At 44.0% G+C, this 121,463-nt stretch overlaps 4 protein-coding genes across 13 annotated transcripts; 3 read left to right on the forward strand and 1 right to left on the reverse strand.

Moving 5' to 3' along the window:
• The first annotated feature begins 1,929 nt into the window (after positions 1–1,929).
• On the forward strand, positions 1,930–17,220 carry LOC109730320 (placenta-specific gene 8 protein-like). Of its 3 annotated transcripts, none has more exons than XM_075998645.1 (5): positions 1,930–2,026; positions 6,048–6,176; positions 9,896–10,020; positions 15,300–15,414; positions 16,960–17,220. In XM_075998645.1, the coding sequence occupies exons 2-4, from the start codon at positions 6,077–6,079 to the stop codon at positions 15,402–15,404; spliced, it is 330 nt and encodes a 109-aa protein (XP_075854760.1). In that variant the 5' UTR covers positions 1,930–2,026; positions 6,048–6,076; the 3' UTR covers positions 15,405–15,414; positions 16,960–17,220. The 3 variants fall into 3 exon arrangements, with proteins under 3 accessions (XP_075854760.1, XP_075854761.1, XP_075854759.1); XM_075998646.1 differs by lacking the exon at positions 1,930–2,026 and adding an exon at positions 2,096–2,972; XM_075998644.1 differs by lacking the exon at positions 1,930–2,026 and adding an exon at positions 4,305–4,438.
• A 4,064-nt stretch (positions 17,221–21,284) lies between these two features.
• On the forward strand, positions 21,285–36,554 carry LOC105872596 (placenta associated 8). Its single transcript, XM_075998578.1, has 5 exons — positions 21,285–21,393; positions 27,389–27,530; positions 32,324–32,448; positions 34,461–34,578; positions 36,269–36,554. The coding sequence occupies exons 2-4, from the start codon at positions 27,419–27,421 to the stop codon at positions 34,563–34,565; spliced, it is 342 nt and encodes a 113-aa protein (XP_075854693.1). The 5' UTR covers positions 21,285–21,393; positions 27,389–27,418; the 3' UTR covers positions 34,566–34,578; positions 36,269–36,554.
• Positions 36,555–40,200: 3,646 nt separating this feature from the next.
• Positions 40,201–62,023, reverse strand: COPS4 (COP9 signalosome subunit 4). 2 transcript variants are annotated; one of them, XM_075998770.1, is made up of 10 exons: positions 61,844–62,020; positions 56,002–56,081; positions 54,335–54,486; positions 53,335–53,438; positions 50,854–51,007; positions 50,537–50,687; positions 46,227–46,397; positions 44,320–44,435; positions 43,256–43,340; positions 40,201–40,708 (listed from the first exon to the last, which is right to left on the reverse strand). In XM_075998770.1, the coding sequence occupies exons 1-10, from the start codon at positions 61,915–61,917 to the stop codon at positions 40,575–40,577; spliced, it is 1,221 nt and encodes a 406-aa protein (XP_075854885.1). In that variant the 5' UTR covers positions 61,918–62,020; the 3' UTR covers positions 40,201–40,574. The 2 variants fall into 2 exon arrangements, with proteins under 2 accessions (XP_075854885.1, XP_075854886.1); XM_075998771.1 differs by lacking the exon at positions 43,256–43,340 and having other exon boundaries at positions 61,844–62,023.
• A 3,809-nt stretch (positions 62,024–65,832) lies between these two features.
• On the forward strand, positions 65,833–117,362 carry LIN54 (lin-54 DREAM MuvB core complex component). Of its 7 annotated transcripts, XM_075998662.1 has the most exons (14): positions 65,833–65,976; positions 85,972–86,024; positions 86,131–86,663; positions 90,865–90,988; positions 98,965–99,107; positions 104,531–104,747; positions 107,776–107,849; positions 108,356–108,553; positions 109,751–109,842; positions 110,700–110,771; positions 111,926–112,028; positions 112,189–112,326; positions 113,111–113,313; positions 116,498–117,362. In XM_075998662.1, exons 1-14 carry the CDS (start codon positions 65,840–65,842, stop codon positions 116,697–116,699), a joined length of 2,289 nt encoding a protein of 762 aa, XP_075854777.1. In that variant the 5' UTR covers positions 65,833–65,839; the 3' UTR covers positions 116,700–117,362. The 7 variants fall into 7 exon arrangements, with proteins under 7 accessions (XP_075854777.1, XP_075854779.1, XP_075854782.1 ...); XM_075998664.1 differs by having other exon boundaries at positions 65,854–65,976; positions 85,972–86,663; XM_075998667.1 differs by lacking the exon at positions 86,131–86,663 and having other exon boundaries at positions 65,854–65,976.
• Positions 117,363–121,463: the final 4,101 nt, after the last annotated feature.

Consider the following 121,463-nt stretch of genomic DNA (forward strand, 5'->3'; position numbering starts at 1 on the left):
CCCTGCCCAGGCATGGGGTAGGGGTGGGGGTGGAGGGTGTGACAAAGGATACTTTTTCTTTTGAAAACTGGAAGCTGCAGGCCCCTGACTTGATGGTATTGGCTGCAGCCGGCCACACTGAGGTTTGTTTTGTTCTCCGGGAGGATGGGGCCTGCACAGGCGGGGTCCACTGAATTGTGGGTTGGCCGTGTGATCCCCACCCAGACCAGCTGAAACCGGTTTTGGTATTTGCACAGTGCGAAACACACGCTCTATGAAGTTCAAATACAATCAGTTTGGGCGGGGCGCGGTGGCTCATGCCTGTACTCTTAGTACTCAGGGAGGCTGAGGCAGGAGGATCGCTTGAGGCCAGGAGTTGGAGGTTGCTGTGAGCGAGGCTGACGCCACAGCACTCACTCTAGCCAGGGCGACAGAGTGACACTCTGTCTCAAAAAAAAAAATAAAATAAAAAGTTTGCATTTTGCTAGGAAATCATACATTTCCTATAGATTTTCATACTCACTGCCATGGAATTGCTATAAATCTCTTGAACCTTTTACTCTCTGCTGTACTTATGGTTATAACTCTCTTATCTTTCCAATCTCCTCTATTTTTTTTTTATTTTTTCCTTCTTCAAACTTACAAGTTGTCTATTTTATTAGTCTATTCGGTAAGTTTTGAGGTTATTTTTTTAGTAGATTTGACTTATTTTATCGCTCCCACGATTTCCTTTCTTTTTTTTCTATACCAGGAATTCCAACTTTTACCCCTATTACTTCTAATTTCCTGATGTCTCCCACTAAATTTTTGAAATGAATATTTAGTTCCTTTATTTTAGGGAACAACGAAGGCTTTTGAGAACTCAATATTCCCCCCCCCCCCCAAAGCACCACTTTTGAGTTCTGTTGGTCTCAACAGGAAGTGGTTTCCTTTTCTTTGGTTTCTAGATAGTTCGTAAGTTTCCTTTAATTCACTTTTAATTCACTTTTTGATCCAAGACTTATCAAGAAGTTTGTTCCTTAGTTCCTAACTACTTTAGGTTTTTTAGTCACTTTGTTTTTGAGACAGAGTGTCACTCTGTCACCCAGACTAGAGTGCCATGGCGTCAGCCTCGCTCCCAGCAACCTCCAACTCCTGGGCTCAAGCCATCCTCCTGCCTCAGCCTCCTCCCGAGTAGCTGGGACTACAGGCATGCGCCACCACGCCCGGCTCATTTTTTATTTTTCTTTTCAGCAAACAGTGAAAAATAATTTTTTCTATTTTTCCTAGAGACAGGGTCTCGCTCTTGCTCAAGCCGGTCTCAAACTCCTGACCTCAAACGATCCTCCCACCTCGGCCTCCCAGAGTGCTAGTTTTACAGGCGTGAGCCACCGCGCCCGGCCTTTAGTCACTTTTTAAAATATGTCTATGAACTTTCAGCTTTTGATCAGAGAATGTGACCAGTAAATTCTGTTGTTAAGAGCTTTCTTTGTGACCACACATACATAACGAATTTTTTTTCACGCCAATTTTAAATACAGTTTTATTTAAGACATTGCATCTTCCACTTACAATACAGTGCTTATAAAGTGTGGTGCTATTTCCTTCCCCGATAACAAATTTTTATTTATCTTTATTATTTGTTAACTTATTTGTTATCTCATTATTTGTTAACTTATTTGTAAACTTATTATTTGTTAATTTATTATTTGTTAACTTATTATTTGTTAACTTATCTGTTAACTTATTTGTTAACTTATCTGTTAACTTTTTCATTTCTATGAAAAAAAAATATTTTTCCTATTTATGGGCTATTAAGAAGTCATTATATATAGGCTACATCGCATTATTTTATTATATTATTCAGTTCACCTGAGTAATTTTTTGGCTAGTGTGGCATTGTATTATTCCATAAACAGGGTGACGTTGAAATGTCTTGAGACACTTTTTGCTTAACATCCTGTCACTTGCATCAGAAGGAATCGTAACTGCTGCAACCGTCGGCGGTGGACCAGGCTGGAAATTCTAGAATCATCTTTGGTGATTTTCCATTGAGGAGATCCATGGGGCAAGTCTACACATTCTACTTCTTCAATTTCTTTTCACTCTGGTTCCCCTTTTTTTTTTTGAGACAGAGTCTCACTCTGTTGCCCAGGCTAGAGTGAGTGCCGTGGCGTCAGCCTCGCTCACAGCAACCTCCAACTCCTGGCCTCAAGCTGGCCTCCTGCCTCAGCCTCCTCCCGAGTAGCTGGGACTACAGGCATTCGCCACCACGCCCGGCTGATATTTTTCTATATAGTTTTAGTTGTCCAGCTAATTTCTTTCTATTTATAGTAGAGACGGGGGTCTCGCTCTTGCTCAGGCTGGTTTCGGACTCCTGGCCTCCAGCGATCCTCCCGCCTCGGCCTCCCAGAGTGCTGGGGTGACAGGCGTGAGCCACCGCGCCCGGCCAGCAATGGCAGTATTAAGAGATGAACCCATAGCTTGAAGCCTGGAGCAAGGGGGTAACTCCTGACTTATTTTAGTGCCTCTCTGGGCCTCATCATTGGAAAGGGCTCACATTCCTCGGACGAAAGTTCTTTTCTTCCCTCCTCAATATATATACAATGGTTATGACTTGCACGGTGGTCTTTTTTGAAATCAGGTGGCATTTTGTTACGGTGACATTGAGTTTTCTATTCAATGGTGCGTGTGAATGCTCACAAACTGGGCAAATGTCTTTGAGAATCGAGTGGGCACTAAAGTGTCCCTTTTGCATGAATGTCCCAGTGACAATTCCCTCTGTAGGTGACAGACCAGGAAGAACATAAAACAGGCTTTTAGTGACCTGAGTCATTTGAATTTTATGTTCGAACATCGTGCTCTTTCATGACTTGTTAGGGTCACACTGATAGGAGTGAGGGACATTTTGATCTCTGTTGGACTCACAGGTATTTAGCCGGGAATCGGGACACATCTGAGATGTTTATATTGATCTATAACGTGGCGTCTGTGGCTGTCAGTTTCGTGATTCAGTAAGTGACTCATTTCTTCTCTCGTTCCTCCACCCGGTCCCTAACAAAATCCATTCTCTCAGCCGGGCGCGGTGGCTCACGCCTGTCATCCCAGCTCTCTGGGAGGCCGAGGCAGGAGGATCGCTCGAGGTCAGCAGTTCAAGGCCAGCCTGAGCAAGAGCGAGACCCCTGTCTCTATTAAAAAAATAGCAAGAAATGAATTGGCCAACTAAAAATGCATAGAAAAAGTAATTAGTCCGGCATGGTGGCGCATGCCTGTAGTCCCAGCTACTCGGGAGGAGGCTGAGGCAGGAGGATCGCTTGAGGCCAGGAGTTGGAGGTTGCTGTGAGCGAGGCTGACACCACGGCACTCACTCTAGCCTGGGCGACAGAGTGAGACTCTGTCTCGAAAAAAAAAAAAAAAAAAAAAAAAACAGTGGACAAATTTGGTTGATCGTATTGTGAGAAGCCGTAGAGGCCAAGCCGGGAGGGGTGAGAGGGGAGAGCAGTCTTCCCCTGGAGCCACCCGTGCCTGATGCCAGTTTCCTAAATCTCAGGACTGAGGTGGAGAAGGAGGTTAATACAATAATTTCGGGCACCAGAGAGGCTAGCGATGGCAGAAAGACAACGGACACGTCCAAGAACCCGATTTATCTAATCTGTCCTTTATCGCTCCCCCCAACCCCAAATTAAATGTTTCTATGAGCACATGGCGCCTTTAATGTCTTTTTTTATTTATTTTTCTCTATATTTTTAGTTGTGCAATTAATTTCTTTCTATTTTTAGTAGAGATGGAGGTCTCGCTCTTGCTCAGGCTGGTTTTGAACTCCTGACCTCGAGCGATCCTCCCGCCTCGGCCTCCCAGGGTGCTAGGATGACAGGCGTGAGCCACCGCACCTGATTGGAACCACGCTTTATTTTTTAATTTTTTTTTTTTTTTGAGACACAGTCTCGCTTTGTCGCCCAGGCTAGAGTGAGTGTCGTGGCGTCAGCCTCGCTCACAGCAACCTCCAACTCCTGGCCTCAAGCGATCCTCCTGCCTCAGCCTCCTCCCGAGTAGCTGGGACTACAGGCATGCGCCATCATGCCCGGCTAATTATTTTTTCTATGCATTTTTAGTTGGCCAATTAATTTTTTTCTATTTATAGTAGAGACGGGGTCTCGCTCTTGCTCAGGCTGGTCTCGAACTCCTGACCTCGGGCGATCCTCCCGCCTCGGCCTCCCAGAGAGCTAGGATGACAGGCGTGAGCCTCTGCGCCCGGCCAGGATCCCTCTTCAACGCCTCACAATGGAGGCCGTGGGTGCAGGAAGGACGGCAGGGGAGGCTGAGGCGGCCGCCTATTGTGACACAGGGACACCCGCGTCCTAGGAGACCCGGGTTCCAGGGCCCAGTCGGGCTCTGGGGGAGAATGAGGACGGAGGCTGCGGAGAGGAGCAGGGTCTGAAGGGGTCTGGGCGGAGGAGGCTGCAGCAGGTGCCAACCACGGGTAGGCGACTCGCCCCTGTCACCCCCAGTCCACGAAGGACAGACGAGGCGCTCTGTCCCCAGCCTCGGCCTCACGCTGCTCAGGAAAAGCACGGCCTCCTGTGTTGGCCTTATTTAATTTCTTTTCTTTTCCTTTTTTTCTTTTTTTATTCTTTTTTAAATTTTTATTCTTTTATTTTATTCTTTATTTTATTCTTTTATTTTATTCTTTATTTATTCTTTTATTTTATTTTATTCTTTTCTTATTCTTTTTTTTAATTTTATTTTCACATTTTTTTCTTTTTGCCAAAAGTTAGCCAGCACCATTGTTGCCTAGTTTTCTTTTTTTGTTGTTGTTTTTTGAGACAGAGTCTCGCTCTGTTGCCCGGGCTAGAGTGAGTGCCGTGGCGTCAGCCTCGCTCACAGCAACCTCAGACTCCTGGCCTCAAGCGATCCTCCTGCCTCAGCCTCCTCCCGGGTAGCTGGGACGACAGGCATGCGCCACCACGCCCGGCTCATTTTTCTATTTTTAGTAGAGATGGGGGTCTCACTATGTTGTCCAGGCTGGTCTCGAACTCCTGGCCTCAAGCAATCCTCCTGCCTCAGCCTCCCAGAGTGCCAGGATTACAGGCATGAGCCACCTCGCCTGGCCTCCTTTTGTTATTTATATTTTTGAGATGAGTCTCGCTCTGTCACCCCAGCTAGCGTGCAGTGGCATTATCATAGCTCACAGCAACCTCCAACTCCTGGGCTCAAGCAATCCTCCTGCCTCAGCCTCCTCCCGAGTAGCTGGGACTACAGGTGCTAACCATGATGCCTGGCTACTTTTCCTATTTTTTTGTAGAGACGGGGTCTGGCTCTTGCTCAGGCTGGTCTGGAACTCCTGAGCTCAAGCGATCCTCCCGCCTCGGCCTCCCAAAGTGCTGGGATTATAGGCGTGAGCCACTGTGCCCGGCTTCACATATGACAATACCTGTTAAATGTAAAGGCATTTTAAACGGAAGATAGACATTGTTCAGGATGATTATCTTGGAAATAGCAAAAAATCATTTTACTGATGAAAAGTAAGAGTTGGTGAAAGAGGCAAAAAAATAAATAAATAAAAAACAATCCCAGAAACCTGAGAAACCCTTCCTTCATGTTTTTTTGTTTTTTGAGACAGAGTCTCACTCTTTGCCCGGGCTAGAGTGCTGTGGCGTCAGCCTCGCTCACAGCAACCTCCAACTCCTGGCCTCAAGCCATCCTCCTGCCTCAGCCTCCTCCCGAGTGGCTGGGACTACAGGCATGCGCCACCATGCCTGGCTGATTTTTTCTACATATTTTTAGTTGGCCGATTAATTTCTTTCTATTTTTAGTAGAGACGGGGTCTCACTCTTGCTTTGGCTGGTCTCGAACTCCTGACCTCGAGCGATCCTCCCTCCTCAGCCTCCCAGAGTGCTGGTATGACAGGCGTGAGCCTCCACTCCCGGCCTCCTTCATGATTTTAGCTCCCAAACAGGTGCATTAGTCTGAAAAGTTATGCTAAGTGGGTTGAGGCCGACCGCGCCAGCTCGGGAGAGTCGCGATCAAGTGTCTTTGCAGCTAGTTCAGTCGCAACCCGTGTAATCCTGTTCCGATTCTGTCTTTCACAGGCGTCGTCCTTCTGAACTCGGCCTGAGAAATGAGCGCGGTTTACTGCCAGCCGGGCTACGTGTCCCGGAGCGTGGCCCTGAGCGACTGGCAGTCCGCCCCTTGGGACTGCTGCGATGACATGAAGACTTGTAAGTCCGTGGCTTCATGCTTCGTTATCTCCTTGCCTGCAATAAAAAGCAGGCTACTGTCACAAAGAGAATCGTTATTTCTGGGCCGGGCGAGGTGGCTCACGCCTGTCATCCCAGCACGCTGGGAGGCCGAGGCGGGAGGATCGCTCGAGGTCAGGAGTTCGAGACCAGCCTGAGCAAGAGCGAGACCCCCCCCCCCCGTCTCTACTAAAAAAAATAGAAAAGAAATGAATTGGCCAACTAATACATATATATTAGAAAAATTAGCCGGGCGTGGTGGCGCACGCCTGTAGTCCCAGCTACTCGGGAGGCTGAGGCAGGAGGATCGCTTGAGCCCAGGAGTTGGAGGTTGCTGTGAGCGAGGCTGACGCCACGGCACTCACTCTAGCCTGGGCAACAGAGTGAGACTCTGTCTCAAAAAAATAATAATAATAATAAAAATTAAAAAGAAAATAAAATGGTTATTTCTGCTCTCGCTGAGTTCTGGGCTATTATCGCTAACCTGGAAGTCAAAAGCCGGAAACCCACGCGTGGATTTAGCCCTCAGATTTGTTTTGTTTGTCTTGAACGATAATGGAATCTCTGGATGCATTGCTTGTTTCCATTTTATAATGATAGGATACGTGCAAAAAATCAGATTTCATGCCAAAAAAATCTTGTTTTCCGATCTAGATTTAAAGCTTCTCTTGGAAACTTTTGGAAGATCTGCAAAGATGGGTCCCTCCTTCTCATGTGGCAGCAGTCAGCTGGCGTTGGATATATATTTTTTTTTCTTTGAGACAGAGTCTCCTTTTGTTGCCCGGGCTAGAGTGAGTGCCGTGGCGTCAGCCTCGCTCACAGCAGCCTCCAACTCCTGGGCTCAAGCGATCCTCCTGCCTCAGCCTCCTCCCGAGTAGCTGGGACTACAGGCATGCGCCACCACGCCTGGCTCATTTTGTCTATATATTTTTAGTTGGTCAATTAATTTATTTCTATTTTTAGTAGAGACGGGGTCTTGCTCTTGCTCAGGCTGGTCTCGAACTCCTGACCTCGAGCGATCCTCCCGCCTCGGCCTCCCAGAGTAGCGTTGTATATTATTAGCTAGATCCCACCGAAAGGAATATAGGCCCTGCAGTTTGACATACTGATACCTACCACTCACGGCTGTCTATTTCGGGTTGATTTCTAGTCTATTTCGGGTTGATTTCCAGTCTGTTTCGGGTTGATTTCCAGTCTGTTTCACTGGCTTATTTTCCCTGCCTGGCATTGGGTTCCTGGTTCTTGTCTGGCTCATCGCCTCCTTTTAGAACTTTCCCCTCTTCACTCACCCCATGCTCTTGGCGTGTTTTTCCGGTTTCTTTCCTATTCACTCCCTTCCCAGAGCTGAGTCTACCGCCTTCCTGTTTTCGATGAGATTCTTGTGACTCTCCTGTGATTGCTCTATTTCAAGAAGCCCTGCATTTTTTTTTCTTTTTTTCTTTTTTTCTTTTTTTTTTTTTTTGCGACAGAGTCTCACTCTGTCCCCCGGGCTAGAGTGAGTGCCGTGGCGTCAGCCTCGCTCACAGCAACCTCAGACTCCTGGCCTCAAGCTATCCTCCTGCCTCAGCCTCCTCCCGAGTAGCTGGGACTACAGGCATGCGCCACCACGCCCGGCTGATTTTTTCTATATTTATATTAATCGGCCAATTAATTTCTTTCTATTTTTTAGTAGAGACGGGGTCTCGCTCTTGCTCAGGCTGGCCTCGAACTCCTGACCTCGAGCGATCCTCCCGCCTCGGCCTCCCAGAGTGCTGGGATGACAGGCGTGAGCCACCGCGCCCGGCCGCGCTGCATTTTTTAAAAATTTTAATGACTTATAATCTTTTCATATTGTCAAACACACTTTTGCGGAGAAACATTTTCCTTATTTCAGGGTTCATTACCGAACCGGTCGGAAACACTCTCTGTGCGGATCTGACTCTGAATAACAGCCTCCTCCCTTCCCTTTTGTCCCAGGGAACTTTCTAGTTCCTTGGAAACTGCCTTCTGCTTAACACAATCAATAAAAAAAAAAAAAAAAAAAAAATATCTTTTTCTTTCTTTCTTTTTTTTTTAATGTAATACTGCTCTGGGTTTGTCAAAATAACAAGACTCTCTTTTTATATTTTTTTCTTTTTATTCCTTTTCTTTATTTTTTTTTTTCTGTTTTATTATTTTTTTTTAAGAACGTGTTCTGTAATAAAAAAGACTTTCTTATCTAGGGTACAGCTGTATCAAAGCTCCACCCAGAGCTTTTCAGAACAGGCCGGTACACAGAGGATATCTGAGAATAATTTCCTGTGGGTTGCCATCTTCTAAGGCTCTTTTTTCTTTTCTTTTTCTTTTTTTTTTTTTTGAGACAGAGTCTCACTCTGTCGCCCAGGCTAGAGTGAGTGCCGTGGCATCAGCCTCGCTCACAGCAACCTCCAACTCCTGGCCTCAAGCGATCCTCCTGCCTCAGCCTCCTCCCGAGTAGCTGGGACTACAGGCACGTGCCACCATGCCCAGCTAATTTTTTTCTATATATATCAGTTGGACAATTAATTTCTTTCTATTTTTTTAGTAGAGACGGGGTCTCGCTCTTGTTCAGCTGGTCTTGAACTCCTAATCTCAAGTGATCGTTCTGCCTCAACCTCCCCAGTAGCTGGGACTACAAGCAAACGCCACCACGCCCAGCTAATTTTTTTCTATATACTTTTAGTTGGCCAATTAATTTCTTTCTATTTTTAGTAGAGACAGGGTCTCGATCTTGCTCAGGCTGGTCTCCAACTCCTGACCTCGAGCGATCCTCCCGCCTCGGCCTCCCAGAGTGCTAGGATGACAGGCGTGAGCCACCGCGCCCGGCCAGGCCCTTTTTTCTTACACAAATCCTTTGAAGTGGAATGGCAGCAAGCGTTGCAAGCTTTGGATGCTAATGTCCCTTGACTTGTACTTGCTTTCATCTCCTAACGATGACAGGACTCTACTCTTTTCCCGAGTGCCCATCTAGAATCTGCTCCCTGCCGCCGCGCTCACTGTCGGCCCTGACGATTTCTCCAGTTCCTGGCCCTAAACACCCGCCCATTGTTCTCAGGGGTTTTCTTAGACTCGCTGGTGCCAGGAACTTCCTGTGCAAACATGACCCCAACGTCACGCCAGGGAGGGCAGGGAAGAGAGGCAGGCCGGGCGCAGTGGCTCTCATGCCTGTCATCCTAGCAGTCTGGGAGGCCGAGGCGGGAGGATCGCTTGAGGTCAGGAGTTCGAGACCAGCCTGAGCAAGAGCGAGATCCCGTCTCTACTATAAATAGAAAGAAATTAATTGGCCAACTAAAAATATATAGAAAAAATTAGCCGGGCATGGTGGCGCATGCCTGTAGTCCCAGCTGCTCGGGAGGAGGCTGAGGCAGGAGGATCGCTTGAGGCCAGGAGTTTGAGGTTGCTGTGAGCGAGGCTGACGCCACGGCACTCTAGCCTGGGCAACAGAGTGAGACCCTGTCTCAAAAAAAAAATTGGCAGGGTTGGAGCCTCCACCATGAAATCAGACCTGGTGTCATGACACGCAGAGTGTCCCCACCCTGAGGTTCTAGAAGGTTCCAGGAGGTTCTAGAAGCAAGAGTGGAGGAGCCAGGTGACAACCCGGCTTCCGCAGGATGTCCCCCAGGCCCCGTCCCAGGTGGCGCGTGTTAGGAGCGCGGGCTGGGGGTGAGGAGGGGGCGGGGCTAACTGCTGTGTCCCCATGCCAGGTCTGTGCGGGACGTTCTGCCCCTGTGTGCTGGCCGCCATGGTCGCCGAGGACCTGGACGAGTTCTGCCTGTGCGGGGGCAACCTGGCCATCCGGACCCTGTACCGCACCCGCTACGGCATCCCGGTGAGTCCCCGCCGCCACTCGCCACTCGCCCCCCGCCTCGCCCCGCTTCCTCCGTCCGTCTGTCATCTGTCTATCTGTCTGTCTATGTATCTATCGTCTACCTATCATCTATCTGTCTATCTATCATCTGTCTAGCTATCTGTCTATCTGTCTGTCTGTCATCTGTCCATCTATCTGTCTATCTGTCTGTCTGTCTATCATCTGTCTATCATCTGTCCATCTATCTATCTGTCTGTCTGTCTATCATCTGTCTATCATCTGTCCATCTATCTATCTGTCTGTCTGTCTATCATCTGTCTATCATCTGTCCATCTATCTATCTGTCTGTCTGTCTATCTATCATCTGTCTATCATCTGTCCATCTATCTATCTATCTGTCTGTCTGTCTATCTATCATCTATCTATCTATCTGTCTGTCTATCATCTGTCTATCTATCATCTGTCCATCTATCTATCTGTCTGTCTGTCTATCTATCATCTGTCTATCTATCTATCTGTCTATCTATCTATCTGTCTATCTATCATCTGTCTATCTATCTATCTATCATCTGTCTATCTATCATCTGTCTAGCTATCTGTCTATCTGTCTGTCTGTCTATCATCTGTCTATCATCTGTCCATCTATCTATCTATCTGTCTGTCTGTCTATCTGTCATCTATCTATCTATCTGTCTGTCTATCATCTGTCTATCTATCATCTGTCCATCTATCTATCTGTCTGTCTGTCTATCTATCATCTGTCTATCATCTGTCCATCTATCTATCTATCTGTCTGTCTGTCTATCTATCATCTGTCTATCTATCTATCTGTCTATCTATCATCTGTCGTCTATCTATCTATCATCTGTCTATCTATCATCTGTCTAGCTATCTGTCTATCTGTCTGTCTGTCTATCATCTGTCTATCATCTGTCCATCTATCTATCTATCTGTCTGTCTGTCTATCTATCATCTATCTGTCTATCTATCTGTCTGTCTATCATCTGTCTATCATCCTCTATCATCTATCTGTCATCTATCCATCTATCATCTATCTACCATCTGTCTATCAATCTGTCTATCTATCATCTATCTATTTATCTATCTATGTATTTATTTATCTACCTTTTTATTTATTTATCTGTCTATCCATCTATTTATCTATTCATCTATCTATTTATCTATCTATTTATTTATCCATCTATCCATCTATCTATCTATTTATCTATTTATCTATCTGTTTATCTATCTATCCATCTATTTATCTTTCTTTTTATCTATCTATTTATTTCTTTATCTATCTATTTATTTATCTATCCATCTATTTATCTATTTATTTATTTATTTATCTATCTATTTATCTATTTATTTATTTATCTATCTGTTTATCTATTTATCTATCTATCTATTTATTTATTTTGCCCACGACCACTCTAAAGTTTTTCAGCCATCGACTTTGGAATATCTTAGTGATAAACTCTCTTACTGGCCGGGCGAGGTGGCTCACGCCTGTCATCCTAGCACTCTGGGAGGCCGAGGCGGGAGGATGGCTCAAGGTCAGGAGTTTGAGACCAGCCTGAGCAAGAGCGAGACCCCGCCTCTACTGAAAATAGAAAGAAATTAATTGGCCAACTAAAAATATATAGAAAAAATTAGCTACGCACAGTGACACCTGCCCGGAGTTCCAGCTACTTGGGAGGCCAAGGCGGGAGGCTCACTCAAGGTCGGGAGTTCGAGACCAGCCTGAGCAAGAGCGAGACCCCGTCTCTACTAAAAAAAAAATAGAAAGAAATTAATTGGACAACTAGAAATAGATAGAAAAAAATTAGCCGGGCATGGTGGCGCATGTGTGAAGTCCCAGCTCCTCGGAAGGCTGAGGCAGGAGGATGGATCCAGGTCAGGAGTTCGAGACTAGCCTGAGCAAGAGCGAGACCCCGTTTCCACTAAAAATAGAAAGAAATGAATTCGCCAACTAACATATATAGAAAAAATGAGCCGGGCGCGGTGGCGCATGCCTGTAGTCCCAGCTACTCGGGAGGAGGCTGAGGCAGGAGGATCGCTGGAGCCCAGGAGTTGGAGGTTGCTGTGAGCGAGGCTGACGCCACGGCACTCTTGCTCCTGCCCTGGACTTACTGCTCCCAGGGGACGAGACCAATCTATTAGCCTTCATAGGGCTCCACTCCCTCCCTGATAAAATGGCAGTACTGATGTCCCCTACCTGGAGTGGCAGCAAGAGTCACAACACAGAGCACACCGACGGTGCTTAGCGAGCACTAAGTGCCTGATAAATAACGATTATTAATGTGACTTTTGTCCTTCTCTCAGCGAGTGACTCACCTGGTTTCCCAGCCTCATGGCCCCTGCGAGGCTGCTGGGCTGCCTGACTTCTCAGCTCTGCCCGCTGCTCGCCTGCAGCCCACACTGCACTAACCGGCACAACGCCGCGTCTTTCCTTCATTTCTTTTCTGTTTTGTTTTTTGAGACAGAGTCTCGCTCTGTCGCCCAGGCTAGAGTGAGTGCCGTGGCGTCAGCCTCGCTCACAGCAACCTCCAACTCCTGGGCTCAAGCGATCCTCCTGCCTCAGCCTCCTCCAGAGTAGCTGGGACTACAGGCATGCGCCACCACGCCCGGCTCATTTTTTCTATATATATTAGTTGGCCAATTAATTTCTTTCTATTTATAGTAGAGACGGGGTCTCACTCTTGCTCAGGCTGGTCTCGAACTTGTGACCTCAAGCGATCCTCCCTCCTTGGCCTCCCAAAGTGCTGGGATTACAAGTGTAAGCCACCGTACCCGGCCTGGTTCTTAACACCTCCTGAAACCGACGGCCAAGTGTCACGTATACGCAGTTAGGGACACGAGGTGTGAGGGTGAGATTCTCAAGGTCATCCATGACCCAGAATGGTACAGAGCAAGGGCACAGAGCCGGCCTCTGGAGGTTGAGGCTCCAGGAACAACTCAGGAAATAACTGGCTTTATGGACTTCCAAGAAGTCAGTTGACAGTGTCACTTTCATCTGTCATGAGGAAGTTGTACCAAACAATACTTAAGGTCACTTCTGGGTCTAGAGTTCCACGGCACATGCGTTCCCTTGGGACAGATCCAGCAAGTGTATTTATGGACAGCGAGCCTCTGTTTTTCCTCTTTATTATTATTATTATCATTTTTCTTTTCTGAGACAGAGTCTCGCTGTGTTGCCCAGGCTAGAGTGAGTGCCGTGGCGTCAGCCTCGCTCACAACAGCCTTCAACTCCTGGGCTCAAGCGATCCTCCTGCCTCAGCCTCCCTCCCGAGTAGCTGGGACTACAGGCATGCGCCACCACACCCGGCTCATTTTTTCTATATATTTTTATTAGTTGGCCAATTAATTTCTTTCAATTTTTAGCAGAGACGGGGTCTCGCTCTTGCTCAGGCTGGTCTCGAACTCCTGACCTGGAGCGATCCTCCCGCCTCGGCCTCCCAGAGTGCTGGGATGACAGGTGTGAGCCACCTCGCCGGCCCCAGGATATTATTCTGACATGCAGCTGCTCATTTACCGCCAATGAGCTCCGTGTGTGGCCTGCGGATAATCTCCGCTTTATAGATACGACAGCCACGATCACAAGGGCTAAGGTCAGGACACGTAAAGGCTGAAATTTGGACTCAAGTTCATTCCGACTACCTCCAAATGTCTGTTTTTTTCCACTTCCCTGTCTCGCTTTCCTGAGTAGATGTGCATTCAGCAACCTGCCACCCTTCATTCATTCATTCATTCATTCATTCATTCACTCCCTCTGTGATTCCCCAAAAAGTGCTCAAAACAAGACTTCTTTGGGAATAGCTTGCAAACCGCTCAAGCACCAGCCCCCTTTAACCATAGGGAATCTGAGGACAGCATTTTTTTTTTTTTTTTGAGACAGAGTCTCACTCTGTCGCCCGGTCTAGAGTGAGTACCGTGGCGTCAGCCTCACTCACAGCAGCCTCCAACTCTTGGCCTCAAGCGATCCTCCTGCCTCAGCCTCCTCCCGAGTAGCTGGGACTACAGGCATGCACCACCACGCCCGGCTCATTTTTTCTGTATACATTTTTTTAGTTGGCCAATTAATTTCTTTCTATTTATAGTAGAGACAGGGTCTCGCTCTTGCTCAGGCTGGTTTTGAACTCTTGACCTTGATCGATCCTCCTGCCTCGGCCTCCCAGAGTGCTGGGATGACAGGCGTGAGCCACCGCGCCCGGCCAGGACAGCATCTTGTTTCGTTCGGGCACCCAACTCCTAAGAAGCTAATTGCAGTTGAGGTCCCTTGTGGACTTCCGCCTGGTGTCACCTGTAGTTCATCTCCTTCTATTTTGGAAGAAGAATGTTTTTTCTTGTCTCCATTCTCTCTCTGTATGCATAGACAATGAAACAGACTTAGAATCGGGGTGTGTTTTGTAAACTTTTCCTAGGTCTCTCAGCAAATAGTAGTGACATTTTATTCCCCCTAAAAATTAACTGAGGTAGGCCAGGCGTGGTGGCTCACACCTGTAAATAGCCTCACCACTCTGGGAGGCCGAGGCGGGAGGATCGCTTGATGTCAGGAGTTCGAGACCAGCCTGAGCAAGAGCGAGACCCCGTCTCTACTAAAAATAGAAAGAAATTAGCTGAACAACTAAAAATATATAGAAAAAATGACCCGGGCATGGTGGCACATGCCTGTAGTCCCAGCTACTCGGAGGAGGCTGAGGCAGGAGGATCGCTGGAGCCCAGGAGTTGGAGGTTGCTGTGAGTGAGGCTGACGCCACGGCACTCACTCTAGCCTGGGTAACAGAGTGATTTTTGCTGTCTCAAAAATAACTAAATAATCAATCAATCAATCAATCAATAAATGAAGGGGACCATTCTAGAACTGAGGAGAGAGGCTGGGGCCAAGGCTGTACCCCTCAGATCTACTGAAACTGCCTCCTCGTGTTAGGAAAGGGCACTGGCTTGAAAAAGAGAGGCCAGGGTCTGCCACCGATGGTTAAGTGACCTTCGCAAGTCATTTCATGTCACTGGGTCACCAGAAAAATGGCGATCATGTCACGGAATTGTCATGACAACAAACAAATGACGTGAAATGTGTATTGCATTTATTTTTTATTTTTTTAATTAAGTTTTTCTGTTTTTTTATTTTTCTTTAAAAAATCTTGATAATTCTTTTGATAATGATCTTGAGCTTAATTTCAGATGGATGAAATGTGTATTTTAAAGAGGTCTGCAACAACTACGCAAATGCAAGGACCGTGTGACTCTATTTATAAGTGACGTGTGGATCTGTTTTGTTTTTTGTTTTTTTTTAACAGGGATCTCTGTGCGGAGACTGGCTGTGGTGGACGTTTTGTTGTCCTTGTACCTTGTGTCAACTGAAGAGGGACGTCGAGATGAGGAAAGAACTGTGTGCTTTGTAAAAGGCGCTTGGTAAGTCGGTGAGCTTTCTTTGACGATCTACGAATATCACAATGAAGTTCTGAAAGACATCTTTTATTTTGTTTATTTATTTATATTGAGACTGAGTCTCACTCTGTCACCCTGGCTAGAGGGCCTTGGCTGTCAGCCTCGCTCACAGCAACCTCCAACTCCTGGGCTCAAGCGATCCTCCTGCCTCAGCCTCCTCCCGAGTAGCTGGGACTACAGGCATGCGCCACCACGCCCGGCTAATTTTTTCTGTATATGTTTATTAATTTTTTCTATTAATTTCTATTAGTTCTTTCAATTAATTCCATTCTATTTTTAGTAGACATGGGGTCTTGCTTTTGCTCAGGCTGGTTTCAAACTCCTGACCTTGAGCAATCCTCCTGCCTCGGCCTCCTAGAGTGCTGGGATGACAGGCGTGAGCCACCCGCCCGGCCTAATGACATTTCTGTCAAGGGCTGGGTTACCCGCTTGACTGGGAGTTTGATCCCAAACTAGCCCTTAGGGCCAGAGGTGGTGGCTCACGCCTGTCATCCTAGCACTCTGGGAGGCCGAGGCGGGAGGATCACTTGAGGTCAGGAGTTCGAAACCAGCCTAAGAGCGAGACCCCATCTCTACTAAAAATAGAGAGAAATTAATTGGCCAACTAAAATAGATAGAAACAAATGAGCCGGGCGTGGTGGCGCATGCCTGTAGTCCCAGCTACTCGGGAGGAGGCTGAGGCAGGAGGATCGCTTGAGCCCAGGAGTCTGAGGTTGCTGTGAGCGAGGCTGACGCCACGGCACTCACTCTAGCCTGAGCGACAGGGTGAGACTCTGTCTCAAAAAAAAAAAAAAAAAAAAAACCTAGCCTTTAGGATCGAGAATGTCACAGTTGTCTGGTCACATGATCCAGTCAATGTGGGATTGTTTTTGGTTCTCTGCTTTTGGGGGACTCTCAGCATATTTGAGGATTGATAACAGAAGTTAATTCTAGAAACCTACAGATCATTCCACAAGATCACGTCACCACCCAGCAATAGCGCCTGACGGGTTAAGAGGGACTTAATAAATATTTATGGATGAATAAATGAATGCAATTTGCAAGGAAGAAAGCAAAATGATCCTCTCTGGACTCTTCCTAATGCTCAAGAGTATTAGTACTGAGACATGGGCCATATTTTAAATATGTATCAGCTTATAAATATGTATCAGGGAGGTTTTAAATATGTATCAGCTTATAAATATGTATCGGGAAGGTTTTAAATATGTATCAGGTTATAAATATGTATCAGGGAGGTTTTAAATATGTATCAGGTTATAAATATGTATCAGGGAGGTTTTAAATATGTATAAGGTTATAAATATGTATCAGGGAGATTTTAAATATGTATCAGGTTTTCAGTTGGGTAGGGAGGGAATGGAAGTTCTCATACTTGGAACATAGTAATGTAAAAATGATGGAATTGATAAATCGTAATTTGTTCATTCAATCATTCATTCATTCATTCATTCATTTTCTCCTCCTCCTGTTCCCCCCCACCCATCCCCCTCCTTATTTTTATTTCCACAGCTCAAATTCACATTGTCGTCAAAAAGCTGGAATGAAATACCACGTCTATTAAATGCCATCTCATCTTACGTTTCAGAAACTAATTCAAACTAATCAAACGGCTTCAAGATATTTTTAATTCCTAGTTTCTTTAAAAAACAAAAAAAAACATTTAGTGCATGTATTAACAATCTCGGAAGTGTTAACATTTAACAGTAGCAAACAACCCATGGCATTTCCGTTGTGTATGCAATCAAATAAACTTTCTGCACACTGAAAAAATTGCATTCATTCTCCAGTGACCTTACAGGCTGTCTCTATAAGTGAATAACAGATAAGAACCAAAGGACGGTTATACAAACTGATATTATTATTTAGCGACTTTCTGGAATGTTCTTTTTAATGTTTTTATCAGTGAATGCAGGCTTGGTTGTGCTGGTCAACCCCAAAATACAAGTGTCTTTTTTTTTTTTTTTTTTGAGACAGAGTCTTGCTCTGTTGCCCGGGCTAGAGTGAGTGCCGTGGCGTCAGCCTCGCTCACAGCAACCTCAGACTCCTGGCCTCAAGCAATCCTCCTGCCTCAGCCTCCCAAGTAGCTGGGACTACAGGCGTGTCCCACCATGCCCGGCTAATATTTTCTATGTATGTTTTTAGTTGGCCAATTAATTTCTTTCTATTTTTTTAGTAGAGACGGGGTCTCGCTCTTGCTCAGGCTGGTCTCAAACTCCTGACCTCGAGCAATCCTCCCGCCTCAGCCTCCCAGAGTGCTAGGATGACAGGCCTGAGCCACCTCGCCCGGCTTCACTATTTTAATTACATGTTCTTTTTTTCCCCCTTGGTAAAGAATTGGGAAGGTTTGGGGGGTCAAGAAAAATATATGTAACCTTAACAGTTGTACCCCCATAATACGCTGGGAAAAAAATAAAAAGATTTGGCAGGCTTGCACAATAATTTCTAAAGTCTCTGGAAGCTTCCGCCATAGCTACAGCTTCTCATATGCACCATGGTTTCCTTTCCTGGTTGGAGTGGAGTGGGGGAGGGGGTGGCTAAAAGGAATCTGGAATCTTCCTTGACATTGGGGACCGGGTTCAACACCTCTGGGAGGGCCAAGGCCCCAACACAGAGCTGAGTCCGGCAGTGTCAATGGCGTGGAACTGAGGCTGGGAAGAAAGAAGCTGAGATGCCAGCTTCCTCCTCAGCCAATGCACAAGGACCAAGGGACAATCTGGTGCCACTGAGCAGTCTCTACCGTCCTCCTCCCACCTGCCAGCCCAGCCCCTGCCTATCACGGTTGAAAGTCCTGTTCTACGATCTGCTACCCCACAGCCTGATTCGGAAAAGCCTACTGTCAACAATAAAAAAGAACAAACGTACTGGGAGCAGTGGCTCAGGCCTGCCATCCCAGCTCTCTGGGAGGCCGAGGTGGGAGGATCGCTCGAGCTCAGGAGTTCGAGACCAGCCTGAGCAAGAGCGAGACCCTGTCTCTACTTAAAAAAAAATAGAAAGAAATTAATTGGCCAACTAAAAATATATAGAAAAAATGAGCCGGGCATGGTGGTGCATGCCTGTAGTCCCAGCTACTCGGGAGGAGGCTGAGGCAGGAGGATCGCTTGAGGCCAGGAGTTGGAGGTTGCTGTGAGCGAGGCCGACGCCACGGCACTCACTCTAGCCCGGGTGACAAAGTGAGACTCTGTCTCAAAAAAAAAAAAAGATAGGTCAGGACTGATGATAGGAGAGGTAAAAGAAGAAAAAGAAAGAGAAAATAAATAATATTAAAAATAATAGGCCGGGCGCGGTGGCTCACGCCTGTAATCCTAGCACTCTGGGAGGCCGAGGCGGGCGGATTGCTCGAGGTCAGGAGTTCGAAACCAGCCTGAGCAAGAGCGAGACCCCATCTCTACTATAAATAGAAACAAATTAATGGGCCAACTAATATATATAGAAAAAATTAGCCGGGCATGGTGGCGCATGCCTGTAGTCCCAGCTACTCGGGAGGCTGAGGCAGGAGGATCGCTTGAGCCCAGGAGTTGGAGGCTGCTGTGAGCGAGGCTGACGCCACGGCACTCACTCTAGCCCGGGCAACAAAGTGAGACTCTGTCTCAAAATAAATAAATAAAAAATAATAATAAAATAAATATAAATTAAAAATAAATAATATTAAAAAAAAGAATGGGGTCTTCTGTCTAGATGCAAAAGGGCAGGAAGTTAATGTGCTTTTAGGGGCCACCTAATAAATACACACCTGTCATTTATCCAGGGACAGGAATGTCACAACCTCTTGCACGGCCCCTGCCCATGAAGCCACCTTCTCCACGGTGCCCTCCTGGGACTGTGTTTCCATCAGACGTAAGGCGACTTCAGTTGCCGACCTGAGCTTGAAGGGGGCAAGGGCGGGCTCACGGACGGTTCCGCGGATACTGCTTCTGCAATGTTTATCTTCTCCCTCACCAAGGGAGTGGCAGCAATAAATCAGATGGCCTTTATCCGTTTCCTTTCCTGCCCCAGGAGCGGCTGGGTGGCTTGGGGGGGGGATTACGTGGGCTGCTCTCTGCACCCTGCTGTCAGTCGAGGCTGGCCTCCCCACGTTTGGAGGACACAGACTCTTCAGTTTCCCATTCCCACGAAGTTTAAAGAGTTACAGTCAGTTTGGACTCTTTTTTTTTTTTTTTGAGACAGAGTCTCACTCTGTTGTCCGGGCTAGAGCGAGTGCCGTGGCGTCAGCCTCGCTCACAGCAACCTCCAACTCCTGGCCTCAAGCGATCCTCCTGCCTCAGCCTCCTCCCCAGTAGCTGGGACTACAGGGATGCGCCACCAGACCTAGCTAATTTTTAAAATTTTTTGTAGAGACTGGGTCTTTTTTATTTTATTTTATTTTATTTGAGACAGAGTCTCACTTTGTTGCCAAGGCTAGAGCGAGTGCCGTGGTGTCACCCTCGCTCACAGCAACCTCCAAGTCCTGGGCTCAAGCGATCCTCCTGCCTCAGCCTCCACCCAAGTAGCTGGGACTACAGGTATGCACCACCATGCCCGGCTCATTTTTTCTATATATATTAGTTGGCCAATTAATTTCTTTCTATTTAGAGTAGAGACGGGGTCTCGCTCTTGCTCAGGCTGGTCTCGAACTCCTGACCTCGAGCAACCTGCCCACCTTGGCCTCCCAGAGTGCTAGGATGACAGATGTGAGCCACCGCGCCCGGCCAATACAGGGTCTTACTATGTTGCCCAGGCTGGTCTCAAACTCCTGGCCTCAGGTGACCCTCCCTCCTTGACCTCCCAAATCCCTGGGATGACAGGCGTGAGCCACTGTGTCCGGCCACTCATGGCTCTTTACCAATTGAGATATAATTTACATACAATAAAATTCACCCCTTTACAATACAATTCAGGGCGCCCGTGGCTCACGCCTGCAATCCTAGCACTCTGGGAGGCCGAGGCGGGAGGATGGCTCAAGGTCAGGAGTTCAAAACCAGCCTGAGCAAGAGCGAGACCCCGTCTCTACTATAAATAGAAAGAAATTAATTGGCCAACTGATATATATAGAAAAAATTAGCCGGGCGTGGTGGCGCATGCCTGTAGTCCCAGCTACTCGGGAGGGGGCTGAGGCAGGAGGATCGCTTGAGCCCAGGAGTTGGAGGTTGCTGTGAGTGAGGCTGATGCCACAGCACTCACTCTAGCCTGGGCAACAGAGTGAGACTCTGTCTCAAAAAGAAAAAAAAAAAATACAATTCAGTGAGTTTTAGTATATTCACACAGTTATGTGACTGTCACCACTAATTCCAGAAGTATTTTGTTTTTTAAACCCATGCCCTGCCGGTCATAGTGGCTCACGCCTGTCTGTCTGTAATCCTGGCACTTTGGGAGGCCGAGGCAGAAGGATCACTGAGCCTAGGAGTTCAAGACCAGCCTGAGCAAGAGGGAGATCCCATCTCTACTAAAAATAGAAGGAAATTAGCCAGACAACTAAAAATAGAAAAAAATGAGCCGGGCGTGGTGGTGCATGCCTGTAGTCCCAGCTACTTGGGAGGAGGCTGAGGCAGGAGGATCGCTTGAGCCCAGGAGTTTGAGGTTGCTGTGAGCGAGGCTGACGCCACGGCACTCACTCTAGCCCGGGCAACAGAGTGAGACTCTGTCTCAAAAAAGAAAAAAAGAAAAAAAAATCAGTAAGCTCTGCCAGAAATGCAAAAACAACCAAAGCATATAATAAATGAAATCTCTTTCCTGCAAAGATGCACGCGTATTCCTAAAGCAACAGGAAAAGGGACACCTATAACTTGGCAGGAGACACTGTCATTCTCCACCTAGGTTCAGGGACAGTTCTGCCCGGATTACACTGGCCAATAAAAGCCTCTGAAATTGTTCTTTGTAGCATACACTGCCTTGTCACCAGCTTTCACTTCGGGTTAGGTCCCCTCCCAGGCCACAGGACGTTTCCTGCTCAGAACCCACTTCTTCACTGTAAGTACTTTGAAAATTAAGAACTTTTTTTAAAAAAAAAAAACAACTTATCTTAGCGCTGAAAAACAAAACACCTGTGTTCTTCAAAAGTTATTTGATTTCCTTGGGTTTCCCACCCCACCCTTAAAATGCTATATTTTGAGGTTCAACTGCAAGGTTGATGTTTTTTCTTAGCTAATTGCTTTAAATTTAGTCAATTTAGTCAAATTCAACAGTTATGTGCTAGGCATTTTGCTGGATGCCATGCTTTTCAAAGTCGTGTAAGATCTCAACTTTGAATTCTAATCCAACACTGCTTTTTGGCAGGAAATATATCTGAAGGGTGTGTTGTATTTACTAACTTATCATTAATTTCACTCATTTCAAGACACATGCCTGTTTACTTGTGCTAGTCTAATTTCGTTGTGCTTCATTTCCCAGGGAAGCTTAGAAAAAAGGATTTCAAAAAAAATTTCTTTGTCTTCTGAAAATACTTCGTTTTTATCTGTTCAACATCTTTGGAAACAAGAGATGAGATTTTTGCAGATTTAGCTAATGAATTAGAAGGATCCTTGAATTCTCCTTATAAAAGAAAACCAGACTAGAATGCTTCAGAGTTAAATTCCGGTGCTTCATGGACGTGTATAAAGAGAGATCTCACCCTTGACATAGCTTATGAGATTATGAAATTAAAAGGTTTCAATCAAAGCAAAAAAAAAAAAAAAGAAATCTAACATCAATAAATAGTAGGGTGAAAAAAAATCTCTGTAATATATTTAGTATCTGGATTAATCCATCTTAATAATATATATTAGTATTAACATAATGGATGTAATGTAATATATTGATAATATTAAGTCATTTTAATAAGGCAAGTGAGCAATCTTTCTCAAGAGTGAGGTGTTCATAGGCAGGGCAGGACAGGTACGAGGTTGGTTCTAAGTAAGACCAGTGGGTAAAATTAAGATGTTTAAAATGCGAGCCAAATACTACTGCAAGAGTTCGAGCATTGAGGCCATTCCTGGGAGGAACCTTCTAAGAAAGGCAATATTGTCTCATTCTTTGAAGTTTGTCCATTAAGTTTCCCATTTCAGTTACTCTGCCTCTATTTTTCCTTTTTCCTAAGTGGCCCTCACTACCTTTTTTTTTTTTTTTTTTTGAGACAGAGTCTTGCTTTGTTGCCCAGGCTAGAGTGAGTGCCGTGGCGTCAGCCTCGCTCACAGCAACCTCAGACTCCTGGGCTCAAGCGATCCTCCTGCCTCAGCCTCCTCCCGAGTAGCTGGGACTACAGGCATGCACCACCATGCCTGGCTCATTTTTTGTATGTATATTTTTAGTTGGTCAATTAATTTCTTTCTATTTTGGGGGTCTCCTTCTTGCTCAGGCTGGTTTTGAACTCCTGACCTTGAGCAATCCCCCCCCCCCCCCCCCCCCCGGCCTCAGCCTCCCAGAGTGCTAGATTTACAGGCGTGAGCCACCACACCTGGCCTGAATGACTAAGTTTAAAGACCATTAAAGAGGCCAGGTGCGGTGGCTCACGCCTGTCATCCTAGCACTCTGGGCGGCTGAGGCGGGAGGATCGCTCAAGGTCAGGAGTTCGAGACCAGCCTGAGCAAGAGAGAGACCACGTCTCTACTAAAAAAAACAAACAAACAAACAAAAAAAAGAAACGGAAAGAAATTAATTGGACAACTAAAAATATATATACAAAAAATTAGCCGGGCATGGTGGTGCATGCCTGTAGTCCCAGCTACTCGGGAGGCTGAGGCAGGAGGATCGCTGGAGCCCAGGAGTTGGAGGCTGCCATGAGCGAGGCTGACGCCACGGCACTCACTCTAGCCCGGGCAATAGAGTGAGACTCTGTCTCAAAAAAACAAAAATCATAATAAAGCTTTTTTATTTTATTTTTTTATTTTTTTAAAGGCTGGTCAAGTGGAGCAGTGGGACTGGAGAAGGAACAAAGGAATCTGTAACTGGTTGTGATCAATTAGTTATAAATAAAAAAAAGCTTTGATGACCACTAAACTAAGGAAACAGGCTCTAGATTTCAGTTTCTTTCTTTTTTTTTTGAGACAAGAGTCTCGCTTTGTTGCCCAGGCTAGAGTGAGTGCCGTGGTGTCAGCCTCGCTCACGGCAACCTCCAACTCCTGGGCTCAAGCGATCCTCCTGCCTCAGCCTCCCGAGTAGCTGGGACTACAGGCATGCGCCACCACGCCCGGCTCATTTTTTGTATATATATATTTTTTTTCTTCTTCTTTTTTTTTTTTATTTTCTTTTTCTTTTTTTTTTTTTACATAACCTAAACATTTGTAATTTTTCCATATATTTTTAGTTGGCCAATTAATTTCTTTCTATTTATAGTAGAGATGGGGTCTCACTCTTGCTCAGGCTGGTTTCAAACTCCTGACCTCGAGCAATCCACCTGCCTCGGCTTCCCAGAGAGCTAGGATTACAGGCGTGAGCCACCACGCCCAGCCTAGATTTCAGTTTCTTGAGCAAAAAAAAATTTTGCAAGAAAAAAATAAAAGTATAAAAATCATTAAAAATTAAAAAAAGGAGACAGACTCATATTCATACCTGAGGTCCCAGAAAAATCTTAGAAACACCACCCAGCACTAAGGAGATTCAAGGAAGTTTTTTTTTTTTTTTTTCTTTTTTTTTTTGGTTTTTTTTTTTTTTTGAATCTAGGCACAGAAGTACGGAAGTTTTTTATTTCCCCCCTCCACTTGCTGTTTGTGGATCTTTTATATTGAATGGCTAAGGTGAAAGATCATCAAATACTTAAATAGTTGAAGCAAAGAGAATTGCAGTCGCTTGGGACCGTTTGCATCGGTTTCTGTTTTACATTTTGTTGCAACTTCCAACATACCTAGAATTTTGAAAGGATCACGGAGTTGCACACAAGCCGGTCGAGCGTGGGCTTTCTCCTCCAGGTTTCATAACTATCGAGAAGGTATTTTCTCATGCGGGGAAGTCAGAAGGAAGTCCTGAATGCCAGTTCCTTCTGGAAGGTTCCTCTCCGGCTGCTTTTCTGGGCAGGGCAGCCTTATTCTGCGCTGCTATAGGCAACCTGCACTGCAGAAGAAGAAGCTCGAATAAAATTAGAAACCTTCTGGGGCCTCATCCCCTGCTTTAGTTCCTAAGACTGGCAGAAACACCTGAGAGATGGCCATTTCTGCCACTCAAAAGAGGAAGTCTAGGTCTTCCCTGGGGCCTCGGGGTGTCCAGGTGAGAAAAAAAAAAAAAAAAGAGGAAGTCCCAATGACTGTTGGGCTGAAGACTGTTTAGAGACCCTGACTGGCAGTTAGCACGTGGATCTTTGGGAGACAGCTGCTTGCTACACAACACACAGATCACCACTGAAGGGACTTCAAAGGCACTTAGATGACATTGAGGTCTCAGGTTGCTAGGAAGTCTGGCAGTCGCCAATTTGCATGCACAAGTACACATGTCAATCATGAACTCAGTGAGGTTGGTCAGGTAAAGGGAAAAAAACAAGTAGGTAATTGCAAGCCCCAGTTTTTACTCTGAAATCTTCAGATTGCTATTATATAAAAAAAAAATCAGGCCGGGCGTGGAGGCTCAGGCCTGTCATCCTGGCACTCTGGGAGGCCGAGGCGGGAGGATCGCTCGAGGTCAGGAGTTAGACACTAGCCTGAGCAAGAGTGAGACCCTATCTCTTCTAGAAATAGAAAGAAATTAATTTGCCAACTAAAAATATATATGGAAAAAATGAGCCGGGCGTGGTGGCGCATGCCTGTAGTCCCAGCTACTCGGGAGGCTGAGGCAGGAGGATCGCTTGAGCCCAAGAGTTTGAGGTTGCTGTGAGTGAGGCTGACACCACGGCACTCTTGCCTGGGCAACAGAGTGAGACTCTGTCTCAAAAAAAAAAAAAAAAAATCATAGTGCAGGCTTCTTGAAAAATGCGTAAAATAAACACGTTTTTCTCCTTTGAAAGAGATGTAGGATTATCTTTATTTGTTCAATGTCAGTTTGGTTCCAGGCACTGGCTAGGGGCCAAGAAGGAAAACAGAAAATAGAAACGGCTATAATATCACTGGCATGGTCTCTTTACAAAATAATATTTTTCTTTTTTTTTAATAATTTTTATTTTACCTAACTTTTTAAAATTTTTTCTTTACTTTTTTTTTGACTTTTTCTATCTCACTTCCCCGTTTAAAAAGTTTGACAAAATAATATTTTTCACTGGATCTGCTTTTTGCGTCTGAAAAATATTTCTTGGTTTGATTCTAAAAGAAACACATGCTAATTTATTTGTTAAATATTTTTTCAGACAATACAGAAAATGTATAAAGGCAAAAGGAAAAAAAGAACAGTCTATAGCCAATCACCCAGGGATAACCACCTGCATTTGCTTTGCATATTTTTTTTCCGGTATTTGATTATTAAAAGGAAATGCAAAAGAAATTTGAATGTAGGCCAGGCGTGGTGGCTCACGCCTGTCATCCTAGCACTCTGGGAGGCCGAGGCGGGAGGATCGCTGGAGGTCAGGAATGCAAAACCAGACTGAGAAAGAACGAGACCCCATATCTTCTACAAATAGAAAGAAATTAATTGGCCAACTAATATATATATATAAAAAAAAGCCGGGCGTGGTGGCACATGCCTGTAGTCCCAGCTACTCGGGAGGCTGAGGCAGGAGGATCGCTTGAGGCCAGGAGTTGGAGGCTGCTGTGAGTGAGGCTGATGCCACGGCACTCACTCTAGCCCGGGCGACAGAGTGAGACTCTGTCTCAAAAAAACAACAACAAAAAAAGAGAATTTGAATGCACATCTTTTAGCATTTCCTAGAAGCCCCTTCCTCCCAGTCCCCAAATACGGGAAGCCGTCACGCAACACTGTAGTCTCTGTCATTTCAGGACTGGAGTTTGAGGCGTAGGGGGACCCGGGCCCTGGTGCAGGTGGAGGTCGGAGGGGTCGTACAAGCACTAGGTTGCTGCAGTGGCTTCTAGCGCAGTGCACGCACCTGCTCCCGGACAGCCCGAGAGAGGCGGGAGGCAGAGGCTGGGGCCTGGGGCCTCCGTGGGCACCTGCCGAGCCACCAGGTGCGAGCCGAGGTTTTCACATACATCTGAGCACAGGCCGCAAAAGTCCCTGCGCTCCCCCGGCTGGAGTGAGTGCCATGGCGTCAGCCTCGCTCACAGCAACCTCCAACTCCTGGCCTCAAGCGATCCTCCTGCCTCAGCCTCCTCCCTAGTAGCTGGGGCTACAGGCATGCGCCACCACGCCCAGCTCATTTTTTCTATGTATTTTTAGTTGGCCAATTAATTTTCTTTCTATTTTTAGTAGAGATGGAGTCTCGCTCTTGCTCAGGCTGGTTTTGAACTCCTGATCTTGAGCAATCCTCTTGCCTCAGCCTCCCAGAGTGCTGGGATGACAGGTGCGAGCCACCGCGCCCGGCCTGGAATGTGTTTCTTTTGTTTTTCCTTTTTTTGAGACAGAGTCTTGCTTTGTCGTCCTGGCTAGAGTGAGTGCCGTGGCGTCAGCCTCGCTCGCTCACAGCAACCTCTAACTCCTGGGCTCAAGTGATCCTCCTGCCTCAGCCTCCCGAGTAGCTGGGACTACAGGCATGCGCCACCATGCCCGGCTCATTTTTTTAATATACATTTTTAGTCGTCCAGCTAATTTGTTTGTATTTTTAGTAGAGACGGGGTCTCGCTCTTGCTCAGGCTGGTCTCGAACCCCTGACCTTGAGCGATCCTCCCGCCTCGGCCTCCCAGAGTGGTAGGATGACAGGTGCGAGCCACCGCGCCCTGCCTAAAGACGGGCCTTGTAGAACCCCTTTCCCTCTCTTTCTCCCATGGGAATATCTGTGCATCCTATCAATCCAGTGGATTCCATCCCCCTGCCCCCCTGCAGGGCCTCTGGCTTTCGAGGGGTGGAGAGAGGAGTTGTGTTCACAGATCAACTTCCTCCAAATTGCCCCAGCAGCCAGAGCCCCCAAAGGGTCTCAAGAGCAGCGCTGAGGTGCTCACAGGGACTCTGTCCTTTTCAGAGTGAAGATTTGAGGACCCTGCGCTAGAAGATGCAGGCTCAGCCGCCGGTGGTCGTGGTCACTCAGCCTACATACGGCCCCGCACCCCAAAACTCCAACTGGCAGACGGGCATGTGTGACTGCTTCAACGACTGCGGCGTGTGTAAGTTCCTCGGGAAAGGGGGATCCCCTAACTCATGAGCTCACTCTGCAACCACGGATTACAAACTATCCCATATCTTGCAATAAGCACTAGATTGTTGCAAAAAAATAAATAAATAAAATAAATGATTGGGAATGATAGTGGATCATTGAATGAAAGAATAAGGAATATAATTTTTTTATATAATTTTTTTAAAAAAAATTTAAAAAAAAGAAAGGAAAAAGAGATATAAAGGATTATAAAATTAAAAACAAAACAAAAAACTATCCCATATTTTTCAACAAGCACTAGATTGTTGCAAAAAAAAAAAGGAAAAAGAGATATAAAGGATTATAAAATTAAAAACAAAACAAAACTATCCCATATCTTTCAATAAGCACTAGATTGTTGCAAAAAAAAAAAAAAAGATTGGGAATGATAGTGGATCATTGAATGAAAGAATAAGGAATATAATTTTTTTATATAATTTTTTAAAAAAAATTTAAAAAAAAGAAAGGAAAAAGAGATATAAAGGATTATAAAATTAAAAACAAAACAAAAAACTATCCCATATTTTTCAACAAGCACTAGATTGTTGCAAAAAAAAAAAGAAAGGAAAAGGAGATATAAAGGATTATAAAATTAAAAACAAAACAAAAAACTATCCCATATTTTTCAACAAGCACTAGATTGTTGCAAAAAAAAAAGGAAAAAGAGATATAAAGGATTATAAAATTAAAAACAAAACAAAACTATCCCATATCTTTCAATAAGCACTAGATTGTTGCAAAAAAAAAAAAAAGATTGGGAATGATAGTGGATCATTGAATGAAAGAATAAGGAATATAATTTTTTTATATAATTTTTTAAAAAAAATTTAAAAAAAAGAAAGGAAAAAGAGATATAAAGGATTATAAAATTAAAAACAAAACAAAAAACTATCCCATATTTTTCAACAAGCACTAGATTGTTGCAAAAAAAAAAAGAAAGAAAGGAAAAAGAGGTATAAAGGATTATAAAATTAAAAACAAAACAAAAAACTATCCCATATTTTTCAACAAGCACTAGATTGTTGCAAAAAAAAAAGGAAAAAGAGATATAAAGGATTATAAAATTAAAAACAAAACAAAACTATCCCATATCTTTCAATAAGCACTAGATTGTTGCAAAAAAAAAAAAAAGATTGGGAATGATAGTGGATCATTGAATGAAAGAATAAGGAATATAATTTTTTTATATAATTTTTTAAAAAAAATTTAAAAAAAAGAAAGGAAAAAGAGATATAAAGGATTATAAAATTAAAAACAAAACAAAAAACTATCCCATATTTTTCAACAAGCACTAGATTGTTGCAAAAAAAAAAAGAAAGAAAGGAAAAAGAGGTATAAAGGATTATAAAATTAAAAACAAAACAAAAAACTATCCCATATTTTTCAACAAGCACTAGATTGTTGCAAAAAAAAAAGGAAAAAGAGATATAAAGGATTATAAAATTAAAAACAAAACAAAACTATCCCATATCTTTCAATAAGCACTAGATTGTTGCAAAAAAAAAAAAAAGATTGGGAATGATAGTGGATCATTGAATGAAAGAATAAGGAATATAATTTTTTGTGTAACTTTTTTAAAACATTAAAAAAAAGAAAGATAGAAAAAAGAAATATAAAGGATTACAAAATTAAAAACAAAGCAAAACAACAACAAAAAACTATCCCATAGCCTGGGCAACAGGGTGAGACCCTGTCTCAAAAAAAAATTGTGTCTGATCATAGCTACAAATTCTTTAATATAGAAAAAAAAAAGAAAGGAATAGTTTTTTTTTTAAAAAAAATTGTGTTCTCAATACTGATCACCAAATGAATGCTTGCCCCACGCCTGCCTTGTTGTGTAGTACAAGTTTCTAACTTTGGTTTATTTAACCAAAAAAAAGCTCTATGCTGATTTTAAGTTCATTCTTCTCCAGCCCTTCAAAGAATAGTCTCATTCCTAACATAAATTTCAGAGTCAAAATAACAGTGACAGTGCTCATCGATTCTAACAATGTTCCGGTCTGGTCTGAGGATTATAACTAGAGCTTACATTAATTAAAAAAAAAATTCAAGTCTAACTTGATTGAAAAAAAAAAAAAAAGACTGTTCTTGTTACACATAAATGAAACTCATTATTTGATTGTTAAATTCTGTCCAGTACATGGGATAGTTTTTGTTGTTGTTGTTAATTTTTTTTAATTTAATTTTATAATCCTTTATATCTCTTCTTTCTTTCTTTCTTTCTTTCTTTCTTTCTTTCTTTCTTTCTTTCTTTCTTTCTTTCTTTCTTTCTTTTTCTTTCTTTCTCTTCCTTCCTTCCTTCCTTCCTTCCTTTCTTTCTTTCTTTCTTTCTTTCTTTCTTTCTTTCTTTCTTTCTTTCTTTCTTTCTTTCTTTCTTTCTTTCCTTTCTTTCTTTCCTTTCTTTCTTTCTTTCTTTCTTTCTTTCTTTCTTTCTTTCTTTCTTTCTTTCTTTCTTTCTCTCTTTCTCTCTTTCTCTCTTTCTCTCTTTCTCTCTTTCTCTCTTTCTCTCTCTCTCTCTCTCTCTCTCTCTTTCTTTCTTTCTTTCTTTTTTTGAGACAGACTCTCACTTTGTTGCCCAGGCTATGGAATAGTTTTTTTTTTTTTTTTTAATTTTATAATCCTTTATATCTCTTTTTTCTTTCTTTCTTTCTTTCTTTTTTTTTTTTTTGCAACAATCTAGTGCTTACTGAAAGATACAGGATAGTTTTTAATCCATGGTTGCAGAATGAGCTCAGGGAAGAACTATTTTAATTTATACATTTAGATTGTGTACACACATGAGGACAAAGAATTCTGACTGCCATTAGCTTGGCATGGGGTGGGGTGGGGAATATCTCTGACCTGTTTTCTTTCTATACAGTCTCTCTAAGTGGGATCTCTCTAAGAGATCTCTCATCTAGAAATCTTTCTAAGGGAACTGGGAGGAAAGGAAGTTTGGGAGGAGATGGGGCTTGCAGAGAGAGGATCCGCTTAGTTCTCAATACTGAGCAAGAATGAAATCCACCTACAACAAATTTGCCTAGAAGTCTACTTGCCTGTCTCAAGCCCACATAGAATGTTCTTGGACCAGGAAGGAAAATACATTAACTTTTTTTTTTTTTTTTTTTTGGGGGGCAATGGAAAGTACACATTAACTTTTAACGTGCCAGTTGAACTTGAACTTGAAAATGAATTCAGTTAATCATTACACTGAGAGGCACAGAAAGGGAAAATAACCTAGGAGACCGCTTAATTACCGAAGCCTTTCAGGGGAGCCCGTTCAACATCTGCAAATCACAATGACAATTATTACCCCATCGAAGGAACACACAAGGTCTAATTACAAGCTTCATTGTTTCGTAGCAAGATTTTCTGGAATGGAGATCTGGCCAAAGCATTCTCCCCTCTTAAAACACTTGAGTGGTTCCTCCTGACTTTGGTGACAAACCCTGAACACTCACAGTTCCTCACGATCTGACTCCCCACCTGCCTCAGCCCCTGGCTAAGTCCCCACCCCACCCCGGGGCTCCGGCTGCACTGAATGAACACTACTAGCCTTTGCCAGAACCCGCCAAACTATCTCAAAGACTCTCTTTTTACCTTTTGTCCACCTTCAAAGCACTTCATGATGCTTCACTATTCGGCTCAAGCAGCATTTTATACCCAGAGCCACATAGAAGTCATTTCTGTAGGTGACACGATGGCACCTTTAGCAGGTTTTTGTTGGAGAACTTTACCTGTCATCTGTCTTCCCTACTAGACTTTTTGTTTATTTATTTATTGTTTTTTGAGGCAGAGTCTCTCTTTGTCGCCCGGGCTAGAGTGAGTGCCGTGGCTTCAGCCTCGCTCACAGCAGCCTCCAACTCCTGGGCTCAAGCGATCCTCCTGCCTCAGCCTCCCGAGTAGCTGGGACTACAGGCATGCGCCACCATGCCCGGCTAATTTTTTCTATCTATATTTTAAGTTGTCCAATTAATTTCTTTTCTATTTATAGTAGAGATGGGGGTCCCACTCTTGCTCAGGCTGGTCTCGAACTCCTGACCTTGAGCGATCCTCCCTCCTTGGCCTCCCAGAGTGTCAGGATGACAGGTGTGAGTCACCGCGCCCGGCCCCTACTAGACTTCACTCGGGGACATCGTCTGTATGGAGGGTAATGTCTGGAACAGGGTAGGTTTCAGGGAATCGATGAACGAACGAATGAATGAATGAATGAATGAATGAAGAAAGTGCTATGAAAAGAATGACACACGCCTTTCCAAGGTGCAGTCATTCCTGAAATGCTTTGAGGGTGAGGGGAGAATCTGACCAAACCCAAACAGAAATACTAAAAGGCCGGGTGCGGTGGCTCACGCCTGTCATCCTAGCACTCTGGGAGGCCGAGGTGGGAGGATCCCTCGAGGTCAGGAGCTGGAAACCAGCCTGAGCAAGAGCGAGACCCGGTCTCTAATAAAAATAGAAAGAAATGAATTGGGCAACTAAAAATATACAGAAAAAATTAGCCGGGCATGGTGGCGCATGCCTGTAGTCCCAGCTACTCAGGAGGAGGCTGAGGCAGGAGGATCACTTGAGGCCAGGAGTTGGAGGTTGCTGTGAGCCAGGCTGACGCCACGGCACTCACTCTAGCCCGGGTGACAGAGCGACACTCTGTCTCAAAAAAAAAAAAAAAGAAATATATTAAAGATGTTTCCCCAAGATTTGAGCTGCGGTGCATGACAGCAAGCTACCTTCCAGCCGGGGTGGGGCAGAGCGGAGCAGTCACACACACCCTCCCCGTCCCGTGTCCAGGTCTCTGCGGCATGTTCTGTTTCGTGTGCCTGGGGTGTCAAGTCGCCAGTGACATGAACGAATGCTGCCTGTGCGGGACATCTGTCGCCATGAGGACTCTCTACCGGACCCGATACGGCATCCCCGTGAGTCTCCTACGGTCCTGCAGCGTTCCCACCTGCAATCCCCTTCAGGATGATGATCCTAAACGTGGAGACCGTTGGCTGGCATCTGTCACCTGACTCTGACCGGTGACAGTTTCCTACTACCGTGTTTCCCCGAAAACAAGCCGTCCCCATAGAACAAGCCCCAGCAGGATGTCTAAGCACCTGCCCAATAGAAGCCCTACCCCGAAAATCAGCCCCAGTGATGGGCGTGGCTATGAAAATCAGCACTGGTGATGGGCGTGGCTATGAAAATCAGTCCTAGTGGTGGGCGTGGCTATGAAAATCAGTCCTGGTGATGGGCGTGGCTATGAAAATCAGCCCTGGTGGTGGGCGTGGCTATGAAAATCAGCCCTAGTGATGGGCGTGGCTGCGCAGCGCATCTGCACAACCCATGCCTGTCCATCGCGGAGCGGGAAAGAACACGAGCAGCCCTTCTCATCCGCCCCGTGAGAGCTCTAGTGCTCGACAGGAGAGATCGGGGCCGGTGGCTCTAAAGGAAACAGAGTCGCGAGACATTCAGGATGGGATTCGGGGTCTGGAGAGTGAGGATGATGTTCCAGAAGAAGACGACTTCACTCTATTTGAATCAATGCAGATGGTTGCACCGTCGTTAAAAAAAAAAAAAAAAAAAACACATCCCTTGAAAATAAGGCCTAGGGTGTCTTCTTGAGGAAAAATAAATACAAGACCTTGTCTTATATTCCGGGGAAACACAGTATGTGCAATCTTGTATTCAGTTGTAGCAACAGATCCTTTGGTTACGTGACCTCCTTGTGGGTTTCTGTTGAAAACACCCCACAAAATAAATACGTCTCATATTTGCACAGCCTGTAATACAATGGCAGAGGATTATTTAGAACCACCATGCCCCGGATGCATGACACAGGTTACCTCCCTAATCCTCACCCCAGCCCTGCACAGTGGGAAGGTCCACAACATTTTGTAGATGAGGACGTTGAAATTTTAAGAGGTAGAGTAATTCACCTGGATAAAGGCACCAGCAGTAGAAAGGGAGTCAGTGCGGGATTCGAACTTTCCACACACGCACGTTGCATTACGCCTGCTTCACCTTATATAGTGGGAGTGTCTATTGCTGAGGGTTCTGCAGAGAAGGAAAACCAACACGCATGGGAGGTGCACGGATGCCCGCAAGTACGGGAATACCTCGGAGATATTGCGGGTTCGGTTCCAGGACAGTCCAATAAAGCAAGCCACACGGACGGGCTGATTTCCAAGTGCATATAAGAGTCATGTTTACACTGTGCTACAGTGCAGTCTATTAGGTGTACAGTAGCACGATGACTAATGCCATAATGTACACACCTTAACTGAAAGCAATGTACACACCTTAATTAAAAAATACTTTATATCAAAAAAAAAATACTTTATGGCTAAAAAATGTTTTCTTTTTTGAGACGCTTTGTTGCCCAGGCTAGAGTGAGTGCCGTGGCATCAGCCTCGCTCACAGTAACCTCCAACTCCTGGGCTTGAGTGATCCTCCTGCCTCAGCCTCCTGAGTAGCTGGGACTACACGCATGCACCACCATGCCCGGCTAATTTTTTGTATATATATTAGTCGGCCAATTAATTTCTTTCTATTTATAGTAGAGACGGGGTCTTGCTCTTGCTCAGGCTGGTCTCAAACTCCTGACCTTGAGCGATCCGCCCGCCTCGGCCTCCCAGAGTGCTAGGATTACAAGCATGAGCTTGCAGGCCTAAAATTCTTGAGCCTACCCTCATACTCGATATTTGGTTGGATATCTTCTTACACTTTCAGAATCATAAAGGATTGGGACACATTTTATGTCATAAAAAGAGACAAGAGTTGTATGGAAAAATGAGTTAACATTTTGTTAAATGTAGCCATCCACACTGAATCTGAAATGAAAGACCAGTGCCTTCTGATTCTCTTCAAGATGTTTGAAAATCCACAAGTCTTAATTTCAAATAGGTGAATTTTATATTTCTGTTTCTTTTTTATTTTCCAACAGGGATCCATTTGCGATGACTTCATGGTGACACTTTGCTGTCCTATTTGCTCTCTCTGCCAAATCAAGAGAGATATCAACATACGGAGAGCCCAGCGTACTTTCTAAGAAACCACTGATGGTGAGTCAATGCAAACATTCCTCCTAGAATCTGCGGATTTTTAGAAATATAATTAAGGCTTTTGTTAACAGTTATTCATTGTTTTGAGCAATAATTCAGTAACAACAATTTTTCCTTTGAACTCACCCCCAAAGTACTATCTTAATATAAAGATCGATTTTTTTTTTTTTTTTTGGAGACAGAGTCTCACTCTGTTGCCCCGGGCTAGAGTGCCATGGCGTCAGCCTCGCTCACAGCAACCTCAGACTCCTTGATTCAAGCGATCCTCCTGCCTCAGCCTCCCGAGTAGCTGGGACTACAGGCATGCGCCACCACGCCCGGCTAAATTTTCTATATATATTTTTTTTAGTTGGCCAATTAATTTCTATTTTTAGTAGAGGTGGGGGTCTCGCTCTTGCTCAGGCTGATTTCGAACTCCTGACCTTGAGCCATCCTCCCGCCTCGGCCTCCCACAGTGCTGGGATGACAGGCGTGAGCCACGGCGGCCGGCCTAAAGATCGATTTTGATTACTTCTTATGAAGAAGATGGTGCTATACTTTGAAATCATGTTTTAGTAAATAAAGGAATGGTGAATTTTCTAAACTCAGAATTCTGCTGGTCTACCAATGAAGCCCTCACCACTTGTAAATGACCAGAGTATGGTGACATATAAAAGCAACAGAAAACATGCTCCCTGCTAAGACAACAAGTTGATGAAATTACAGGGTGAAAAGGGGGGCAGGCAGGAGAGTAACCATGTAAGGGAGAGACTGGCAGAACCACTTCAGGCAGGCTGTCAAAGTCAACGCCACCAGTGATGAAGTCACACTGATAGTTCGCACCCTTGGTAACATCTCTGTGGACTTCCTCCCCAAACCTCAAATCCGACCTCGAGAAAAACATCAGGCAAAGCTAAGTTGAAACACATTCTTCAAAATACCTGACAGGTACTCCTCGTATTGTCAGGGCCATGAAAAGCAACGAAGGCCTGAGAAACTGTCCCAGTTTAGAGGAACCCAAGGAAATAGGACGACTAAATGTCATTAACGTGGTACTCAGGATGGGATCCTGGAATAGAAAAAGCACATTTAGGTGAACACTGAGGATTCCGAATAAAGTATGAGCTGTGATGGATAATAATGGATCAATATTGGTTCTTTTTTTGTTTTTTTTTTCTGAGACAGAGTCTCACTTTGTTGCCCAGGCTAGAGTGAGTGCCGTGGCGTCAGCCTCGCTCACAGCAACCTCAAACTCCTGGGCTCAAGCGATCCTCCTGCCTCAGCCTCCCAACTAGCTGGGACTACAGGCATGCGCCACCATGCCCGGCTCATCTTTTCTATATATTTTTAGTTGGCCAATTAATTTCTTTCTATTTATAGTAGACACGGGGTCTCGCTCTTGCTCAGGCTGGTCTCGAACTCCTGACCTTGAGTGATCCTCCCACCTGGGCCTCCCAGAGTGCTGGGATGACAGGCGTGAGCCACAGCACCCGGCCTAATGTTGGTTCTTTAGTTGGGACAAACCTACCATAGTAATGTTAGATGTTAAACCAACCGGGAAACTGGGTACAGGGTACATGAGAACTCTCTGTGCTTTCTTTGTAATCTTTCTGTACACCTAAAATGATTGCAATTACAAGTTTACTAAAAAAAAAAAAAAAAAAAAGTAGATTGAGAAAATACAAAACTGTTCTTGGTGTGTCGTTTACAGGTGAAGAGCTCTTTTTGAAGTGACTAAATCAGAAGAAACATCTTCAGCTTCAGTAACCACACCATCTTTTGCAAATGAAATATGATGGATATGTTTAATTACAATTGATCATAATGTTTTTTTTTTAATCAAAGTTCTGACTTATTTTAAAGGAATACTGTTTCTGGATTTTACTAAGTGGTCCAGCTTAGTTTCTCCTTGCTTTCATATTATCAAATTTCTTGGCTTATAAATTTTTTAAATTACATTTAAAATATAAATGAAATAAAAGATCTTACTAAAAACATTCTTTATGCTTCTTTGCTCTCTCACTAAAAGGTATTTGTCACTAGTTCATTCCAAGGGTCAAACTCATCATTTTGTTCTCATCCTTGTTTTTATTATTAATTTTTTTTCTTTTTTTTTTGAGACACAGTGTTACTCTGTTGCCCGGGCTAGAGTGCCATGGTATCAGCCTCACTCACAGCAACCTCCAACTCCTGGCCTCAAGCGATCCTCCTGCCTCAGCCTCCCGAGTAGCTGGGACTGCAGGCATGCGCCACCATGCCCGGCTCATTTTTTCTATGTATTTTTAGTTGGCCAATTAATTCATCCTTGGTTTTTTTAACAGGAGATCTTGGTTCACAGCAAGTCAGTTCTCTTTCATTTAAGAACTTTAGGTGAGGAAGGAAAAAAAGGCTACAGGTAACTATTCCAAGACAGTTACAGTACCCTTAGCCAACACTTTTGCTCCTTTTCATGCTGCCTGTAAGTATTATTAATGCAGACCAAGCAAGACTTTAAAGGCCTCGCTGATGACTTGCAAAATGTTGAACACGGCCTTTAAGCATCATTTAAATTTTAAAGGAATCTATCTTTTCAGCCTGTGGCCAAGCAAAGCACTGGTCAAGAAAACAAGATGGCAACATTTATGCTTTCAGGGTCAAGTTTTTAGCAAACTGTAAACTGTCAAGGTGATAAAATGTTTGTCTTGATGTTTACACGCACAAGCTTTGGGTTCTGACCATAGAAAGTGCGAGCAAATCAATGCCAGATTCCTGTTTTGTGCATTGTCATGGGATTCTCAAGTTCACATGCTCCATGTAGCCGTAACTTCACATCATCAGCTTGTAGTTTGTTACTGACTAAAGCGTTCCAGCGTCCTTTTTCTAGACTGCCAGTTCATGACATGGTGCCTATAAAGATTCAATTAAAGTAAGAATGAAATAAAGTTTTTATAGTTACAACAACAACAAAAGAACACACTCGGCCTTGTTTCCCAGCTGCTTACCTGAGGGGTTTGTTTATTGTGTTGCTGATTTTCCTTCCCTTTCAAATAGGAAGTATAAGAGCAAGTAATAAAAATTCAATTATCAAATTCCATATGACTCCATTTTGGCTAAATATTGATGGATCAATTGTGTGAAACAATTTTTTTTCACATTTCCTCCCCTATTCGATCCACTAGCAACATTTTGCCCTGATGAAAATCCCACTTCCTAATTTCCCCTAAGTTCTCCTCCTGCACTTCTAATTCCATTTCACTTTGAGGGGGTTGGTGCGGAAAGGAGAGACAAAACGATCCACCTTATAGATTTCTTGGGACATTTCAGCGCGACAAGATGTCAAAGCCCCAAGAGGAGGCACTCAAAACTCAAGTATTCTGCTCGTTCCTTTACTTGCCATACTGATGGGGGTGCTTTGTGGGGTTCCATCTCGGGTCCCCTCCTTTCACATCTCATGTTCTTCTTAGATAGTATCATCTACTCCCGTGGCTTCAACTGCCTTCCATATGCCAAAAAAAGGACTCCAAAATCTGCATTTCCGGTTTCTCTCTTACTGCTGATCTTTTCTTTCTTTCTTTTTTTTTTTTTCAGACAGAGTCTCACTCTGTCGCCCAGGCTAGAGTGAGTGCCGTGGCGTCAGCCTTGCTCACAGCAACCTCCAACTCCTGGGCTCAAGCGATCCTCCTGCCTCAGCCTCCCAACTAGCTGGGACTACAGGCATGCACCACCACGCCCGGCTAATTTTTTCTATATATTTTTAGTTGGCCAATTAATTTCTTTCTATTTATAGTAGAGACGGGGGTCTCGCTCTTGCTCAGGCTGGTCTCGAACTCCTGACCTCGAGCGATCCTCCCCCCTCGGCCTCCCAGAGTGCTGGGATGACAGGCGCGAGCCACCGCGCCCGGCCTATTACGCAATTTGATAAGAGACTGTACATACGGTATCTCGTCCCATTTACCTGACCTTTGACAAAATAATTCCAGCTGTAAGATAATATAATCATTTAAGGTTCCACTCAATGGCCACTTCTCCTTGTACCCCAACACGTTGGCCAGGCATTATCAAAATGATACGTCGTTCTTTTCTCAGACAAAGGTCTGTGGCTGTGAGTTGACCATGCAGCCAAAATTCTTTCCAAGGGACTTTCAGATGGAACAGAAACAGAGCCTCCTACATTAAGACAAAACTCAGACCTGTAATACTAGCACTCTGGGAGGCCAAGGTGGGAGGATCGCTCAAGGTCAGGAGTTCGAGACCAGCCTGAGCAAGAGCGAGACCCCCATCTCTACTAAAAAAATAGAAAGAAATTAGCTGGACAACTAAAAATACACAGAAAAAACTAGCCGGGCATGGTGGCACATGCCTATGGTCCCAGCTACTCGGGAGGCTGAGGCAGGAGGATGGCTTGAGCCCAGGAGTTGGAGGTTGCTGTGAGCGAGGCTGACGCCACGGCACTTACTCTAGCCTGGGCGACAGAGTGAGACTCTGTCTCAAAAAAAAAAAAAAAAAAAGACAAAACTCAGAAAACAATCACACACAAACAACATAGGGAATTCCTAACACAAACAATCGAAAATGCCAAGCTCCGTCAATCAAATGGGAATACAAAGGGACAGACGCCATCCCAAATGGCACCACCTCCGGACCAATGCCCTGCCCCAGGGCTAGAAGGTCCCAAACCGTCCCCAAATGGGTGCAATTGAGGGTCTTGGCGTGCAGCACGCTGAGGAACTCACTCAGAGAAATGGCCGAGGGTGTCTGGATGTTTTTAGATCCGCTTCCTTCTGTCCAACAAGGTTCAGCTGGCCGTGAGCTGCATCTGACTCTGGGGAGGGAGAGAAAGCAGCTCCTCTGGGGTTAAACAGGCTCCGGCACCTGCCGGGGCGGTTCCTCCCTTTCTCCCCCCCGGAAAGACCACGTTTCTCCCAGCGGAGACCCACGGCTTGACCTGGGGCTGCTTCCTGCCTCTTCCAATTGTAGCTGGTGTCACGGGGTGCCATTCTGCAGGGGACAACGGGCCCACCAAGGGCCACCAAACCCTGTTACCGAAGCTTGGCACTTGTCCCCAAGGCCGCGTGAGAAGAACGAGGATTAAGTGGTTTGAGGAGAAGGAAAGAGAAGTTTGTTAATTTGCCAGCAAATGAGGAGGAGGCTGGCAGACTCCCGTCTTAAAGAACCAACGTCCTGCCTCTAGAAATACAGAAATACAGCGCTTTTAAAGGGGATGTGTTCAGATTCAGGCTATGGCTGCTCAGCTATGCTTGATGCTTCTGATTCATCCCATCTTCTGCTAAGACAATCGCTCATGCCTCTAGTGCCAGCTACTCGGGAGGCTGAGGCAGGAGGATCGCTTGAGCCCAGGAGTCTGAGGTTGCTGTGAGCGAGGCTGACACCACAGCACTCTAGCTCGGGCGACAGAGTGAGACTCTGTCTCAAAAAAAAAAAAAAAAAAGAAAGAAAGAAAGAAAATTTCCAAAAAGGACACTCCCCTGCCCACCTGCCCACTGGCCTGAAGCAGGGATGCTGGTTTTAATTCCCAAAAGGAGTGGGGGAGGTTTTAGACAGACAGAAAATATTTTCACCCTTTTTCAGGCCATTGCCCCTGTGGCATGCTGAATTGAAGGAAAAAAGGAACAAGCCATTCTACGCTAATTGAAAACAAAGTACTACTTTTATTTGGCTCATTTCTCCATTTATTAGAATAACCACGTTTGGAGAGGCACAAAGCACTTCAGTTTTACATGACTACAAAGTTATCACAAAATCCCAAACTTTTTAGCCACAGATTATGTCACCTACTTTGTTCAAAGGAAAAGCTTTCAAAACGTCTGAGTTAGCTTAATACACAGAGACCCTGAAGATATGGGAACTAGGTATTTTTAAATGCTTGTACTTTTTTCTGCTCTAAGGATGTCTTCTTTAAATGGAATCCAGCATAAAAGGGATTGAAATACATGATGCAAATGCTTTTGAGAGAGAGAGTGAAATTAATTTGCACAACATGGAGAAAGACGCAATGTGCACATAAGTTCCGCAAGGATTCACTGAGCCATCTGGGCTTCCATGGCTTGTGCTGTCCATTCTGGTGCTGTTTGACTAATTTTCTCCAAAAGGTTATTCACTTGGAAACAGAGTGACTGGATCTGCTTGTCCCACGTTGGTAGGGCTTCCCGGGCTACAGAAAAAAGAGAATAAACGTACAAAACTGCAATCACTCCTCTGTGCTCATAGCAAATGTGAGTGAAAAGATAAATAAGGTAGTATCAATTTTTTTTTAAAGTTTACTCCAAAAATCTTGGCTAATAAAATTAAGCTAATTAAGCAATAGTTAAGAAAGAGTACCCAAATCACTAGCCACAAAGTATAAAAACAAAACAAAAAGATACATGCGGATACACATTATTACTGGGTTCCCCCCCAAAATAAGACCTACCCGTAAAATAAGCCCTACAGGATGTCTAAGCATGTGGGCAATAGAAGCCCTACCCCGAAAACCAGCCCTAGTGGTGGGCGTGGCTATGAAAATCAGCCCTGGTGGTGGGCGTGGCTATGAAAAAAAATCAGTCCTGGTGATGGGCGTGGCTATGAAAATCAGCCCTGGTGGTGGGTGTGGCTATGAAAAATCAGCCCTGGTGATGGGCGTGGCTATGAAAATCAGCCCTGGTGGTGGGCGTGGCTATGAAAATCAGCCCTGGTGACGGGCGTGGCTGCGCAGCGCATCTGCACAACCCACGCGTGTCGTCGCGGAGCGGGAAAGAACAGGAGCAGCCCTTCTCATCCGCCCCGTGAGAGCTCTAGTGCTCGACAGGAGAGATCGGGGCCGGTGGCTCTAAAGGAAACAGAGTCGCAAGACATTCAGGGTGGGATTCGGGGTCTGGAGAGTGAGGATGACGTTCCAGAAGACGACGACTTCACTATGTTTGAATCAATATAGATGGTTGTACCGTGCTTAAACAAAATAACACATCTCCTGAAAATCGGCCCTAGGGTGTCTTCTGGAGGAAAAATAAATAGAAGACCCTGTTTCATTTTTGGGGAAACATGGTAGTAGTAGTGAAAACAAAATAAAACCAACCGTTACCCACAACTGCCACAGAAAAAGACAACTTCACTGAAGCTGGTTTTTTCACCACTAACATTTACTGATTTGTAGACACTGCCACCTCCTGGGGAAAGCAAGTCTATTCACGTATTCAAGGCTGTCTCTGACTTTGAAGGATAAATATTATAACATTTAAACAAACAAGTCATCTTGAATCCACCAGGTTTTTCTACATACCAGCAATATGAAGTTAGAAATTAAAAACTGAGGGGTATGTCTCATTCAAGGCAGCACCAAAATTTACAAAAAAAAGTGCACAGATTTAATGCACTTTTTTAATGACAAAAATCTATAAAATAACTTGAGTAGACACAAATTGCATTCCCAGGTGGAAAAACGCAATAATATAAAAATATCAGTTCTTCCTCCTTAATACATAACTTTGAGAAAACTCCAAAGACAACCCTTCTTTTTTCTATTTTGCTTTCTAACCAGGACAAAATGATTAAAGTTAATAAGAAAGAATTGATATTTGAGAATGGCCAAGGTAATTCTGAAAATGAAAAATGGTGGTGGAATTGCAGTATATCGATACAATGGAATACCATTCACCCTGAAAAAGGGGTTGAAATACTTACTGCAAGTCATAACATGAACGAACCCCCAAAATACTATTGAGTATTTTAAGTGAAATTATTATCATCTTGTTACAGATCAGTAGAACCAAAGAGAGTACAGAAATAGAGTCAAACATAGGAACCTAACATATGTCAAAGATCACAATTTTAACAGAAAGGGTGTTTTATTTAATAAATGATACTTGGTAGGGTGTAGTGGCTCACGCCTATAATCCTAGCACGCTAGGAGGCCAAGCCGGGAGGATCATTCAAGTTCAGGAGTTCGAAACCAGCCTGGGCCAGAAGAGCGAGACCCTGTCTCTACTAAAAATAGGAAGAAATTAGCTGCACAACTAAAAATACATACAAAAAATGAGCCGGGCATGGTGGCGCATGCCTGTAGTCCCAGCTACTCGGGAGGCTGAGGCAGGAGGATCACTTGAGCCCAGGAGTTGGCGGTTGCTGTGAGTGAGGCTGACGCCACGACACTCACTCCAGCCTGGGCAACACAGTGAGACTCTGTCTCAAAAAAAAAAAAAAAAAAAAGTAACTGAAATAATGGACCACGGAATCTAAGCTAAACAGGGAGAGAAGTAAACATAAAAAAGGGTCGCATGAGCTGGAAGAAAGCAGAAGAGTCAATTGACCAAAGGGTGTAAACTAGGTGGGAATAAGAAGCTGAGAAGGCATTAGACAGTGAGAAATTTAAGGGATCCACTGCCCAGTCTGCCTGCATTAGCGTAATGAGCTGCTGAACAGGAAATACAGCTGCCCTTGCTACGTGCCTGATACATGATACGCGGTCCCTAAATGTTTGATGAGTAAATGAATGAACTGGTAGCACAATTCAAGTTTCAAAGTTTTCTTTAACATAGAAAATGCGGCATTAAGTAGATTCATGAATATAACTTCTTAAAAATTACTTTAAATTATTTCTTTCGGAAATGCGTTCATTCCAGTAACAAGATTCTGGGTCAAAAGACATGGTTCAAGGTGTTTTAATCACAAATATAAAACAGTTCACTGGCATTTCATGATGACAGAAATGCACAAAACCTCTTACTTTCAAAATGAACTATTCCATCGATCTGGTCAATAAATCCATTCATACGTCCTTCTGTTATCATTTGAGATGCTATTTTTTCTGCCTATAAAAAAAAAAACAAAAAACTCTCAGAAACTTTAATTATATCTAACAGTTACTCACATAAGAGAACTGAAAGCTTTTGGTTTAAGTACCTACCACTAAGCTTTACATATGTGCTGATTTGCCATTCACTAGAAGAATAAATCTTGTAAACCTGGCTATTTCCCCAATTCTTTCTGAGTATAAGAAATATTAAGTATTTATAATATAAGAAATATAAGTATTCTGAGTATAATAATAATACTCATTATTTCTTATTTCATTATTTTAAGTTAATCGGGATCTGTTTTTCTTATAGAATTTTTACTTGAATATAACTTTTTCATCCATTTTCGCCTCTGCTCAAAATAAAATCAAACTAACAAATTTTCTACTCACCGGGTCCACACCTCAAAAGAATAAACTAGTGTTACTGCATTTCAATTTCCACAGTATTTATTACCCCATGAACTCTCTAAGAAAGTACTTTCTAATACTATTGTTGTACTAGTTTAATATTTAAATAATTTATTTCCATTTATTGAGGCTTTTTTTTTTTTGAGACAGAGTCTCACTTTGTTGCCCAGGCTAGAGTGAGGGCCGTGGCGTCAGCCTGGCTCACAGCAACCTCAATCTCCGGGGCTCAGCGATCCTACTGCCTCAGCCTCCCGAGTAGCTGGGACTACAGGCATGCGCCACCATGCCCGGCTAATTTTTTGTATATATATTTTTAGTTGGTCAATTAATTTATTTCTATTTTTGGTAGAGACGGGGTCTCACTCAGGCTGGTTTCGAACTCCTGACCTTGAGCAATCCGCCCGCCTCGGCCTCCCAAAGTGCTAGGATTACAGGCGTGAGCCACCACGCCCGGCCTACTGAGGCTTTTTATGTGTAATTTTTGTGGTAGTTGCTAACATTTATCAATTATATATTTTATTTTCTCATTATTCCCTAGTTTTGTCTCTTAACTTCCTTTCTATATATTGGAATCAAGAAAATACCTTAGCTGCGGGGATTTCTAGGAGAGCTCCAAGTTCTTCAAAGGTAATATTATTATATAATTTGCTTGCAGACAACAAATTGTGTTCAATAACAGCTCTGTCCAAGATGCTGGAACCTTAAATAAACATAAATAAGATAGTTGTAAGTTTGAAACTAGTTTTACACTCTAAAAAGACACTTTCTTTATCCTGAACACTTCTAGGCATGTAGTAACTTAAAATCATCATCATTATTTCTCTGACTAAAATTTTTAAAGTACTGGGCAACACAGTGAGACCTCACTTTTATAATTAAAAAAAAAAAAGCCGGGCGAGGTGGCTCACGCCTGTCATCCTAGCACTCTGGGAGGCCGAGGCAGGAGGATTGCTCCAGGTCAGGAGTTCAGCCTGAACAAGAGCGAGACCCCGTCTCTACTATAAAGAGAAAGAAATTAATTGGCCAACTACTATATATAGAAAAAATGATCCGGGCATGGTGGCGCATGCCTATAGTCCCAGCTATTCGGGAGGCTGAGGCAGGAGGATCGCTGAGCCCAGGAGTCTGAGGTTGCTGTGAGCGAGGCTGACGCCACGGCACTCACTCTAGCCCGGGCAACAAAGTGAGACTCTGTCTAAAAAAAAAAAAAAAAAAAAAATTAGCCAGGCGTGGTAGCACATGCCTGTAGTTCTAGCTACTCATGGCGCTGAGAAGGAGGATTACCTGAGCTCAGGAGTTTGAGGCTGCAGTGAGCCAGGATTGTGCCACTGCACTCTAGCCTAAGCAGCAGACTGAGAACCTGTCTCTAAAAACAATTTTTTTTCAAGTAACCAAAATGCCTTATTTGGCTAATATGCAATTAAATAAAAATAACATAATTAGAAAATGAGCAAATGGTAAGTAATTATTAAATAGGTAAATGGATTTAACCCTTTGGGTTTGGGGTTTCGCTTTTTTTTTTTTGAGACAGAGTCTCACTTTTTTCCTGATGATCTACATAAAGAATATTGTATGGGAAAAAGAATATTTCCTTTATAGAAACATGAGAATCAACTCAATTGCTTCTTAAAGTGCAATTAAATAAAAGAAATTCAATAGTAGGTCAATACATCCCTTCACAATGGTCTGGCTTAACTCAGGGCAGTAAGCTTGCATGAAGTGCACATCTTTTAGCTAGCCCCCACGTTAATGACTCTCTCTGCAGCTAAACTCATCTGCATTTTTATCTTGATCTTTTCCATGTTTCTGATGTCCTACATCTATAGTTTTATTATCGTGTGTGTCATCATTACAAGCTTCTTTAAAACTTTCTCTAGACAAATGGACATAAAATAATTAATGTTATGAACAAGCAACTATTAAAAACTTCTTTCCTGGCAAACACAGTCTGACTCAAGCAAATACACCCCCGAACTAGGAAACACGACACCAAGTTCTATTCTTGTGGGCAACACTTTACCCTGAGTAACCTTGGGGCAAGCAACTATGCCAAATTCTGATGCACCTAAAATAAGACGGGGTTAGAATCACGCTATTCCAGTCTGAAGCTTGGGACGGAATTAGATCAGGTCAGATCAGGATTAGCTGCATCAGGATTGATTTTACTTATCGACGGTTTGAGTTGTTTAAAAACCAGGCATTATAATAAGCATAGCCTATAATTTTTCTGCTCTTACAGTTTGCAAAAAACAAAAACGCATCATTTCACAAAATGCTTTAACGATAAGGCTATTTTTACACTGGAAGCCCATGTTTGTGTAGGATGCTCGTCTTCAGTCGATATAATGTCCCTCCTCTTTTTATCAGGAAGTGGGCTATACAGAAATGTAAAAGGATGGCGAGAGGCTTCTAATTCGATATGGCGTCTGCTAGTCCGCACCAGAGGAAGGCAAACGTCTACCACCGCGCGCCCGCGAGACACGGTCGTTACCGTCAGCCGTGGTCGCCTTCTGGTGTGGCATCAGCATGGCGGCGAACTCCTGCAGCTGGTTCCCTCGGATGATCCTGTCCAGGTACATTTTCTCCAGGATCCCGTACGCGGCGAGCTGCTGGCACCTCTCGTCCTTAAAGAGAGTGGCCAGCATCCGAGAACGCTGCTGTCCTGAGAGAGACAGATGAACAGCAAACATTTCTACGGTGCTCCTTCATTAAAGATGATCCATCTACGGCCTGGAGCCGCGGCTCACGCCTGTCATCCCATCCCGGCACTCTGGGAGGCCAAGGTGGGAGGATCAGCTGGAGGTCAGGAGTTCGAGACCAGCCTGAGCAAGAAGAGCGAGACCCCGTCTCTACTATAAATAGAAAGAAATTAATCGGCCAACTAAAAATATATATTAGAAAAAATGAGCCGGGCATGGTGGTGCATGCCTGTAGCTGCTCGGGAGGCTGAGGCAGGAGGATCGCTTGAGCCCAGGAGTCTGAGGTTGCTGTGAGCGAGGCTGACGCCACGGCACTCTAGCCCGGGCAACAAAAAAAAAATACATAAAATAAAAAATAATCCATCTAAAGACCCCGCTTTTGCCTGCTAAAATATACTGTCCATACTCATGATTCACAGTGGTTACAGTCGATAAAATTGCTGCCAACACTGAATTAGCAAATACACAACTGCTCCTCCTATGGGAAATACCCCTAGGCGTTAATAAGTGCCGTGGGCTTCTGGTCACAACATTTTTGTCAGCCAATCAATCTATAGCCTTGTTTTATGTGTGCGCCCATTTAAAGAGATCTTATTTAATATATCCTTGGACTCATTAACATTGAACTCCTGACCAACGCTCTAACTCACACCTGAATGAAGGTTATCTCACACACAAATTTTCTCTGCAAGGCACTTAAGAACACTAGACAGCACTTTCAGCACGCTGGGTGGGGGCCGTTTTAAAAAGCAAAATCACCGATGAAAGCACAAAAGTGTGAAAAACATGATAGTAAATAGACCACGAAAAGGACACTTGTTTGTAGTGTAAGAGCTGAAAACAACAGCAGAGCATCAACTTATTCAGCCAGAGCTGAAAATGTATGCTCTGGGTCCAGTTTTTTGCCACTCTGCACAAGTCTACAAATGACTGTGAAAACACGGTAAGTATTGGCTTTGGGGTCACGAATAAATTTTTAGCAAGTAGGTAAGTTCACAAACATGGAATCCACAGATAAGGAGGATCAAATGTATATTCATGTGCTAAGACCTAGATAGAAACCAAAAGGTTATAAGTGGTTAAAAGTACAGGTAAATTTCTATTTTCTTTCTCTTCCTTACTTGTACTTCATAATAAATGAAATGCAAATTAAAATTAAAGTGAGATACTATTTTTCATCTACCAGATCAACAGAGATCAAGAAATTTGGTAGGGGCGAGGGGGGCATGGGCAATATAGGTAACCTTAACACTTGTACCCCAATGATATGCTAAAATAAAAAATTAAATTAAATTAAAAAAAAAATTTGGTAATACCTGTGTGACGAATCAGGCACTTATGAACATTTTTGTCTGGAGTGTAAGATTACAGGGCAATGTATAATTTCTATCAACAGTTTAAAAGTATGTACCTTCATTCTACTTCAAGTTCTCCCCAAATAAAAAAAAAAAAAAAAAAAAAAAAAAAAGTATGTACCTTTGGATCCAGAAATTTAGTCTATACATATACTCATATATGTGCACAATCACTACAGTGTTGTCTGTAATTGACTAAATAAATTATGGTAAAGCCAAACAAAAGAAAATCAAAAAGAATGAGTCATATGTACTAACATGTAAAGATCACTAAGATATCCAAGATCAAGGTGCTAGCAAAAAAGGAAAAGAAACAAGATAGAAAAAAAATTTTATAAAAATTTGAAAAAAAAAAAAAAAAAAAAGATCACTAAGATGTATATACTTAACACGAAGGCCAGGCATGGTGGCTCACGCCTGTAATCCTAGCTCTCTGGGAGGCTGAGGCAGGAGGATCACTTAAGCTCAGGAGTTCGAAACCAGCCTGAGCAAGAATGAGACCCCATCTCTATTAAAAAAAAATAGAAATTAGCTGGACAACTAAAAACATATAGAAAAAATTAGCAGGGCATGGTGGCGCATGCCTGTAGTCCCAGCTGCTTAGGAGGTTGAGGCAGGAGGATCGCTTGAGCCCAGGAGTTTGAGGTTGCTGTGAGCGAGGCTGACGCCACGGCACTCACTCTAGCCCAGGTAACAGAGCAAGACTCTGTCTCAAAAAAAAAAAAAAAAAAGAAAAAAGAAAAAAGCAAGTAGCAAAAGTGTGTATATCATGCTACCATTTAGGTATAAAGAACATGTTTATAGTGAAGGAAATATATGAAACCAGTAATAGTTGTTTAGAAAATGAAGCAGTAACACGCTTATGTACTGCCTTTTCAGTAACAAAAAGGAAATTACCACTTTATAATGAATGAAATGTGTAGTCTGAACATGTCATTAGGCTCTCAACTAAAGATTCCAGAATGATTTTTAAAAAGTCAAGGTTTAGAATTAGCATTTCCTCTTAATGCCCTTTCCACTTTATAAACTGAGTGACTTTACATGCTATAATTTAGTAGAAAGAACAAAGACTGGTTTGTTATATTTATTGAAGAAAAAGATGAATGCCAGGTCTAACACTGAGGCTTGAAGGTTAAATAAAAATAAACACACACACACAAAAATTCCAAAAACAGTACATTAACCCTTTGCACTTGGCTTGCTTTTTTCTCGATTCCTTTATTCTACTCGGGATTTAATTTTTTAAATACCCCAGATTTGGCCGGGCGCGGTGGCTCACGCCTGTCATCCCAGCTCTCTGGGAGGCCGAGGCGGGCGGATTGCTCAAGGTCAGGAGTTCAAAACCAGCCTGAGCAAGAGCAAGACCCCGTCTCTACTATAAATAGAAAGAAATTAATTGGCCAACTGATATGTATATAAAAAAAAAATTAGCCGGGCGTGGTGGCGCATGCCTGTAGTCCCAGCTACTCGGGAGGCTGAGGCAGAACGATCGCTCTAGCCCAGGAGTCTGAGGTTGCTGTGAGCTAGGCTGATGCCACGGCACTCACTCTAGCCTGGGCAACAAAGCGAGACTCTGTCTAAAAAAAAAAAAAATACCCTAGATTTTACAAAGCGTGGCAGTAGACTAAAAAGCTGGAGTTTCTTTTCATACAAACTTATTTATTTGAATTTTTTTATATTTCAAATTATTGATACATTCAAAGAGTAATTTTAATCTCTATAATTTTTCATGGTGTGATATTTTTTGAAACATTCACCCCCATGAAGACCTGGTTTACATTCACATGTTTCACGAATATAAATTGTCTCTCTTCTTCCTCCTTTGATTTTGCTGTTAGAACAAACAACACAATCTTTGTGGTTTTTGTTAGGGTGAGGTGTGAATACATGGAGCTTTCCATCCAAACGTTGCTCTAAGTTAGTGGATAATAATCTACCCCTGGAAGTTAGTGTGCCGTCTCTGAATTCTCCAACACGATCATGTACTAGTTTCCCAATAAATTTCACATGTGTTATCGGTTGTTCATTTTTTTCTCTTTTGGCATTCTTTGTACAATATATAGGAATGTACAACACTGACCTCGAGCCCCCAGAAAAACAATGTGCACCACCATTTTAGAGTCAAAAAGCTCAAAAAGGCATGATGCAACGACTCATGCCCTGCACCCTGCTACTCAAGACTGCTGCCTACGGAAAAGAGAAGCTTAGGTGGTGGCACCAGTTGAGACGGCATTTACAGTTTACTTGTCCTTTCATGCTAATGGAAACAAGAAGATACTGGAAAAAAAGACAAAAATCCCCCTCCCCCCGCGGTGAAGCTACGTGTTGAGTGTGGCTCCACACGTGAGCTGCTACCGATGCCAGCCGTGTCAAGTCACACTCGACATCCGAGTGCAAAGGGTTAATTACCATTCCATCAATCTCTAGATTTTAATTTTTGTTTCCTTCTGTGTAATTCTCACTTCATTTAACATCTATACCTTCATTGAAATTTTAGGAAAATTGAACTTTATATTATCTCTCTTAAGTATTCCTAACACACACAGGTAACAGACTGATACATGCATATTAAATTACTTTGACAATTTTATTGCCATTTTTAACTGTTTAAATGCTTAAACTAAATTCACCACAATTGTATTAAAAAGCCATTCCTCTGAAGAATAGTTCCTTGCTAAGTTTTCCATTAGTAACCAACCTGAAGTCACTAAGATAACTGTTTATTGAAGCATAAATTATGTGTTTACCTGCAGATGCTAAGATGGTACAGTGCAAAGCATGTTTTAAGGCCTCTAGTCTTTCACTTTCATGGACTATTGTCTTGTAAGAGAGCTCATTGTACCTTTGTGCAGCTTCAATGAATTTTCTTCTATAATCAAGAACGCGTGCATAGCATACCTGTAAAGGGAAAATGTTGCAGTTAGGAGAACAAATAAAAAGAAAGAGAGAGAGAGAGAGAGAACAAATTTCTAATAGTTAAGAGCATTTATCTGATGTTCTGGAACATCTTAGGATGGTACAATTCTCTAATGCAAAATTAATTCCAGATCAGCTCAGCTGTTACCTTATAATGTATCTGCAATTGTTCATTGGTTGACTCATTCTGAAGCAGTGATGCTCGATTTATGTAAGCCTCTGCCTGGACCGGGTCATCGTCCTCCAGGTAGAGCCTGGCAATCTTCAGGTAAGTCTCCAGCTTATAATCTACGTTGTACTGTCTAGGACGTAACAGGAAAACACACAATGACACAATTTTTTTTTCTTTCTATTTACAGTAGAGACAGGGTCTCGCTCTTTCTCAGTCTGGTCTTGAACTCCTGACCTTGAGCGATCCGCCCGCCTCGGCCTCCCAGAGTGCTAGGGTTACAGGCGTGAGCCACCGCGCCCGGCCTGACACAATGTTTTATCAAGAAAATTTGTAGGAATGATAGAAAATATGGCTATTTTCCCCCATGTATATATATATATATATATAGTTAAAAAGGAATCAAACTTGTCTACATTATACCATAGAAAAACTAAAAAATAAGTTTTCTTGAAGTTTTATTATTTTTAACACTATTTTGATCACATTATATCTTAGCTACTTCTAATCCTCAGATAATCTCAGGTAAGCTAAAGATCTTAAGAGAGCCACTGCGCAGTTCAGGGCCGTATCACGTACCAGTAGTGGGACTATATGCCAGCACAACCTTCCTAGAAAACGATTTGGCAATACCATCTGCAACAATCCTTTGAGTCCTTTAAAATGCATATATCCTTAACCCATTATACGTTTTTTTTTTTTTTTTTGAGACAGAGTCTCACTGTGTTGCCCAGGCTAGAGTGCCGTGGTGTCAGCCTCACTCACAGCAACCTCAACCTCCAGGGCTCAAGCAATCCTCCTGCCTCAGCCTCCCGAGTAGCTGGGACTATAGGCATGCGCCACCATGCCTGACTAATTTTTTTCTATATATATATTAGTTGGCCAATTAATTTCTTTCTTTTTACAGTAGAGACGGGGTCTCGCTCTTGCTCAGGCTAGTTTCGAACTCCTGACCTCAAGCAATCCGCCCGCCTCGGTCTCCCAGAGTGCTAGGATTAGAGGCGTGAGCCACTGTGCCCAGCCAACCCATTATACTTTATCTCATGAAAACAAATCCTGAAAAGATAGTAAGGGATGTGCCCACATATGTATGTACAAGAATATTCATTTGTCAAGTTATTTACAAATATCTATACTAAGAAAAAAAATTGGAAATCACCTATTATGATATTTATGGTAATCAAGCTACAGTGCATAAAAATGGTAGAATACTACACAGTACAGTTATAATCATTACTATGTGATAATTCATCATGTATTTTTGCTAAGTGAAAAAACTGGATAAAACAGTGTTGTAAAACACCATGAAAATGTATTTCTATATGCACATATCAAAATAGTAATAGCAATTATCTATGGGTAGTGAGATTACAGGTGGTTTTCCTTTTCTTTTTTTTTGACACAGAGTCTCTCCTTGTTGCCCAGACTAGAGTGCTGTCCCATCAGCCTAGCTCACAGCAACCTCAATCTCCTGGCTCCTGGGCTCAAGCGATCCTTCTGCCTCACCCTCCCGAGCAGCTGGGACTACAGGCATGCGCCACCATGCCCGGCTAATTAATTTTTTCTATATATTTTTAGTTGGCCAATTAACTTCTTTCTATTTTTAGTAGAGACGGGGTCTCGCTCTGGCTCAGGCTGGTCTCCAACTCCTGACCTCGAGCGATCCTCCCGCCTCGGCCTCCCAGAGAGCTGGGATGACAGGCGTGAGCCACTGTACCCGGCCCCTTTTACCCCATTTCTTTGCTCCCTTTCTTGAAAATTCCCCACACTGGTCTTGAACTCCTGAGCTCAAGCAATCCTCCCGCCTAGGCCTTCCAGAGTGCTAGGATTGCAGGTGTGAGCCATCAAACTCGGCCTCTTCCTTGCTGTTATTAAGAAAACACTTCGAACCTGTTCTCATTTAGGGCCTTCACACTAGCCATCCCCTCTAAGAGTATGTAGTGATATTCTTCCTCTCATAGCTCTTTCAAGTCTTTGAGAAAGTGACATCAGGGCCACTCCACCACTCCAGTCACCCTATTTAAGGATACATGCGGCAGGTTGCAGTGGCTCACGCCTGTAATCCTAGCACTCTGGGAGGCTGAGGTAGGCGGATTGCTTGAGGTCAGGAGTTCGAAACTCTCGTTCAGCCTGAGGCTGAGGCAGGAGGATCGCTTGAACCCAGGAGTTGGAGGTTGCTGTGAGCGAGGCTGACGCCACGGCACTCACTCTAGCCTGGGCAACAAAGCGAGACTCTGTCTCAGAAAAAGAAAAAAGAAAAGAAGGGTACATGCAACCTGTCTCCACTTTGCCCCTTTGCTTTTCTCCATAGCATTTATCATCTTCTAACATACTATAAAATGTATGTGTTTTATTTGTTAAATTGCTTGCCTGTTTCCTATACTAGAATGTAAGCAAAAATACAAGTGAACAATTTATATATCCTATACATAGTCATCCGATAGCCACTATTTACTATACTTTTGTCCTGTTTCCAAAGGAATTCCCACCAACACTTGGGCTGCATTTCTCCAGTCTTCTTCTTTCTCATATATGGATGCAAGATGCTGTCTTATGGAAGCAACCTGGAATAGGAGATACACATGTTAAATTATTTCAGCTAGACATTAGTAACTAAAATAAGTAGATAAGTTAATCTATTATGGCAATTCAGCATATTAAGCTGGCAAGTCAATGTTAAAAGTTTACCTAGACCACCACATTTTTCTATGAATTTTATGTTCATAGAATATCAAAGTAGTGAACTGAAACCACATTTCTGCAATGTGGATGATGGCAATATTGCAGTTTAAATGTTAAATTTTGCTTTTAAGTTACTGTATACATGATGCTAGAGTTTTCCTGTGTGTTCGGACTATTTTTACCAATTTTTTTTTCTTTTCTTTGAGATAGAGTCCCACTTTGTTGCCCAGGCTAGAGTGAGTGCCATGGCATCAGCCTAGCTCACAGCAACCTCCAACTCCTGGGCTCAAGCGATCCTCCTGCCTCAGCCCCTCGAGTAGCTGGGACTATAGGCAAGTGCCACCATGCCTGGCTAACTTTTTCTATATATTTTTAGTTGGCCAATTAATTTATTTCTATTTTTAGTAGAGACGGGGTCTCGCTCTTGCTCAGGCTGGTCTCGAACTCCTGACCTTGAGCAACCCGCCCACCTTGGCCTCCCAGAGTGCTAGGATTATAGACATGAGCCACCTTGCCCGGCCTATTTTTACCAATTTTTAAAAAGTTTTCTAAAGAGTAACATTTGGGTCATAAAATCAGACCTTAATCTATGAGCAAGTGTCAGCTGGAGTTGCAGAACCCTAACATTGACTTGATTTTGCAGTGCAAAATGCCGTCTGGCACATTGTTTTGTCAGACATGAAATCGAACGGTTATCTCCTTTAAGGATTGGATGACGCCTGACTCTCAAAATCAATGCTATTTCAAGTTCAAAGACCACTGCCCCTCGGATTTTTACCTGCTCCTCGAATGAAATGACTCTAGGCTGGATCTTCTCCAAGGTGAAATGGTAGGTCTCTTTGGCTGTGCTGTCGGGCAGGTTAGGGAGATGCGTGCAGAAGTCGGTGAGCAGCTGTCTGGAGATCACAAGACTGACATTCTCGTTCACCACTTGTTGGAAAAAATGAGAGATGAGAAAACAGGAGTGACGTGAATGCTTTCATTAAGCAATCAATCTTTACCTGGAATTAATACTAAAAACGATCTATACTGGTGCAGCCTTCAATGCATTATTCGTTTTTCATCATTTCATTTTTCTTTTTTTTTGAGACAGAGTCTCGCTTTGTTGCCCAGGCTAGAGAGAGTGCCGTGGCGTCAGCCTAGCTCACAGCAACCTCAAACTCCTGGGCTCAAGCGATCCTCCTGCCTCAGCCTCCTTCCGAGTAGCTGGGACTACAGGCACGTGCCACCATGCCCGGCTCATTTTTTCTATATATATTAGTTGGCCAATTAATTTCTTTCTATTTATAATAGAGACGGGGGTCTTGCTCTTGCTCAGGCTGGTTTCGAACTCCTGACCTTGAGCAATCCGCCCGCCTCGGCCTCCCAGAGTGGTAGGATGACAGGCATGAGCCACCGAGCCCAGTCTCATTTACATTTTTCTACAAAAAGAAAAAGGAAAATTAGCCGGGCATGGTGGCGCATGCCTGTAGTCCCAGCTACTGGGGAGGCTGAGGCAGGAGGATCGCTTGAGCCCAGGAGTTTGAGATGTCAGTGAACTCTGATGACACCACTGTACTCTAGCCTGGGTGACACAGTGAGACCCTGTCTGAAAAAAGGAAAGGAAGAAAGAAAGATAGGAAAGAAAGAAAAGAAAGGGAAAAAAAAGGAAGGGAAGGAAGGGAGGGAGTTAGGAAGGAAAGAAAAGTCATTTAATCCTGAGACTCATCTTAAGGGATGCCCGTATGTATGTTGTCTGGTCACAGGGCTATAAAAAGGAGTCTATGTGAGAGATAATGTGGGTAAAAACACACACTGTAAACTGCAAAGCACTATCAGGTATCATTAATATTGTTAACTCACTATAAATTCCAGCCTCAATTTTGGGTAGTTTTCAAGAGACTTTGATATGTTTTAAGTCAGGGTGTAGGGAAATGCGTCTCAAAGAATGCAAATTTCTAGTTCTCACTTCAAAAGGAATGTTCTTAACATTAATAACAGCTTACACTTAACGCAGCACTCATTATATGCCAGATACTATTCTAAGCACTAATTATTAGGTGCATTAACTCATTTAATCTCCCGATGATTCTACAGGGTAAGTATCATATTCCCATTTTATAGAGGAGGAAGAGGCGGCACAAAGATGTTAAATAACTTACCCAGGATCACAGAGCTCATAAAATACCATGCCAGGATTGGCATTCAAATTATTCTCTTTATCATTACGCTCTATTGTCTCTCATCAGCGACTGTAACAGTAACTACACCAAACCTTAATTGGGATTCCAATTCTGAAGACAATTTATCAAAAATTGAGTTGTAAATAGTTTACATTCTAAAATCAATCAATCGATCTCCATGCGTATTTAACACTGATAATCTGACATAAAACAAAGGCTTGAGAAGGCTTTAAAGTCCTATCTTAGTAATGCAAGGCAAACACAGAATTTCCATTTCACTTACTTGCTTCCACAAAAGCTTTCAAAGCTTCTAGTTGCTCTGCTCCGGATAACTGAATAGCTTTTTCCAAGATCTGACGATACCTAAAACAATATCAAATGAAAAGGATGCTCAGAGGGCACTGTATTTTCAAATGCAGGCTTGGAGGTTTATTCATTCATTTCTAACTTTGATGTGTATTTATTCATTTCTGTTCACCCTGGCTTCTTTAACAGTGTTCTAGTTTGTGGTTTTCTTTACAGTACACCACAGTTTTATCTGTTTGTTTGGGATTTTTCTTTTTCATTTTTTTTTTTTTTTTTGAGACTGGGTCTTGCTTTGTTGCTCAGGCTAGAGAGTGCAGTGGCTTCATACCTTGCTGTAACCTCAAACTTCTGGGCTCAAGCCATCCTCCTGCCTTGGCCTCCTGAGTAGCTGGGACTATAGGTGAGCTAATTTTTTTATTTTTTTGTAGAGACAGGGGTCTTGCCATTGCCCAAGCTGGGCTCCATCTCAGCCTTCCAAAGTGCTTGGATTACAGGTGTGAGCTACTGTGCCCAGCCTTTTTAAGTTTTTGGTCCATCACAAGAAATACTAAATCTACAATTCTAAGGTGCCATTTCTTCTAGTTTTCAGTACAGTATACCAGAATTTTTTTAAAAATTTCAAGCCCATCAAAAGGAAGAGTGAATCTATGACTCCAAATTACTCAATCTAAGGTGCCATTTTTTTCTCAAAAATTTTAGTTATGAATTTAAACTAAAAAGCCAATTTCCTCTCAAATGCCTTAAAAGGTAAGCTATATTTCCTTCAACTGTGTATTACACAGGCATTATTTAAGATGACCCAGGCTGGGCGCGGTGGCTCACGCCTGTAATCCTAGCACTCTGGGAGGCCGAGGAGGGCGGATTGCTCAAGGTCAGGAGTTTGAAACCAGCCTGAGCAACAGCGAGACCCCGTCTCTACTATAAATAGAAAGAAATTAATTGGCCAAGTAATATATATAGAAAAAATCAGCCGGGCATGGTGGCGCATGCCTGTAGTCCCAGCTACTCAGGAGGCTGAGGCAGGAGGATCGCTTGAGCCCAGGAGTTTGAGGTTGCTGTGAGTGAGGCAGATGCCACAGCACTCACTCTAGCCTGGGCAACAAAGTGAAAGACTCTGTCTCAAAAAAAAAAAAAAAAAAAAAAAAGAGATGACCCCGAACCTTTTCCTCTTGTGGACCTAATGAATCCTAGAGTCACCAACAATAGGATAATGTTGACTAGGCAATGAAAGCAAACATTAGAGATTGTATGTTAATCTGTACAAAATAAACTCCACCAAGCCAAACACACTGATAGAACATCCTTTATGCTGTCAGACAGTACCTATTTATTCCTTATTTGCATTCAGTTCTAACAACCGTTCTTCCTAATATCCATGACCACGTAAGATTCAAATGAGCATTTTAAAACGCATAGGAGGCCGGGCGCAGTGGCTCACACCTGTAATCCTAGCACTCTGGGAGGCCGAGGTGGGCGGATTGCTCAAGGTCAGGAGTTCGAAACCAGCCTGAGCAAGAGTGAGACCCCGTCTCTACTATAAATATAGAAAGAAATTAATTGGCCAACTGATATATATAGAAAAAAAAAACTAGCCGGGCCTGGTGGCGCATGCCTGTAGTCCCAGCTACTCGGGAGGCTGAGGCAGGAGGATGGCTTGAGCCCAGGAGTCTGAGGTTGCTGTGAGGTTGCTGTGAGGCTGATGCCATGGCACTCACTCTAGCCTGTGCAACAAAGGGAGACTCTGTCTCAAAAAAATAAAAAATAAATAAAATAAAATAAAATAAAATGCATAGGAGAAATGCTAAAAACAGGAACAATGACGCTTATTAGGCAATGGCAAATTCCTTCCTAAAACACAAGCTCCACGAGGACAGAGATTTTTGTCTGTTTTGTTCACTGCTATACACCCAGTGCCTCAAACAGTACTTGCCACATCATAAGAATGCAAATATACAACAGTATTGGTAACATTTTATTTTTTGAACTGAGTGGTGAGTACATGAGTGTTACACTATTCTTTATAGGTTTTGTCTTAATCATAATACTTTTTTAAAAACACTAGTGAAATGCATTTTACAAACTTAATGGCTTTGCAATTATTCAGAAAGTAATCCAGAATATAGTCAAAAACAAATTTATAAAAACAGAACTCATTCAGATTTACAACTCATATTTCATAGGGCACATCCTCAAGCTACCATTCAGCACTTACTGACTCTCTATACAAAATTCTCACTATCTTGCTTTGTCTGATTTCTCAAAACTGTAATAAATCAAACTGAATTTAAGAAAGCAAGTATATTGGCTGGGCGAGGTGGCTCACGCCTGTAATCCTAGCACTCCAGGAGGCTGCAGCAGGTGGATCGCTCAAGGTCAGAAGTTCGAAACCAGCCTGAGCAAGAGCGAGACCCGTCTCTACTAAACACAGAAAAAAATTAGTGGAGCGTCACAGCACACATCTGTAATCCCAGCTACTCAGGAGGCTGTGGCAGGAGGATCACTTGAGCTCAGGAGTTTGAGGTTGCAGGGAGCTATAATGATGCCACTGCACTCTAGCCCGGGTGAAACAGCAAGATTCTGTCTCAAAAAAAAGAAAAAAGAAAGCTCCAGCTAAACTACTGAGACACTGCATACTGTGTTTCCCCGAAAATAAGACTTACCCATACAATAAGCCCTAGCAGGATGTCTAAGCATTTGGTCAATAGAAGCCCTACCCCGAAAATCAGCCCTAGTGACGGGTGTGGCTATGCAGCGCATCTGCACAACCCATGCATTTCGTTGCAGAGGGAAAGAAGACAAGCAGTCCTTCTCTTCTGCCCTGTGAGAGCTCTGTTGCTAGACAGAAGAGACTGGGGCCAATGGTTCTAAAGGAAATAGAGTCGTAAGAAATTCAGGATGGAATTTGGGGTTTGGAGAGTTATGATGATGTTCCAGAAGAAGACGACTTCACTGTATTTGAAGCAATGTAGATGGTTGTACCATGCTGAAAAAAAATAACACATCCCCTGCAAATAAGCCCTAGGGTGTCTTCCTGAGGAAAACTAAATATAAGACCCTGTCTTATTTTCGGGGAAACACGGTACATGGAGAGAGACCCAGACAACAGCCAGATATTACATGTGAGTCCAGCCCCAGCTGAATTGTTCACGAGTGAGCCCAGACCAGCAAAACAGCCTAGTCAACCCCCAGAATCCTGAGAAATAATAGTCGTTTTACACTGCTGAGTTCTTGGTTTATTACACAGAAAGACACCTGCAACATCCTATAAAATAAATACTACTATTCATCTCCAGTTCATAGCTGAGGAAGTAAATATTTAGCTGAAGTTTCAGAATTCTACAAATGCTTGAAAAGTTCCCTCTCCTCTGACAACTAATGCACTTATTTCTCTTCAACAAAGTAAAAAGCAAAGCAACATGGGGAAAAATATAAGCCAGTTTTACTTTCATCCATATTGATAAAAATTACATGCAAAAAGGATTTGACCCATGAAGATATATTCAACCTATTTTCAACTCATGGAATAAGCCAGCTATGTATTTATTTACTGCTTAATAACAGTAACAACAACAATCTTACAGCATTTGCTATGTGTCAGGTACTGTTCTAAGGGATGTAAGTGTGATAAATATGTGTGCACACACACACTCATTTTGTCCTCAGTTAACTCAGGCAAGAATAAGTCCTCTTGCCGGGCGCGGTGGCTCACGCCTGTAATCCTAGCTCTCTGGGAGGCCGAGGCAGGTGGATCGTTTGAGCTCAGGAGTTCGAAACCAGCCTGAGGAAGAGCGAGACCCCGTCTCTACTCTTCTTTCTAAATAGAAAGAAATTAATTGGCCAACTAATATACATATATATATATATATATATATATATATATATATATATAGAAAAAAATGAGCCGGGCATGGTGGCGCATGCCTGTAGTCCCAGCTACTCGGGAGGCTGAGGCAGGAGGATCACTTGAGCCCAGGAGTTTGAGGTTGCTGTGAGCGAGGCTGATGCCACGGCACTCACTCTAGCCTGGGCAACAAGGTGACTCTGTCTCAAAAAAAAAAAAAAAAAGAATAAGTCCTCTTAGTATCTCCCTTTTCCTGAGTGGGAAAATGCAGCACAAAGTAGTCATGCCCAGAATATATAGCTAAATTTCCGACTAAGAAAAGTAGACAATTAAAAAGTACCTTTACCAACAAAGAAATGACAGCGAAGCCTACCTAAAACCCAGGAGTTCAATGTCCTGGTTAGAGCAGGTGTTTCTTTATTAATATAGATCAAAGTGATCTCAGCTGTCAGGCTGCAAACACTAGTATCAACCTGAGAGGCACACTTTAAACAGAAAGCATGTGCCTTAACAGAAAACAACAGTGCTGTGAAATCTACGACGAGAAAATGAACCATATCGACAGATCTAGCTACCTACTTATGATTAACACTGCTGGCCAGGCTCGGTGGCTCATGCCTGTCATCCTAGCTCTCTGGGAGGCCGAGGCGGGAAGATCGCTGGAGATCAGAAGTTCGAAACCAGGATGAGCAAGAGCGAGACCCTGTCTCTACTAAAAATACAGAGGTCGGGCGCAGTGGCTCATGCCTGTAATCCTAGCACTCTGGAGGCCGAGGCAGGCGGATTGCCCGAGGTCAGGAGTTCAAAACCAGCCTGAGTAAGAGCGAGACCCTGTCTCTACTATAAGTAGAAAGAAATTAATTGGCCAACTAATATATACAGGAAAAATTAGCCGGGCGTGGTGGCACATGCCTGTAGTCCCAGCTACTCGGGAGGCTGAGGCAGCAGGACTGCCTGAGCCCAGGAGTCTGAGGTTGCTGTGAGCTAGGCTGACACCATGGCCCTCACTTTAGCCTGGGCAACAAAGCAAGACTCTGTCTCAAAAAATAAATAAATAAATAAAAATAGAGAGAAATCAATTGGCCAACTAAAAAAATATAGAAAAAGTTAGCTGGGCATGGTGGTGCATGCCTGTAGGTAGTCCCAGCTACTCGGGAGGCTGAGGCAGGAGGATGGCTTGAGCCCAGGAGTTTGAGGTTGATGCCAGGGCAACAGTGAGACTCTGTCTCCAAAAAGAAAAAAAAAAACAAAAACAAAAAACACTGCTGAACAACTTCTTGCAGGGCAAGCACACTGTCACCGATTTTAACTTGGAGGGGACCTAACCATGCTACCCCAACGTCGACACAATTCCTCAACGATCCAGACTCCTGCAAACGCCACACTGCTCTCAGACACCCCGACCCGAGATATCGAGGGCATTTTCCGCCTGGGTGCCCATTTTCAGAGTTGGTGGCAGGGAGAAACGCCCAAACCACAAGGGCCTGCAGGACCCGGCCCGAGGGGCTCCACACGGCAGGACAGCAGCCGCACCTCCCTCCTCCTCGGGCCGCCGTCAGCCGCAAGAAGCCACGTCCCCGGAACAGGCCGCATCGAGGCCCCAGAAGACCAATGTCCCTCGGCCAAAAAGGAGGGAGGCACAGGTGCAAAGGGAGAAGCCAGGTTTGCCCAGCGGTGGCAAGAGGGGAGCCAGGGAAGGATGCCAAGGCCAGGACGGGCATCTCTCACGGCGCGCCCCCAGAATCCCGGGGGTGGCCAGGAAGGATGCTACGGAGGACTGAAGAAGCTGACAGTCCCCGAGGGTCTCCGGCCTCGAGGTCCCCGCAGTTTTCCGGGGCTCCCGGCCTCTGAGACCCGAGGCCCGCCCCCTCCGTGCTCAGGCCCCGCTCCCCGCCTCACGCGCGAGAGCCCGAGGAGGTCACCGCAAAGGCTCGCCTCCCACACCTGCACACTCCCGCGGCCCCTGGGAGACACTCACTTGCCCGCCAGGTCTTTGTGAGAGCCGCTCGAGTTCATGAGCTGGGCCAGGTCCTGTCGCACGGCCGCCGCCATCTTTCCTCCAGCTCAGCCGCGGCCGCCGAGCCTCGGGCAGCCAAGCCGGAAAGGAAACGAGCGCGGTCCTCCAGCGCGCGCCCAGAGGGAACCCCGAGCTGCCACAGAGCGGCGCCTGTTGCAGGCCAGAGCGCCGGGTGTGGGAGCCTGAGCTTAGCACCGCCCCCCACACCCCCCGGCGTTGAGGGACGCACAGCTCCACCCCTCCAGGCTGGAGCCCGCCAAGGCTTCTCCCACTGGCTCGCGCCTCGCACGCTCCGACTTCGGATTGGCTGGCGAACTCCACCTGTGCAACCGCCCTAAGTGCCCGGTGTGTGAAAGCGACGGCGTGTTCACTACGTTCCGTGTCTCCTGTCTGTGGTTTACCGTTCTTTAAGGCAGTGCTTCAAACTACCTGTGCTAAAAGAACGAGTTGTTTTCTGTCCCGAACTAGATATGGCTATGAAAAAGACAGAGAAAAAAAGAAAATTATCTAAAATTTTTTATTAAAAAAATAGAAAAAAAAAGAGAACGAATTGTTTTTATTTCCAGTTCACCACTGACCGATGGTTTTAAAAATTACAATAAAAATATCCTCATTCCCCCACCCACTCTGCACCCTTTGGTTGATCATACATTCCAATTTGTTCAAGACAATGGCAATTTCCACCTGTCGTCCTGGAGTATTGATGAATAACACCCCGTTTCACTCTAGAAACGGTTCCATTTGAATGACAAATTTATGGTCGCCCTACCTTTATAGTGATTACATTCATTGCTCGTGTATTATAGAATTTCTGCAAATACAAGCAAATAAATGTACATTTTCTCTCCTTTTTCTTGCTTTCACAAGAAGTGACACACCGTATCATTGTTATACCTTGAGTTTTATTTCACTTCTTCTGGTGCTGTGGTTTGAATATTTGTACCCTCCAAGATTCATGTTGAAATGTAACTCCCAATGTAGTCAGTATTAAGAGGTGGGGATTTTAAGAGGTGAGGGTGTGAGGGCTCAGCTCTCATGAATGGATTAACCCATTCATGGATTCATGGGTTAATGGATTCATGGGTTATCATGGGAGGGGAACTGGTGGCTTTATAAGAAGAGGGAAAAGGCCAAGGGGAAGGATTGCTTGAGTTAAGGAGTTGGAGAGGAACCTGAGCAAGAGCAAGACCCCCATTTGCATGAATATACACATTGGGACCATACACCCATAAATTTCTGGGCTGGGCATGGTGGCTCACACCTGTAATCCTAGCACTCTAGGAGGCCAAGGCGGGAGAATTGCTTGAGCCCAGGAGTTTGAGGTTGCTGTGAGCCATGCTGATGCCACGGCACTCTAGCCCGGGCAGGAGAGTGAGATTCTTGTCTCAAAAAAAAAAAAAAAAAGAAGAGGAAAAGACCTGAATGAGCATGTTAGGATGTTCAACCCCTCGCCATGGGATGCTCTCTGCCATCTCCTGTCATCTCCTCCTCTATCTCCTCTGTATAGAGTCCCTGCCGGCAAGAAGACTCACACCAGGTGCAACACTTGGACCTTGGACTTTTCAACCTCCAGAAGTATAAGAAATAAATTCCTTTTCTTTATAATCTATCCAGTTTCAGGTATTCTGTTATAAGCAACAGAAGACAGATCAAGACACCCAAAGATCTTACCATATAAATCTAGTCTTAAACAGTCATTCTTTTTAGAGCTGGAGGGTATTGCATAGTGAACATAATTTATTTAATCCTTATAGAACACTTTTGTTTCCTTTTCTTTTTTTTCTCAATCTCTTTTTTCTTTTTTTCCCCGTTTAAAAAGTTTGATAGAACACTTATTTTTAATTAATCAATCAATGCTGCCTTTTACATAGATCATTTTATACATATACAGACAAAACGTATTACCAGAACTGAATCAAAAAGTAGACATAAAATTTTGATAGATATTGCCAAATTATACTTTATCTTCCTTTTTTTTTTTTCTTTTTTGATAAGTCTAAGTTTTGCTAACCAAATTATACTTTATAGGGATGTTATCATGAGTAGGTTTTTTTATCTTAAATCACCATTTTTGGAATAAATCCTACTTTGTCATGGTGTGAATTCTTTTTACTGTCACATTGTTGGATTAGATAACATCTTAATTTTGTTTTTATAACAAAATCATAGTGAGAAAGGAAGAGTTTCCTGGTTTTTTTTTTTCTTTGATACTGTTGGTCTTCGATTTTGGCATTGGAGTTACACAGGCCTTGTGGAATAAACTGGGAAGTTTTCTCACTTTTTGGAGGGATTCTTTGTCTCCTTAAAATCCAGCCTGGTTCGGATACCCCATACCACACCCTTTTTCCTTCTAGCATTGCCCCACAAGACCAGCCGTCATTTGACCATGAGGATTTCTCACACCAGCTCTCAAAGCTCCTTATAAACTGGGCTCCCAACGCGGATCCCCAACAAAGCCTGTGTATCATTCCCACTGGACCAACCCACTTCCAAGCTTTTACTCATGTCCTGCCACTTGCCTTACTAAATCCTAACCACTGAGTTTGGGCTGGGAGGTCTTGGGTGCTGTGTACTGTGACACGATGGAACCAACATTTGAGCCAGAGACCATGTATAGCATGGGGCGTCCTCAAACTACAGCCCACGGGCCACATGCAGGTGTTTTTTGCCCGTTTGTTTTTTCACTTCAAAATAAGATATGTGCAGTGTGCATAGGAATTTGTTCACAGTTCTTTAAAATTATAGTCTGGCCCTCCAACGGTCTGAGGGACAGTGAACTGGCCCCCTGTTTAAAAAGTTTGAGGACCCCTGGACTGTAGCTGCTCCACACCCCTCATTTCATTTAACCTTTAGAATCCTGGGGAAGTTTTGCTCTTTTTGTTTTGCAGATGGGAAAAGACAGTTAAAATTTTTACGCTGATAAGTGCAGGCAGGTGCCCAAATTTAAAACCAGGACTGCTTGATTGCAAAGTGACTGCTATGTCCACTCCATTAAGTCTCACCTGCCTCATTGGGTTCCCCAGCTAGCCTCTCTCCTCCACCTGCCTGTCCTCCCTCGGGGCTCCACTTGCAATTGTAGACCACGCCACACCTTGTCACATTCACACTCTTTTGCATTTTCCGTTGTTTGATCTGTGCAGTTCCTGGATCACACAGGGCCTTCCTCCACCTTTGGATAGCTCATAAATAGCGGGGAAAAATAAAAGAAGGAAAAGGCGACTAAATAACAAAGGCTTCTTCTGGTTGTGCCGGCCTCAGATGATTATTGCAAGAGGAGCAGAATGCCCTTTTCAAAATAAGTTTATTTTTTGATTTTTCTTTATTTTTTATTGTTTAGTTTTGTTTTAAAGTCTGTATTTATTTTATTTTTTACATAAAATGACACATAAAATATTTAATTTCTATATTTATATTTCACATATTTTATATTTATTTTATTTTCATTCATATATTTTATCTATTCATTTTTCTTCCCTTTATACATTTCCATGGTCACGCAAACAAGTTTAACAAGAGCGATCTCCCAGGGGCTTTTTAGCGACCGCCCCCTCCCCCACCAAGCCCCGCGGCGAAATCAGCGCCTAAAAAACCGAAGCGCTTCGGCATCCGTGACTGGCGATCACCTGCCCGGGCGATCCAGCGCGTCACACTGCGGCGGGGCGGGGGGGGACGCGGGAACCGCAGACCGCGGCGCAGACTTCCTAACAGGGACAGCCCGACCGGTCTCTCCGCGGGTCCCCCCCGCCGCGCGCCGGGCCGGTGGAACATTCCGCGCGAACGCTCGGCCACGGCGCCCCCCCAGTCCCCTGCCGTCCAGTGCCGCGGCGCGCGCCCGGCGGAAGGACGCGCGGGGCGGGGCTTCGTCCGCGCGGAAGGGGCGGGCCGAAGGAGGGGGGCCGGCGGGGGGCGGGGCCGGCGGCGCGCGCTCGGGGCGGGGCGGGCCCGGCGTATTATGGGATGCGGCGGTGGCATGGCGCTGGGCGCGTGATTTTGAACAAACCCCGGTCTGTGTCTCGGAGGCGCCGCCGCCGCCGCGGCTGCCGGGAGCGCGGGGAGCGCCGCGCGGGGAGGAGGCGGCGGCGCCGCCGGCTCGGGTGAGTGCCAGCGCCCTCCGGGGAGGGCGGCTTCGGGGCGGGCGGGACGCCGCGGCGGGGGGCGGAGGGGGTCCTCGGGGCTCGGCCTCTTCCCGCCCGCTGTCACCCGGCGGGGCTCGCCCGGCTGCGGGCGCGCTCGCGGCGCGGCCCGGGGGCCCGGGGTCGCCGCTGTGCCGTCCGCGCCGGCCCCGCCGGCCCCGCCAGCCGCGCCGCGGGGCGGCCCTTTGTACGCGGGGCGCGTCCGTTCCCCGCGCGGGGCCCGCCGGCCTCCCGCCGCGGCGTCCCCGGGCTGCACACGGGCGCGGCGGGCCGGGACCCCGCTCGGCCGGGCAACGGCAGACCGCGGGCGGGCGCGGGGACACTGGGGACGCTCCGCCGCACGCCGCTGCGTGTGACCAGAGCCCCGCCGGCCCGGGCGCTGCGGGCTGCGCCGCGCCCGGCTGAGCCCCAGCCCACCTGTGCTCGCAGGTGCGGCCGGCACGCACGCCAGGTGGGGAGCTGCGGTGGCCTTTGCAGCCAGCCGCGCCCTCGCTCCTCCTAGGCTCACTTTTTTTATTTTTTTTTTACTTTTCCTATTTTTCATCTTTTTATTATTATTTATTTTTTTGCTCACCAAGTCTACAGGTGGAATTTTCCCCATTTTTTTTCCAAATATTATAGACTCACTTTTATTTTTTTTTTTTAGTTTCGTTTTTATGAATATTTCTTTGGACATTTTTTCTTATTTATTTTTTTTGTTATTTCTTTTTTCCTTTTCCTTTTTCCCTTTTTTTTTCCTTTTTTTTCCTTTATAGACTCACTTTTTAAAAAAGACAGTGGAGGGGTGGCCCTATTTGCAACCCTGACATTCAACGTGGTTATTGTTTCAGGTGGGGCCTTTTAGGGCTCACGTTGCAGTTGAATGGCATATATAGAGCTCAGCTTCTGAATCCTTGGTATGAACTCAAAAAGGGTAGCCAGTTTTTGGGTTTTTTTTTTTTTAATTTAATTTTTTTTTGTCTTTTTAATGCTGGTCTCAGAAGCCCCCGCAGCTCTGAGTTTTTCTCGTTTCTTAGATGATTAAGAGATAACCTATCAGTCAATTTTTGGCAAATGGTAGAAAAGTAAACACACAAAATGAAAATATATAATAAATTGAAAAAATAAATAAAAAGTACCCATGTTCTCTCTTAGTTATTGAACCGGATGGTGAGAAGGAGCCAGGTATAGGGGTGAGTAGGTGATCCTGGGTGTGCTTGTTTCCAAAGCAAGCTGTTTTATTCCCACTGCATTGAACAGATATATCAGGGACAGATTTTTTTTTTTTTTTTTTTTTTGGTTTTTAATTTGGTTACTCAAGTCCTAAAAACATTTGGCCAAGAATTTTAGCTTTAGGACTCTATTTTCCAAATTTTGGAAAGTGATCGTTTTTCGTGAATGTTTCCATAACTGCATCAATACATTTTGTTTTTTATTTTTAAAGATTTTGTGTTTATCATTTTAATTTTTTTATTTCTTACATTTTTTTAAAATTTTTACATCCTTTTTTAGAAGTAACACTGGATGCATCAATACATTTTACTTTTTTTTTCTTTCTTCCTTTTTATTTAATTAAAAAAAATTTTTTTTCCCCCCTGTTTATCTTTTTTTTTTTTTTCCTTTCCCCTGGATATGCTGGGATAGGTTTTAAATCCAGTGGCGCTTGGACGTGTTAACGAACCGGTGGCAGATCGCAAGTCCCCGTGTTGACGGGCAGGAGTGACCGCGTGAAATTAAATAGGGGGGTGGGGAGGACAATAGTTCAGAACTTTTATTATTTTTGGGGAAAAAAGTAGATGTTTTGAGCCCCGAGCCCCGTGCAGGCGTGAGGGCCGGCGCCCCGTCGCCCGCAGAGGTGTCCGAGGGGGGAAAGTGCGGGTGTCGCCGCGCGGCCGGCCGGCGCGGGCGGGGGGACAGGCCGGCGCGGGCGGGCGGCGCGCGGGTGGACGCGGCGAGGGAGACGGGTCGCCACCTTCCGCGGCGTGCGTGGCTCTGGCTTTCTCCACGCAGGGGACACGCCGGGCTCGGGCGTGACTCGCTCTCCCGGCTGCGGGGTCAGAGGTCCCGCGGGGGCCCGGCGACTCGCGGCGGGCCCCGGGGTGGGGTTTTTGGAGGCAGGCTGGCGGAGGCTGGCGGCCGCCACCCCGGGGTCTGAGGCGCGCGGCGGCGGCGGCGGCGGGAACCGGGCGTCCCGGCTGCGGGGTGAGAGGTCCCGGGGTGCGTGTGGCGGAGGCCGGCGGCGGCCGCCCCGGGGTCTGAGGCGCGCGGCGGCGGCGGCGGCGGGAACCGGGCGTCCCGGCTGCGGCTGCGGGGTGAGAGGTCCCGGGTCTGAGGCGCGCGCCGGCCGGCGGGGCGGGGCGGGGCGGCGCGGGGCGGGGCGCGCGGCGGGGGAGGTCCCGGCGCGGCGACGGCGACGGCGACCCCGCTCGGCTGCCGGGAAGCGGGCGGCGGTGATGACGAGGTGAAAATGGCGGATCTTTCGAAATACAACCCCGGCCCCTGACGCGCCAGAGGCGGCGGCCGCGGCGACGTCGCGTCCCCGGGCTCCCTCCTCGGCGGCCGCCGCCCGGGCCGGAGCCAGCCGAGCCGGGGACGCCGAGGGAGCCGCCGCCGCTGCCGCCGCCGCGTCGCCGGAGCCCGGGGGCGGGGGACGCGGCGGCCGCCCGAGGTAGCGGAGCTTGGGAAGGGGGTGCCCGGGATGGGGGGTCCCGGGGGTCGCGGTTTTGGGGGGCACAAAGGGGGGACGGGCCGCGCCGGGGGGCCCGGGGCGAGGAGGGTCGGCGGCCGCGCCGTGCCGCCCGCGCTACCCCCGGCGCGGCGGGAGGGCTCCGGGCTGCCCGGGCCTAGAGCAGCCTCGGGCGCCCCCGGGTGCGGTGCTCCCCGGTCTCCGCGTCCAGCCGGCCCGCTCGGGCCGCGCCACCCGGAGGGGCTCCCGTGCAGGTGCTTCGGGGCAGGCGAGGAGAGCGTTGGCGCTTTACCGCGTGCAGGACCTCTCTGCCGCCCGCACACAGCCGGGTCCGGAACTTGCTGGGATGCGGATGCTCTCGGTTTTTTTTTTTTTTTTTTTTGAGGATATGCACCAGTTTTTGGTGACAATTAAATATGTTGTAATGTTGTTGTTGTTGTTCTTCTGCTGCTTCTTTTGTGCCCTGTCATCCGTAGAGTGACCCCCTTTTGCACAATTGCCATTGAAGCAGGTAGCAATTGAGAGAGACCCCCGTCCCTCCCTCCAGTCCCTCAAGTCCTGTTTTATACGACCAGGCCTTCTTGTCCCGGGGAAGTCCTTCCCGGGCCCCCACCCGCCTCGTGCGTGCGCACAGTTTGCACGGGGACGTTTGCAGCAGGCCGTGGGACCCCAGTGAGATGCTGCTCCCAACACTCGGTCCCGGTCACCGGCTTTGCAGGTCGTTGTTGGGGAGAGTCGTGGCGGCTTGCTCGGTGCAGGAGGCGTTTTGTTGTGAGTGCATTTAAAAAAGTTGGTAAAGATAAGTCGGGACCTCTGTTGCATTTCGAATGCTGGTCTTGTCGGCCCTTTGTTCGGAGGGCAGGAGAAGAAGTCAATTGATTGACTTTGTGATGGCCATAGTTTAATTTTGTTTTAGGTCTTCCAAAGATCCGTGTATGGTCCAGAGGAGGCGTCCTCAAACTGCGGCCCGCGGGCCACACACGGGCCGCCTGGCCCATGTATCCGGCCCTCCAGGTGTGTGTTTGCCCCCGCTGCCTGTCCTGCTTAGCAGCCCGCAGTGCGCACTCTCCAGCGGTCTGAGGGACAGTGACCTGGCCCCCCCTGTTTAAAGAGATTGAGGACCCTTGTCCAGATTATGTTGCAAGATCCCTAAGGGGTCTGTCTCCTTGTACCCAACAGTAGTGTTTTCAGAAAAGTTACATGTGAATTGAATTTTTATACATTAATTTGGGGCCCTCTGTTTTTTACCCCCCTAGCTTTTTGTAGGAGAAAGTTGGGTGGGTTAGTGACATTGAATGACTGTCTGAGAGTAACCGGAGAGAATAGTTGAGAAACAGCCATGAGTAGTGGCTATTTATGGTGAGCAGTACATTTCCTTATCCAAGTTTCCTACCAAGAGATGGTGTCATAGTGCGCCATACAGTGTCGTAGATTATGTAGTGCGTGCAGAGGGGAAACGTTCTGTGCGAATGTGTGTGTATGGTTTGGACGTTTGGCTTTCACTCACTGGAAGAATAAGGGACTAAAAAAAATTTTTAAGGGAAGATACCTGGAAAGTATTCAGAATATTTAGTTAATGATTATTATGTTAAATATTTTTAGTTTATTTTTTTATTTATTTCAGCATATTATGGGGGTACAAATGTTAAGGTTCCATATATTGCCCATGCCCCCCCATTATTATGTTAAATATTTTAAAAAAATAATTTGTCTGATGTTCTTATATTATCCAGTAGGAATTTGGTTTTGTCTTTTTTTAGTTATAGTTTTTATGTTGCAGTTATTTGGTCCAGCCCATCACAGCTGCTAAGTTAGTAGTGGTAAGGCTATAATAATTTTTAAAATAATCAAAATAGATTAAAGTGGTTTTTCATTGGCTTTCTTTTAATCACAGAGGGCTGTTGTCTTTTTGTAAGTCTTTGTGATTGTCTTTAAAGGCCAATTTTCAGATTGGTGTTGTTCAAACAATTGTCTATTAATAATTAACTGTGTTATAAAAAAGTGAAGGAAGAATTATGCCACTGGAGCTAATCCAGTGTCCATCTTTTTGGAGAGGAACTTTACAGATTTTGATTCCTTTTTTCAAACACTATCAGGTGTCTATCATGTGCCGTATACTATGCTAGGGAGGGGGATAAAATAACCTCAGCATCCTCGGGGAGCTTTCAGTTTAGGAATTATTGGAGGTAAAGTCAGAAGGATGGGTTGAGCAGGGTATTACTCAGAAGATTTCGAGAGTTTACAGAAAATTTGAGTAGGAGATTGGCAGCCTCAGAGATGCACCTAGGGAGACAGACCGTGTGGCTTTCATACGCAGGATGTAGTCTAGGTGAGAGGAGATGGAGCTAGAAGTAGCGTAGCAGGCTTCAGCCTTTGGAGATTCGGACGCTTTGGGTTGCATTGGGATGGAGTCATGGCGAAGGTATAATCTGCATGGTATGTGACACATTACTGTTTCCTTGGAGAGAGACATGTCAGAGATATCTTAAGATAAGCCTGGCCAGGTGTGGTGGCTCATGCCTGAAATCCTAGCACTTTGGTAGGCAGAGGCTGGAGGATTGCTTGAGGCTAGGAGTTTGAGACTATCCTGGGTAACAAAGTAACATAATGAGACCCCCATCTCTAAAAAAAAAAAAAAAAAAGAGAAGCCAAGCCTGATGTTTGCTAGAATATTGAATGCCATAAACAGAGAAATCACAAGGGAAAACTAATAGAAGACGGGACTCATAGCCACCGTTCCCGGTTTAGTTTGAGAAATGTAGTTCCGTACCTAGTTTTTGAGTTGCTGTTTGATTTTACAAATCAAGGCACAAGTCTCAGTGGTATAATTAACCAGTTAGTGCTGGTGGTAAGCTGGAGGCACAAAAGTACGGTTGACCCTGGAACAGTGTGGGGATTAGGGGTGCCGACCCTCCAGCAGTTGAAAATTCACGTAAAGACTTTTGAATCCCCCCAGAACTGAACTACTAATGGCCTACTATTGACTGGAAGCCTTACCAATGACATAAACAGTTGATCAACACATGTTTTGTATGTTGCATTTATTCTATATTCTTACAATAAAGTGAGCCAGAGAAAAGAAAATGTTATTAAGAAAATCGTAAGGAAGAACAATGGTATTTATCGTTCCTCGAGTGGAAAGAGCATAATAAAGGTCATGGTCATGTTCACATCAGTGAAGGTGAGGACGAGAGGGAGGCGGGGTTGGTCTTGCTGTGTCTGGGAGGGCAGAGGCAGAAGATGGGGAGGAAAGGAATGGGGACTTAGGCAGGCATGCTTGGTGCAGCTTTACAGAAATACATTGTATTTTCTGTCTGACTTAATCCCTCTTTTATTTCTCTAGAAATGTTTCTAGATAGCACCAGTCCTTCCCCTGTTGGCTTTAGTTTTAGTGCCCACATTGTAGAAGGGTCCATGCCGTTAAAGAAGTCAAAAGTAGTCTTTATTGCAGCCCTCCTGCCAGATCGTCCAAGGCCAGTTTGTTCTTTGGCCCTGCTCTTCCACGTCTCCTTCCCCCTTGCCCGGCGCTGGTTTGGAAGAACTCACCTCCATCAAGTCACCTGTTCGTTTCTCTGCAGCGGCGTCCGTTAGCTCTTGAAATTTCCTCAAGATCTGTATATTCAGACCTTTCATTCCCCACTTTTTTCCACATCCACAATCTCTTCCATGACGTCCTTGATTGGCTCTGTTGTCAGTCCTATGAAATCACGTGCGACATCTGGACATCCTGCTCTCTCCAGCAGGAACTTAACTGTTTTGGGGCTTGATAGCTTCACAGCTTTTTCTGTAACAGCAATGGCATCCTCAAACTCTTTCCAGACTTTTATGACGTTCTCTCTGTTTGGGTTCTCTTCCACGGTGTTGAATACCCTTTGCGTAGGGCACGGTGTGCAGTGGGCCCTACAGGCCCGTTTCAGCCCCGATTGAGAGGGTGAATGGGAGACACTGTGTTGGGGCGAATAGGCCACTTTGGTGCCTTCAGCGTTGAATTCATGAAGTCCTAGGGGGTCAGGGACATTGTCCAGTATCAAAAGAACTTTAAAAGGCAACTGGCAAGGTACTTCCTCACTTAAGGGACAGAGCATGGATGGAACCACTCCAGAAAAAGAGTTCTTGTTGTCCCAGGCCTTCTTGTTGTACGACCAAAAGACTGGCAGCCTGTGTTTATCTTTTCCCTTCAAGGCTTGGGGATTAGCAGCTTTATAGATAAGAGCAGTCCTGATCATAAATACCTGACTGCATTTGCACAAGACGGTAGAGTTAGCCTATTCCTTCTTTTTTTTTTCTTTTGTTTTTTGAGACAGAGTCTCTCTTTGTTGCCCAGGCTAGAGTGAGTGCCTGGCGTCAGCCTAGCTCACAGCAACCTCCAACTCCTGGGCTCAAGTAATCCTCCTGCCTCAGCCTCCCAAGTAGCTGGGACTACAGGCATGTGCCACCATTCCTGGCTAATTTTTTTGTCTGTATATGTATTAGTTGGCCAATGAATTTCTTTCTATTTATAGTAGAGACGGGGTCTCGCTCTTGCTCAGGCTGGTCTCGAACTCCTGACCTCGAGTGATCCGCCCGCCTAAGCCTCCCAGAGTGCTAGGATGACAGGCGTGAGCCACCGCGCCCGGCCAGCCTATTCCTTCTTGCCTTAAATCTTGGTGCCCTCTTCTCTTCCTTACTAATATACGCACTTTGTGGTGTTTTTTCCCCCTGGAATAGGACACTTGTAGTCTGCATTAAAAACCCATTCAGGCAGATAGCCTTTCTCCTCGGTGATTTTCTTAATGGCCTCTAGGAGCCCTGTCTGCTGCCTCTTGGTCAGCAGAAGCTGCTTCTCCTGTTATCTTGACACTTTTTTTTAAAAAAGCCAAGCCTCTTTGTAAAACTATCAAACCATCCTTTGCTGGCATTAAATCTTCCAGCTATAGATTCTTCATCTTTCTTTTGCTTTAAGTTGTCATATAATGACTTCACTTTTTCTTGAATAATAGTAGAGTCTGTAACAATCTTGTACCCACGTAAAAGCTGCATTTTTCAGTACGAAATGAAAAGGTATTTTGGGAAAGTTTTTACACCTGCTGACATAGATAGCTGCAGTGATGTATACCTTCGTACATTTGCTTTTCTTTTCTTTTCTTTTTTTTTTTTTTTTACAATGGTCCTTATCTTATGCCGGATTCATTTATCTTGTTTTGGCAGGCAGTTGCAGCTGCAGACCTCAGTCTGTGTACACCCTCTGCGACTTTTTCTTGTAACGCCCATGACTTTTCGCCAGTTCATGGGAGCACTTCCAGCACCACTAGTGGCATTTCGTACAGGTCCCCTGGTGTGATTCAGATTTTACAGCAGTGCACTAGACATGATGAAAAATACATGAGAACCGCCAGAGATCACTTTTTACTGCCATATGCAATTTACTGAACTGCTCACACAGAGATGATTATTGTCACGTGGCGTTTTAAACAGGTACTTGGATGCTTGTGGACAGTCGCAACAGTTGAGCTCGCTGCAGTAGCGATAGGAAGTGGTTGCGAAACTATTATGGTAGTACAGTGTGTACTGCAGTTAATTTTATGCAGTTATGATTCAGTACTGCATGTTCACGTTGCTTACATTTCTCAGTGCTGCAAATGGTGACATGTATGCTCTATAAGTGTTTGTGTTTGTAAGTTTTGATACATTTTAACTTTTTATAATTGATTTGTATATATTTTATGGTAGTAAATGATAAAATAGACTAGTATCTACATATATTTTATGCATTCATGCCATACATTTTTTTCTGAAATTTCTTGATATTTCTAGGCTATGTGGTTCATCTGTGAGCTTTTTCAAAATGTCACAAATTTCCCCCCAAATTTTTCAATATGTTTATTGAAAAAACTTTGCATATCAGTAGACCTGTGCACTTCAAACCCATGTTGTTCAGGGTTTAACTATGTAGTCCTGAAACACTCAACATTCTTTTTCTCTAAACATCTCACACATTACTTGCTCATCTGTAATGCAGTAATATGGCACCACTTAATATTATGTGCAAGAATGAAAGCAGTTGTTCACCTTTTGTTCTCTTTCTGTAACCAGAAAAGGAACAGTATTTCTGCAGTGATAATATTCTATTCTATTTATTTTTTGAGATAGTGTCTCACTCTGTTGCCCAGGCTAGAGTGCCATGGTGTCAGCCTAGCTTACAGCAACCTCCAGCTCCTGGGCTCAAGCGATCCTTCTGTCTCAGCCTCCCTAGTAGCTGGGACTACAGGCATGCACCACCATGCCTGGCTAATTTTTTCTATATATTTTTAGTTGGCCAATTAATTTGTTTGTATTTTTTTTAGCAGAGACGGGGTCTCGCTCCTGCTCAGGCTGGTTTCGAACTCCTGACCTTGAGCGATCCTCCCGCCTCGGCCTCCCAGAGTGTTAGGATTACAGGCGTGAGCCATCACGCCCGGCCAGTAATATTCTATTTAATATAAGACATTCTTTAAAAATATAAAAGCTTAGCGTATTTGTATCATATTTTTTATTTTATATTTAATTCACTTCTTTTTCATCTTTACTATCCCAAATCAGACCTATTTATCTTGAACTAATTACTGTAACAGCTTTCTGACTGGTCTCCCTGCCTCTAGGCAATAAAATACTGAGATGGGGTTAATCCTCCCAAAGTACAACTGTGACCTTGCCACTCATCTATTAATTTCTAAGCTCTTAAATCAGGGCAAGGTCTTTGATTAATTTCCCCTAGTGCCTTCCACAAAGTTGAGAAGCAATAAGTATTTATTAATTAAAAGATTGATAAAAATTGTAAGCTAGTTAAAAACTAAGAGAACCTTGCAGATTTTTAAGATAGAATGTAATCGCATAGGATATTGGTTAAAAGCTAAATCTGAGTATTTAGAAACTTATTAGAGGCTGGGCGGTGGCTCACGGCTGTAATTCTAGCACTTAGGGAAGCCGAGGCAGGCGGATCACTCAAGGTCAGGAGTTGGAAACCAGCCTGAGCAAGAGTCAGACCCTGTCTCTACTAAAAATAGAAAGAAATTAATTGGCCAACTAATATATATAGAAAAAATTAGCCGGGCATGGTGGCGCATGCCTGTAGTCCCAGCTACTCGGGAGGCTGAGGCAGGAGGATCGCTTGAGCCCAGGAGTTAGAGGTGGCCGTGAGCGAGGCTGACGCCACAGCACTCTAGCCCGGGCAACAGAGTGAGACGCTGTCTCAAAATAATAATAATAATTAAAAACTTATTAGAAAGGAGTTTCTCAGCTTGTTAGTGTGCCTTATGGTGATGTGGGTTTATTTAAAGTGTTATAAAGTCCCAGAGCGTTATGTATATCTATCCTACTCAAATAGACTAAAGTTATTTTCAGTGCCCAACGTAAATAATTCTAGAGTTTTAGAAGGTTCCCTTTCTCCGTGATTAACTTATTCATTGTTGTTCAGCTCTGTTCCGGGTGCTGGGGAGGGGGGTAGAGTGGTGGTGAAGGCACACAGGTTCCTGTCCTCCTGCAGTTTGCATTCCAAAGCAGCGGGGGAGGGGGGAGACTGTAAACAAATAGGATCCTCTGTTTGCATTAGATGCTGTCATGGAAACGCCAGGGTGATGGGGTAGAGTACCTGGGCAGTGGCAGTGAGGATGGGGGTGCTCTTTTAGATTTGTTTTTAACAGTGGAGACAAATTTAAAAATCACTACACTTTCAAGGCCGGGCGCTGTGGCTCACGCCTGTAATCCTAGCTCTTGGGAGGCCGAGGCGGGCGGATTGCTCAAGGTCAGGAGTTCAAAACCAGCCTGAGCAAGAGCGAGACCCCATCTCTACTATAAATAGAAAGAAATTAATTGGCCAACTGATATATATATAAAAAATTAGCCGGGCATGGTGGCGCATGCCTGTAGTCCCAGCTACTCGGGAGGCTGAGGCAGAAGGATCACTCGAGCCCAGGAGTTTGAGGTTGCTGTGAGCGAGGCTGACGCCACGGCACTCACTCTAGCCTGGACAACAAAGCGAGACTCTGTCTCAAAAAAAAAAAAAAAAGATCACTACACTTTCAGAAATGAGCGACTCTTTAACTCTCATTGGACTGAAACCATTCAACATTCAATGGTGGGGGGGAGCGGAAATCTCATTTTATTGGCTTCCAGGAACATACTTTGCCTTTAGAGCTTACATGAACTAAAAATGTGTTCTGGAGTCTCTACCATGCCCTCATCCAGGTGAGGCGAACTAAAGCTACTCAGCTCTCTTGGCCTCTGAAGATCGTCTCTTTTCTTGGGGTAGTCATCAGCAGCACAGTGACGGTGAACTCGCGTGTGCTCGTATTTAATACATAGCTTCCATTCCTCAGGGATAAAATTAGGGTGGTGATTCATGGAACTAGATGGCCAAGCCCTTTCCTGCCATGCCCACAAGCTCCCTTGGAGAGTTTCTTTTAGCATAGGCCGCCATGCCCTGCGTGTGCCCCGATCGAAATGGGTGAGGGTGTCATCCATGAGATGGAAGGCAGTCATCTATAGTCAGCTCGGTGGCTTGCGGGTGTCCTGGCTCTACAGGCCCCAGACAGCTTCACACTGCATCCAGTCTGGCCAAACCCACCGGGACTTTTCCTGTTGGAAGTTTGAACTTTGCTCGTAGTTCAAAGAGAGACTCTTACTCGTGTAAACTCTTAGTCTTTCTTTTAACAGGACAAATAAAAACACATGGTCTAATAACAGAGCTTCAAAATATATTAATATGAAGCAAAAATGCATAAAAGAGGAGAAACAGAGAAACCCACCATCATATTTGGGGATTTTTTTAGCACCCTAAAAAAATAAGAAAAAATAAGAATATCAAAGATGTTGATATCTTTGATTGATCTATCTTTGATTGATCTATCTTTGATTGATCTATCTTTGATTGATATCTTTGATATCTATGTTATCAAAGATATCTATGATCAATACCACCGTCAACCAGCTTGACCCAATTGACATTACTAGAACACTACGCTCAGCAACTAGAGAATATGTATTCTTCTCAAGTGCTCATGGAGTGGTTGCCAAGACAGACCACTTCCTGAGTTGGAAAATAAGTTTCTCATTTCAAATGACGAAAGTGTTACAGAGTATTATGTTCTCTGATAATAGAATTTAAATTAGAAATCAGCAATAAGATAGCTAGCAAATCTCCAAATATCTTAGAATTAGATAGCATACTTCCTCATTATCCATGTGTCAAAGATAAAATCACAAGGAATATTAGGAAACATTTGACGCAAATGATAGTAAACGCATGCTGAAATTAATCAGATGCATCTAAAGCAGGTTTGGGGGAAAATTTTCACATTAAAGGCCGACTGTAGAAAAGAAGAAAGGTTTAAAATCAATCATCCAAACCAGGGGTTGACAATTTTTTTCTGTGAAGGGCCAGATAGTAAATATCTGGCCCTTCACAGGCCAGGTAAGAGACAGGCCATCTAAGTCTCTTACATTTTGGGGGGTTCCCTCCTGACCATTTAAAAATGTAAAGAACCATTCTTAGGAGGGAAGCAATACATAAACAGACCACGGGCCTGATACAGCTAACAGGCTGTAGTTTGGTGAACCATAATCTGTGCTTCCATCTTAAGGTTCTAGGCAAAGAACAAATTAGAGTAAGCAGAAGGAAGAAGGTAAAGATAATAGCCAATTAGATGAAAAATGGACATTGGAGAAAAGCAATGAAGGCAACAATGGTTCTTTGGAGTCGTCAATAAAATTGATAGATCTGCAGGCAAACCAGGGGTGGGAACCTTTTCGTGTTGGAAGGCCGCATTAATTTAGCTGTAATCAAATGAGGCCTCATTCAAGAAACTTCAATTAGATACACTTAAAAATGTATGTTATTTTGTACAAACCTACTGTGTACTTAATAATTGCAAAAAGTGAAAACTATCCGTTAACTTTAAAGTCAGCTAACCTTTTAATGATGTTGTTGTATCTGCTTTTTTCTTTTTTTGGAAAGCATGTGAATATTTGCTTGCAGCCTGGAGGTCCGCAGTTTCGGTTGATCCTCTAGCTCTGGGGTCCCCAAACCGAGCTGCAGAGCTCCGCCGTGGCAGCCCCCAGCCCACGCCCGTCCGTGGGGAAAATTGTCTTCCGTGAAACTCGTCCCTGGTGCCAAAAGGTCGGGGCCCGCTGCTCTAGATGGGCTTGTCGTTTGTGACCTTAAGTACGTCTTGATTCGCGTTAGGCAGGAGAATGTAGATTCACAGCAGTAAGTGGTTGAAAAGCAAGATAGCATTTTCCGGGCTTGTTGCCGGAGGCATGAGTATTCTACTGCACTTTCCCATGTTTCGGTTGGATCTTTCTTAGCATCAGACAATGACTTTATTTTATTTTTTTGAGACAGAGTCTCACTCTGTTGCACGGGCTAGAGTGCCATGGTATCAGCCTCGCACCCAGCAACCTCAAACACCTGGGCTCAAGCGATCCTCCTGCCTCAGCCTCCCGAGTAGCTAGGACTATAGGCATGTGCCACCATGCCCATCTAATTTTTTCTAACTCCTGTCTATATATTTTTAGTTAGCCAATTAATTTCTTTCTATTTTTAGTAGTGAGGTGGTCTGGCTCTTGCTCAGGCTGGTCTCGAACTCCTGACCTTGAGCCATCCTCCCCCCCCCCTCGGCCTCCCAGAGTGCTAGGATGACAGGCGTGAGCCACTGCGCCTGGTCCTCAGACAGTGACTTTAAAATGTCATCTCTTGAGAGCTCAGTCAATTCCATCTGTAGTTCTTTGGGTGCCTCGGTGATTTCAACCTGGTGAGCTGAAATGCTGATTTGAGTGTGATGTCATGATTCTCAAAGTCAGTGAACCTTTCGTTGTATTCTCCAGTTAATTGGTCTGTAGCAGCTGAGTATCTTCAAATGATTCACATGTATCATCCTACTCATCAGGGACTTTTGCTAACCGGGAAGAATGTTCATCTGAAATTTCCTTTTGAAAGAAGTGTTTTGAAAAGAGATAGCTTTTTACGAAATGCTTGAATTTTTTTTTTTTTGCCACATATCATACACAGACTTAGTTTTACCTTGCAAAGAAATATTCAAGTTGTCTTGATTTGACATAATAGCACACAGAAATACTGCATTCCTATAGACATCTTCTGTCAATAATTCACATTGCTGAGTCTGTTGTTCATAAAATTTAACTATCTGCCCTTGCAGAGATACGGTTCTGGCTAGCACCTGTCCCTGCGCTAGCTGACACACTTTATAATGATACAGCAAATCCACACTGAATCACCTCATCATTGAGCTTCAGCATGGCAGGAAGCCGATAATGATGCAGTGTTGCATTTGCACGAATTTAGTTAACAATACTTACAACTTGTTGCAAAGCGTCACTTCAGCACAGCGATTTTGCCCATGCAAGATACAGTGAAAAGAAATGAGAGCATCTGGATCTGTTCATAGTTTTCTTTATCTGTGCAATAAACCCTTCATGTTTTCCTGTCGTGGAAGGTGCACTGTCTGTACATACAGTCGCTAAATTTACCAAATTCAGTCCAACTTCATGACGTTTATCTTGAAAGTCGTTGAAGGTATCCATTTACCGTGTTCTGTTTGCAAGAGTGCCCAAAGCGAGTAACTCTTCTTCGCAAAGAAAAATCTAATGCTATGACCTAAATGAAGTACAAGACCTGCACCCAATCAGTAGTATCAGTTGATTCATCCCGTAACTTTGACAGTGGATTTTTTTCACAATTTCTACATCAGTGAACGGTTTCCCTCCCCCCCCCCCAAGTATAGAAAGCTACTTTATAAGTTGCTTCAGTGGCATTATTTCCAGGTCTTATTGCTGCTTAAAAGAATTGTCTTTGTTTTTGCTTTTCATCTTTTAATTCCAACAATATAACCTTTTGCAACTCTCCCTCTAATTTAAAATGTGTGTGGTCCTATAGGTTACAATGCTGATGAGCACTGCATTTCTTTAATGTTGATACTGCACTATCACAAAGCGGGCAAATCATCTTATCATTAGCAGAAAGAAGATAATATTGCAATTCCCAACCCTCTCTAAAAAATCTGTTTTCTTCAGTGTTGTCTTGGTCTTCTTTGACAGGATGGGCTGTTAAGCAGACAGAATTACAAAATACTGTCGAGCTGTGCAGCTATTCACAAATTCCACTTCTAACCGAAACACAGTGCACCGTTGTCAAAAGCTGATACCAGCCTGTGTACGGGACCCCCAAAAACTCTCCCCAACCAGTGGTGCCAGTCAGGTGGGGGGAGTTAGAACCACATCATGAGTGGCCGTCAATTTAGCTCTTCTTTTTTTTTACTCTTTTTTTTTTTTTTGAGACAGAGTCTCACTCTGTTGCTTGGGCTAGAGTGCCGTGGCGTCAGCCTCGCTCACAGCAACCTCCACCTCCTGGGCTCAAGCGATCCTCCTGCCTCAGCCTCCCGAGTAGCTGGGACTACAGGCACGTGCCACCATGCCTGGCTAAGTTTTTCTATGTATTTTTATTTGGCCAATTAATTTATTTCTATTTTTAGTAGAGATGGGGTCTCGCTCTTGCTCAGGCTGGTCTCCAACTCCTGACCTCCAGCGATCCTCCCGCCTCGGCCTCCCAGAGTGCTGGGATTACAGGCGTGAGCCACCTCGCCCGGCCGGTTTACTCTTCTAATTGTGCTTCTCTGTTGCAGTGCAAACCCACTGCGTTTGTGGCATTTACCTGGGCCCCTCGGTGTCTCCCCTGCAGGACTTGGGGGCTCTTGGGAAAGCGATGCACACTTAATGCTCACGTTCTTCCTTTCTGTGCCGTGAGTGAAGGGCCTTTGTCTCTGACCAGGGACTAACGTGTCTTCTGCCACTTGCCATGAAAACAGTACCAGGCTACTTTGTTAGCTTGCAAAGAAGGTATAAAATGTCAGACCCTGTACAGTTCTTGACAGTTTTGGTCATGAGGAGGGGTGCTAGCAGAGGCATGGCTTTGTGGGCTAGGTTGGGAGGTACGAAAAGACCCTCTGGCACCTGGAAGTGACTGGTGTCACCCAGGTGGTGGGCAAGGGCGGTAGGGACGGGGAGAGAGAGTCCTCCTTCCCGCTCTACCTGTTGGTACCGGCAGGCAGAGGTGAAACCAGCGGTCTGCATGGCGCTCTGCTTATTGTACGCTCACCCCCCCCCCGCCCCTGCTGCAGGGCACCCTGGCTGTGGTTGCTGAGTCAGAGACGAAAGGTGGTTTCAGGGATGAGGCTTAGCCATGTGTTTGGTTGAGCTGCAGAGGTGGGAGCCTGAAAATGAAAGTAAATGCAAGTCTTCGTCTCTTGGTGTGGAGCCGCTGTCTCCCTCTGTCCCCTGGTCTCTCTCTCCCTGCTCCCACCCTTTAACCTCAGGTGCTTTAAGGAGAAAGTTGGGCCGGGCGAGGTGGCTCAGGCCTGTCACCCTAGCACTCTGGGAGGCCGAGGCAGGAGGATCGTTCGAGGTCAGGAGTTCGAAACCAACCTGAGCAAGAGCGAGACCCCGTCTCTACTAAAAAATAGAAATTAGGCTGGACGTGGTGGCTCAGGCCTGTCATCCTAGCACTCTGGGAGGCCGAGGCAGGAGGATTGCTCAAGCTCAGGAGTTTGAAACTAGCCTGAGCAAGAGCGAGACCCCGTCTCTGCTAAAAATAGAAAGAAATTAATTGGCCAACTAAAAAATATATATAGAAAAAATGAGCCGGGCGTGGTGGCGCATGCCTGTAGTCCCAGCTACTCGGGAGGCTGAGGCAGTAGGATCGCTGAGCCCAGGAGATTGAGGTTGCTGTGAGCCAGGCTGACGCCACGGCACTCACTCTAGCCTGGGCAACAAAGTGAGACTCTGTCTCAAAAAAGAAAAAGAAAAAGAAAAGGAGAAAGGTGACTAGGGGTTGGGCTGAGGTCTGTATGTCCTTAGGGGGCACCAAAGGCCATACCCACATCTCTAAATATGCGGGGGAACGTCAGGCAGAGGAAGGAATCTGTTGGATATGGGCACAGAAGTCGTCATCCCGTGGGGCGCGGCATCCAGGGCCAACTGGTGGGGCCTGGGCAGCCTTTGTCACAGGAGAAGGAAGCCAGTGTCACTGCGGGCGGGGCCTTTGTTGTCTGTGCAGCTGTGACTCTCGCTGCTGAGCGTGGGTTTGGTGTTGGCGTTGTCACACGCCCGTGTTGTGGATGCCAGAGAGTGCCACGGGGGTCTTCCGATCAGCAGGAGCCGAAGGTGACAGGGCTCGTGCCCTGGGCCCCCATACCCTGGTGATTCCTTTGAGCTACAGGTTACTAAGACTGATGATTTTGCCACGTATGTAAAAAGCTTGTCCAACTCAATATGAACACTATAAACCCAGTGGTGTTTTTGTTTTTTTGTTTTTTGTTTTGAGACAGTCTCACTCTGTTGCCCCGGCTAAAGTGCCGTGGCGTCAGCCTTGCTCACAGCAACCTCAAACTCCTGGGCTCAAGTGATCCTCCTGCCTCAGCCTCCTGAGTAGCTGGGACTACAGGCATGCGCCACCATGCCCGGCTCATTTTTTTTCTATATATTTTTAGTTGTGCAATTAATTTCTTTCTATTTTTAGTAGAGACAGGGTCTCTCTCTCCCTCAGGCTGGTCTCGAACTTCTTACCTCGAGGGATCCTCCTGCCTCGGCCTCCCAGAGTGCTAGGATTACAGGCGTGAGCCACCGCGCCTGGCCTATACCCAGTAGTTTTAGAAAGAAAAACAACAAAGATTTTAACAGGCAGTTTTCAAAAGAAGATATACAAATAGACAATACGTACATGAAAAGATGCATAACGCCATTAGTCATCTGGGAACTGCAAATTAAAACCACAGTGAGCTAGCACTTCATGCCCACTAGAATGGTGTTTTTTTATTTTTATTTTTTCCCTGTTGCCTGGGCTAGAGTGCAGTGGTGTAATCATAGCTCACAGCAACCTCAAACTGCTGGTCTCAAGCGATCCTCCTGCCTCAGCCTCAGACACATGCTACCTTGCATTTTTTTGTAGAGACAAGGTCTTGCTATGTTGCCCAGGCTGGTCTCAAACTCCTGGCCTCCAGCGATCCTCCCGCCTTGGTCTCCCAGAGTGCTGGGATTATAGGCATGAGCCACCCAGCCCATCCAAAAATGGCTAAAATCAAAAAGACCCACAAACTGACGGTACCAGTTGTTAGCAAGGCTACAGAGCAGCTGAAACCCTTACACATTGCTGGTGTGTATAAAATGGTACTGTCAAGTTGGGAAATAGTTTGGCAGTTTCGTGCAAAATTAAAAATAAACTTATGATCCAGCAATTCTACTTCTAGGTATTTACTCAAAAGAAAAGAAAAAAATGTATCCATAGAAAACTTGAATTTGAATGTTCTTAGCAGCATTGTTCATAATAGTTCCAAACTAGAAACATTCTAAATGTCTTAATGCATATATAAATTGTAGTCGATTTGTACAATGGAGTATCACTCATTAGTAAAAATATGTACAAAAATAAATATAAATCTAATATGTACAAAAATAAATATAAATCTCAAGAAGCCTGCTGAAGCTAGGCGAGGTGGCTCACGCCTGTAATCCTAGCACTTTGGGAGGCTGAGCCCGGACGATCGATCGCTTGAGCCCAGGAGTTGGAGGTTGCTGTGAGCTAGGCTGACGCCACGACACTCTACTCAGGGCAACAGGGCAAGACTCTGTCTCAAAAAAAAAAAAAAAAATGAGCAAAAAGACAAACTGATCTATAATGATAAAATAGATCAGTGGTGGTTGTGCAGGGTGAGATTTCGGGATAGGAAATTGACTGTAAAAGTAGATTTAGTTTTTTTCTCCATTTAAAAATACCAGTGGTAAAAATTTAAGGCAATATAATTGGGTGATTAAAATTATTAGCCTTGGCATCATGAAAGCCCGAGTTGGAGTCCTGGCTCTACTATTTACTAGCTGTGTGATCTTGGGCCAACAATTTGACCTTTCTGTATTTCCTCATGTGTCAAATGGGGATAGTGGTGGCACCTCTATGCCAGTTGTCATGAGGATATTTACGTCGTCACGGATGCATAGTAAGTGCTCGGTAAGATGGCTTAATTTGGCAGTAGTAGTCTTTGCCAATGCTGATAATTGCAGTTTGCCACTCACGTGTGTCACTCTTGGGATGCATAGTGTGTTTTTATATTTTAAGAAGGGGAAGAAAAGAAAGTTGCTGATTAGGTTTCTATGGATCTTTGTTCTCTGGGCAGATAATTCACTGCCATTCACCGTAAACATGATGTGCGGTCTCCAGTACGTCAAGATAACAGAACCGATGTCCTTTACTGGAAGTTCCGCGTGACCTTTGCCTAAAAGCATCGCAGCTCCAATTTGTCCATAATGTGCTTTCTTCTTATTACTGTCTTTTTTCCCTTTGCGGGGACTGGCTATTCACCTCTTAAAATTCAGGGGTCCTTGGGCTTTTTAAACGGGGGGGCCAGCTCACTGTCCCTCAGACTGTTGGAGAGTGCGCACTGTGGGCCCGGGACGCGCCGGCTGCTAAGCAGGACAGGCAGCGGCGGCAAACACACCCGGCGGGCTGGATGAATGTCCTCAGCGGGCCGCATGTGGCCTGCAGGCCGTTGTTTGAGGACCCTAAATGGTTCCCTTGTTGACATTTTCAAATGGCCGAGGATGATCTTTTCTTCCAAATAAAAAAGTTTTCTTGGTATAAAGCCAATTGGTCAAACTTGCAAGACCACGTGAGCTGAGATGAAAGCAACCCCCTTAACGTGAAATCGGGGTATTCAGTGGAGTTTTATAAATGAATGATACCATACCTTCATGCTAGGCCCTAGCTCATGGGGGATTTTCAAATAATTTCCAGTATGTTGGTATTTAAATCTTTGTTTCCTTGTGTGAATCAGCAGTTTTCAAGTCTGTCAGTGAAAGGGGAAAAATAAAACTGGGGAAGAAGTAAGATGATCGGGCACATCAAAGATAAAAAATTTTATGGGAGGGCATTGGAAAGGAGTTTCACGTGATTACAGGACTAACTGTTGCCTGGATGCGGGACCCTTTTGGGTTGAGACAAGGCGAATGAGAGTGTCTGCTTCCAGGCTCGTGTTCCATGTGATTTTATATCCTCAGATTCTCGAAGGCCGAGGACGGGTTAAAAATGGCTTAACCCCAGTAAGAAAGAAATACATTCCCGTGGGCCTGGCTAAAAACAAAAGCAGCAGGGATATGCTGCATTCAGTCACACGTCAACAGAAAGTGGTTTATTTGTGTTTTTCCTGAATGTCTTGTCTTCTGTCGCGTCCGTTTTGAAGCCTCGCAGCTTACGGGTTTGTCGCCTTCCCTTGCAGTGCCCGGTCGGCGTCCTCGCAGGAGCACGGTCATGGAGGTGGTGCCGGCCGAGGTGAATAGCTTGCTTCCAGAGGAGATAATGGACACGGGTATAACTTTAGTGGATGATGATAGTATTGAGGCTGTCATTGTTTCGTCCCCAATTCCCATGGAGACAGAGCTGGAAGAAATCGTCAGCATAAGTTCCGCAGCCGCGCCCGTCTGCACGGAGGCCGTCGCGGGGTACAGCAACCACTCTGACCAAGCGGCAGCCCCTCCAGCAGACCCCAGCAGCGCAGTGAAACCAGCTCTCCCCAGTGGCCTTCAGAAACTTGGTGCTCAGACTCCTGTGACCATCTCAGCCAATCAGATTATTTTAAACAAAGTACCGCAGACATCCGACCTTAAGCTCGGCAATCAGACCCTTAAACCAGACGGACAGAAGCTAATTCTAACAGCTCTGGGCAAGTCTGGCTCGCCGATCGTTTTAGCACTGCCCCATAGCCAGCTGCCCCAGGCCCCGAAAGTTCCAGCTCAGGCCCAGTCAGGAGATGCTAAGTTACCAGCGCAGCAAATTAAAGTAGTGACCATTGGAGGGAGGCCAGAGGTGAAACCTGTCATTGGTGTCTCGGCACTGACCCCAGGAAGTCAACTGATTAACACTACAGCCCAGCCCTCTGTGTTACAGACCCAACAGTTAAAAACAGTACAGGTAAAAAAAAAAAAAAGGGCGCTTATGCATTAAAATGCATGTTTCAAAAGTTGAACTGATTCATAGTTGTGTCTGTAGGGCTATTAAATGCGCACTTGTTACTGAATTCTTTTGCATGTTGCTTTAAGTAATTGTGTGGTTTCTTTCTTTTTTTAAAAAGTTTGATATGTCTAATGCTTATGCAAAATTTTCCCAGAGCAAGTTTAATTTCGGTTAAATTCCAAAGTAATGTCTTTATATAGCCCCTTTTAACTCATTTTGAAATGCATTTTATTCTTCATGGTAGTTTGATTACAAGGAAGTTTTGCTGCAATCAAGATGCCAGACTTGCTGCAGGGCTTTCAAAAAATCATGGAGATAAAATTTTTTTTTTCCGGTTCACAGATGGCCAAAGGGCGGGAAACCTTTGTTGCCCCGAGAAACCCTTGGAGCTAGCGGTAGTGCTTGCTGGTCACCGTGTGAGCATGCTTATTTGGAGTTTACTACTCATTACCATGACTCGTGTCTGCCGTATGGGAAAGACAGTGACATATAATGCAAGATTATAATGCCCAGGCTTTAGAGATGGGCCAGCTGGGTCTGAGTTGCCTCTAATGCTATCCTACCAGTTGTGGGCCTTTGGGTAGGTTACTTCTCTGAGTTTTTGCCTTTAGCTTAAGATGACTGATCATGATGAACTACGTAGTATAGTTCTCAAAGCACTGAGGATCCTTCAGCATGGTACCTGTCAATACATGACCAGGACCCTAAGTTAGAAGGTTACTAGAAATATAATGAGTGATTTCCAGATTTTCCTGCCCAAATAGGCTTTCAGAGGCCACCACTGCTTTTAGAAATGCAATGATCCACTTATGACCAGGAAACAAAAATGCATTCCCTATTTGAAAAGACTTGCCTTTGAGAAGAGAGGAGAAAGCATGAATTAAAGTATGGAAATGTATGAGGAAGTAGGAAGGTTTTGGGAAACTCTCCACTTAGCGCTGTGGTAATGAGAAGTAATGTTTTGGTTACTATGTTAGCAAAGGAATTAGAAACTTTTCGTGGGCCAGGAAGGCGTGGTGGCTCACGCCTGTCATCCTAGCACTCTGGGAGGCCGAGGCGGGAGGATCGCTCAAGGTCAGGAGTTCGAAACCAGCCTGAGCAAGAGCGAGACCCCCGTCTCTACTAAAAATAGAAATTAATTGGCCAACTAAAAATATATATTAAAAAAACCAATCAGCCAGACATGGTGGCGCATGCCTGTAGTCCCAGCTACTCGGGAGGCTGAGGCAGGAGGATTGCTTGAGGCCAGGAGTTGGAGGTTGCTATGAGCTAGGCTGATGCCACAGCACTCACTCTAGCCTGGGCAACAAAGCAAGACTCTGTCTTAAAAAACACTTTTCATGGGCTTTGCATTTAAGAACTTTATAAGGTTTTTCAAGTTTTGTAATTTGTACACGTCCCTGCTGCCACTGTTAAACATTTAGTGCCCTTTTCTTTCTCGCTGACTGTCCTCTCTCGCTGATCTGAGTTCCTTATACTTGTTTTTGCCGAGGATCTCTTGAGTGAGATGTCCTGTCACCATCAAGCATCTTGTCCTCAGTTGTGAAACTTGTTTTTATTGGTTTACCAGAGCTTATCTGGCTTTGGCAGTTTGGATCATAATCATGTTCAAAAGGAACTGATAACATGAATCAGAGTGTCGTTTTTTTCATTTATGAGAGCAAGGTATGCATTGTTCCAATGACCAGTGTACTTGTGTCCATTCGTTCTCTGCTATAATCCCCCAAGTATTGACAATAAAAATAGAGACTGGGGTCTAATTCTTATAACTTGTTTTGTTATTGTGACTTTCCTAAAACCTGATCCTATGCATTAAAAAAGAACTTCTATTTTTAAAAAAAATAACAAAAATGAAACATATGTGGAATATTCTTTTACTTGTCCAGTTATTTTAGGTGATGCAAATCTTTCCAACTCAGAAGAAAAGTACACAGGAAAAAAACAAAAAAAACTATGCATCTATATTTTTTTCTTCTTAGACACCAGAAGATTTAGTTTAGTGTTACATGGAGTATGAGATTCTCTGTTGTTGTTTTCTTTTTTTTGCCTAGACAGTCCTCAGTGTTGTCTTGAGTTTAATCAGAGTATTGAGAATGTTAGGCTATGCACAGCAGGGAAGGGTGGAAGGAGGAGGCCGATCTTGAAAAAGGGAAGGAAAGAGGTGACAGTTGAGGCCAGAGTCAGTAGCAGAGGTATAGTGACATTTAATTACAGATATAAAAACACTTTCCCATGTTTCCTATGCACCGTATTTAAGAATAGTAAGTAACTGTTTGGGATAGTATAACTCCTCACTAGCTCCTGAATCCATCCAACACAGCGCCAGAAATTACTTGCTTGTATTATTTGATGACTTATTTGGCTACCTCATTTGTAAAGTTCAAAAAAAAATTTTTTTTATTTTTGTTTTAATCTGTTGATCTTGTTAAAAATGATCTTGTTGAAACTTGTTAAAAATGGTCCTTTATGCTTTGTTTTACTTAATAAAGTAATATTGTTCCTAGGATAGCTTAGAATTCATAATGCAAAAAAAAAAAAAATCATAGTTCCTTAATGGAAATGGAAGTTGTTATTCTCAGCAGTGCACCACTAAAACAACCACAGGGCAAGGTGAAATTGTTTATTTGCATAATTAATATGCTTTTTGGTTGTGTTGTTTATATTTTTTCCCTTATTGGTAAGTATTCATATACTCATATGATTGTGAAAATCATTTAAAAATGGGGAAATACTTTAAGCCCATAACCTTAATTAATTAAGGTTAATTATTGCTAGATATGGACTTCTGGCCCATCTAGCTAGACTGTTAATACTTTTACCTCTTGAGATCATTAATGCTATGTATATAGGTAAAATTTTGACTTTAGAGTTTTCGGTCAATGATCACACTTGGGAAATGTTTTTTCTGTCTGTCTCTGAATTGCATCACTTTTCTAAAGTACAATTATAAATTTATTTGGGTATGTCATAGTTTTGCAAGCTGGGTATTTTTAAATATAGTAATGATCACATTTTTTTTAAGGGATTTTATATTTCATATACATTTTGTTTTGTCAATCATATGTCCTTGAGTATAAGAAAATAATATATTCTGAGTGTAAGATAATTTATTGTTTAGTTTAATTTATGATTTGAAGCACAAAGAGCTGATATTTATCTAGTCTTGTGATCTGTTATAGCTTCTGGTGTATTTCTGTTATTGAAGCTGGTTATTATGTTCATTCATTTGAGTCATTATTACTTCCTGTAATAGATAGTACTTTCAGGGTTTCAATTTTCATATCTGCCAAAAGATAAATTTAATATTTAATGTTCTTCACACACTAAAATTATTTGGTTTTTATTATTGGTAAATTTCTGCTTCTTTCAGAAGCAGCTTTTTCTTTGGCAGTGGATAATTTCAATATGAAAACACTGGTAACTCTACCTACCTTCCTTGACTTATGGGGAATTTTAGTTCAGGTCAACAGTTGGCCAATATATAACTTCAGATCAAAGATGAGTAAAGTGGAGACCCTCCCTTCATGGAATTTAAAGTATAGTAAACAATATTTTAGTAAATAATATTTCAAAGCCTTTGCCTTTATAATAGTCTTTGTTCTACCAGACTTGTTTCTTTTGTATCCTAAGATTTTATCTTGTTCAGTTCTTCCTTTGCCTACACCTGATATAGATCTAGAGTTGAAAATCTAATCATAATCCTATCTTTGATATGTATTTATATTTTGTATCTAAGGGCCAATGTAATTATATATATAGGTGGCTTGATCATTTGTACTGTACTTTATTAACTTTATCTTTTTATTATTGAATAATTCATTATTTTAAAAAAGAATATTGCTGTGCCATAATGCTTTATTAAACATTATTATTTATTAATAATTATTAATCATTGATCTGATTTTCATCACATGAATATATCCAAGAGACCAAAGGATTTATAATAAAATGCAAAGGTATTATATATGGGCTTAAAGGATGTGATCATTTTAATATTTTGTTGAACGGCTGCATCTTAAATGTTTTCAACATTAATACATAGATTTTGTCAAATGAGCTGGTTTTACACGTACTGCTGTGTATGAATCCTTTGTGTAATTTTTTATTTGATAGGTCTTTTATAGAAACAAATGGTCTTCATAGTTATTTTATGTTTCAGATTGCTAAGAAGCCTCGAACACCAACCTCTGGTCCAGTAATCACGAAGCTGATCTTTGCAAAACCAATTAATAGTAAAGCGGTTACAGGACAGACAACTCAAGTGTCACCACCGGTCATTGCAGGTTATATTTCTTTATAGTTTATTAAGCTATAGATTTATCATCCTTTTAGGTTTAAAAAAGCCTAGTGTGTCACCTTAAAATGTTTTCGTGAAACAAGTGTACTGCTTATTATTACAAACCAAACTAGTTAATAAGAAGTGTTACTCTTATTAAATGAATCCTTCAAGCAAAAGGCCGTGTCTCAAAATCAGTCCATTACTTTAGTGTCCTTAGTTTTTGGTAGAGGTTTACCATGAATAGCAAAGTCTTAAACTCTAGTAATATTAATAGTGGCTATCATTTGTATACTGTTCACTGTATGCCAGGCTTCATCCTTAGCTCTTTACGTACAGTGACTTACACAGTTCTCCAGCAATCCTGTAAAGGAGGTGCTGATAACACACCCATTTGCCAGCATTTGAAGTGGAGGCACTCAGCCAACATATGGCTGAGCTGGAATTGGAACCTGGGCAATTCGTCTCTAGAGCACAGGTGCTAAGTCTAACAGATTTAAATTTATGTACATGAGGCCAGGCGCGGTGGCTCACACCTGTAATCCCAGCACTCTGGGAGGCCGAGGTGGGAGGATCGCTTGAGGTCAGGAGTTCGAAACCAGCCTGAGCAAGAGCGAGACCCGTCTCTACTATAAATAGAAAGAAATTAACTGGCCAACTGATATATATAGAAAAAATTAGCCGGGCGTGGTGGCGCATGCCTGTAGTCCCAGCTACTCAGAAAGGAGGCTGAGGCAGGAGGATCGCTTGAGCCCAGGAGTTGGAGGTTGCTGTGAGCGAGGCTGACGCCACGGCACTCACTCTAGCCTGGGCAACAAAGCGAGACTCTGTCTCAAAAAAGAAAATAAATAAATTTATACACGAGTGTAGCATTTCATGGTTTGTGTTTGAGTTTTTGGTTTCAGCATTTTAGTATATTCTGTACGTAGTTCTCTATGAACAGCAGATTGTCACAATGATAGTAATTATTTAAGCGATAACAGATTTTTAGATATATTCATTTTACCAGCATACTCCTTAGTGTGGCCCAGTTTTCTTTTATTTTATACTTTAAAATTTGTCATCTCCAGTAACTGTCTCACCTCGGAAATCTTGACTTGAAGTGTTCCATTCTCTTTATTCTTCCAGTTTACTTGCCTTTACATGTTATTCTTTGACGCTGACCTCTCTGATCCATTGCTGCTTCCAGTTTCCCAACAGCCAACCCCTTCCTGTCCTCAAATTCTTCCTTATTGAAGATGGATTCCGTGACCCATCACGCAAACGCCCCGGATTCTCTTTCCTGTTTCTTTCTCTAACGTCTTGGTTGAGTCCAGCACTCTCGCTCCTAGTCTAGCAAATAGCTATGGAAGCAGCTCGGTTCTTCTAGAGAAAAGCCACACGGCCATGGGGACTGGTCTTTCATTCAGAGCTATACTGCGTTCTTCTTTTCACCAGTTGCAAGACCATTTCTAATTTCCATTGAGCTGAGCGCTTACATGGAAGCACCTTCAGATGGCAGACTCTGGACTAGAGACTTTCAGGTCAGTCGCCAGTCCCTAGAATGTGCATCCCGGAAGAGGGACCTTCAGATGTTAACTGATGGCGCCTGGCATGTATTTCTAAACAGCCTACTGCCGCCTTTAATGCATTTCAGACATGGCAGTGGGCAGCTCTGAAGTCAGTGGTTTGTCATTTTCCTGAGGCTTTGGATTGTGTGGAAGGAGGCCTCTCGTCTGAGCAAGTGAGAGAACGGGTGGAAAGATCACAGTGTCAGGGCAGTGTTGAGTGAGCAGCTGTCGTCTTTGCCTTTGGGCCCTCAGAAGAGGTTGGTGGCAGTGTAGGAGGCTGCCGTCTTGAGGGCTGCCGCGCGTGGGAGGCAGGTGCATGGCTCCAGATAAAATACCGGGAAGGGTCTGGGTTTGGAGCTGGTTTGGGTTGCCATTGGCTGAAAGTGAGCAAGGCTTGGATGTATCGATGAGAAGGAGGCCACTGGTCCCCTGAGGGGTTTTGGGTAGGTGGAGGGGGTTAATTGGAAGGAATATCTCAGTGCAGTGTTCTTTACTGTTTTAAGTTGGAAAGAGTCCCTGCAATTTGTAGTTAATGGGGAGGGGAACATTGTGTGTTAAACAGTTGTGGTGTGTACAGAAGAGTCCGAATGAATTCTTGGTCAATGTTAAGAGTTCGCCTTGACCGTCATAGACTGCCATGGATGTCATTGCTTGGTCTTTGGGTTGTTTAAAATATACTGCAGACTGACCGTAGCTTTACCTTTTAATTGCAGACAGACTTAATAGCCCTACTAAATGCAGAGAAAGACCTCTGTTGAATTTCACTGGGATCGTTGGCATTAAGTTCATTTCAGAGGGATAATTTCTATTTTTAACTAGTTCCTTTATAGCTTTTTAAAATTCATACAGGCCAAATTTTAAAGCACCGAAGTTAGCTGTCCTGTTGAATTAATGATATCGCAAGCAGATTCCATCATTGCTGATGCGGCAGTCTTTACACACGCATGCTTTCGTTGCAACTAGCGCTTTTCAGCGTACATTGAGGTTGCTTTTTTTTTGCGACAGAGTCTCACTTTGTTGTCCAGGCTAGAGTGAGTGCCGTGGCGTCAGCCTAGCTCACAGCAACCTCCAACTCCTGGGCTTGAGTGATCCTTCTGCCTCAGCCTCCCGAGTAGCTGGGACTACAGGCATGCGCCACCATGCCTGGCTAATTTTTTATATATATATCAGTTGGCCAATTAATTTCTTTCTATTTATAGTAGAGACGGGGTCTCGCTCTTGCTCAGGCTGGTTTTGAACTCCTGACCTCGAGCAATCCGCCCGCCTCGGCCTCCCAAGAGCTAGGATTACAGGCGTGAGCCACAGCGCCCGGCTGAGGTTGCTTTTTAATGATTTTGGGGCTTCTCGTTGAAGATGGGCATCTTTTTCTATCTTTTGGTCAAGATAAACTTACATTAATATTTGTATATAAGTGATTTTTCTAAAACGCAAGTCTGGTTTTTGTCACACCCTTGCTTAAACTTTTCTTGGCCTTTCCATTTCTTGGCCTGGATCTGCCAGGATTAAGGCCAGACACCAGTGCTGTTCTGACGTTAAAGACTTTTATGGCTTGATGCATTCCTTTTTTTAAATTTTCACCTCTGTCAGTTCCAGACCTACTGATTTAACTTATTTTAAGAGATCACCAAATGGATTGTGTTCTCTCAGGATTTAGAATCTCAACACTGTTCATTTTACGTGGAATGCCTTTCTCTGCTGCTCCCCGTGGGTGATGCATCCATTTTGTCTTTGGGATACTCATCATGGAAGTTTTTGACTTCTAGGTTTAGTCAGGTACCATCTCCTATATATTACCATAAAATTTAATTATGCTTACCACGTATTTATCTTTTTATTTTTTTATTTTTAAATATTTATTTTTATTTTTAAATATTTAAAAATTTTTAATTTTTTACTTTTAATTTATTTTTGCTTTTTTCTTTTCCTAAGCAAGTTTTCACAAGTAGAAAATATCTTTTTTTTTTTTTTTTTTTAAGACAGAGTCTCACTCTGTTGCCCGGGCTAGAGTGCCGTGCCGTCAGCCTAGCTCACAGCAACCTCAGACTCCTGGGCTCAAGCGATCCTCCTGCCTCAGCCTCCCGAGTAGCTGGGACTACAGGCATGCGCTACCATGCCCGGCTCATTTTTTGTCTATATATATGTGTTAGTTGGCCAATTAATTTCTTTCTATTTTTAGTAGAGACAGGGTCTTGCTCTTGCTTAGGCTGGTCTCCAACTTCTGACCTTGAGCAGTCCTCCCTCCTCGGCCTCCCAGAATGCTAGGATGACAGGCGTGAGCCACCACACCTGGCCGTGGCTAAGGTTTTTAATCATGGCTCTTCCTTGATTTTCTCTGTGGTTTTGGGTAAATATATTATGGTATGGTAAATATATTCATCTTATTTCTGTAAAATGTAGATACCAACCACCTCACAAAACTTTGGCTGTAGTTAAATGAGTTATAGAAGTTCTCATGATCAGAACTCCCGCAGTACAAGGTTGCCTCATGTGAGCAAACCTCATCACTGTGTAAAACTGTTCATTAATTAATGAGATGAATGAGAATTAATGATCTCATTAATTATGAGATGAATTCATCTCATATAGAATTTGGCCTTGCTTCTTCTTGCCCCAGCGTAGCTCATCTGTGACTTTTTGGAATGTATCCCTTTTGATTCTTGGAGGATAACTGACAGTGGAATATTAATGCTGGTAAATTGATTTCAAGGTGAAATCGAATAACTTGCATACTTGCTTGAATCTGTCTGTGGAGCTGAGGATAAATAAGGATTTGGAGGTTAGATTGGATAATCAGAAATGCTATTTAGGTAAAAACCAAGCAGACCCCTCAAAAAAAAAAAATTAAACTTCAAAGGATATAGAGGTTCTTTGGAAAATTGATTACATCTTGAAATATTTTGGCAGAAATGACCTTCCAGAATATTCTTATGGTTATGTTGTGCCCATCAAGTAGAATCTGTTATTGTGCTGTCATTACCAATTTTCAGAAGAAACCTTTCTCCCCCAAACTCAGCAGCTGATTTTTTCTTTCTTCATCCTGAGGGTTAGTACAGTTGTTGTTATAAACTGAATTTTTAAAAAAATATAAGCCAATCGCTTCTTGGCCTTTCGGCTAAGATCAAGTGTAATAAAAATATAAGCCAAAAAAAGTAAGCAAAACTTTTAGTTTTCTTTGTTAATTACAATGAAATTTTTGTCCCTGTTATAAGTGAATTCACTCTAAGTGGCCTTTTTTTGATATCAGTTACCGTCAGGAATTGAGGATTTTCTTTGTGAACATTTTCTGAAAGGTATGTAATTCCTAACAAATATGAGATTATATCAATAACTATAAATGATGAGAATTTTATGACACTGTGCCTTTATTGGTAATTTCTTTTCGTAACTTACTGGCTGTTGGGCTTCAAGCTTATTTCACTGGTATTAGTTTTGGAAACCAGAATAGACAAGCATGTTCCTTCAGCCAGGCTCAACACTTCAGGGTGGCTTTCTGAAAATATCTGATGTAGATTCACTCAGTTTATATAGAATTCACTTTATCTAGTCATGATGTTTTCAGGTTTTTTAAAAACCCAGCAATATGTAATCATGTACTATAAAAAAAAATTTGAAAGTTGTATTTAAAATATTTAAAGAATTCATAAATGAGAATAAAACTCGATTCACTTTTTCAAGAAAAAGCTGTGTGTATACTTTGGCATTGTAATCCAGAGAGACTGCCCAGAAACTGCTAAGTCCGAGTTCTTTATTTTTGTCTAAGGGGAAAATCCCTTCTCTCTCGCTCTCTTTCCTCTTCTCCCTCTCTTTCTTCCTGTCTCCTTCATTTCTAGCTGTATCTGTGAGTTCGGTGAGAGCATCTAAAGGTTAGAAATGATTTTAGATAATTTAGTTATCTACTTCTACTTCCTAGATGCTTAACTTCCCTCTTTAGCCACTGGACCTGATTACTAGCCTCTGTTTGGAACACTTTCAGGGACTAGAAACTCACTTGTGTTAAAATAGTCAGTCGCCACTGGAAATTTTTGTTACAAGTTTTGTTCTTAGTGCTGAGCTGAAATTTTTTTTCAGATTGATTCTAATCCTTCCACCTTGCAGCCTGGATCAGTCAGGATAATCTTGGTCTTCCTGCCAAAGTAACAATCTCCGGTCTTAAAAGAGCTAAAAAAAAAAGCCCTCAAAGTTTTATCTTTTTATTCATACTTAATGATTATCCACGTGCCCGTTGAGGGCTCAGAGTGGAGCTTTGCTCATCGTACCCAGGGACACGGGCTGACAGAGGACCCCGTGTCTCAGACGCAGCGGAGGAAAAGAAAGCTTAGAAGGTCTTCCACAGGGAGAAGTGACTGCTCTGGCCCAGATGTGACACATGTCACTTCCACTCGTGACTCCTTGGCCAGAAGTAGTCGGATGACCCTAGCTTAACCACACGCTAGACAGGGAGCGGGCGTGGGCAGGAAGTCCAGGTGTAGTTTTGCTGGGTGCCCAGACTGGAGGAGAACTAGAACACTTGGTGGATGGCACTAATCACTGGCACACATGCTTGCAGGAATTTGGAGATCTGTCATGTCTTTATATTCCTTTCTTGCCTAGGATAAAAATGCTCAGTGTTTCAATTCATTGTAATATGACTTCTAATTTCCTAACCGTCCAGACACTCTATAATCTTCCTTCCTTCCTTCTTTCCTCTCTCCCCTCGTCTCCCCTTCCCTCTCCTTCCTTTTCTTTCCTTACTTCTTCCCTCCCTCCCTCCCTCCCTCCCTTCTTTCTACCTTCCCCCTTCCCCTCCTTTTGCTCCTTCCTTCCTTCCTTCCTTCCTTCCTTCCTTCCTTCCTTCCTTCCTTCCTTCCTTCCTTCCTTCCTTCCTTCCTTCCTTCCTTCCTTCCTTCCTTCCTTCCTTCCTCCCTCCCTCCCTCCCTCCCTCCCTCCCTCCCTCCCTCCCTCCCTCCCCCTTCCCCTTCCCCTTCCCTTCCACCTGGACTACAGTATAGCAGAAGCATCATACCTCACTGAAACCTCAAACTCCCAGGCTTAAGTGATCCTCCTGCCTGGACCTCCTGAGTAGCTGGGACTATATAGGCACGTGCCACCACACCTAGCTAATTTTTTAAATTTTTTATAGCCGGGGTATTGCTATCTTGCTCAGTCTGGTCTTGAACTCCTGGACTCCAGCGATCCTCCTGCCTTGGCCTTCTAAAATGCTGGGATTACAACCATGAGCCACTGCTCCTGGTGTCCCCCCTGCCCCACCCTCCCGCCAGGACAGGGTCTTGCTCTTGTCACCGGGCTAAAGTGCAGTGGTGTCATCATAGCTCACAGCAACCTCCAACTCCTGGGCTCAAGCGATCCTCCTGCCTCAGCCTCCCGAGTAGCTGGCTCTACAGGCATGCGCCACCATGCCTGGCAAATTTTTGCTATATATGTTAGTTGGCCAATTAATTTCTTTCTATTTATAGTAGAGATGGGGTCTTGCTCTTGCTCAGGCTGGTTTTGAACTCCTGACCATGAGCAATCCGCCTGCCTCCACCTCTCAGAGTGCTGGGATTACAGGCATGAGCCACCACGCCGGCCTGAACTTGCTTTCTGATAGATACAACTTAACAGTATTGATCAGACTATGAGCAGAGCTGTTTACTTAAACTAAGATATTAAGTATTACTAAGAACCATTGTTTTGTCTGTCTAGGTTTACCATAGTTCATTAGGAACTCACTTAAGTGTTTAAGTGCATATATTGATATATGTGAAATAGTGAACATATTTTATATATATATATATATATATACCGTGTTCCCCTGAAAATAACACCTACCCATAAAATAAGCCCCAGCAGCAGGATGTCTAAGCACGTGCACAATAGAAGCCCCACCCAGAAAATCAGCCCTGGTGATGGGCGTGGCTATGAAAAATCAGCCCTAGTGGTGGGCGTGGCTATGAAAATCAGCCCTGGTGGTGGGCGTGGCTATGAAAATCAGCCCTAGTGACGGGCGTGGCTGTGCAGCGCATCTGCACAACCCATGCGTGTGGTCGGGGAGCGGGAAAGAACACGAGCAGCCCTTCTCATCCGCCCCGTGAGAGCTCTAGTGCTCCACAGGAGAGATCGAGGCCGGTGGCTCTAAAGGAAACAGAGTCGCAAGACATTCAGGATGGGATTCGGGGTCTGGAGAGTGAGGATGATGTTCCAGAAGAAGACGACTTCACTCTATTTGAATCGATTTAGATGGTTGTACTGTACTTAAAAAAAAAAAAATAACACCTCCCCTGAAAATAAGCCATGGGGTGTCTTCTGGAGGAAAAATAATTACAAGACCCTGACTTATTTTCGGGAAACACGGTATATACACACATTCCAGTCCTTGTGGCTGTAGATCACCATCACATAATTTTGATGATATTATTTTAAAAAGTCAGACTGACGTGCTGCCTCTCATTTGCAGGTAGGGTTCTCTCACAGTCCACTCCCGGAACTCCATCAAAGACCATAACAATATCTGAAAGCGGTGTTATCGGATCAACTTTAAATTCTACAACACAGACACCAAATAAAATAGCCATCTCACCTTTGAAATCGCCAAATAAGGTAACAAATGATAATAATAATTAGCCACAAATGCTATATATTGTGATTGATACCTTTGTTTTCTTACAAGTTACTTCAGATACTTCAGTTTTAATATATTCCCAAGCAGGTAATAAACATTCAGTGAATGCTGGATAAATTTTATAACCAAAGATGTCTGACAGAGGCAAAACTTATTTTAAACACATAGTAACATAGTAATCATTTTGCATGTTACGATGACTTCCATGGCCCATATGAATGTGGGTATGATAAAAATCTTCTGAATAAAGTAATTATGTAAGTGTTCAGTTCCTCTTTAGTTAATGTTTTAACGTGATTATTATCTTTGGGGAAGGCACACATAATAGTGACTGCAAGTATAAATGGAGATCTGAGCTTTTGCCGGATGACAGGCCCCAGAGTTCTAGAAATTGCCGTCACATGCTGGTAACCGTATTACCGGTGTTCTTTAAGCTTAAGTACATTTCATTGAAAGCTTTTCATGATTTGTTTTCATTTGAAGATGGCTAAGCACCTCTATCGTTTCACTCTCAGGTAAAGTAAGTACTATAACTCACTCTCCTAAAACATACAGATGTCATTAGACTAGCACAGCATTTCAGAAATGGTATGTTGTAAAGACGCTATCTAGGTGGAAAGCCAAGCATTCATTATTCTGGAAGGTGCTGCCCTTGTGACTCTGGAACGTTCTGACCTTTGTACCTTGATGTGTCACTGTTCGTAATAGAACAAACATTAAACATTTGCCTTACGTTTTTAAAAAGTCCAGCTATTGGTTTCTGTTTTAATGAGGCTTGAATATAATGTGTAAATATATGTCGCTTACAGTTTATCCAAGTGGGATTTTACCTCCCTGATAAGATGGGTAATTTTTTTCCCAAATGGGATGAAGTCAGCAGATAATTAATTGAGAGCTCCACTATGCGCCGTGCATGGTGGTAGGCGCTGGGGACACAACGTGACTGAGATAAGATGTTTTTCTTTTTTTAATTTAAAAAGGTTTAAATTTAAAAAGAGTCAAATTTGAGGACCATGACCCGGAGCCACGCCCAAGAAGCCCTGAGCAAGTGGACTCGCTGTGGCTGGGTTACGGTTTGGTTTCATACATTCCAAGGATGAAGTTTTTATTTATTTATTTATTTATTTTGAGACAGAGTCTCGCTTTGTTGCCTAGGCTAGAGTGAATGTCGTGGCCTCGCTCACAGCAACCTCAGACTCCTGGGCTCAAGCGATCCTCCTGCCTCAGCCTCCCAAGTAGCTGGGACTACAGGCATGAGCCACCATGCCCGGCTAATTTTTTTATATATATTAGTTGGCCAATTAGTTTCTTTCTATTTATAGTAGAGATGGGGTCTCGCTCTTGCTCAGGCTGGTTTCGAACTCCCGACCTAGAGCAATCCACCCGCCTCAGCCTCCCAGAGAGCTAGGATTACAGGCGTGAGCCACCGCGCCCGGCTAAGGATGAGGTTTTTAATGTCAAGGAGCTCAATAAGGGCGTCAGACCGAAACGTTGAAAAGCTGCCCCACAAAGTTACAAGGTCGTGCGTGGATTGACGAGCTCTGCTGTGTGTGTCAGGGACGGTTTGTACAGAGGAGGCCGTTCTAGAAAGCTCTTAACCTTAAAGGTGGGCTGGACTTAGCCGTGGAGGAGCAGAAGGACTTTCTGGAACTCGGTGTTACTTTATGTAAAAGTGTGACCCTCTTAGGGAGTGACGTTGTTCTGGCAGGGGGCTAAGGTTAGATGGAAGGTCTCATCTTCAGGGCAGTTTGGATTTTGTTGTCCTTAAAGACGTTCTGTGACTTCCCACTGCATTTAGGGCAGTGGTTCCCGCCCGCGTCCGCACACTGGGGTCACCTGGAGCGTTTTAATAAGTCCTGACGCCTGGTTCTTGTCCCCAGAAATTCTCTTCTCATCTCTCTGGGGCAGGGGTCCTCAAACTTTTTAAACAGGGGCCCAGGTCTCAGACCGTTGGAGAGTGCACACTGCGGCCCGGGAGGACAAGTCGGCTGCTAAGCAGGACAGGCTGCTGCAGGGATAAATGTCCTCAGCGGGTGGCATGTAGCCCTCGGGCCACAGTTTGAGTACGCCTGCTCTGGAGTTTGGCCTGATATCAGGATTCTTTTAAAGCTCCCTAATCAGCCTACATTGAGAACCACTGCTCTAAATAAGATGTGATTTGATTTTTTTTTTTTTTTTTTTTTTGGAATCAGAGTCTCACTCTGTTGCCCAGGCTAGAGTGAGTGCCATGGCGTCAGCCTCGCTCACAGCAACCTCCAACTCCTGGGCTCAAGCGATCCTCCTGCCTCAGCCTCCCGAGTAGCTGGGACTACAGGCATGTGCCACCACGCCCGGCTCATTTTTTCTATATACATATTAGTTGGCCAATTAATTTCTTTCTATTTTTAGTAGACACGGGGTCTCGCTCTTACTCAGGCTAGTCTCGAACTCCTGACCTCGAGCAATCCGCCCGCCTCGGCCTCCCAGAGTGTTAGGATTATAGGCGTGAGCCACCGCGCCCAGCCTGGTTGCTATATTTAAATCAGATAATCTTTAGTTTTTAGTGCTGTCGTCCATGCATATTAATTACCCAATAAATGTAACTATTAATGACTTTTTCCGCATTTGGAACTAATATAGCAAGGACTATGTCTCTTGCACCATTGTACATATTTGTCTCATAGGTTTCTTGATTTTTCATTAGCTTCCATATTTATACATTCCGTCCTTTTTCTCATGCTTTCTGTTTTCATTTAATTCACCGAGTTCTATGGCTATTGTTACCAACTTTATTTTGAATCTGCTTTTTCATGCCTCTACCTAATGATAATACGTGAACTATTTTTTTCTCTTGACTGTAGAGTTTCCAAACTAAATGGCCTTCTTTTTTCTTTCCCCTGGGCTTTTATGAAAATGTCCCAGAATTTCAGAATTCTTATTTCATAAGCTATTATCCATTCACATGGTGAATATAGATTTCTTCCATCCTATGTCCATTCTCTTTTAGCATGAGGGCCTTTTATAGAATAGATGGGGATATGGATAAAATTCTTTTTTTTTTTTTTTGAGACAGAGTCTCGCTTTGTTGTCCAGGCTAGAGTGAGTGCCGTGTCGTCAGCCTAGCTCACAGCAACCTCAAACTCCTGGGCTCGAGTGATCCTCCTGCCTCAGCCTCCCGAGTAGCTGGGACTACAGGCATGCGCCACCATGCCCAGCTAATTTTTTCTCTATATATCAGTTGGCCAATTAATTTCTTTCTATTTATAGTAGAGACGGGGTCTCGCTCTTGCTCAGGCTGGTTTTGAACTCCTGACCTTGAGCAATCCGCCCGCCTCGGCCTCCCAAGAGCTAGGATTACAGGCGTGAGCCACAGCGCCCGGCCGGATAAAATTCGTTATAAAATAATGCTATATAACTAATTAGGGACTCTTGTTTGAACTTTGTACGACAGCGTGTTACGCATTCGTGGAACATCAGTTGGGGACGTCTTGGGAGACTCAGTCTGCTCTGCTCTGCCTGTGATGATCATTTTAGCCTTTGGGGAAGCCCTGTTGCTTCCGTCAGACTGATGGAAAGGATTAATACGAATCCTCAACTTTTAAATGATTAAATCATTTTAGTTACTTAAAATCGTTGTATTTCCTCAGACCTGATTCACCCCAAATGAGTTGCCCTAGACAAATAAAATTAGGGTAATTTTGGACTGAATTTGGCCGCCTCATATGCTGGTGCATACTTTTGTACCTAGGGAGTATTATAGGCTGTTCAGAATCAACTAGAATTAATGGAGGTATAAGATGGGCTTTTCTTTTGGGTTTCTTTCTCCTGTAGAATGTGGCAATATCAAATTTGTCATAGTTAATTTGATTTGTAGTAATGTCACTATCTGTATTCTCTTTTCTCTGTATTAAATATGGGGCTTAATTCTGGGCATTTTATCTTTTATTTATTTATTTGTATTTATTTATTTTCCTTTTTCTTTTTTTTTTTGAGACAGAGTCTCACTCTGTTGCCCATGCTAGAGTGCCGTGGCATCAGCCTCGCTCACAGCAACCTCCAACTCCTGGGCTCAAGCCGTCCTCCTGCCTCAGCCTCCCAAGTAGCTGGGACTCCAGGCATGCGCCACCATGCCCGGCTCATTTTTTCTATATATTTTTAGTTGGCCAATTAATTTCTTTCTATTTTCAGTAGAGACGGGGTCTCGCTCTTGCTCAGGCTGGTTTCGAACTCCTGACCTTGCGCAATCCTCTGGCCTCGGCCTCCCAGAGTGCTAGGATTACAGGCGTGAGCCACCGCGCCTGGCCTTTTTTTTTTTTAATTGTTTTTTAGATATATTTCTTCCCTTTTTTCTGTCTTTAGCCATCCAAATTTAGACTCAAGTTCTGGGCGTTTTAAAGTCATCCTTTTCTTATAAATTTTACCCGGTGTTTAAAACAAACTGTGTTGAGTTCTTACAAATCAAGCCATCATTTCTTCATAGCAAGTCCTACCACCTGGACCCTCAAGGAGGTTACCTACTAGGGAAGAAAGGTAAGGTAGAGCTCATTCATTTTGGCTTCCCTCCTGTATTCATTACTGGTGTTTTCATTTGAGCAGGTTGTTCCTTTTACAGCTTTCTATTTTTTTTTTTTTTTTGAGACAGAGTCTCGCTTTGTTGCCCAGGCTAGAGTGAGTGCCGTGGCGTCAGCCTCGCTCACAGCAACCTCCAACTCCTGGGTTCAAGCGATCCTCCTGCCTCAGCCTCCCGAGTAGCTGGGACTACAGGCATGCGCCACCACGCCCGGCTAATTTTTTGTGTATATATATTTTAATTGGCCAATTAATTTCTTTCTATTTATGGTAGAGACGGGGGGTCTCGCTCTTGCTCAGGCTGGTCTCGAACTCCCAACCTCGAGCGATCTTCCCGCCTCGGTCTCCAAGAGTGCTGGGATGGGCCGGGCGCTGTGGCTCACGCCTGTAATCCTAGCTCTTGGGAGGCCGAGGCGGGCGGATTGCTCAAGGTCAGGAGTTCAAAACCAGCCTGAGCGAGACCCCGTCTCTACTATAAATAGAAAGAAATTAATTGGCCAACTGATATATATATAAAAAAAAAAATTAGCCGGGCATGGTGGCGCATGCCTGTAGTCCCAGCTACTCGGGAGGCTGAGGCAGAAGGATCACTCGAGCCCAGGAGTTTGAGGTTGCTGTGAGCGAGGCTTACGCCACGGCACTCACTCTAGCCTGGGCAACAAAGCGAGACTCTGTCTCAAAAAAAAAAAAAAAGTGCTGGGATGACAGGCGTGAGCCACCTCGCCCGGCCCCTTTTAGCAGCTTTCTGATGGAACACAGGAGTGCGCTGTGTCACTGAGAGCTCGTGGGAAGCCACGAGGAGCAGGAAAGCTCAGTGCCAGACTGACGGCAGCCGTGTCGTGTTGTCTTCCAGGCCGTCAAGTCCGCCGTGCAGACCATCACTGTGGGCGGGGTGGGCGCGTCACAGTTTAAGACGATCATCCCTCTGGCGACCGCTCCCAACGTCCAGCAGATCCAAGTGCCTGGAAGCAAGTTCCATTATGTGCGGCTGGTCACGGCCACCACGGCCAGCAGCTCCGCCCCGCCCGTCAGTCAGAGCGCCAGCACCAACAGCCAGCCCCTCCAGCAAGGTCGGTAAACGGTTTTTTGTTTTTTTTTTAATAGTAATCCATGCTTTTTTGTTTGTTTGTTTGTATGTTTGTTTTTGAGACAGAGTCTCTCTTTGTTGCCCAGGCTAGAGTGAGTGCCGTGGCATCAGCCTCGCTCACAGCAACCTCCAACTCCTGGGCTCAAGCCATCCTCCTGCCTCAGCCTCCCGAGTAGCTGGCATACAGGCATGCGCCACCACGCCCGGCTCATTTTTTTCTATATATATTAGTTGGCCAATTAATTTCTTTCTATTTTTAGTGGAGGCGGGGTCTCGTTCTTGCTCAGGCTGGTCTCGAACTCCTGACCTTGAGTGATCCTCCTGCCTTGGCCTCCCAGAGTGCTGGGATTATAGGCGGGAGCCACCCTCGCCTGGCCTAAAATTCAGAATTTAATGTAGAGATCCCCGCCTTAGCATTCATGGTCCTCAGCAAACGTCTGCCCTTTGCCCCTGTCTGTCTACTGTCACCCCAGGTGCCACCCAGGCTGGTCTGTTCGCCAGTACTTCGTGAATGCGCTTTGCAGATTCCCAGGGCAGATTCCCCCTTTCCTGCCTCTGCCTCTGCACGGAATGCCCTCCCACCCGTGTGTCCCACCCGGTGTCTGGGGCCCATTTTAGTGCCTCGTCCGCATGCACTCTTTTGCATTTCCATCCTCTACCAGTTAGATGCACATTCTCTCTCTTTGAACCCCGATAGCTCATTTATCTTCCGTAATAGAATCTGTCTTATTTAGGTATCGTGTTTCCCCAAAAATAAGCCCTGCCATACAGTAAGCCCCAGCAGGATGTCTAAGCAGGTGTGCAATAGACGCCCTACCCTGAAAATCAGCCCTGGTGAGGGGCGTGGTTATGAAAATCAGCCCTGGTGATGGGCGTGGCCATGAAAAAATCAGCCCTGGTGGTGGGCTTGGCTATGAAAATCAGCCCTAGTGAGGGGCGTGGCTATGAAAATCAGCCCTAGTGATGGGCGTGGCTATGAAAATCAGCCCTAGTGGTGGGCGTGGCTATGAAAATCAGCCCTAGTGAGGGGCGTGGCTATGAAAATCAGCCCTGGTGATGGGCGTGGCTATGAAAAAATCAGCCCTGGTGGTGGGCGTGGCTATGAAAATCAGCCCTAGTGAGGGGCGTGGCTATGAAAACCAGCCCTAGTGATGGGCGTGGCTATGAAAACCAGCCCTAGTGATGGGCGTGGCTATGAAAATCAGCCCTAGTGGTGGGCGTGGCTATGAAAATCAGCCCTAGTGATGGGCGTGGCTATGAAAATCAGCCCTAGTGACGGGCGTGGCTGCGCAGCGCATCTGCACAACCCATGCGTGTCGTCGCGGAGCGGGAAAGAACACGAGCAGCCCTTCTCATCCGCCCCGTGAGAGCTCTAGTGCTCCACAGGAGAGATCGGGGCCGGTGGCTCTAAAGGAAACAGAGTCGCAAGACATTCAGGATGGGATTCAGGGTCTGGAGAGTGAGGATGATGTTCCAGAAGAAGACGACCTCACTCTATTTGAATCAGTGCAGATGGTTGTAACGCACTTAAAAAAAAAAAAATTAACACATGCCCTGAAAATCAGCCCTAGGGTGTCTTCTTGAGGAAAAATAAACATAAGACCCTGTCTTATTTTCGGGGAAACACGGTGCTTGCCTAATCTCCTCTCCTAGAATGGCTGTCCCTGAGAGCAGGTGGCTTGTACTTTAGTTTTCCTGGAAGGGTGACCGCAGTGCCGCTGTGGTCGTAGTAATCGTAATAACAACAACAGTCATGGGAACTAACATTCAGTGAGCACTGGAACATTGCCTAGCATTTGCCGTTCTGATCTGTTTTCAGGAAGCACATCCCTGCTTGACCTGCCACGAGGTCCGCATTGCAGGTGAGATAGGCCGGGAGCTCGAGCAGTTGCGGCAGGACTGGGATTTGAACCCCTGGGTTTATGACTTAGAGCCCATAGACTTCACTTTTTTGCTTGGCTGCCTTTTACTGTGTGTTCTGTAAACACTGAATCACATAACAATGGTATTTTTTCCGGTTTTTCTAGAAACAGCAATTAGAAATAGTGGTGTACAAAAGTGTCATTAGCCAAGCTCGTGAATGGTAGTTCTTTTATTCACACAATATTTCATTCGACTGCATTTTAGTACTAAACGGAAAGCCCTCTAGACACAGATTGAGGTATTCTCAGTAGAATGTCTTGAACCTCCAAATATTCACTTATAAAGTAGCTGGACCCGGGGTGGGGACCTGCGGCCTGAAGGCCACCTGTGGCCCTCCAGCTCCCCAAGTGTGGCCCCTCAACCGAATCCAGACGCCACAGAACAAACCCCTTGGTAGCTGCCTTCCACACCAGTTCTCTGGCAGGTGGGATAAGCGATTTTGCAAGGTAGCGATTCTCATTAAAGATTGCTCAAATGCAGGATAATCTGAGCTGGAAAATAACATAAAAAAAAGATGAATTAAAAATATAGGCCGGGCGCTGTGGCTCACGCCTGTAATCCTAGCTCTTGGGAGGCCGAGGCGGGCGGATTGCTCAAGGTCAGGAGTTCAAAACCAGCCTGAGCAAGAGCGAGACCCCGTCTCTACTATAAATAGAAAGAAATTAATTGGCCAACTGATATATATATAAAAAATTAGCCGGGCATGGTGGCGCATGCCTGTAGTCCCAGCTACTCGGGAGGCTGAGGCAGAAGGATCACTCAAGCCCAGGAGTTTGAGGTTGCTGTGAGCTAGGCTGACGCCACGGCACTCACTCTAGCCTGGGCAACAAAGTGAGACTCTGTCGCAAAAAAAAAAAAAAAAAAAAAAAAAATAGAATAAGAATAAATATCTCAAAGAAGGAGTATCTCAAAAGAAACTAGGTAGAAAAAAATCTATTTAAAAAAAAGATTGCTCAAAATAGGAAACAAATAGAATTCTTCAAGCTGTTACCTGAAGATAACTTAGGAGACCTAAGTATTCGTAAGTGTTTTAAAAACTATTTCCTGTAAATAAATTACTCATATTTTCTTTTTCCTTTTTTAAAAAGCAAAGCCAGTGGTTGTCAACACAACTCCAGTGAGGATGTCAGTTCCAATCGTCTCAGCTCAGACTGTCAAACAAGTGAGTATCACGAAGCTTCTTGTGTCAGTTTCTCCCAAATAGACAATTTACATTCATTCATTCATTTATGATTGAGTGAATGAATGAGTCTTATTCTGTTGCTTGGGCTAGAGTGCTGTGGCATCAGCCTAGCTCACAGCAACCTCCAACTCCTGGGCTCAAGCAATCCTTCTGCCTCAGCCTCCCAAGTAGCTGGGAGTACAGGCATGCGCCACCATGCCTGGCTAATTTTATATATATATATTATTTGGCCAATTAATTTCTTTCTCTTTATAGTAGAGACGTGGTCTTGCTCTTGCTCAGGCTGGTTTCGAACTCCTGACCTTAAGCGATCCTCCCTCCTGGACCTCCCGGAGTGCTAGGATGAGGGGCGTGAGCCACCGCGCCCGGCTAACAATTTACTTTTTAAATTGAAAGTTGAGATTTAGGGATATGAGATCCCTACTCATTTGAGCAGCTGTAGAATTGATATTTTGTGCTGATGCATACGTTTCCTTTATCTTTAGGTTGTCCCCAAACCCATCAACCCAACGTCGCAGATAGTGACCACCAGCCAGCCGCAGCAGCGGCTCATCATGCCTGCCACGCCGCTGCCCCAGATCCAGCCCAACCTCACCAACCTGCCGCCCGGCACCGTCCTGGCTCCGGCCCCGGGGACGGGCAACGTGGGTTACGCGGTGCTTCCGGCGCAGTACGTGACTCAGGTACGCGGAGACGGTGAAGTCGCTGAGTTTCGAGAGTGGTGGTTGGGTCTAAGGTGTCCAGCAGAATCACATTCTGGAACTGCTCAAAAACATCCGACTTACCACGCCTGTCATCCCAGCACTCTGGGAGGCGGAGGCGGGAGGATGGCTCGAGGTCAAGAATTTAAAACCAGCCTGAGCAAGAGCGAGACCCTGTCTCTGCTATAAATAGAAAGAAATTAATTGGCCAACTAAAAATATATACAGAAAAAATGAGCCGGGCGTGGTGGCGCATGCCTGTAGTCCCAGCTACTCGGGAGGCTGAGGCAGGAGGATCACTTGAGCCCAGGAGTTGGAGGTTGCTGTGAGCGAGGCTGACGCCACAGCACTCACTCTAGCCTGGGCAACAAAGCAAGACTCTGTCTCAGAAAAAGCAAAAACAAAAACAAAAAATCTGACTTACTATGAAAATGGCTCTTTCCAGAATTTAGAAATGTTAACCAAAACCCTTGGGTTTCTTTCAGTGTATCTTTGGCATTTAGAAATACACAAGTCAGATCTAAAAGTCAGGCGTTTGGAGCTGATAGCAGCTCAGTGGGAGGGCAAACCTATAGAGATAGGAGAAAAAAATAAGTTCAAGTTAAGATCAGCACTGGCCGGGCGCGGTGGCTCACGCCTGTCATCCCAGCACTCTGGGAGGCCAAGCTGGGAGGATCGCTCGAGGTCAGGAGTTCGAGACCAGCTTGAGCAAGAGCAAGACCCACTCTTTACTAAAAACAGAAAGAAATTAATTGACCAACTAAAAATACATAGAAAAAATGGGCTGGGCCTGGTTGCGCATGCCTGTAGTCCCAGCTACTCAGAAAGGAGGCTGAGGCAGGAGGATCGCTTGAGCCCAGGAGTTGGAGGTTGCTGTGAGCGAGGCTGATGCCACGGCACTCTAGCCGGGGCAACAGACTGAGACTGTCTCAAACATAAAAAAAAAAGTTAAGATCAGCAGAGACCAAATGAATTTAGAACAGACTGTGAGTATCACAAAGCTCTTTCTCATACATAAATATGATGCCACCAACTTGTACTTGGAAAAGAAACTCTGAAAGCCATTTCCGGGTGTCTTCTCTGTAGTGATCTATGTTTGTGCTTCTTGCTGATGCTCCTGTTTTCGAGTATGTTCCATTGTTGGCATTGTGATCTAAAGTTACCTTTGTGCACACGTAGCTGCAGCAGTCTTCGTATGTGTCCATAGCAAGCAACTCGAACTTCACCGGGCCCTCTGGTGTCCAGACCCAGGCACGGCTTCCATTCAACGGGTGAGTGTTTGGAAAATACGCAAATTAAATTGTTGGACCGGCTTAAATTAAATACGTTAATATATCCCATTAAATATACATATTCCAATATACATCCTATTTGATTTTTTTTTAACCCTTAAAACCATGTGTGCGTGCTTCTAAAGTACTTCTTAGTTTGAAATAGTTCAATCAGAAAGGTCAGAGAAATAGTCAAAGAACTCCCAAATACCTGTGACTCAGATTCACCAATTTGGTCATGCTTCCGTTGTTATTCTGTCTCTCTGGTTCTGAATATGTTTTTCAAATGGTGATGCTAGCTATTTTCAAATTGTTACGTTAGGTACTTGTTTTTTGCTGTTGGTGTTTGTTTGTTAATCTATTAGTTACTGCCTTTGTAATATCAGATCACCTCAGAAGCAGTGCTTAGTTAATTACCTGGATCTTAGTTAATTACCTAGAACTTAGTTAAAATTACCTGGAAACAGTATTCACGCCAGGCCCATTTCTGTTTCCACACACGCCTTTCTCCTCACTGCCCTTCACAGTTGAATCCCAAGAATTTTGAGATTTCAACTTTTGTTTTTGCAGAAGAAAGAGTATTTATGGACTGTTCTTTAGTAGCTGTTGATAACATCTTTTTTTAAAAAAACTCATTTTATATCTTGGCTCTCTACCTCTCTTTATAGGTTGTACCTTGCCTTTGAACTTAATGCAAATGAAACAAAAAAGCAAACTTTTATTAGGGATGGATACATTTGTTATAGCTTTATTTTTGGAGGAATTTATAGGTTGGAGACCTTTCTAATTTTTTTCCTGAATAGTTACTGTTAATTGATTAAAATGTGTGTCTTCTTCTTCTTTTTTTTTCCATATAGGATAATCCCGTCAGAGTCTGCCAGTCGGCCCAGAAAGCCCTGTAATTGTACAAAGTCCCTGTGTTTGAAATTGTAAGTGTTTTTGCTACTGTTTGTTCATTTGATATAACTAGAACTGCTCTTAAAAATAAAGGGAGCTTACTAAAAATTCTCCATAGACCAATTTCATGTGTCTTAAGTAATTTAAATAAACATACAAGTGAATGCCTATATATGGCAGCGTAAAAATACTCTTTCATTCATTCAAAAAAATAATTTTAGCCTTTACGCGAGTCACTGAAGTAGGAGATATAGACGTAGAGAATGAGACAGGTGTGGTTTCTGCTCTTAATAATAAAAGGTAGGGCCGGGCGCAGTGGCTCACGCCTGTAATCCCAGCACTCTGGGAGGCCGAGGCGGGAGGATCGCTCAAGTTCAGGAGTTCGAGACCAGCCTGAGCAAGAGCGAGACCCTGTCTTTACTATAAATAAAAAGAAATTAATTGGCCAACTAATATATATATATATGAAATTAGCCGCGCGTGGTGGCGCATGCCTGTAGTCCCAGCTACTCGGGAGGCTGAGGCAGGAGGATCGCTTGAGGCCAGGAGATTGAGGTTGCTGTGAGCGAGGCTGACTCACCGGCACTCACTCTAGCCTGGGCAACAAAGTGAGACTCTGTCTCAAAAATAATAATAATAATAAAAGTTTAGGTCTTATTCGTGATCTTTGTATTGGGTGTCCTGAGTGAGGTGATACTCTGAGTAGTTTTAAATATCACTGGATGATTGATATGCATATTAGCATTAAACAAAAAGAGTTTACATACAACAGTTAAATGAAAAGCATCGGTCTTACTGGGGCTTAGAACCCAAAGAAACACGATTGAGCTCAAGGGACAGTTTCCACTATTTGAATATAGTCAGTGATTTTCCTTCTTCAGGATTTTGAAAGAACTTATTTTGGGGGGCACATAAAAGCACAGAGTTCTTGCATTAACGGCTGTTATTAGTTGGACCAAGTTTGTAGGCCAAAATTCTAGGACTTGGTGACTTAAATTTTGAGCCTTCGTATGTGGTTAACAGTACATGTTAAAACTGTAACCAGGTAGCTCTGAGTACATTTCTGAAATGCTTTACCACATACGTAGTGCATATGCTAATATATATTCCTATGTAATCAGATAATTAATAGGTTTGTTTATTGATGACTTTTTTACCTTATATTGATTGACTTTTTTCTTTCCAGATACTGTGATTGCTTTGCAAATGGCGAATTCTGCAATAACTGCAATTGTACTAATTGTTATAACAATTTGGAACATGAAAATGAGAGGCAAAAGGCAATAAAGGTGATTATTTTTCCTTTCATCTAACTGACAAAAAAATCTCGTTTCACCTGTTTTTCGAATAACTGAGCTGTCTCACGAAGAACAGTGCCGATTCCCTGTGCAGCTCAGGTTTTAATCCCCGGCGGTTTCCCTTTGACTGACGTTTGATCTGCCCTGACAGGCCTGCCTGGACAGAAACCCAGAAGCCTTTAAGCCCAAGATAGGGAAGGGGAAGGAGGGCGAGTCGGACCGGCGTCACAGCAAGGGGTGCAACTGCAAGCGCTCGGGCTGTCTCAAGAACTACTGCGAGTGCTATGAGGTGAGCCGCTGGCGGGGGCGGATAATCTGACCATCTTTTTGGAACTGTTCTACAAAGGACGTACTGCAAAAGGGTACCTGCAAGTTGCCGTTGGCATCTGGAAACGTGGGTCCAAAGGCCCTTGTTTGAGGACGGCCTCAAGCAGGGCTGCAGACGACCCTCCCCTGGGCTGGGCATCCCAGCCTGGAGCCTGCAGTCTCACTAGGTGACTCCCCAGTTTCTAACTCCTTGGTCATTATGCCCAGAAGCATGGAAGTCAGACCACTAATATACTGATTTTCAATAACAATAATAACATCAAAGTGGACTGGAGGCCGGATGCGGAGGCTCACGCCTGTCATCCCAGCTCTCTGGGAGGCCCAGGCGGGAGGATCGCTCGAGGTCAGGAGTTCGAGACCAGCCTGAGCAAGAGTGAGACCCCGTCTTTACTAAAAATAGAAAGAAATTAATTGGCCAACTAAAAATATATGGAAAAAATGAGCCGGGCGTGGTGGCGCATGGCTGTAGTCCCAGCTACTTGGGAGGGAGGCTGAAGCAGGAGGATCGCTTGAGCCCAGGAGTTGGAGGTTGCTGTGAGTGAGGCTGACGCCACGGCACTCACTCTAGCTCGGGGCAACAGAGACTCTGTTTCAAAAAAAAAAAAAAAAAGAGAGATCTGTTCATCTAATCCTACATCAGTTGAGCAGGGAACGCTGTTTATTGTGTGTTGATTTGATTGCGGGATCTGCTTATGGTAATGATCTTTGGTTTTGACTTGGAAACTCTTCTTCTGTAAATCTCTCAGGCAAAAATAATGTGTTCCTCCATATGCAAGTGCATCGGCTGTAAGAATTTCGAGGAAAGCCCGGAGAGGAAGACCCTGATGCACCTGGCGGACGCGGCCGAGGTCCGGGTGCAGCAGCAGACGGCGGCGAAGACCAAGCTGTCCTCGCAGATCTCCGACCTGCTCACCAGGCCCGCGCCCGCGCTCGGCAGCGGCGGGGGCAGGTGAGTCGGCACTTCCTCTCTCCTCATAGCACTCCTCCAAGATTCTCAGACACTCTTGGCGAAATCTCATTGGGGGGGGACCCAAAGTTGAGTTCACACTTCGGTTGTCGCAAACCTGATCGTGGCATTTTCCTTTCCGCCTTTAGTTACTTGTTGTCAAGGAAGTCAAAGGTAACAGAAAAACCGCTGTCAAAACACATTGTGCATGTCTGCCATCAGTTTACAATCACAGATGGCAAAAGGAGAAAAAATGAAAATACTATTAAATAAATATAAGAAAATTAAAAATATATATATATTGTGCAGTTCTAAAGTGCACAGTAATGCTTTAGTTCACTGTGCTTAATTTAGTTGGGTTTCTCCCAGCTAAGATGAAGTTAATATTGTAATTTGAGAACCTACCTCTTAGTGATACTGTAACTACTAATATTTTTGCACTTTCTTACCTTCCTCTTGCCTTTTCCAAGTACCTTGGCGCACGTTTCCCATCCTATTGGACCATCCCATCACACTGTAACATCGCAGTTCCTTTTTACTATCTCTCCTTTTTTTTTTTTTGAGTCAGAGTCTCTGTTACCCAGCCTAGAGTGCTGTGGCGTCAGCCTCGCTCACAGCAACCTCCAACTCCTGGGCTCAAGCGATCCTCCTGCCTCAGCCTCCCGAGTAGTTGGGACTACAGGCATGCTCCACTATGCTCGGCTAATTTTTTTCTATATACTTTTAGTTGGCCAGTTAATTTCTTTCTATTTTTATTAGAGACGGAATCTCGCTCTTGCTCAGGCTGGTCTCGAACTCCTGACCTTGTGCAATCCTCCTGCCTCAGCCTCCCAGAGTGCTAGGATGACAGGTGTGAGCCACCATACCCGGCCTTGAACTTGGACTTGTATCAGAAGTTTGTTAGAGGTTCATAGGAGGAGGAATCATTAAATGGAATGAGCCTTGCAAATGGAATATTACTGAAAATGCCTAAGTTGAAGTCAGATCCATTACTTAAAAAAAAAAGTAAGGCTTTTTTTTGTACAAAATATCTCAGATGCTAGTTCCAGAGAACTCTTACAACTGGGATATATATAATCAGCAAATGGTTCTTGACTGAATAAAGGAGAAATAGGTAGACACCTTACTAAGGGTAGGATCCTTGCAGGTCTTTTAATAATCCTTTAGATTATTACATCCAAATTTAGATTAGATTTTGATTGTCATCTCCCTGTGGAGACTAAAGATATTGCTATAGTAAAATATTTACAATTCATTTTTCTTGTTGTTGTTGTTTTGGTTTTTTTTTTGAGACAGAGTCTCACTCTGTTGCCCGGGCTAGAGTAAGTACCGTGGCGTCAGCCTCGCTCACAGCAACCTCAAACTCCTGGGCTCAAGCGATCCTCCTGCCTCAGCCTCCCGAGTAGCTGGGACTACAGGCATGCGCCACTATGCCCGGCTCATTTTTTCTATATATTTTTAGTTGGCCAATTAATTTATTTCTATTTATAGTAGGGATGGGGTCTCGCTCTTGCTCAAGACCTTGAGCAATCCTCCCGCCTCAGCCTCCCAGAGTGCTAGGATGATAGGCGTACAATTAAACCTGGGAATGTTGATGGTATGAAGTGAAAAAGAATACAAAATTGTATACTATAATCACAAAACTGTGTAAAAGTTATACCAGCATTTTAACAAGCTTTTATTTCAAGTAACAAACCTTGAATTCTTTTTCTTTTCTTTTACTTTTCTATAGTTTCTACATTTTGTACTGACCAGTTTTATTATATAGTTATTATGTTACTGTAATATTAACATTATTTTTTTTTTAAGTCTCTATCCTAAACTGTAATTAACATTATTATTTTTTTTTTTCTTTTTTTAGCCACTAGACCACCAGGGATTAACATTATTATAATATGAATATTTTCTAAGTTAAAGTGCTTGTTTAAACATTTAAGATTTCTATATACCTGCATGGCAGCCTGAATTGTCAATTACTTTCTCTTGTCATAGTGTCGTAAGTTCAGACTTCATTTATTTATTCTTACAGTGTACTTTTATTCATGCCTGGTCACAAGTTGTTCAATTAGTAGTTACATTAGGTTGCTTGATTTAATCTCTTACAGGCTTTAAGTCTTGACTTGGCTACAATATAGTAAGCCTAAGGATGGATTGCTCTAATTTCATAATAAATAGTTCAGATCTTTATGAATGCAGTTCTGTGTATAGAACAATATTTGGTTTCCCCATTGTTTTATTTGTTGCCATGGAACAATGCAGAATTTTGGTGTGTTTTCTTGTTTGCTTTTTCCAAACAATATCAGCAACTGTGGTAAGGTGCTTTATTTTTAGTGTTGACCCAGAGATAGTCCTTCAATTCCAAATATTACTCATTCATTCATTCAGCAAATATTTATACGTTGTCTGTATGTATCAGGCCCTCTTCTAGGCACTGGAATAAAATAGTAAATAAAACCAAGACTGCACTGGTGGGACTTACATTCATGAATTTAGAGGAGTTTAACTTCAGAAATATCCAGTCTAAGCGGGGCACGGTGGCTCATGCCTGTAATCCTAGCACTCTGGGAGGCCGAGGCAGAAGGATCGCTCGAGGTCAAGAGTTCGAGACCAGCCTGAGCAAGAGCAAGACCTGGTCTCTATTAAAAATAGAAAGAAATTAATTGGCCAACTAAAAATATATAGAAAAAATTGGCTGGATGTGGTGGCGCATGCATATAGTCCCAGCTACTCGGGAGGAGGCTGAGGCAGGAGGATCACTTGAGCCCAGGAGTTGGAGGTTGCTGTGAGCGAGGCTGACGCCACGGCACTCACTCTAGCCCGGGCGACAGAGTGAGACTCTGTCTCCAAAGACAAAAACAAAAAGAATCCAGTCTACATGTAGAATTGCCTCTTTCAGTTAAACCAGATAACCTGGTCTAGGTAATGTGTCGTGTGTTTTATGTTAAATGTTACGTACAGTTCCTGAACCGTCTGTTAAAGACATTCTCGATAACGAAACCGGGTCTAAGTCTTGGAAGCTGTTTAGGGTGTGCTCTGCGCTCAGCGTGTGGACGGGGACGCTCCTTTTGCCGGCGAATCCCGGCGGCGTCAGTCGCGATTGTCAGACGAGAAAATGTTGCCCGCCTCGGTCGCTGGCGCAGCGCCGGCCTCACCTCTTTCTCTCTGTCTCTCTCGGAAACCCTTTCAGGTTGCCATTCACGTTTGTCACTAAGGAAGTGGCCGAAGCCACGTGCAACTGCCTCCTGGCGCAGGCCGAGCAGGCGGACAAGAAGGGCAAGTCCAAGGCGGCCGCCGAGCGCATGATCCTCGAGGAGTTCGGCCGGTGTTTGATGAGTGTCATCAGCTCGGCGGGCAAAGCGAAAAGCGACCCTTGTGCCATGAACTGCTGACTCCCGCGCGAACCACCGGCCAGTGGAACGGCACAGAAAATGGAAGGTGCAGGGCCACTCGGTTTTCTGGAAGATAGCTTAACAATTACCGTATTTTAATTCAGTCCTTGTTTTAAGAGACCTGAAACCATAATACTGAAAGAGAAAAAGGAGTTTTAAATGAGGAAATTAGTATGTTTTAAACCTCATTAGTGGAATCTGCTTATGCCCCTTCTAAATTGAATTTTCCTTTATTGTATTTATATAGATTTTTAATTTGCTTGGGTTCCTTCAGAATTAGATGTTCTATCCTTCTGATTCCGTCGACAAAGAACATTTATAAATGACTCTAATTTATAATGGACGGTGTTGTATGACTTTGTTCAGTAGGAAAAGCCAGAGCAGCAGTGGCTGCTCCCCAGTCATTCTTTAGGGCCAGATCTAGAATGTGTCCAGGTAGAACGTCCACCTTTCATAAGCAAATGCTAACGAAACATACAGAGATGACGTTTTGCATTTAGAAAAAGCGCTGTCTTTTAAAGGAAAATCAGCATTTTAGGTTGGATCCTGGAATAATATCCTGTTGTCACTTTGGGAGTGTCAGAAGGGGAAGCCATCCCTGGGTGCACTTTTAAAATTAAAAAAAAAAAAAAAAAAAAAAAATTTTTTTTAAAACATATAAAATATGAAGGGACAGTAAGTAATTCTCAGAGGATGGGCAATATATTTCTGGAATAAGGAATGGCTAACAGATGCTTTGGGGATGTCTCTCCCATTTTCTTTCAAAGAGGTGGTATGTACTTGAAACGATAATAAATTGTCCGAGGGATTACTGGGTACTGTTAAAATGAGAGGTGTGTGTAAGTAGAGGTGAACATATCATTATGTAGTGATGACCTAGGACCTCACATAATTATCACGTCTACAATTTGGCCTAGCTGAAGAAATGACAGAACACGGCAGCTGTGAGAGATGAACTGGAGAAGGATTTGCCATCCGTACAAACAGTTCTCTTTGTAGACTTTTCAACTAACAGGTTTCAAACCGACGCATGACTCTTCCTTGATTTCCTGAAAGGGCCTCCTAGCAAAGCTTTCACAATGACAGCGGGAAAAACTCTTTTTATAAAGGGACGTGTGGCATTATTTTTAGCCAGTGATTTGGTAAGCTGCAGGTATGAGTGTTTCTCTGTAATTACTAAAGTAATCTGAATCATTTTCAGTAATTCAAAAACTCTATGAATTTAAGAGCCTATTATGATAGGACTCTTGATTTTATGACAACAGAAAACCATGTTGGAATCCAGGCATTTTGTTAGGTACCGTAATCCTCGGTGATTATTAGCATATGATTATTACATTTCCTATAAGGACTCCATAGTTGTTGTATGTATTAAGTGTGTATATATGTTCATATGAACATGCAAGATATAGGCAATAGAAATTAAGTAATCCAAAAGAGGATTCCGTTATGCATTAAAGTATCTTCCCTTTGAAATTTGGATTTATAAAATTATAGTGCAGTAACTTTAAATGTAGATAGTGCAAACATTCTTAGCACCTCAATCTAATATGTTTAATTAAAATTTGTATAAATGTAAATTAGTGTAAGAGGATAAAATATCTAATCAAGTTATTTTTCAAAAGATTGCAATAAGTTTTTGGTCTAAACCTAAACTTTGTTCATTTTGTACATAGTCTGTGTTAATTCCAATTGCACCTTTGTGATGTGTATTTATATACAGTGTGCAGAAAATGTCTGTGAAAATTTGATTACAATTGTAGATTATGTATGATGGCATTGCTTAAGAATGTTTCGCTTGTAAAGATTTGAAGGTGCAATCAAATGCTACTAGTTTTTCTGATTTCCAAGAAGCTATCTAAGATATTAAGCCTTTGCCTTCCTGTGTAGTACTTACTGAACAACTTTTTGTATTTAGGCATTTGCATCAAATTGCTGAACGAGATGAATAGCCACATTAATTCAACGATTTTAAAAGACTATTTGGGGGAGGGTTGGGTATATAATTTTTTAGCTCTATTTACATCCCAAAGTAGAAAGATTAAATTTATATTTACTAGAGCTATTCAAAGAATACACTTTTCTATATTGTAAAAACAGGACAGCAAAGTAAATCATACAGAAAATAAACATTTATACTATTCTATAAAAAAAGGTTTTGCATTTTTTTCTTTAGTGTAATAACACCACTTTAAACCATTCAACATGCAAGAAACCTTTTAAATTATCTGATTTTCAAGTAAATTTGACATTACTTCTGGAAACACACAACTAAAAAATTCTACCATTTTGCCCAATTATCACGAGCATAAATTGCTTTGGAATGAAAATATATGTCTTCTTTCTTTTCCCACTGTTTGTTTTATGAGAAGAAAATCTCTCTTTTCTTTTAATGTGTGATGTTCTTATGAAGACCTTTCCTAGTTTCCTTTCCTCTGAAGAACTAAAAGCAACCTCTAGGTCTCCTCTCTAGACTCTGGGAATCTGAACCTTGATGTTATAGGGACTCCAGGCAGAGCAGTGATTTGGGGGCGGGGGGCATGCTTTACATCTCCCCAGTTTTTGATACTGAGCAACTGCTATTTCCTCAGTCTTATGTAAAATGTGAATAAAAATACCTATAGAAAAGTTTTCTATTTTTATTGTTCTGTAACACAAATAGTTAAGAAAATGAATGCTTGTTATGTAAATGAAGCTTCAACAAACCAGGGCCTCCAGTCCTAACTCTGATCATATTGCATTCCTCATCAGCATCTACCGTGTTTCCCCGAAAATAAGCCCTTGCCATAAAATAAGCCCCAGCAGGATGTCTAAGCACATGCACAATAGAAGTCCTACCCCGAAAATCAGCCCTAGTGATGGGCGTGGCTATGAAAATAAGCCCTGGTGATGGGCGTGGCTATGAAAATCAGCCCTGGTGATGGGTGTGGCTGTGAAAATCAGCCCTGGTGATGGGCGTGGCTATGAAAATCAGCCCTAGTGGTGGGCGTGGCTATGAAAATCAGCCCTAGTGATGGGCGTGGCTATGGAAATCAGCCCTAGTGACGGGCGTGGCTGCGCAGCGCATCTGCACAACCCATGCGTGTCCTCGCGGAGCGGGAAAGAACACGAGCAGCCCTTCTCATCCGCCCCGTGAGAGCTCTAGTGCTCCACAGGAGAGATCGGGGCCGGTGGCTCTAAAGGAAACAGAGTCACAAGACATTCAGGATGGGATTCGGGGTCTGGAGAGTGAGGATGATGTTCCAGAAGAAGATGACTTCACTCTATTTGAATCAATGTAGATGGTTGTACCGTACTTAAAAAAAATAACACATCTCTGAAAATAAGCCCTAGGGTGTCTTCTTGAGGAAAAATAAATAGAAGACCCTGTCTTATTTTCAGGGAAACACGGTACATAGGAGTTTTGGTGTGGCCACCCAAAGCAGAACTAAGCAGTCTTGACTACTGGAGGTATTTTCTATTGTTACAAATTATTTAAGGTTTGTTTTCTTCTTTTCAGGAGTTCTTTAATGCAGATTTTATCATTATCTGCAGACAAAGTGTGTGTGAGCTTTTTTTCATCCAAGTGATTTTATAAGATGAAAGCTGTAAAGGCTTTTAAAAACAAATTTCCAAATGGTAAATTTTATGAAAATATTTAAAACATTCAAAACATTCTTAGTTTCTATTCAAAAGCAATAGGAAAACAATTATATTTAGGATACTGTATATTATAAAGCCACAGGGACTTTACTGTAACTCTATTATATTATATAAGTAAATGAAATCTGGCAATATATAAAATGAATACATGACCAAGTAGGATTTAGCCCAGTAATAAAAGGTCGATCTGATAGTTTTAAAAAAAATCAATTTAATTCACTGTATCACCACACAAGAAAAAACTCAATGATTATCTCAAAAGTTGCAGAAAATGATTTTGTCATTATGTGACTTTGCTGAATTGTGTGCTTTAAAAGGGTAAATGCTATGGTATGTGAATTATTTTCAAGAATATTTCCTCCAAAATGTGCAGAGAAAAGTATCTGACAAAATTCAACACTCATTTATGATTCAAAAAACAAATAAACAACTCTTGAGCAACCTATTGATAATAAATCTGATAAAAAGCATTTACAAAAAAGTCTCCAGTTAACATACAGATGGTGAAGAATGAGTTTTCTCTCTAAGACCGGGGTCAAGCCACTTGCATTTGACACTATGTCAGAGGTCACTGTACAGAAAAGGGGAAAAGAAGTCCCATAGATTGGAAATGAATAAATAAAACTGTATTTGTAGGTGATGTGGTTGCTTATATACAAAAACCATGTAAAAGAAAGCTAGGATTGGCCAGGCGCGGTGGCTCACGCCTGTCATCCCAGCACTCTGGGAGGCCGAGGCGGGCGGATTGCTCAAGCTCAGGAGTTTGAGACCAGCCAGAGCAAGAGCGAGACCCCATCTCTACTATAAATAGAAATTAATTGGCCAACTAAAAATATATAGAAAAAATTAGCCGGGCATGGTGGCACATGCCTGTAGTCCCAGCTACTCGGGAGGCTGAGGCAGGAGGATCGCTTGAGCCCAGGAGTTGGAGGTTGCTGTGAACTAGACTGATTCCACGGCACTCACTCTAGCCTGGGCAAGAAAAGTGAGACTCTGCCTCAAAAAAAAAAAAAAGAAAACTAGGATAAATGAGTTTAGCAAGGTTAAACTCATAGACTCAAGGTTCAACTACTAGAATCAATGAGTCACTTTGCAAAAAGTTTTGACAGTTCATTATAAAGT

This window comes from Microcebus murinus, chromosome 29 (assembly GCF_040939455.1).
Source record: "Microcebus murinus isolate Inina chromosome 29, M.murinus_Inina_mat1.0, whole genome shotgun sequence".
Lineage (NCBI taxonomy): Eukaryota > Metazoa > Chordata > Mammalia > Primates > Cheirogaleidae > Microcebus > Microcebus murinus.

Excerpts from the sequence above, each read along its gene's own strand:
- LOC105872596 (XM_075998578.1), top strand. The coding sequence starts at position 27,419 with ATGCAGGCTCAGCCGCCGGTGGTCGTGGTCACTCAGCCTACATACGGC. Across the intron at positions 27,531-32,323 it reads CTTCAACGACTGCGGCGTGT|GTCTCTGCGGCATGTTCTGT; the intron begins GTAAGTTCCTCG and ends TCCCGTGTCCAG. Across the intron at positions 32,449-34,460 it reads GGACCCGATACGGCATCCCC|GGATCCATTTGCGATGACTT; the intron begins GTGAGTCTCCTA and ends ATTTTCCAACAG.
- LOC109730320 (XM_075998645.1), top strand. The coding sequence starts at position 6,077 with ATGAGCGCGGTTTACTGCCAGCCGGGCTACGTGTCCCGGAGCGTGGCC. Across the intron at positions 6,177-9,895 it reads CTGCGATGACATGAAGACTT|GTCTGTGCGGGACGTTCTGC; the intron begins GTAAGTCCGTGG and ends TCCCCATGCCAG. Across the intron at positions 10,021-15,299 it reads GCACCCGCTACGGCATCCCG|GGATCTCTGTGCGGAGACTG; the intron begins GTGAGTCCCCGC and ends TTTTTTTAACAG.
- COPS4 (XM_075998770.1), bottom strand. The coding sequence starts at position 61,917 with ATGGCGGCGGCCGTGCGACAGGACCTGGCCCAGCTCATGAACTCGAGC. Across the intron at positions 46,398-50,536 it reads TACCATCTTAGCATCTGCAG|GACAGCAGCGTTCTCGGATG; the intron begins GTAAACACATAA and ends TGTCTCTCTCAG. Across the intron at positions 43,341-44,319 it reads TAGAAATCCCCGCAGCTAAG|GCAGAAAAAATAGCATCTCA; the intron begins GTATTTTCTTGA and ends TTTTTTTTATAG.
- LIN54 (XM_075998661.1), top strand. The coding sequence starts at position 69,616 with ATGGTCCAGAGGAGGCGTCCTCAAACTGCGGCCCGCGGGCCACACACG. Across the intron at positions 107,850-108,355 it reads CAGCTCAGACTGTCAAACAA|GTTGTCCCCAAACCCATCAA; the intron begins GTGAGTATCACG and ends CTTTATCTTTAG. Across the intron at positions 112,029-112,188 it reads AGAGGCAAAAGGCAATAAAG|GCCTGCCTGGACAGAAACCC; the intron begins GTGATTATTTTT and ends CTGCCCTGACAG.